Below are 113937 nucleotides of genomic sequence, written 5' to 3'. Positions count from 1 at the left end.
AATCAGAACCAAATACAGAAAAATCATCCATGAAGATTTCTATATATTTCTCTACCATACCTGAATAACCGTCCAAGAAACAATAGAAGGCATGTCCTGCCAACCTCTCCAACATCTGATCCAAGAACGGAAGGGGAAAATGGTCCTTCTTTGTTGCCTTGTTCAATCTCCGATAGTCAATGCACATCCTCCAGCCAGTGATTGTCCTTGTGGGAATCAATTCATTCTGTTCATTCTTCACCACAGTCATTCCCCCTTTCTTGGGTACTGTTTGAACAGGACTCACCCAAGCACTATCTGATATAGGATAAATCATCCCAGCATCAAGTAACTTCACAACCTCCTTCCTCACTACCTCTTTCATAGTGGGGTTGAGTCTCCTCTGTGGTTGCCTTACTGGTTTGACTTCCTCTTCCATCAAGATTTTATGGGTGCAGAAAGAAGGATTGATACCCTTAAGATCTGAAAATTTCCATCCCATAGCTGTTTTATTCTTCTTGAGTACCTGAATCAACTTCATTTCTTCACTCGCTGTTTTATTCTTCTTGAGTACCTGAATCAACTTCATTTCTTCACTCTCAGATAACATTGCATTGATGATTGTTGGATATGTTTGATCATCCCCAAGGAACACATACTTCAAATTTGAAGGTAGTTCTTTAAGCTCTACCTTAGGTGCTCCCACAGGAATGTCATCTATCTTTTTATCAAGCTCTTCCACTACTGGTTCCTCTTGATAATTTTCTGTAGTTGTCTCCTCAAGAAATCTATCTTCCTCCAATGAAAAGTCTTCTTCTCTATTCACTTCTTCCACCATCTCCTGTATGACATCAATACTGAAACAATCCTCCACATCAACAGGATGTTTGATGGCTTCAAAGACATCAATTGTAACTGTTTCTTCATCCACCCTTAGCATCAACTTCCCTTGTTCAACATCTATCAGGGATCTTGCAGTTGCTAAGAATGGTCTTCCTAGGAGTAAAGGACTTTCAGTATCCTCTTCCTCCATATCAAGTATCACAAAATCCACAGGAAAAATAAACTTGTCCACCTTAACTAACACATCTTATACTAATCCTTCTGGTCTTTTGATAGATCCATCTGCAAGATGCAGAATAACATTGGTATCCTTCAACTTATCTATCCCCAATGCCCTACAGACAGACAATGGCATCAAATTTATACTTGCCCCCAAATCACATAGTGCTTTACCAACTTCCACATCCCCAATTGCAATAGAAATGCTAAAGCTCCCTGGATCCTTCAACTTTGGAGGTAATTTCTTCTGAATCAGAGCACTACACTCCTTCGTCAAAGCCACTGTCTCACCATCCTTTAACTTCCTCTTCTTAGATAGAAGATCCTTCATAAATTTTGCATAGTGAGGCATGTTCTCCAGGGCTTCAGCAAATGGTGTGTTTATCTGCAATTTCTTGAAGATATCCAGAAATCTTGCATAGTGCTGTTTCTGAATCTCTTGCTTCAATCTCTGAGGGTAAAGAACTTTGGCATATGGAGACAAAGTAACTGGCTGGTCCTGCTTGTCAGCCATCTTATTCTTCTCCCACTTCATTGTCTTTTTGGGCACACCATCATTTTCAACTACCACATATTTTCCTTCCTTATCTTCCTTCACTGTTTCTTTTTCTTTATTTTCCTTCACCTTCTCTATTCCATCATCAGAGATTACATCTTCAACCACAACCTCTTCTTTATTCTTTTTATCTTCCACATTCTTTTTCACCTGTTGAAGCACCAACCCACTTCTTGTCATGATTGCTTTGCAGTGCTCCTTAGGATTCACCATTGTATCACCAGGAAACTTCCCCTGTGGTCTCTCAGATATCTGTCTTGATAGCTGACCAATCTGCGTCTCCAGATTCCTGATAAATGCTTCCTGATTTCTGAATAAAGTCTTGGTCTCTTGCATGAATGCAGATCCTCTCTGAATGAATTAGACCCCTGAATGTAATCTTGAGTAGTCTTGGATAACTGAGCAAAGGCTTTTTCCCATGCAGCAGTATCACTTGGCTGTGATGAGTGTGTTGGAGGAGGATGCAGTGGAGGATTCAACTGATGGTTGGAACTATAACTAAACCCTGGGTGCTGATTCTTGTTCTTCCATGGTGGCACATACAAATTTCGCCCCTGGTTGTTGTAATTCCTCTGGTTGTGATGGTCATAACACACTCCATTAACTCCTGCATGTTCTGGTGATCCCCCATAGTCACATTCCTCTGTCACATGGTCTTTGCCACAGACAGCACACACACAATTGGTATCCACATAAGCAACCTTTTGTGAGGATTATTGCGTAGTAAGAGCATCCAACTGTTGTTGTTGCTGTTTCTGTGTCTGCATCAACTGGTCATTCTTTGCCAACAAAGCATCATACCCATCCAGCTTAATGATCCCTGTCTTTCTGTCAGTCACTGGGGCATTATCAAATTCCTGAGATGCTAATGATTCAAAAATATCCAAAGCCTCTTCTGGAGTCTTGGTGGTCAAGGAACCACCAGCAGTGGCATTCACCAATGTTCTGGTGTTGGTTGTCAATCCTTGGAGGAATATTGCTGCTTGATTCCACACTTCTATTCCATGCTGTGGACATTTCCTCAATAAAGTCTTGAATCTCTCCCAAGCCTCATAAATGGATTCTGATTCTTTTTGCTTGAAGCCTGTGATCTCATCCTTCAACTTCGCCCTCTTGGATGCTGAAAAGAATCTGGCCAAGAACTTGGTTTGCAGATCATCCCAAGTTGTTATACTCCCCTGAGGCAATGACTGCAACCATCTCCTTGCATCATCCTTCAGTGAATGAGTGAATAGTCTCAGCAGAATTGCATCCCTTGTGACACCATTAATTTTCACAGTATCACTAAACAACAGAAAATTTTCTATATGCAAGTAAGGGTCCTCTGAACTGGTTCCAGCAAACTGCTCCTTCTGCACCAACTGTACCAATGCAGGTTTCAATTCGAAGTTATTTGGCTCTACTGTAGGACGCACAACACTACCAATTGGAGGAATCACGGCAGGAGTCATGTAATCTCCCAGTGTCCTCTGTGGTGGTTGCACATGATTTTATGCCATAATTTCTACTTGGTTGACAGCACTGGATTCACCCCTTTCTTGAAACTGTCTTCTTTGTCTTGCTGCCCTTCTTTTCTTCCTCAAAGTCTTTTCTAATTCTGGATCATATAACAAGAAGTTTGGATCAATAGTACCTCGTATACACCAAAATCAAAATTGACCAAAAATTTAACACAAAATAAAATGCTGAAAATAAAAGGATTCAATCTCAGATTTCTATGGTATCAATCAATGTTGAAAAACAAATCCCCGGCAACGGCGCTAAAAACTTGTTGCGAATCTAGCAAGTGTACTAGTCGTACAAGTAATAAAATGATGAGTAAAGATCGTTCCCACAGAGATTTGTATTCAAACACCAATTAACCATAGAAAACTAATTTGAATCAAACAAAAGTTTGTAAAAATCATGAATGTTTTGTCACCAGGAAATTGATTTGAAGTAACAGAATATAATGCTAAAATTTGAATTAAGATTTAATAAAAACAAGTAGTCAGAAAACAACTTCCCTCAACAATAAACTCATGTAAAAAACTGACCATATGATGAATTCTTTTTCATGTGATGTTAATCAACCTTTTACTTATCATCAAGATGTAATCCCTTACTACCCTGATAGATACATTAATCAGAAACCCCAATCCCTTGGTGATTCCTTTCTTAATTCATACATTAAACACTAAAGTCTTAAGATTACATCAGAACTCTAGCATCAATCCCTTGAGTACTAGAATCCTGATGATGAGATTGCCAAATATAGTAGTAGTGTAAACATTCCTGTTCTACACTACTTCCTTAGTAGAAAGAATTGAATAAGAAAATCTCATATCAACACATGAAAAATACTTCATCATATTAATCAAACATACATAAGATTGTCATTAAGTTCCATTGAATTCAGACCACAATGACTCTACTCAGACATAACTAAAGAATACACAAGAGAATAAAGATCAAACTCCATTGCCATGCAGTGAATCTTCAATCTCCAAGTACAATTACATAAGAAACTAACTAATACAAGAACTAAGTCCTAAAGAAATTTAGAGAGAAGTCAGATCAGAGAATGTGATGTAAGAGAGAGAGAGAGAGAGAGAGAGAATCCAAATTCTAAAAATGTGAAGGCCCTTGCCTTGTATAGTTTTACAAATTCAAACAGAAAAACTAACATGGGCGCTAAAACGTTCATGAGTGAGCGTTTTAGCGTCCATGCTTGACAGATGCCCAACTGTTTTTAACTATCTTGAACGCTAAAACGTTCATGAATGACCGTTTTAGCGTCCATGTGCGGTGAAAGTTCAACTGTCTCCAACTGACTCCAACGCTAAAACACTTGGTTTGGACGTTTTAGCGCTGGAGACCAGAGTATTTTTCCAACAGCAGGGCGCTAAAATGCTTGATCAGGAAGTTTTAGCGCCCAAGACCAGCAACATTTTGTCCTCGGATTGCAGCAGCGCACTAAAACGTTTTGTGTGGACGTTTTAGCGCTCAGCACCAGCAAGTTTTGGCTTCTTTCTGCAGCAGGGCGCTAAAACGTTCTGGATAAACGTTTTAGCGCTCAACACTTAGAATTTTTCTCTTCTTCAGAATCTTCTTCCTTCTCCCAGCTGCCTTTTAATCTTGCTTTTCCTACAAGAATAATACAAATTTTCAATAAAGCTTCCTGAACTTGTAGTTGAGGACATTCTAGGATATTAACCTCTTTTTCCATCATTTAATCACACAAATTGATACTAATTCATGCTGAAAAACCTGATGAACTAAGGGTTTATCATATACTCAGACTACATGGATCTTCTTGATGAAAGATAAGGCAGAAGTAACATAGTTGTTTATCCAGTTTTATTATATGATTGAAACCCAGTTTGGTAAACTTATCAAACGCTTGAGATCAGATAATGGTACAAAATATGTTAATCAACATCTTTCTCAGTTTATTAAAGACGAAGGAATGGTTCATGAACTCATATGCGTGGATACCCCTCAATAAAATGGGGTTGCTGAAAGAAAAAAATGACATTTGCTTGAAGTCACCAGAGCATTTTTATTTCAGACATCTGTACCCAACTCTTACTAGGGAGAAGCTATATTAACTGCAGCCTATTTGATGAACTGCTTACCTTCCAGAATCCTTGACCATGTAAGTCTTGTTGATCTCATGACCTCTTTTTTTCCTTATGTTCCAATTATGCAGAATCTCCAGTCTCGTGTCTTTGGATGCGTTGTCTTTGTCCATGTTCATAAACAACATCAGAATAAATTAGAGCCTCAAGCCCTTAAGTGTGTCTTCTTTGGTTATGCTCCCAACAAGAAAGGATACAAATGTTATTACCCTCCGAGTCTTAAATTCTTTGTGTTTATGGATGTTAGCTTCCATGAATCTGAGTCCTACTTTCTACCTCCTCAGCTTTAAGGGAAGAACAATATTGAAGCTCCTTCCATTTTCTTTGAGTTTGAGTCTCCTCTTCCATTACCTACATTATCTCCTAACTCAGTAGTTACACTACATGACATTGAGAAGGAAGACTTAGTTGATGAGGCTGAAAATTCATTTGATATCTCTTGTGACATGCCTCCAATTGATCGACATAACGTACGCAAAGTTGGGACACCTAAACTATTGTACCAAAGGAAGAAACAACCCACACTGCCCCACCAGCAACTGCAATTTCCTGTACCGTTGGTAAGTATAATATCCCTAACCTAATTAAATAGTAAATTACATGTAATTAAGTAAATTAGCATGTATTAGTGAGTTGAAATAAGTAAAAGGCCTAATTAAATTAGTTAGGATCACTTTTGAGGTAAAAATTGCAGTCAGTGAAAATTATAGGGTAAAAATGGGTGTAGGAAAAAGTACCCAAAATATAAAAGTAAAAGTGAAAATATTCCTAGAAAAATATTCCAGACCTTTGGGTAAAGTTTGGAAGAGAACGGAGTTAACTAGATAGATGAGCTGATACCCGGTTGAGATAACTTAACTTAACTTAAGTGTAAAAACACAAACCCACCACCTATTTCCTTTCTTCTTCATCGTGAGAAAACTGAGAGAGAGGGAGAGAGGGTTTGAAGCCATAGTTGAAATTGAAGAAAACCTAACATTCTCATCTCTCAACCAAATCAATCCATTCCAAAGGCTAACTTGTGTCAAATTTTATCCTCTTTCATAACCCTAACTTAGTTTTGAGTGGGAACCATTGTGGAGGGAGAAATTCCTTGTGGAAGGGGGCAAAAATCTTGAAGTTGGAGGAGCTTGAGGTGAAGCATTGCCTCCTTGTTGCTTGGTTACCCTTCCTTGAATCTTTGTGGTTGGATTATGGTAAGTTTTCCATCCATTTTGGTTAATTTGAATAAGGTGTATGTTTAGGGTTTTGGTTTAGGAAGATGCATGAATAGTGAGGTATGTTGGAGAGGGATTGAGACTAAATTCCTTTGTTAAAGTTGTTAGGAATGATAATTAAACGGTGGAAATGAACTTAGATAGTCATTGGTTAATGTTCAACATTTTGGAAAAACTCATGCTTGAAATATTGAGCTCCTTGCATTGTTGAGCCATGGCTTGTATTGGTTGATTGATTTCACACTCTTGAATAGGGTGTATTGGTGACTGGAAAGAATTGTCAAGTGGACATACCAAGAAAGGTTGGTGTGGATAAGTGAGCTAGAAGAAAGCTTGCAAAAGGATGGGAAGCATTGAGAGGTAAACCTTTGGATCTTGGAGGTTTAATCCCTCTTGTTGTTCCACCATTGCTTTTATGGAAGTGATGGTTTATGAATGGATAATTGACTGGTAATGTTAGTATTATGGTATGTTTGCATTCATATAGTATTGTCGTGTCATTGGAGAAAGGTCCAATGGACAAGCACTAGGGGCTAGGTTGTATGCTTAGTGGAAAGGACTAAGATGCAACTGAAGCGTGTGTGATGATTTGATTGTTTAATTCTGTGGCCATTGAAATGCATGAGTATGCTGCTGTTAAATTATTACTGTTATTGCCTCTGGATATATGATGTAGTTCACGCCATGTATATACTAACCCTTCATGCAGGAAGTGAACTCTGGGGTTGGAGCAATTCTCCAAGAACCCTGGGTTTATTGAGTTTTATCTCACCCCGTTTGGGGACTGCTATTTCAGGTGCTAGCAGAGATAATACTGGGCGAGGCAAAGGGCACGAGTAGCTTGCATATGATAGATGATAATTGATATATTTTGATGCATTAGTGATAGATGAATGCAAGTAGGACGTAGAAGTTGATCATTGATGTTGTATTGCCCTGGTGGGACTTTGATCATTTGTTATTTCTAAGTCTTTGGTATGTAATCATTTTGATGCACATTGATGTAATTGAGCCTCTTTTGATATCATGTGAGCCTTGAAATGGCAATAATTATGCATTGAAATTGTTATATAATGTTTATTAGGTGAAAGGACCTTTGGGATTGAGAATTAATGTAAATATAAGGATATTATGGCTTGTTGTCCATTTTTCATATCCTATATGATAGATTTGGACCCTTGTGTATTAATGGAAGTTATAGATCTTTTTCTTAGCTTTCCAACGAGACCAAGATTGTGTCAATCGGATAAGTATAGCTCAAATTATGGGTAAAATATCAAAGTATGGTGAAATCTCCAGAACCGTGGCGTTGTCGGCGCGGTAGGTGCGAAAATGGCAGCAAGGTTGACGCTCACAGCACGGGTTTGGCGCTCTCAGCGCGGGACCCATGTGGAATTCAACAGTTTTTCTTCAAGAATTCCTAACTTGAGCTACGGTGCTCTGATTTGAGCGTGGTTTGAACCCACGCATAGCTAATGAAGAATTATATAGCATATTGGAAGATGGAGACCATACAAGTAGTATAGGAATTTCTTAAATAAATAAAGAGTGGAGATGTTTAGTGTTTAATAACAATAAAAATGAGTTTATAAGCCTTGTTGGTCTAAGGGCACTACTTGGCACACTAGGGTAGCAACATATGGTTTATATAAAATTACGTTAGGTGTTCCACACATAGTTTAAGTTATGATTACAACTACTGGAATTGTTTTAATTACGGATTTGAGTTTAAATATAAACGTTCACTAACGAAAAATGGAAAAAGTTTATCTGTACTTTAATTCAATTGTTGTGATTGTAACTGCGCCGAATGCCATACGTGATGTTAACAAACTGGTTCTAGAACGGGGTGTTACAGTAAGTACTGTATACACTACTTCTTTTATTCCTGACCCTGATATTAATTCTGTTGACTTATCCAACACCCTATTTTTCATTTTGTCTCCTTAAGAATCTCTCTATGCAACATAGAAGCTTTATTATAGCACTTGACTCCATTTCAATCCCGAAATCAGTACATGAAGCATTAAAGGATGACAATTGGGTTCAAGCCATGCATGACGAAATGAATGCATTAGAGAAAAATAATTAATGGGAAGTTATTGACAGGCTAAATGGAAAAAGGGCAGTAGGATGCAGATGGGTGTATACTCTGATATATAATTCTGATGGGACTCTTGAAAGGTATAAAGCTTGATTGGTTGTCAAGGGGTACACATAGATCTATGGCATTGAGTACGAAGAAATGTTTGCTCCAATGGCCAAAATGAACACTGTAAGAGTTATATTATCCCTTGCTGCTCATTTTAATTGGGATTTGAGATAATTTGATGTGAAAAATACTTTCCTCAATGGAGAATTAGAAGAAGAGGTTTACATGGAGATTCCACCAAGATTTAACTCTACAAATGGAGAAAATAAAGTTTGCAGGTTAAAGAAGGCATTGTATGGCTTGAAGCAATCCCCGCGTGCTTGGTTTGGAAGATTTATAAAGTTATGCTTTCATTGGGGTACAAACAAAGTCAACGGGATCATACACTTTCTTTAAACATTCTCAGGAAGGTAAGCTCATTATCCTTCTAGTTTATGTTGATGACATTATTATAACATGGGATGATATAGATGAGAAGCATGCTCTACAAGAAAGACTAACTGCTAAATTTGAAGTTAAAGACCTTGAAAAATTGAGATATTTTATTAGGATATAAGTTGCTCATTCAAAGCAAGGGATCTTTATTTGTCAACGGAAGTATGTTCTTGATCTCCTGAAGGAAGCAAGAAAAATTGGGTGTAAACCTTCCAGTACTCTAATTGAGCAGAATCACAAACTAGGAAGTCAAAATGAGAGTCCTTCAGTTGACAAAGGATAGTATCAACGAATAGTGGGAAGATTGATATACCTGGCTCATACTAGACCTGATCTACCTTATGCAGTTAGTATTGTTAGTCAATTCATGCATAATCCGAGGGAAAAATACCCGCGAGCTATGGATAGGATTCTCCAATATTTAAAAGGCACATCAGGAAGAGGATTATTATTCCAGAGAGGAGAAAACTTATCCTTAGAAGTGTATACAGACACAGATTATGCTGAATTCATGACTGACCAACTGTCTACCTCGGCCTGTTGTATGTTTCTCGGTGGAAATCTCATATCATGGAGAAGTAAAAAGCAAAATATGGTTGATAGGTCGTGTGCAGAAGCAAAATTCCGAGCCATGGCTTAAGGTATCTGTGAGTTATTATGGCTGAAAATCATTCTCGATGATCTGAAGATGAGATGTGAAGGGTCTATAAAGTTACTTTGTGATAACAAGTCAACTATCTGTATAGCTAATAATCCAGTCCAACACGACCAAACCAATCATATTGAGATTGATTGCCACTTCATCTAGGAGAAACTAGATAGCAGACTGATCACTACCCCATATATTATGTCTAGTTGTCAATTGGCTGATATCTTGACTAAGGGTCTTCCTAATGATAGGTTTCAAGAGCTTACTAGCAACCTGAGAATAATAAATATCCATTTCTTAGCTTGAGGGGGGTATTGTAAATATTAGAATTAATGTTGTAATTATTTACTTATTATTTGTATTAGCTAGAATACTCTAGAAGTGTCTTTGGACTTAACCCATTAGATTTTTTAATATCTTTAAATAGAGAACCCTTGAACAGATATTATACAATTCAATAATCACTACAACAATCTCTGCACTTAAAGGCGGTTGGTTTGACGATTAGAGGCGGTTAAAACCGCCTTGATTTAGTTCGTTCGGCGGTTGAACATCCGCATCTGATATGACTGTCGAGATGGCAAACATAGGCGGTTAGGGAAAAGCGTTGGAATATCCGCCAGAAGAATACAAGGGCGGCTCTTAAGGCGGATAAAGTCGACGTAGATTATTCCAAAATAGTGAAAAACTGATTTCAAGGCGGTTAGACGAACCGCCTCCTAAATCAATATAGCGGTGTTTGATATGGCGGAATGACAGGTCGGAAATTATTTGAAAAAACTGCAAAAATTAGTCCTGGCGATTGGTTAACCGCCTTAGTGTAGAGTATTTATTTTTTATAAAAAAAATTAAAATAAAAAATTGTTTTATTTCTGTAAAAAAAAGGTGAAACGTATTTATTTTTTAAACGTATTTATTTTATTTTGAAAAAAATAAAAAATCACCACATACTACCACACACAATTGAAACCTATTTTTTAAAAAAAGTGAAATTATTTTTAATTAATTATTTTATTTGAAAAATCCAATATTATTTTATTCAAGGCTTTATAAACATTTATGCATGGAGAATATTTATGCAAAAAGTAAACGTCATTCATTCTGTAAAATGGAAAACAATGATATACATATATACCAAAGGTTAATATACAAAACGGACACAGATAACCAAGGAAAAAAATATCCATGTTCTATGCAAAACTAGGTACTTCCTAGCTTACATCCAAAAGATACCCAGGTTCTTTGCAAAACTAAGTAATTGATAACATCCAAAAAAATACCCGGGTACTGCTGTAGCATGAAAAAAATCAAAATTGAAAATACAATGTCAACATCCAAAATAACCAAGTTCCATGTACAACCCAGTAATATCCAAAATACATGTTCTATGGACAAGTTCCAAATACTGCGACATTAAGATTATGGTGGTGGGGGTGCTTGATTTGATGTTGTTGGCCCATTAGAAGGGTCATGACTAGCATGAGAGGACTTTCTGATTCCAGGAGAGCCCAAGTCAACAACCTCATATAGTGGGAAAAAAATAACATACATTAATCCATTAATTAATTAGAAGAATGTATGTTGAGAAAACGCAAAAATAGAAGAGAAAATTGAGTTGGAGAATTGCAGAGATTTGTGTTACTAACAGAGACAGAGTACATGATAAGTACTATTTATACACATAAGAATAACTCATTTCAACAGAACAGAAATAGATTAATTAATAGGTTAGAGAGTGCAATTGAGCAACCAAAGACCCAAGACATGTAAATATATCCCAGCAACTGTATAATCCATACACACTAATAGTTGAAGGAATTTTGTAATATATATACCAGAAACCATATAATCCATACAGAGTAATAATGAAAGACAATTGAATATACATCCCAGGAAACATAATCCATACACAGTAATATTCCAAGATGTTGAGTATAATAGTACAAGCAACCAGTATGGTATCCATACACACAAATAATCCAAGACAATTACAATATATATATATATATATAGCAGCAATATCAAAATAATCCATACACAGTAATATTCCAAGATGTTGAGTATAATAGTACCAGCAACCAGTATGGTATCTCTCTACAAACAAATAATCCAAGACAATTACAATACATATACCAGCAATATCAAAATAATCCATAGACAGTAATATTCCAAGATGTTGAGTATACTACCTGCAACCAGTATGGTATCTCTGTACAAACAAATAATCCAAGACAATTACACAAGGACAAACCAGCAATATCAAAATAACCCATACAGAGCAATATTCCAAGATGTTGAGTATAATAGTACCAGCGACCAGTATGGTATCGATACACACAAATAATCCAAGACAATTACAATATATATATACCAGCAATATCAAAATAATCCATGCACAGTAATAATCGAAGCCATTTTGAATATGTATACATTCAACCATTTAATCCATACACAGACAACTTAATATATATGCTCTATAATCGTAGACAGCTTAATATTAATCCCAGCACAGCATAAGAATTTCAAATTTTTTTGGGGTAAACATTTAGAAATTTTTATGCAAACTCAGTGAAACAGTATATATGACAGAAGTACCACAAATCTTATACATTGCACTAGAACCACATATTTTACAAAGGAAACAGTAAAAAATTAAATATAGTTAAACTACACATGTCTATTTGCAGAAAAGGTGTCATATACCTGATTAGATGGTAACTGACCACCAAAATTATGCATAAAATGTGCCATTTGCGCTTTGAATGTATCCAGCTCTAGCATCTTGCCCTTTATAGTACGAGACAAGGGACTTTCGTCGGGACTTTCGTATTTAGTTCCATAGGTCAAAAATTACTTATATTGTGTGAACTCCAACAGGCTGGAGTTCCAATACTACATACAAAAACACAAGCAATCAATCATCATCGAAGACACTGTGATGCAGTGCATGCATTTAGTTTACTTTGTGTAACATAAATTAAATAGAAGTAATATCAGATTGTCGATTCTAGGTGTTCCTTTCTTCTACTGCAGAAGATACCCAAGAGCTGCGGTTCTTATCTGGAACAAGGGAAATATAAATGAAATAAATAAAAGTATTAAAAATGAACCTGCGGTGAATGCAAAAAAAAGAGAGCCAAAAATAGGCCAACATTAGCTACTGGAATAAACAGAGTACCTTCCTTACTCTTCTAGCTGACAACACCAATAACACCAATATCCAAAAATGAGTCATGAAACAAACAGAGGCAAAATGGGTGGTAAAGGATAGGGATTGTGTATATTTTCATGAATTTGTTGTTCAATATTATTCAAGTACAATGCACAATGGATTTAAAAAAAAAACTGCATAACCGTAGTTGTAAATATACAATTAAAAAAGGGTTCAGGTAAATATAGCTATCTGAATAAAGATGATAATTAAACTCGAAAAGGAAATTAGGAATTTTACAATATCACAATATGAACACATGATTGAAATAAATTTGACGAAACAAAAATTCTTCATCAATACACAATTGATTTCAGTATAAAATATCGGCCTTATACACTGATTTAAGGTAACAAACATGGATCGTAAATAGAAGGCATTCATGAAAGCACCAATAACTGAGCCAGAAATAATAAATAAATAAAATGATAGAAAGATATTTAGTAATCAATTTTTTTTTATCAACCATAACTGATAGAAAAATTAAGAGGATAACTCTTTTCCAAAGTATTCACAAACATATACAGACAAAATTGGAAAAACTAAATAAGGCAACAACCAAAAAGGTTCAATCCGAGAAAGAAGACTTGGGTAAAAAATAAACAAATATCAACCTTATACATTGATTTAAAATAACAAACATGGATCGTAAATAGAAGACATTCATGAAAGCACCAATAAGTGAGCCAGATACAGAAAGATATAAAAAAAAAAGGACAGAAAGATATTTAGCCTAAATTTTTTTTATCAACCATAACTGATAGAAAAATTAAGAGGATAAATATTTACCAAAGTATTCACAAACATATAACTACACAATCAGAAAAACTAAATAAGGCAACAACAAAAAAAGGTTCAATCCGAGAAAGAAATAGTGGGTAAAAAAAAAAACAAATTTATACATAACGAGCAAAAACAAAGGCCAAAGAGCTTCAACCAATAACACATGCAGGGAAGTAGAAAAGGGCAATACTGCAAACCTGAAGAGCTAAAGAGGTTTCCATGCGCTTCAACAACTTTAGACCATTAAAACCCTACAACGATAGCAATACAACAACAAAAAAACATAAGAACACTTTCAATGAGGGTTAAGACAAATGACATTAGGAGAGAAAAAATAAAACCCTTCAATCCCTTCGCCAATCTTTGTCTGCCAATGGGGGTTAGGGCAAAGCTTAAGGAGATATAAGGAGAAAGAAGGATACAGAAAACTAAGAGATTGGGGAGCCATGAGGTCGTTGCCCTAAGGACTTATAAAATCAAAGCCGTGAAATGAAGGATAGGGTTCGACTAACACAATGTTAAGTTTCGACTGAGAAAGTGTTTAAGTTTCGATATTTGAGGTGCCCAAAAATTGAAGAGGGAATTTTTTGTACACAGGAGGGAAAATGGAGCGGCAAGCCAAAATCCCCTATAAACTGTAGGAACAATTGATTTATTAAATAAATTATTATTATTTTTTAATTTTCAAACATTTAATAAAATTCATACTTGATAATCAACTGTTATTATTAATTGTTTTTTACAAACTTAGTAAATATCAGTTATTTTAATAAATGAGATAATTTATAAGAGATTGTAAATAAAAATTTGTAAGTATATACCTTGCTCTTAATAAATATATAATATATTAGTCATACATATATAATTGTAACAGTTATTGTACATTTGTAAAAATAAATATTTATATACAATTTACATTAAATTTTCTTAAATTACTTTAGTAATGCTTTAATAAATGCAACACCCAATGTGGTTACGTAAATAATTTTTAATTTTTTTTATACAAGTGATAATTAAAAACATAAGCTAATACAACTTACCCAAATCTCTTACCAATTATATTTTAATTTTTAAATAGGGCCAATACAAACTTTAGCCTGAACCAAATTATAATTTGAATCGGGTCCAAATTATGCCGGTAGATATATAATTATATATAATAAGTACAATTGTTAAAATTTAGCCCGGGGCGAGGCTGCCCCCAGCTACTATGTGGCTCTGCCAGTGATATGATTTTTGAATATTAATGTGTGATTTGCACGGATCGATCACTTAATAGTCATGGGGACACGTCAAGGACGGACCTACATGATGGGCTAGGGTGGACCCCCCCCGTATAAACTATGAAAATATGTTCTACTATATGATACGCAATATGGTCTACAAAAGTAAAATTTTGAAAGTGCTTTTAAAAAGTGAGAGATAAGCGATGCTATTCATAAGAAAAGTTTTCCACCGGTTCATTGCACCCCGATAACTATTATTTTCCGTATTCAACATGCATGCTAGCATATATGGCAGATACTTTGTTCTTGGTCTGCTACCCTCCCCAATCAATGTGGAAAGTTGGAATTTTCGTTGTATACAAAGAAGAGTTCAGTTAGTAATGCTAAAAATAAATAACACATTAATTACTTTAATTTGTGTTATGCTAAATAACATCTAAGGGAGAAAATAAGATTCTAAAGAAATCAAAGAAATTGCAATTATAACTTAACTCAGAAGGCACGAAGGTAAACAATAAAAGATTGATCTTAGAAATTAAATATAGGGTATTAAGACTAGTTCAACATTGAAATAGAGGGTGCGTTGGATCACTGTCACTGAAAACAAAAAATTGACATTCCAATCAACAAATTTGCAAAAGAATATGTAATTTTGTTAGGTTCTTATTAATAGGTATTTTTGTATTCTTAGCGTGATCATCCTTTCGTAACTGGCATTACCTTTTCATATATAATAGTCATGTAAATTTTTGCCCCCTGTCATATAATTTTTTTGGTTCGCCAGTGAGACACGTGATGCGATCTTGGCAAGTATATCGGTCATATAAGTAACAAAGATAGTCATAATTAACAATGGCATAAATATTGAGTACAGATGTCGTCCCACGAGGAGTACAAGAGTTTACTATTGTCGCTATTCCCTTTAATTGTCTCGGCTTGGCGCTCTTAGCGCAGAAGAATTGGATTTTCATTTCTCGTGCTCTTGTGATTTTCCTATCTCATACTTGGGGTTATTGACGTTTTGTCCCTTTTATTACCAAAATATTGTGATAGTGAACAATTGCGAGTAAGGATATTCAATTAACCTTATTTGGTTAGACAAGTTATATTTGATATATATTATATTTATGGGAAAAAAGTCTGTAACACCCCATGTATACCCGGTAATGTTATCATACTATCGTATTAAGCTGTGCTTAATTAAAAATTGCGGAATATTTTTTTCTTTTCCAATTATGATGTCATTATACTTAGCCAAGTTGATTACTTAATCAATTTCATAAAAACAATGCCTGTATGTAAATTGCAAGACAACTAACTGAAATACCTCAATATAAAATATAAAGTGAGTATCTAAGTCACAACATTACATCACGTAATCCGGACAATATCCTGATACATTAATACAACTCTAAATAAAACAAGACATAACCCAGTCTAAGTGGCATGGACAATCCCCATGCTCACCAACTCAACATCGTCTCTACAAGACAATCATAAACATAAAATGAAGCTCAAAGCATAAAAGCAGTATGCATATCCAGCATCCAACAAGTCAGCATATAATATCATCAATATCTAACTCAGCTCCGGCCTCCTGCCGCCTAGGGCCTCAACCCCAACATTACCTGATCCTGAAATAAGCATTCCCCAAACGTGGGGTGAGATCTCTAAACTAGAAATCTCAGTAAGACAAGGGGTCCTCAAGGATCTTTCACCCCAAGCTCACTTACGTGTGCAATATAAGTTCTAAAAGCATTTATATCAATATCAGTTCCAAAACTATGCAGTGCAACAGATATTCATGCCATGTGTGTTTATCAATATTCTACTGGCCAGAGAAATGCAGGAATACGTCTATTACCCACACGTAGTACAAGGAACACCGCTTGCACCTCACCCACAGCCTCACCATCTTGTATGTACCACATACTTAGGCTTACCGTATAGGTGGAACACCACATGCATATCATAAAGGCACTAGCATATAACAGCTCAATAGCATTTCCAAAACATCAAAAACATGTAACACATCATGCATATACCATACCCCCATGGGACATGGTGGAACCACAACATGGCTAAACCGAGGACACGAAAGCTTACCTTGCAAGCTCATTATCCAATGCCAAGAGTCCACACGGCTCAAGTCCAACACACAGCAGATCACAATCTGATATGGACCAATAATAAATCAATAAACATACACCACAAGCATAAAATATTAAGACCACGCCTTCTCATTACGTTTTACGTCTTAAGGCTTCACACAAGCCATAAGCCCTTAATCACATGATTCTGACTTAGTTCAATTAAAACAGAAGTTCAACTTCATCAATCTAGGATCCACAAACCCCCAATAGCCTATTGTACACATAGCACAACTACTGTTCTACGAAATCCTAGAATATCTGAATATTCCTCGGGGACATATCTGGATATACAATATCTGGATATCCCACTGACAATATCCTGATATCTCACTGTCAATATCCGGATATCCTATATCCGGATATCCAGATCCCCATATCCGGATATTTCGCGACAGAATACAGTTTCTGCATTTCGCGAAGATATCCTTCAAAGGTTCCATTTTTACCGATTACAGAAGCCTAAACATGCATTTCTAGGTGTGTTTGACATTATCCCAAGTTAGGTTATCAACTTTTAACCTTTACATGCATGTTTAGGCTTCTGTAATCAAGTTGAGGTACATACTCAAAGCTTCAAAGCAGAAACAAGGGCTTCTCTTGGAGCTAACAACTAGCTCCAACAAACTGACTACACAAGACCAACGAAAATGCCACAAAGCTTGGCCCTTTCTTCACAAAGGAAGCTCCTTGAAGCTTCACAAACCAAGAAGATGACTCCACAACCCCCAACTCAACAAGACAGCACCTCAAGCTCACTAATACAGCAATACAACTCAGAACATAAGCTCCTCTCCCACTCACAAGTGACCATCACACCCAACCATGGTGCTAAGGATGAAGAAAAAAGGAGACTTAAAGCCAAAGGAGCCAACTTGCTCAAGAAATGGAGAAGAAAACCCAAAATAGCAGCCAAACTGATCAGCCTCTCAACAACTCACGCATAGAAGTCTGTTTTCTACGGTTGTGTGCCCTTAATAAGAGTATTTATAGGCCACTTAAGCATTAAACACACAGTATTAAATTTAATTGCTACGCTTAGCATTTTAATCCCAAACTTTGGATTCTTAACCTACTAAATTTTACAAGAATTATCATATTTTTATTTTATTTTTCGGAGCACCTTTCCGGTACGCGCTTTTCATAGCCAGTATCAGTTTCTGGTACCAGTTCTCATTATTTTCACTTGAAACTAGTTTTAAAAGTCCTATATATTATTCTAAGAATTATCATGCACTTACCTTAATTTTATGGGATCCTTTTTCGGTACGCATTTATACCGACTAGCAGAACCGGTATCTGCACTTTTCTTCCGAAAAGCGACTTTTAGCATTCTTACTCACTTATTCTGATTATTAGAGCCTCATAATAATTATTAGGGTCAATTATGGAATTATTTCCTAATTTTGCATAATTAATTAATTAATTTCCTTAATTAACGGTGCGAGTTCTTACAAAGACTGTTATGTAACATGACAGAAAATGAAACCGATTCTGTAATCGGTTTTTTTTGTTTTTACTCCAAGTATTACGAAGTAGATAAAGGGTTCGGGTACGCGGTTAAGGATGCGTAATGAACTATTACATTTTTTGTATTAATGGTGACATGAACCCACTATGGCGTGAATTCATCAGAGTTCAACTGATGGAACTCCAATATATTCCACTATATTGTATGTTTGTGATTTTCCTACATTACTATGTCATATAATTTTTTTTTCACATGAGTGGATATATTTCCCTCATTCTTTAGCAAAATTTAAAGGGAAGTGTTAACTTACTACATTTATTCCTTACTACTTCTTACTATCAAATCTTAACCGTTGATTTTTGTCAATCTAACGGTTATATATTATTGGATCATACTTATAAATTAATTAATAATTTTCAATAAATTATAACCGTTACATTGACGAAAATTAACAGTCAAAATTTGATAATAAGAAGTAGTAAGAAAAAAAGGTAGTAAATATAACTTACCCAAATTTAAATTGGAGTAACAAATGATATAAGCTTAATAATTATTAATTACTTAATAATTTTGATCCAATAAATTATAACCGTTGATGGACGAAAATCAACGGTTAGGATCTAAAATGATATAAGCTTATATCCTTTAAAATGACAAATGTTATTCCCTTAAAAAATAGTCGTTGGGTAAGTATACGTTAGCAATGATGAAAAAACCAAACCGGACCGGTCGGGTCGACCCGGAACCCGGTAAACCGGTCACCTGACCGGTCCGGTAACAGACCCGGTATGACCCGGTATGACTCGGCTGGGTTTTGAGAGAACCGGTGACCCGACTGGTTTTGAGTTGAACCGGTTGGGTCATGTATATTAATTTTATTTTATTTTTTGAAAAAAAAACAGAAACCACGTCGTTGGGTCAACAAACCACAAAGGCACAATTCACAAACAAAACACCAAAGAAAAGGAGAACGGCTGAGACTGTGAGAGAGTGGAAGAAAAAGAGAACCACAAGTAGATCTGATTATTCCATAGTTGCGAAGATGATACCTTGAGAACCGATTGAAGCAGTGTTTAAGTTGAAGCTTGAAGCCAAGCTTAAGTGAGGGTTTTTTGTTTTTTTTTTTCAGGGAGGTACTTACGCCTTTCTTACGTCTGCATATATACACCATATACATGGAGAATATTTTACTTGCAAAAATACAATTTTTTGTAGTGGAACTTCTGCACTACTTCACTTTTTAAAAAAAATGGTAATAATTTTGTAATATTTACGTTAATAATACTATATTTTTAATATATCAAATATAACTTATATATACAATACTAAGAAATATTTTGTTCCCGCAAATATTTTAAAAATATAAAATAATAATGGTTCATACAGTATAATTGAACCTTCTGCGTAAATGTGGCTTGTGTTGGATTTTCAGGTTTTTCACTTCAATAAGTAATATGTAGTCCCACCATCAATTATTATTTAATTCATAATCTTCTTTGGCCTTTAAGGAGTGTTTTTTTCTCCAACAAATTTATATTTATATAAAAAAGATGATATTTTTGTAATTATAAATAAAAATTATCAGTAAAAATAAATAAATCAAATCAGACGTTACGTACAGCTGCTTTTTTCATTAATTACATATTTTATAAACAAAACCGCCTTTATTTACAAAAAAAACCGCCTCCAAACTTCATTCATGGGCGGTTTCATTCCAAGTGCCTCTGCATTATAAATAAGATCGGCGACTTCCCAAAGCCGACAAGTAAACCGCCTGGGTTTATGCATATTCGAAGGCGGTCAAGCACAAATGCGGCCAGATCCGCCTCTGAAAACAATCAAACTGAGGCGGTTATGATTAAACGCTAGCATCTCCGACGTGGTGTCCTTCCAAAAAACGTCGACCAATTTTTCCGCCCGGATAACCGCCTGATAAGTGTTGTCAAAGGCGGTTTCCTGGTAACCGCCTGTATATATCCGACGGCATTTCCCACTTTTCTTGTAGTGAATATATAATTCTTTTCTTTCAATTTAAACCTATAGATATCTCATGCTATAGACACATCTTGAGTGGGGCCTACATCTATTAAAAAAAAACATCACACGAAAATCGAAGGTCACCGGTGGGAGAGAACAACTTTCCTACAATATGGAATATGTTTTTGGTAGTTTTTTCTTTGAACTTAATTTCTTTATTTTTTTAGTGATATATAAAAACTTTAGATATATTTTTAGGGGGCTGTTATACTTACTTCATTTGAGACTTATCACTCTTACAACCTGTTTAGCTTTTGCTAGATTAATTTGAAATTAATGACAATTTTTTTTTTAACCACTGATTTCAAATTGATCAAGCAATAATCAAACAAATAACAAGAATGGTAAGCGTCAAATGATGATAAGTATAAATTTTGCCTATTTTTATGACAGAAAAGTGAATCATATTATAATAATTATCCAAAAGTAAATACAAAATCATTTGAAGTTGGTATTGATTATAATAACTACAAATATAAAATCTCTAATATAATTAATCAAATTAAGAAAACTAAACTACTTAGTTCAATGCTGGTCCCGTTTAATTTGCAATATGATCATGTCTACCAAAAAAAAAAAAAAATTACAATATGATCATAACATGTCATTTTTGCTGCACATTCATCATATAAGCTATCATCATTGAAGTTTGTTTCCTCTGTGCTAGAAGTTTGATTTATAACCTTTGTGGTACATATTTTCCCATATTCTAAATATATTATCACGTAAATTTCGCTTGTACATATAATAATGACGACAGAACATGCTTTTACTATGAATCCATATGGAGACATTAACTTCAAACTAGAAAATTTATTCTTCAAGACTCTAAATGAACGCTAATCGTCGTTCTTAAAGATGAGTATCTATAATTAATTTCTCGCGACTCCTTGGTTGTCTATCTCAACCAGTATATTTTTGTGTATCTCTTTCACCTCCATGAGGCAAAACAAATGCATTAACACAATTTTAAAAAACAATTACCGGAATAAATCAATTTTCAAATATATAACCAAATTAATATAGTCAATCTCGTATGTTGACCAGATGAAACTAAACTCATATGTTAGTCATGCGAGACTTACAATTGTTGTACGCTGGCAAGTCTTGTATGGTACTAGTCTCATACCTTTATAATGCATGATTTGTTGCCAGCATGACAATCCTGAATTAAATATGTAATATACATTTCGTGTAGGACTAGTTATATTAGTTTGAAGATATCTTTCAAAAGTACATTATTTTGGAAAAAAATTTGAGGCATATTAGTACGGTTGGTTGTTTTCCCACATATATGAGGGGAAAGAAACTTGGAGTACATGGATTGTCAGAATCTGATAGAACAGATGTATGTCAATGAAGTATACATTAACATTGAATATAAATTATGGAAAAAGTGTTTGTCATTTTAAAAGATGTAAAATTATATCATTTTGAGAGAGTGAAAGAGATAGATAAAGGAGGAGAGATAGTTGACAAAAAAAACAAAGATGTGGGTCCCATCTTTTTGTGAGAGTGAAAGAATATAAGTTATGTCATTTAAAAGGATAAATATTTTTCCCATAAATTATTTAACATAAGACAATTTTAACGAAATTTTCATTATCGGTTTATATTTCTAATATAAATTCCTTTAATGAAAAGGGCAAGAGGCACTGTAAGAAGACTCTTTTGACCATCATAGACAGGTATGCACGATGCACCTACCAAGAATGTCTCTTAGTACACTAGGATTAATTGACTTATCACATCTCTAGAGACTTTTTTCGAAGTAACTTCATACACTTGATGATATTAGTCAAATTTTAATGGATTCCAAGATAAATTAACCGACCCACATAGATTTGAAAATTCAGAAACATCTTGCCAACTACATCTTACTCAGAGAACTGATAAAAAATTTGGTTATATATTTAAATGTATTAAATTTCATTCTATGTTGTTGTAGAAGGATATGCAGGATATGCTCTGTGGCTAAAGACTTTTCCCTATGTGGCTAAAGCACACTCCTCAAACAGTGTACTTCTCCTTCGAAGTTATTAATTGATTTTAATAACTGATCTTTATCCCAAACACTGCAGCGGATCCTTTCTAATATTATTTTTAGAAGAGATTTAAAGTCTTAATCTTGGATTTGTTCCGAATAAAATTCTCTTCCGTAAAGAATATATGTGGTTTATATAAAAAATAAATTGATTTTAATAATATTTTAACTTCGATTAGTTCAAATCAAATTGGGGTATGATCATTTGACACCAAATCTTACTTATTGATTTTCGTCAATCGACGATTATAATTTATTGAAAATTACTAACTAATTAATAAATTTGATCCAATAAATTATAACCGTCGATTGACTGAAATCAACGGTTAGAATTTAGTATCAAACTTTTTATTTTGACACCGATATCAAATGATCCTACCTCAATCAAATATGCATACATTCCCTTGTTCAAGTTTTTTTCTTCCTAATTTAGGATAAAAATATATTGATTTTCTAAGAATAAAAAGCATTGCAAAATATAATTTGATAACATTTTATAAAAAAATCATAAAATAATATAAATATGTCAAAATTTAAAATGAAATATGGAAGAAAAAAAAATATAAAAAGTTTTGGAAAGTTGGCATGGAACCAACTACGCAATTCAATGCATAAGATTTCATTTTGGGTACAACAAGAATAAAATAGATAATAAATTATATTTATTTCTAATTTAGAGAGAGATTTTTTTTTTAGATTAATGAAGTTTTTTTAGAGATAAAAGAATATTTTTTAGAGAGTATATTTTTTGAGAGATAGCTTTTAGAGAAAGTTTTTTAGTTATATAAATAAAGGATAAAATGTTTACTAAAAAAATAAAAAATAAATAAAGGATGAAATTATAAATCATTTTAATTTGACTAATCATTCAATTTCTGCGGCCACATTCCAATCGCACTCATTCAATTGCTCCAAGACAAAATAATAACCCAAGCCGTACACAACATTAAATGCACAATACCATTTAAATAGGTTAGGTCAGATTAAATTTTGATTTTGTTCCGGGTTCGTAGCTTGGGCTCCCCCAAGCCCAAAAGAGCTTGGAATCCAGTAAGGCATACTGATCACGTGTCTTACTTAAGCCAAGTCATTTAGCTGGGTATAAGGCCCACACGTTAGTAACCTCCATAGGCCCTACCACGATCTCATACTGGATTATCCATAACTACTCACGTTCATCTTAACCGTTTGACATAGTATATATATATATATATATATATATATATATATATATATATATATATATATGGAAAACTCTAAATAGAGGACACACTAGATATATAGAATACCCATTAATGTTCGTCCAGAACATTTGGCGCTGTCTGTGGGGAAGGAAAAACTATTCCGACAGCCTTTTTTTTCTTTTGTTATGGCAAGTAACAACCGTGATGAGCGAACGGTGGAGAATGGAAATATTGGTGGAGGAGAGGAAGATTCTTTCCGATCCAGTGGGAGGAGTCGTTCTCTAAATACAATTGGACAAGCTTTGATCCAGTTGGCAGAAGACATAAGGAGTAGACATTACCAAGAAGGAGGAAGAATGAGGCATCGTTCAGAAGAGAGACAAGACGAAGAGAATGTGAAGCATTGCAGAAATAGGAAAAAGGGGTTCTCTATCTCTTCTTCCTAGTTATATTTCGTTATCTCATCCAACAGAGGGAGCAAATAGAAGAGCAGAGATTCGAAGAGGGAAACCTTCAAGGGAGTTGTGAAGCCCTCTAGAAAGGATGAATCATCAAAGCAGAGGACGGGGGATAAGTCGGAGAACTGAATAGCGAGCACACGTAGAGCATGCTCGAGAGATGGGAAAGAGTTGGCAATACCATGAAAGAGAAGGCGGGCAAGCAGGTTGGGAACAGCGGGAGGTTCGAGAAGAGGATCAACACGAAGTAAGTCGCTGGTATTATACTCGTCAATATGAAAGGTGGCAAAATCAAAGGCGACATGAAGAAAATCATAGAAGAAGGAGGCCAAAAAGGGGTGAGTTTTATGGCAATCATAAAGGAGAGTACCCGCCAAAGGAAATCGAGTATTATTATGTATGAGAGAGAGAAGATCAAGGGGGAGATGAGGTCAACATCAGACGGGTAATCCAAGAAGTAATTCGGGTTATCATTATTATGGGCAAGACCCCCAAGATGCTTATAGGGCCCAGCATTATGAAGGACAAATGATGAATGTAGGACCAGAAGGGCCAGGCTTGAATGGGAAAACTTGGGGGGCATCACATCAGACATAATTTCAACAGGGAATTGTTGTAAGGCCTATTAACCAAGGGCCGTCAAGAACCCCATTATCTTAGAGGTTAAGAGCAGAACCTATTCCAACTTGGTTTAGGCAGCCAAATGACATGAAGGCGTATGATGGAAGCTCAGATCCCAGGGAGTTTGTAACGGTATTCCGAGCAGCAATATTGTGTGGAGAATCAGACTCTCTGTTATGTAGAATATTCCCCGTTTTTATGAGAAAATAAGCCTTAAAATGGTTTACAGCCTTGCCGGACAATTCAATTAATAGTTGGGCAAAACTGTCGCTGCGATTTACACAATAATTTGCTCATTGTGGACCCCAGTCTAAAACTACACACAACTTATGTGGAGTAAGGAAAAAGCCCAACGAGAAGTTGAGAGAATATTATTAGCGTTTTCAAGCAGAAGCTAGACAGGTCAGAGGGTTGAAGAATCAAACGTATCTGCTACTATTCACTACCGGGTTGCAACCAGGTTGACGAACTCGTTAGCAAAAAAGAGTCTGGCTACAAAGGAGGAGTTGTTAGAAAGAATTCGAAAGTACATTGATTTGGAGGAGTTTAAAACCTCTCAAAAAGAAATTGAACAAGGTTTTCGAGAAGCTACGCAAAATAGGAGGCCATATAGACCTGCAGGTAGAGGACAGTTTGAAGAAAGACGGCCTTGCTTAGTCGGAGAAAGGTTCCGGGAAGCATATAGAAAGGAGTTTACGCCATTGAATACTTCTAGAACCCAAATACTGAAGGAGGGGATGACTACAAAAATGACAAATGTTCCCAGGCCGCCACCTATTAGGTCGAGTTAAGCAAAAGCAGACAAAACAAAATGGTGTGTTTCATATGGGGTATGGGTATTTCACAATGATTGTTTTAATCTACATAATGTTATTGAACGGTTGATTAAGGAGGGAAAGTTGCAAAAGTATGTGAGAAGGGGTGAAGGAGAAGGATGTAGAGAAAGAGACAATAAATACAAGCGACCAGATCGAAGTCGCATCCCGCTAGGAGAAAGGGGTAGAGAAGCGAATAGAGGCCAAAAGGAAGAAGCACAAACATCACCCAGTCAAGTATAGGTTGGACATATATGCACTATAGCCGGACGACGAGCTGGAGGTGGAGAGTCAAGAAATGTTCGGAAAAAGCATTTAAAAATGTGTATGGCCATTTCTGAGAAGCCTCGCTTTAAAAAAGAAAGAAGGAAGAAGGGTAAGCAGATAACGTTTGAAGATTTAGATGATGAGATTTTAGATCCCGAGCATGACGATCCTTTAGTTATCTCAGGATTATTAGCAAACTATCGAGTTGATAGGATGTTAGTAGATCCTGGAAGCTCGGTGGAAATCATATTCTGGGACCCATTCAAGAGAATGGATTTGAATTGTGATCAGTTAGAGCCATGTGGAGCTGATTTATTGGCCTTCACAGGAGATAAGATTAAGTTGTTGGGCTACATCCCATTGAGGTTAACATTAGGCAAGACGCCTACACATATGACAGTGACTCTGTCGTTTGCGGTCGTAGATTTGGGGTCCGCGTACAACATTATTTTAGGAAGACCAAGTTCAGGATTTTCTTGTCAATAGATCAATTGGCTATGAAGTTCATGGCCAAAGATGGAAATATAGCTACAGTAAGGGCAGATCAGGTGGTTGCTTGAAGTTGTTATAACATGGGTTTAAGGGTTCCATAAGAAAACACGAAAGAAAAAGTAAAAAGGGAAGAAATACGGCCAGAAGGAAGTCAAATGGTGGAACAAAAAGAACAGGAGGGTAAGAAAAAAGAGAAAGAAGAGGCGCGAGTCATGATAGTCGAGATGGATCCTCGAAATGAATGTAAGGGAGAAAGACCAGAACCTGCTGGGATGATGGTGGAAGTTCAGCTAGTTGCATCAAAGGAACAAATTACAAAAGTAGATTCCGAGTTGGAACATGAGGGGGCGAAAGACTTGAAAGAATTGTTGAAAAAGAATGCAGATTTGTTTGCATGGAAATCATCTTATAAGCCCGGGATGGATCCGGCTTTATCCTGCCACCGGATGGAAATAGTACCAGGCTCGAAGCCAGTTGCCCAGAAGAAAATGAGGTTTATCTCGGAAAAGAGGAAAGCGATTAAGGAAAAAATAAAAGAGTTGTTGGAAGCCGGGTTTCTTAGAGAGATAGAGTATGTAACATGGCTAGCCAACCCAGTTTTAATTAGGAAATTGGTAGATGGAGGATGTGTACGGATTATACAGATTTGAATAAAGTTTGTCCCAAGGACCCTTTTCCACTTTCGAGTATTGATCATCTAGTGGATAATGCCTCTGGGTATAAGGTTTTGTCGTTTATGGATGCATATTTCGGGTACAACCAGATATCGTTGTGGAAGGAAGACCAAGAGAAAACGACCTTCTTAACCGAGGACGCAGTGTATTGTTACAATGTGATGTTGTTTGGGTTAAAGAATGCAGGAGCTACTAATATGAGGATGATGAATAAAGTTTTAAGGAGCAGATGGGTAAGATGTTGGAGGTTTACATGGCAGATATGATTGTGAAGTCGGGAGATGGTAAAACACATTTAGTGGACTTTCAAGAAGCTTTTGAGCAGGTCAGAAAGCATAATATGCGTTTGAATTCAACTAAGTGTGCTTTCAGAGTGTCGGCGGGAAAGTTTTTAGGATTTCTACTGACTGAAAGGGGGATTGAGGCTAACCCAGATAAGTGCAAAGCCGTGTTAGAAATGAAGAGCCCAAAAAACATTAGGGAGGTCCAGAAGCTGAATGGGCGAGTAACGACGTTATCTAGATTCCTGGCAAAGTCAGCACACGTTTCTTTGCCATTGTTTCAATTGTTAAAGAAGGGAAGCAATGTTGTCTAGACAGAAGAGTGTGAAGCTGCTTTTCAACATTTTAAGAGAATTTTAGCTTCACCTCCAATTTTAAGCAAGTCGGAACCAGGTGAAGTATAATTTTTGTATTTGTCTGTTTCGCAGGAAGCAGTAAGCTCGGTTCTCCTCCGAGAAGAAGAAGGCGACAAGCAAAAACCAGTGTACTTTATAAGCAAGATGCTACAAGGTGCTGAGATGCGTTATCAGCACGTAGAAAAGGTGGTGTTTGCATTTTAATCACAGCAAGAAGGCTTCGTCCTTATTTCCAGTGTCACCAGATAATAGTCAAAACCAATCAGCCAATCATGCAGATGTTGCATAAGCTGGATCTTGCAGGTCAGATGGTAGCATGGACAGTAGAGTTATCTGAATTTGGCATCAGTTTTGAAGCACGCAAGGCAATAAAAGCACAAGCTCTGGCAGATTTTGTGGTGGAAATGACGCATTTGGGAGTACAAAGGTAGATAGTTGGTGTAAGTTATTTGTGGACGGATCATCCAATAAAAAAGGAAGTGGAGTGGGGATTATAATAGAGAACCCAGAGGAGGTAACAATAGAACATTCATTGACGTTGGAGTTTCCCACAAGTAATAATCAAGCAGAGTATGAAGCAATGATCGTTGGGTTGGTTCAGGCAAGAGAGATCGGAGCAGAATGCCTAGAAGTGTATAATGATTCACAGCTTGCGACATCGCATATAAGTGGAGTTTACTAGGCTAGAGGAGAAATCAAGATCAAATATTTGGCAAAAGTACAGGAATTGATGAAAGAGTTTAAAGAAGTCCGAGTAGAGCACATCCGGAGAAATGATAATGTCCTAGCAGGTGTTTTGTCAAAATTGGCGAGTACTAATGCCACAGGGAATTTGAGGAAAATTGTACAGCAGAGCATCTGGGCTCCGAGTGTGATGTGGATGGTGGAAGAAGGAGATTGGAGGAATCCAATTCAAGCTTTTTTAGAAAAAAGAGAAGAGCCCAGAGATAAGATGGAAGCGAGTAAGTTGAGAAGAAAGGCTGCATGGTTTGTGGTGATAGAAGAGCAGTTGTATAGGAGAGGGCTGAACTCACCTTTACTAAAATGTGTAGCCCCGCCGAATACTGAGTATGTGTTGGAAGAAATCCATGAAGGTATCAATGGACATCATCTTGAAGGGAAGTCCTTGGCGCGGAAAGCCATACGCGTAGGTTTTTTTTGGCCAACGATAGGGGAGGACGCCAAAAAGCATGTACAAAGGTGTGAACAATGTCAGAAATTTTCTAATGTATATAAAGCTCCTCCATAAGAGTTGTTTACAATCTCGTCCCCATGGCCATTTTTTAAATGGGGAATTGACCTTTTAGGCTCATTTCCCAAAGTAGTTGGAGGAATTAAGTACTTGATTGTTGCAGCAGACTATTTCACAAAGTGGATAGAGGCAGAACCCGTGACAAGTATTACTGCTCGGAAAGTCCAGAAGCTCTTTATTGGGAAGATAGTTTGCAGGTTTGGCATACCGGCTATAATTATTACTGACAATGGACTCAGTTCATAGATAAAAAGTTCAGGCAAGCGGTGGCCGACTTAGGAGTATAACATCATTTTGCAGCAGTGGAACATCCACAAACGAATGGGCAGGTAGAGTCAGCTAATAAAATTTTGACGAATGGGTTGAAAAGAAGAGTAGAAGGGTGTAAAGAAAAATGGGCGGAAGAGTTAGGCAATGTGTTATAGGGATACAGAACTTCAATACAGTCTAGTATTCAAGAAACCCCATTCAAGATGACTTACGGGTTTGATGCAATGTTACCAGTGGAGGTCAGAGAACCATCATGGAGAAGGAAAATGATGCAAGAGGAAAAAGAAGAAGAGAACAATGAAATGATGAAGATTGATTTACCGTTACTAGAAAAAGAAAGAGAGAAGACAGCAATGGTGGAAATGGCATCCAAGTAGCAAAACCAGCAAGAAAGTCACAAGAAAATGCAGAAGAAATAAAGTGGGGGAATATGGAAAGCGTGGAAGAAAGGAGAAAGGAGATGAAAAGATACTTAGAAGATGGTAATGAAAGTGAAAATGAAGAGGGATAAATGAGTAATAAAAGAAAGAGTAAAATGGTAATTGACGTTTTGAATTTTAAAATAAATGATTGATAGGTGTCAAATCGCGTCGTTTGGGAAATCGAGACCAACAAGGGAAGGACAGTTGGCAAGCGTAGGATGAGTAGGTAAGAAGCATTTAATAAAGGTATTGATAAAGTAAGAACCGATAGAAAGACTTGTAGATAAGATAGCTTGTATCATTAATCCGGAGTAGAATAGAACTCATACTCCGAGCTGGGGGGGCTTAATGTTCCGGGTCCGTAGCTTAGGCTCCCCCCAAGCCCAAAGGAGCTTGGAATCTGAGTAAGACATACCGATCACGTGTCTTACTTAAGCCAAGTCGTTTAGCTGGGTATAAGGCCCACATGTTAATAACCTCCATGAGCCCTACCACGATCTCATACTGGGTTATCCATAACTACTCATGTTCATCTTAACCGTATGACATATGATATATATATATATATATATATATATATATATATATATATATATATATATATATATATAGAAAACTCCAAATAGAGGACACACCAGATATACATAATACACATTAATGTTTGACCAGAACATATTTAAATAAGTTAATTTGTGTAAAAAAAACTTTGGCATGACCTGGTCTATTGGCCTATGTAAGTTTAAATTACAAGTCTGATCTGACCTATATTTAAAAAATAAAATTTTTGGCCTAGGTTTATTAGCATGTTTACTCATATTAAACTTTAAATAATTAAAAAAATAACTAAAATAATATTACTTTATTATTTAAAATTATTAAAATAAATTTTATTTATTTTATTTAAAATAAATAATATGATATAGGTCGACATGTAAACTTATAAGCCAGGCATGCAAAAAAAAGCATATGACGTGCTTTCTAAATAGATTTTTTAAAAAAAACCTAGGCTTATTCTATTGGACTATTTGTAATAGGTCAAGTCTGACATAATATAAGTTAGGCTGTAAGCCCACGTAGACCAGCCTAACCCATTTACACTCGTACCCAAAAGATGATTCTAGCATCAAACGCAGCACAACACATCCAATCACGGTGTAACCCTCGTTATCGGAGCTAATCATACTCACCACACCAGCACCAATTATATAAGAGTGCACATGCAAATATTTTAACTCTTTGTAAATTGTAACCAAAACACACACAACCTACAACGCACTCACAACCAGTGTTTTAAAACTCGGCTCGGACCGGCCTGGTCGACCCAGAACTCGGTGACCCTGTGGGTTCCCCGGTCCGAGCGGGTAGTTGGACCGCTTTTGTAGTCAACCCGGATTGGACCGGTTGACCCAGCCGAAACTCGACGACCAGGGTTAGACCGGATATTCCTTTTTTTTTTTTGGTATTTTTTTTTGTTGATAAGAACTCTTGAATTAAACCATATTCATATTTTATGATGAATATGATTAAAAGTAAGGTGAAAATAATAAGGTATTTTAGATTAGTGCAGTTCGTTTATGTAATTTAGTTGCATCTTATAATGATCTCATGAAGTTAAGTGGTGATAAAGATAAACACTGATGGTCTCTTGATCTCATCTCAACGGTGGACACTTTTTTTTAGTGTATATTTCATGCATACTATTTGTAATCATGATAACGGTGACACTTTTTTCTTAGTGTATATTTCTTGCATACTATTTGTTATCATGATTTAATTTATTCGTATCATGTCAAGCACAAAAGGTGCATTTAACTTATATTGCAATTTTAATCCAATATTAGGATATGGTTTAGAGCTAGAAGCTTAGAAGTATATAATATTTCCTATCAATGAAAATCAATTTATTTTTTAAAGCTCATTGATAGTTTTCTTATGTTAATTTTTATTAATATAAGTAATATTTTTATATTTTTAATATGTGAACAATACATCCGATTCAACCCGATTGAACCAGTGACCCAGTACCTCGATCGGTTCGATGACCGGTCCGAGTTTTAAAACATTGCTCACAACACCCTCCCTTTATATTAATTCTGATATTTATCTTCCACAAAGGTATCATACTACAATCCTTAAGTAAATATGTAGAGCAACTGTCAACTTCCTCATTGGTTGTACATCTGGTTTCGTTATCTTACGCCTAAGATCATCTTCACCTTTACCATTTAAATAAGGATAATCCATCCATTTTTCTCACACTATATAGTAAATCGTTCCAATTTAACTTCCCTTTAATTTTCTTCTATTTTGACATTTTTAACGGAATAAGGCTAAGCTTTTATATTCTAGTCCCTTTGCTTTGCATAATTTCCCCTAGTCCATTCCCTTCTATTTTCTTCCAAATTCCCTACACACCCTAACCTTCACAATTGTATCCCAAATCTTTCTTTTGTTACCGTCTAATTAGTCTTAATTATTATATAGTAAAGTTATTAAAAAAATTTGTAATAGTGGACCTCGAAACTTTGGCAGTACAATGAAAAAACTGCCTCAAGAAAGGGTTTCACAGGCCAAAAGTATATCAATTTATGAATAAAGAGTCACATTCATTTGATATTTATTGGATACAAGCATTAATCGGTGCCAACATGCACTAATTTTGTCCAAAATATCAATACGGGAGCTGCATGAGATTTCATAATAGCCAGAATTAATAAACTAGCAGTAGTATCTGTCTATCAGTTACTAACGTGATTTCACTATAAATATACACTAGGGTGTATAGGATACGATTGATCCAAGAGTGGTTAAAAAAAATCAAAATAAATCAAATTTAATTAATTTAATTATACTCAAAGTATGTAAAAACGTTTTGCTGGTCAACCAGAATCAAATCAACCCAACCTGAATTAAGTTTTGATTCAGGTCATTTAAAATAAAATAACCCAAATCGACAGAACCCATGCCCCTGGATCTCCCCCATCAGAGCACACCACAATCCCAAATTATGCAATAATTTCTCTCAAATGGCATCTACAAAAACTGAAAAGGGCAATAAATTCAAATCTCTCGGGTTTGATAAGTGAGGGCACTGAGAGATCTCATGGATTACTTAAGCAAGGTAATCTTGTCCAAGTATCCCTCATTTATGAAATTAGCATATGCTACTAGTGCACTAACACAAGTTTCGTACTGAATAATAGCCGTCATCATTCATTGGTAGAACTTCCAGAAACCAATTACACCTAAACCGTTTAGGCATTTGCAGCTAGCCCGCAACTTTTATCAGAAACCAGTCAGTGTTACTTAGCACATAACGTTGTTAGTTCATTGCTTTCAAAATTCCTCGCATGCTGATAGAAGTGCCAGAGCAAATAAGTTATATAAGTTCATGGGTCAAGATGAATTAACCTCCAAAACCTTAGCAAATCTCATGGAAATGCTTAACCCAGAGGAACCACTGTCCAATAGTCCCCATAAAAAACATAGAGGGCAACATATCTACATCGATTTTACTTTGAAAACAGAAAAGCTCATACACAAGAACGGTTGATGATGTAATACTACCTTAGTCAAGTTCCCCTTTCCTATTCATCAAGTCATGATAGTATAGTAGAACGCACATAGGTTGACCAAGAATACAAAATATGAACCAAAAAATCATATTTCCAACCTGGCATGAAGAAAATAACAATTAAAAACCAATAAATAAACTTGAAGACAATGATTATATAACATACATTATTAATAGACCAAAATTCTTAAATAGGACATTTTAGAGACATACCATTGAGTTTCTGTATTTATTTTGCAGGTAATTAGTGATCAAGACCAAAGGAACCTAGAAAGAGTGAAAAGATATTCATCATTATCATGTCAAGTGAACCTAAAATACAGAAGATATCATAATTATCAACTGTAGCTGAGAAAACACAAATTTATCTACAGAATAATTTATTTCGCTTGGCTATAGAAGAACAGGAATTAAACTCTCACTTCAGCTTATAATTTCCTGTATGGGGGAAAGTTCGATGTCTTGGTTGTTGGGGGATTGGGTTTTTGCAAAAAATGTGTAAATTATATACCAAAATTAATATTTGAAGCATAATAATAGCCAACTTCAATAGACAAGAGAAGTAGAATATGGCAGTAAGCCTTTACCTGAAACATAATTCCAATAAAAGCCCACAACTTGAACATGTGGCAAGGAACGGCTATGCATAACTGCACTCAGATGAAAGAGAAATTATGAGCTGAATTGCTGAAGGAGGAACAAACGAAAGGCTTCATTGAAAACATAATTACAATATGAGTAAATTAAATAACTCAACTAAAGAAAACAGTGCCACTATTAATATTATGACTACATCAGTAGAAACTAGAATATATATCAGTCTGCTGAATGGCATATAAGAATCCATCTTTAAGATATCAGCACTTGTATCAGTATTATCTACTTAAGCTAAGCTACAGGTTGCCAGATACTACAGGTGTTGGTAGCTCTTGATTAAATCAATGAGACCATCATGGTTTTGGACAGCTCAAAAGACTACTATTGTCTTAGTTCTATCAAACCAATCACAAATTTGTATCTAATTCTCAATCCTCTCCCCCACAGTTACACTCACTGCCAAAGAGAAAGCCAGAAAGAATATTTCAGGATTAATGCTAATAATAGAAAGAGATAAACCGAAAGGTGAGGAATAAAGTTCGTGACTTGCTCAGTCACCGTGCTTTGAATTTTATAAAGTAAAAAAGAGCTTGCTTTACAAGCTTTTCCGGTTGTAGAAAACAATATAAATAATAACACATAAAGCTAAGGATACATAACTAAAACATTAAGACAAACAAAATATACCTATATATCTAAGACTCCCGTTCAAACTGAGCATATATATCTAACAAATTTGGTGTCCTCTATTGGATTTTGTGAGGATGTCAGCAAGCCGGCCATTCAAGTTGACAAAGGTTGTGATGATGTCACCCAAATGAATGTTTTCCGATTTAAGACAATCAACTTCAATATGTTAAGTTCTTTCGTGAAGGACAGGATTTAAGGCAATATGTAGGGTAGCTTGATTATCACACAATGGTCATTCCAAACTGACGTTCTTTCAGCAACTGTTTTACCAGAAATTTCACATGTTGCAGCAGTCATAGCTCTACGTTCTCCTTCAGTACTAGCTCAGGGAACGACCTCTGTTTTTTACTTTTCCATGAAATCAAGTTACCTCCAATAAACATACATTAAGCAAAAGTAGAGTACCTATCAAAGGGAGAACTTTCCCAAAGCTCACTACTTGAGTATGTCCCTTATCTTCATAGAAAATTCCCTTTTGTTGTGCTCCCTTGATATCCCTTAGAATTTAAACCACAATCACAAGAAAGGAGATTCCCAATCAGTCTCTGACTTGGAAGAAGTCTAATATTGAGATTCATCAGAGTATCACAGGGCTAGCATTTAACATGCCAGTCTCCTCAAGTATGTCAAACCATACTTCTAATGGGCAGGTTATGGTAGAAAAAAGATGCTTGTTACTAGATATATGGTATGAGGCAACAGAATCAAGTACCCAAGGTCTAAAGAGATGAGGACCGAAAGATGAAAGCAATGGAGTTACCGGTGTGCCTTTAAGTATCAGAGCCAAGATCAAGAAGAAATAACAGAAGCTTAATTGATTAAGCTGAATCTAACTGGATTCAACTTGGGAAGAACCATTTCAATCCAAAAGATTAAGCCATTAAGTAAAGGTCACATCAATAGTTTTATATATATTTCTCTAACACACCTCCTCACACAATAGCCCCTTGGGCTTTAAGGGTGAACAATGCATAAATCCACTTACATGTGCTAAAAGACTCCATAATATTTAATTATTTATTAATAGAATGGAAACGGTAAAGATCGAACTCGTGACCACTTGGTCATGAAGGCTCTAATACCATATAAAAAATCATTTCAACCTTATAAGCTAGGGCAAGAAGTGACCATTCCATCACCTTGAAACCTTTGAGAAGTATTTGGAGCCAACAAGAGTATATTAGGGTTTCTCATATGGAAAGCACTAGCTACCGGTGTGACTTTATAAAAAGCAATCAAAGATAAGATCAAAGAGAATGAAACACACCTATTAAGGAAGCCTACTCTTTGAAAGGAAAAAAAAAGACAGATTTTGACTTTTATTTATCATCCATTGCTAGTAGGGTATATCCGTAATGTCAATAATATTGAATTTTTCCTAGGAATCAGTAACTGCAATAATAAGAGCAGATTGGCGAAAAAAGCACAATCATATTTTTCATTTTGGTATATTAAATTTGTTTTTGTAATCATATTAAGATAGTTGTAGGTAATTAGATTGGGTTGTAATGGGCCTTTCTATTATTCTTTTATTAATAGTCATAGGTGTCACTTGTGCGGTTGCTTGGTTGATTACTAATTGCTTGCTAGAACTTGTGAACCAGGGATTGTGTGAAAAATTGATTACTTTATTCACCCCCAAGAGTTATACTTGTTCTTAACAAGCTTTTGAGGCCACTTGCCCAACTGAGCATACAAATGTTGGTACTCACACCAGGGGAAATTGTCAGGAATTCAAGTATAAATGATAAAGTCCTGCGTCGGGTAGAAATGATCTAAGCTAAGCAAGGAACACATAAATTAAAGGACCTATAAACTCCCAATACCTTAAGATTTTAAGTTGAGATGTGGTGTCAGATCTTCTTATTGTGGTGGTTTATCGTTCAGCCCATTAATAGAGACCTCCCTGTCATGGGCTGCCTTTGGCTACCTATCAGCATGGAGAGAATGACAACTACGTGCCAAGATGACTGGAGCAAGGAGGTGTGCGGCATTGGCTAGTGACGTGGCTCCTGGATTTTTCCAATCAGAAGCCTCTAAGTTGAACGGGAAAGGTCGTGAGCAAAGAACCTTGAGGAATGAAGACATATCCAATACCGGTAAGAATTCAAGATGGAAAACAAGGTTTGGTTGTTGCTGGCAGTGGGCCAAGTAGGAAAGGTTAACACAAGCTAGGGTCTATCTCTAGAAACTCTGATGTCATATTAACAGAAAGACATAAACCCAAACGGTGAAGAACAGAGATCATGACTTGAACAGTCACTTACCGTTAAGACGTCTTTTATAATTGTACAAAATAATCAAAGATAACGCACCCTTACTACTACTAATAAAGATAGACCCAGGTTAATTAATAATATGCTGAATAGAGTGAAAGAGTATTTCGTCACCTTTTTTTTAAGATGATGTTCAGATTCCCTATTTATTAGCTGTTTTCTATTTTTTAATCTATTTTCAAATTTCAATACCCTGTTTTTTAATGAAAGTTTTTTCAAATTTAAAATGAGATTGTAAGTATAACCTGCCTCTACAATTTAATCTCTAATTACAACCTCTCTTTTTAATTTTAAATTAAAATATAGGGTAAAGGATTTCTCTAGTCAATGGAGACAAGTTATCTCCGGTGAACCCAAAACGATGCCGTTTTGGGACGAAAATCAAAGTGTTTTTATAATTTTAATATATTACAAGGTTATATTAGTCTTTATAATTATAATTTTTTAATCTTATAATCCCAAAAAGATAACTCCAGTGACTAGAAAAATATTTTTCCCTAAAATATATACAAGTAGTTTATAATTGTACAAAATAATCAAAATAACCCACCCGTTCGGATCGATCCGGGTTTCAATAACCCGATACCCCCACCGGTTCGAGGTGGGCATCGGATCGGTTATACACCCAAACCGGTTCAACCGGTTTTATGTTAAATTGTGCAAAATATATACATTTTACAAGCAACGAGATTCGACCTTGAGTCCCCTTGTTTGAGATCGGAAGGCTTACCACTAGACTATTATTTGTTGGACATAATGTTCATAATTTAATATTTATTATATATTATTCTGAAATCCAGTTGAACCCGGTTAAACCACTGACCTAATACCTCGACCGAGTCGATGACCGGTCTGAGTTTTAAAACAATGCTTACTACTACTAAAGATAAACAATGCTTATTATTCTTTTTAAGTTCAAAATTCTTTTAAATTAGTTGTACTTATTTTCTTTATAATAACATTTTTTCTTTTAATATATGTTTTAAAGATTTTATCTTAATTAATTATTAATTATGTCTAATTTTTTAAAATAAAATAAAATGATTTATATTTTTAAATTTATTACAAAAATAAAAATACCTACGCAGTGAGATCAACGGAAATATCCCTACAGATTCAACAAATGCCTAGGAATGGGATACCACCTCACCCTAAACATTTTTTATTTTGTGATATATGGGTTCGTTTTTTCTGCAGTCAGTTATCTACATTGAGTCCAAAACGACGTCGTTTTGGGACGGAAATCAAGGTATTTTTGTAATTATAATTTATTTCAGGGTTATAATAGTCTTTCTCAATATAATTTTTCAACCCAAAATGATGTAGTTTTGAGATTAAATATAGATAACTTATCTACATTCACTATAGAAATATTAAAGTATATATATATATATATATATATATATATATATATATATATATATATTGCTTTCGCAATTTTGACCGGATGTGATAAAGACCAAAGCTATGGATTGAACTTTCGAACTTGGAGTTCAAACAACCACTGCAACCTACACCCATTGGGTAAACATTTTCATAATAATAATAAGGGAAATAATTGTCTCATTTTACATGAGATAACTATCTCATGTTTCTCTCACATAAAAAATTATGACATCATTTTTTCTTTTTTCTTTTTTTAATGGATGGTGGGCTCCACCATATTATGTATCTATAGTAGGAGATACTTATCTCCTACAACATGAGAAAAATAGAACCCTAATAATAAAAGGAATGCAAGCTTCTCCACAACTTTGATCAGCCATTTTACTAAACTACCAAAAGAGAGACGACAGAGGGGGAGATTGAAAGAGAGATGAACCACGCACCTCATGGAACACAGCAGAAACCAGGAAGGCAATTAATGCAGCAGCACCCTGTGTACGATAAAAATCACAATCACAAACAAGTCTAGAACTAAGAAAAGCATAATATCAATCTTTAACAAAAGAAAATCCAATCCAAATATCAGTCAGTGAGAAACAAGAATGTCAATAGCAAATCGCTGAAAGCAAAGATCCAAAAAACAAAGGACAACAAGGTTATAGAACATGAGAAAAATAAAGCGAGATCCTCTCCTGTTCTTGTTTAATTATGTCAATCTACATAAATGCATCTTAGCACATATGCCAGAGTTAATATCTAAAGTGAATATTGTCTGTAAGTTGTATGCATGTTAGTACACGTACCACGTTTGAATATTGTCTATCAGATGAGAACTTTCCACAGAGAACATAGTATTCAATATGGGATGAACATTTGAGCAAAGGTAAAAAATTGAGGGAACAAGAAAAAAGATGAAATGAGGGTCTAAAGCGAACATAAGTTTCCAGGATATTGTACATTCTGTTGATTATTTTAAGCAATTGAAAACATTTACTTGCTTGATGTAAAAAACAAGATTATCCAAACAAGTTCCTTCTTACTCCAAACATATCAAAACATACAAGCAGTGCATAAATTTTATTTATTTAATTTTACATTAACTATATAGCATATTTATAAATTATGTTTTACATATTTTATTTGGCTTCATCAACCGCAGACTCCAATTGGCTAGGTATAAAGGTGTTGTTAATATTGATACTGATAGACTAACTATATCCCAAAGATAGAAGACAAACTTTTCATTTACGCCTAAAATGTTCTTAGAAACTATTGTTTACGGTTCACTCAGCAAGATAGGAGGGTGCATTACCTTTATATAGTATTCCTTAAAAAATAAAAAATATAAATCCACATTAAACACAAAAAACAAGGTAGGGGTGAGGACAATCCTTGTAAGCAGTCTTATCCTTGCATATGTGCAAAAAAAACTCTTCTCCATATTCAAACCATTGACTTTTCAATTACAAGGTAGTAGTTTTACCACTACTCCATATAGAAGACAAACTTTTCATTTTCGCCCAAAACTTGCTTAGAAAGTATAGTTAGGATCCACTCAGCAAGATAGGAGGACGCATGATTACCTTAGGTATACCTTTCCTTAAGCATGGAAAATATATGTGGCGAACCATCCATTTGTGCACAGGCTGCAATATAAAAGAATCCACTCAGTTGAATAGTAATGGATTAGAACTACATATGAAAGTTACTAAACAATTTCTGATATGCTCTGACATGGTTTCAGAACCATATATTCGGTAAATAATGGAAAGGTAAGCCAGAAAGTAATAAATGGAAAAAAAAATTACATTTCTTCCTAATTCCTTCTTTCGTTAAATTAGCCTCATATATCAACCATAGTTATACCTCAGTAGTATATATATATATATATGGGACAGATTATTCTTATATTAGTGTAAAATAAATTTACACTCATTCTTGGTTATTAATTCACTTGTATCGTTCACACAACTAAAAAATTAGAGTTGTTAGATATAAGTTGGATCAACGGCTAAAATTGAGATTGTAACTTGAACTGATATAAAATGATCCTCATCCTCTCTCTCTCTCTCTCTCTCTCTCTCTCTATATATATATATATATATATATATTTTATTTTTTCCCTATATATATATATATATATATATATATTCGTCCAAAAAATAGACCACCGCATCATTTTGCTGAGGAAAGTTTGAAAAGAAAACTTACCATGTTCCACATCCTCCAATACTGATGACAGCAGCAGCAGAAATGCATTCAACAAAGACAAGTCACAAGTTTCTCTTCATGGAAGTATTTTAACCAAAGAAACTAAGAACACGCCTGGACAAAGAGCCTACCTCTTCAACAGTTTTGGCATTCCACCAATCTTTGTAAAATTCACGATCACCAAATCGTAGAAGCTCTGCAAGTATATTTAACCTACATTGCAACAGAAGATCTAAGGATAAATTGTCACATATATTACTCAAATTAAAAAAAAAAAGAGGCTTTACTTTTAATATCTATAAATAAGACAGAGATCAGAACTTGATCGGTAAGCACTTGTGCATGCAAACACAGAGCTAAACTATTTTCATAAAAGAAGAAATTTATCCACGAGAAAAAAGGGTAAGAGTAAAGAGAAGAATAAGATATCCTCACAGCTCACAGCATATGTCCGTAATCCCATCAAACAAAGTAAAGCTCTCCATTTCCCTCGTGTTAGAATATCTAAATAATATCTTAGAATATCTCCAATTAGAATATTTAGAATATCTTTATATTATTAGACTATGTTGTGGAATCAATTAGTTATTTAATTGAGGAAGCAATCTTAGGCATTGATTCCTAATTTTATTATGTTTTCTTATTTACTACCTTAATTCATTAGGGCTAGTACTTGGTAGAGTTATAATATTAGTGGTTTTCGGCTTGTACTAGTAGTACTAAACGTCTAAACCTAATCATTCATATAAAAAGAACCATTGGATCTATATTTCGTAAAACACCATATCAGTATAATCTTCATATGTTTAGCCCAAAAACCAACCAAAAGAAGGTCAACACACTTTCATGTGCTGATGATGGCGGCTGAGAAAGAAACATGGTAGAACATCAGTGTTTAGAAGGTAAAAAATATTTTGGATTGATGTAATTCAATTGGTAAACGTTAGCCTTTATTTGATGGGTTCTTCACATTTGGGTTGCCCATTTTCTCGTTGTTTGGCACTCTTTAGCTTTGGACAAGCCATTTGACTTTGTTTGGCATTTATTGTCAAATTGACTAAAATATTTATCTTTTCTCTCTTCCCCTATATGGTAATACTCTTGATTTTCCCATGCCAGCTTTGCATTGAAAGAGAGTGCTAGAACCTAAAGATGCAATTTTTAACCACAGATGAATCATTCTTACGGTGACAAATCTTCCCGCTCACTATCCTTCCTGCCAAGACATCTTTTCCTACTGACAATCAATCTGGCAGTGACTTTTCTACCCTCTGACAATCTTACTAGTAGTAACCTATCAGTGGTGATTTCTTGATTAGTTTGAAGAAGTGTCATTGCTCTACCTGATTGTTTGTTAGGACCTTTCTTCTGCTCATCTATGCAGTGCTGTCTTTTCTATCGTGTATCTTTCCAATGCCAAGCAACTTTCTAACTAGCTATTTTGCATGCACGTCATATCAGTTCTCATCTTGTGTATTGCCTCTCTCAGCATCTCCAACATTCTTGAGTTGTTTATTTAGCTATAGCTTATGGAGCCCAAATTATTTTACAATTATTTTCTTTTAGTGTGTTTATTTGTAAAAAGATTAAAATTTAGTAAGCTTTAGCTTGAGCTTGAGGGGAAGTGTTAATATCTTAGAATATCCTCCATGCAACTTGGAATATTTTAGAATATCTTTAGAATAATGCAAAATATCTTTAGAATATATTGTGGAATCAGTTAGTTATCTAATTCAGGAAGCAATCTTAGGCTTTGTTTCACAATTTTATTATGTTTCGTAATTTATTACTCATTTAATTAGAGTTTGTAGTCTAATTATATTAGTGGGCATGGGCTTGTACTAATAGTACTACACTATTACTTAACCTAATTATTAGTCTAAATAGGAACATTGGGTCAATATTTTGCAGCACATCACTTCACACCATATCAAAACAACCCTCTTACATTGAGTACCCCTTTTCTCTTTATGTAAATAGTGTTTAAATTCATTATATGTAGGCTAACAAAATCATGTAATTACGATGATTATGATAGTTGTGATATTTTCATTTATTACTTTTTGGCTACATAATTCAATATATTTGAAACACACGGATTCCATTGTACGTCTCTTGCTTTTTTTCCCCTTAACATAGCATCTCGAGGTTGACAAAAGGCAACCCTAATCCTTGCGTGCCTAATGAACCCACTGCCCATTAGTAAATTTTTTCCTCCAAAAACCGTGTTTAAACTCCAGTTTTCAGCCTTCATTACCATGTCATCCTTCCGACAACCTAATGCCTCTTTCTAGCCATCGTTTGACATGTTTTCAAGCCAACAACACCACCAGATGCAACCCCTCCCCCAAATCGTCCAGACCCTAAGAGGCCTGGCCAAGATCATTTGTCACAAGCCGTCTTTCACCAAAAAAAACTCTTGGATCTCCCCCACTGCTACCATATCTAGCCACTAGTGGCAACTCTTTAGAGCTCTGTTTTGACTACCACTTCCACCGTTGTGCTTGCCTCTCTACCCTCTACCTAGATCTATACTCCCTTTTTCCATTTGTCCTATAGTTGGACCTGTCCCCCTTCAATACTGTCATTTCCTTGTTGAGTCTTATTCTTCACTTTTCTGCCTAGCCCAAGGCTACATCCGGCTCTTCTAATGGCCCTAAAGATACTTTGAATGCTGAATCTCCTGTATTCATCAACAAAATTAGCTCCCTTTTCTCCATTGACAAGTTGGATGGGATCAACTATAACACATGGGCTTCGGATATCAAACTTTGGCTTATTAGGAAAAACTACGCCAACCACTTCATCATTAAGAATGACTATGTTGCTGCCAACAAGCCCTCAAGGTGGACTAAGATCGACACCCAATTATGCAGCGTAATCAAATCCACCATCATCCATCCTTGAAGTAGTTTTTTTGCGCCCACGTCACCTGTTGTAAGTTAGTCAGGGAGTAGGCCAAGGTTCTTTATACCAATAACACTCAATACCTTTACGGGGTTTGTGTTACGACTGGGATTAAGAGTGGTGATCAACCATCCACATGGGAAGTCTATTTAAGAAGAACCAAAGAGAAAGTACTGTTAACAAATGGTTAGGCAATTAAGAGTTTAGCTAGTTAGAAAAGGTATTGGGAGAAGTTGTATAAAATGAGGAGTTAGTGTCATTGAGGGCGACTCTGATTTTCAATGTGTAAAAGATACTCGCAAATGAGTGGATGCAGCTTGTGTTTGTAAGTATGGAAGGAAGCACCATTTATTGATTTTGTTTCCTTCAAAAGAAAATGCCAAACTTGAAGTAGGTAGGGCTCGCAACAGCGATGGTGCAGCCGTATAGTGGAAGAACATCAGGGAGCATTTACAAGAGGTTGACGATGTTGAGGCAAGAAGGGGCAATCGATGAGCATGTACAGAAATTTGAGGCCCTCGTGGCCCAAGCAGCTCAAACCACATAGGAAGAATTACTTGGCTAATTTTTGGGAGAACTGAAACAAGAAATTCAAAGCTGAGGTGCATCATCTACCTTACAATGAGTATCTCAAACAAAAAGAGGAAGGACGCTGCTTTCATTGCAGGCTTCCGTTCAGTCCAGGCCACAAACGCCTAGAAAAATTTTTACGAGTCACCATCATGGGTGAGGATGAAGAAAACGATGGTAGTAGTGAGCAGCAACAAATGACCATTATGGAGCACGATGAAGATAGGGACAGGGAAATACCAGAGATAGCTTGTCGATGACTATCTCTCTCGCATGTCTCTGCGGGGGGGAATGCTACCACCCAGAACCATGAAGTTGAGAATAGGGCCAACCATAATTTTATAGCTCGATGTTTGGTGGAAAGTCTGGCCATTCCAGTAGATGAGAAACCACATTTTGGGGTAAGATTAGGGAAGGGCAAAGGATATTTTCACAAGGGTATTGTCCGAATGTGGAGGTGGTTCTGGGATATCATGGAGCAAAGGTAGAATTTTATAATTCTTATTTGAGAGCAAACATTATTTTGGGAGTATCTTGGTTAGAAGCATTGGAAGAAGTTCGTACCAACCGGCGAACTTTGGAGATAACATTCTATAAGCAGGGTCAACAAGTTCTCATTCGAGGAGATCCCAAATTGTCAAGGACCATCCTATCCTCAAAGGCTATATCCAAGACAAAGGAAATTGAAATTGCGGCTGTCACGTTATTATGCACCACTAAGAAGACGTAATAAATATGAGAATGTCTCCCGATTAATAGTGATCTGTTAGTACAGCAGGAGGTACAAGGTGTACTCCAAAAGTATGAGTCATTATTTGGAGAACCAAAAAGAAGAGATGTGGATCACAAAATTCCCTTGCAAGATGGAGAAGGACCTGTCAACGTGCAACACTAAAGGTATGCTCATTTAAAACAAAATGAGATAGAGAGATAAGTATCACATACGTTGTCAACTGGATTATTCGCCCTAGTAATAGTCCATTTTCCAGCCCTATTTTCCTAGTAAAAATAATTGGGAGTTGAAGGTTTTGTGTAGAATATAGGACCCTAAACAAGGTTACGGTTCTTGAAAAAATTCCCTATACTAGGAATAGAAAAGTTGTTAGATAAGCTATTTGGGGCCACTTATTTTTCTAAGATAGACCTAAAAAATTTGGTTACCACCAAGTTATCACCAAATTCACATGCATGACTTAGACATCCCAAAAACAACATTTAGGACTCACCAAAGGCATTTTGAGTATGTAGGAATGCCCTTTGATTTGACTAATGCCCCTGCCACATTTTAATGTGCTATAAATTCAACTCTGAAGGCATTCTTAGGAAAGTTTGTGTATAGCAAGATGTGAGAGGATCATTTATTTCATTTAGAAGCAGTTTTATCCACTCTCAGCCAACACAAATTCTTTGCCAATAAAAAGAAATGTACTTTTGGTAGAACTAAGGTGAAATATATAGGACATATTGTCTCCCTCCGGACGTTTCCATGGATCCCACAAAAGTAGAAGCAGTAATTCAGTGGCTAGCCCCAAAGACTGTTAAATAATTATGAGGATTTCTGGGTTTAACAAGACATTATTGTCGTTTTGTGCAAGATTATGGAAAGATCAAAGATCTCTTACCAATTTACTGAGGAAGGGCAATTTTGGGTGGTCTAAAGCAGCAATGCAAGATTTTGAAAGTCTTAAACAGCAGTAACAAGTAACAGAAGTCCCTGCCTTTCATCCAAATTTCTCCAAGCCATTAACTATTGAGTATGATGCTTCTAAGGCTGAAGTGAAGGCAATGTTGTCCCAGGATAAACATCCCATAGCTTTTTCAACAAAGGCTCGGCTCTTGCATCTTTGAATAAATCAGTATATGAGAAAGAGCTCATGGCCCTGTTCTTTTCCTTTCAGCATATGAGGCCTTACCTCTTGACGTGCAAATACATTGTCTATACTAACCAAAGGAGCTTAAAATACTTGTAAGAATAGAGAGTGACTACCCAGAGCCAACAGAATTGGTTAGCAAAATTGTTAAGCTACGAATTTGATATCCTATATAAAGTGGGGTCTTCCAACAAGGTAGCTAATACATTATCAAGGAGGGATGCCAAAGTTGAGCTTAATATCATATCAAAACCGATTTGGTAAGATGCTTCCTTAATTAACCAAGAAGTGAAGTAAGATCCTTTGTTATATGGTATTATAAGAGACTTGGTGGATGATCCCAACTCCCACCCTTCCTACACTTTAGAAGGTGACTGATTGCATTATAAGGGCAGAATGGTGCTATCAACGAAATTTACAAGGATTCCTCGTTTACTGCAAGAGTTTCACACTTTTCCCACAGGAGGGCATTCAGGGATATTTCGCGCTTATAGAAGATTGGCACAATCTGTATTCAGGGTTTGAATGAAAGATACATTAACAGAATTTATGGCTGCTTGCCACATATGCCAGAGTAACAAATATTAGTCCTTGTCACTACCAAGCCTTTTGCAACCATTGCCAATACCCAATGTTGTTTGGGAAGAATTAAGGATAGATTTCATTCTCACCTAAGTCTAAAGGGTATGATGCCATCATGGTTGTTGCTGACCATTTGAACAAATATGCTCATTTTTCATTCTTTGATTATTCCATTGTTTTGATTTCATTCTACTGAAACAAAGGCTTCACAAAGTCATTTGCTCACTCTATAAGCATCAGACTTAACTATATCATTGTTGTGACTAAGTTATGACTTAAGATTTATGATTTTATTTTGAGACTTACGGTTAAGTTGTTTTATCAATTTTAAAGTTAAGTCAATTCCTATTTTGAAGCTATTACATTGAGCACTATATATCATTTATATGATATATTTCAACCATCTTTTTACTAAGATTTAAAATTAATTTGGCAATTCAAGATTTGATAACCTTAGTGCATATAATCTATATGCTACAGCTTGAGGGAACTCTTGGAAAGAAAGTATGTCAAGAGTGTCTAGATTCATGGTATAGACTAACCAAATTATTTAATTACAATAATTGGGATAGTTGTGATATTTCTATTTATTACTTCCTCGCTACATACTTCGGCCTCTGTTGTCAATTGAGACAGAGATTCCATCACATGTCTCTCGCTTACTTTTCCCTAACAATTTTCGACACTTTGCATATCTATAAGAGAGACCCACTTAAAATCACCATGAGCAGTGCAGTAAAGAGAGGCCATAAAACTAATCTTACATCTTAAGAAGCATATTCTTCAGACAACTACAATCTCGCCATGCACACACCTTTAAATCAGCTAGTTCTACCCATCAACGCTGCAATTACTCTTTGGGTGTATAAGAAGCTGGATATTGATATCATCTTGAGGACAGTTTCAAAAATTAAGCGATAACATTCATACTCATAGAAGCATCATCATTACAACATTGCCGAGAAATAAGTCAAGTTTTGGCTTATGCTAGCACTGATGCGCTACTACTTTCAAGGCAATAAACACAAAAGACTAGAGCTACAATTCTTCAATTTAAGGTGAGTAAAGGCAATTTCATGCTAACAGTTTTTTAAAGAATATATATGTATTTGAACCAAAACAAAGAGAAAATACACACCAAAGGTGGAAAAAGCAGTAGAACATGCACAGCCACACGTATATATTTGGAACAGAAAGCTTCAGAATTCTCTCGATGGCATATAGCAGGTTTCCCTTCAAAGGATGTTGTGAATTTTGGACAATAGGATTCATATACTGCAAAATTATTAATAAAACGATGATAAAATCAGAATATCTGCAGAATTAATGAATTGAAAATTAAAGGGAAAAAAGGGTAGAAATGACCATTAAATTTATTAACAGCTACTGCTTACTTGTTCTATTATAAATCCCATAACTCCTGTAAATATTATCAGCTTGATGAGTTGACGAAACACCCAACCCTTCCGAATGGAAGGTGTGCGGGGATAGCTTGGCTATAACAGCAATTCATTACATAGGAAATAAAAGTATAAAATACATGTGAGTAAAAACAATGTCAGAAATTTCTCTCAGAATAAGTTTAATTCACAAATACACTTATCTTGGCAAATGCAAAAACAAGTGAACAGTAGAAATTACTCTTCTAAAAGAAAGTTTGGCAAAATTCTGCAACTTAGTCCTACCATGATGAACATAATTTGATAATACAGATTTCTTCTTGCCCATCCCCTATTGGTTAAGTGATGAATATAATAAAGAGTGCAATTCTTACATAGAAACACTAAAAATAACAGAAGCTGAGGTCCCTTGGGAGACCCTTAGCACCTATGCATATAAAATGAGAAACAACCAGCAGGATAAAATGTGATCAGATCAAAATGTCCTGTTTTACTCCATCAAAATTAATGGATTGAGGGAGATGTAACTAACAGAATCTGGGCTAGAAACTAGCTCATTACAATGGGGACGTATGTTGGAAATTTAGTATGAATGGAGGATAAAAGTGAAGCAGGATAGTGAATTTTGGGAGCTCTGCTACAGATTTCATTACACAGTGCTTAATGTTACAAAATGTTGGCCGTCTAAGGGCATGCCCACAAGAGAGAGAGAGAGAGAGAGAGAGAGAGAGGGATTATTGCATCTGAAAAGAATGAAGTCAAATTGGAAACATCTAGGGATAAAAAAGAAAGATAAGAACAGGAATGAAGAGATTTTCCAAATGATAGAATAAGACAACAAAGTCATTTGGACAAATCCCACTAATCAAGCGGTCACAGAGCAATATTGTTGTTGGATGAGAATTTAATTCCTAACTGTGTAATTATGTGTGTGTGACAGATCCTGACTGGACCTCTAACTGGAAGCCTCAAACACATTCCAAACCAAAGATATAGCTGCAAATAAGCCCATAAAACAGTGCCTTTTATGTTTATGTGCTTCAATCAGGAAAAAAAAGTGTGCAAATGCTATGTCAATGAAAGATATGAATTCAAACAAAGCAACAATAAAAAATCAAAATACTTTAGCAAACAAAAAGTACAAAAATAAATAATTCACTTAAAGTTCTCCTACCTGGTAGCATAATGTAGGAGCAACCATGAAGTATGCCAAACTCTTGAAGCTCACATTGTATGGGTACTCCATATTCAAAGCATTGGGCAATGTTTCTCCCTATAACACAGGGAACTTAATTGAATAAGGAGCAAAAACAGAACTTTTATCTGTCACTAATCTGAACAGATTATAGCCGAATGTCAGGATGCAGCAAGAAGGAAGGATGGATGTTATTCTAATAATCATAAACTAAACTGTAATTTGGGAAGTGATTTAGTATTAGAACACAAGAACCACAGACTACAGTTGGTCATGCAGTATGTTCCTGTTTGAAAACTAACCATCACATAAAATGTATAGCATATCCTCTCATTTAAATATATTATTTTTCAAAAAAAAAAAATGTGAAAACAACGCACTATAGCAGTAATCTATTAACTTACAAAGGGAAGTTAACCACTACCTTTTCATTTGAAGCGGTAAGTGTTCTCATATCATAGTTCGTATGTGCATATGACACCAATTTTAACCATACAATGCAAGTAAATAGCATCAATGTGACACCGGATACAAAAGCAGAATCACACCTGTACAGAAAAGCAACAGATCCATAAGATATCTTTGATATATAGATATCTATGAAATGACCAAGTACTTTAGACTATAGTTATTTTATCCATCAAGCAGACTTCTTTACTGTATCCATCATATGGAAAATCACTGTCTAAAAAGAATGCCTGAAATGTGATAACCTTTTCTGTTCATGGGAACACAGGGATTTACCAAGATCTTATAGTTAGTTAAGGGCTTGTAATTGTTACATGGATGTCAATCAATCACATCTGACGGAAGACGACTCCTTATTTAGTTTCAACAGGCTAGGCTGCTGCCTTCATCACATTAGTAAATATAAGGAAGCAGCAAGGTTGTTTTCAATTTTTCCTTGACATAACCTTGTCGTTCTGATGATAATAATTTGCAAGACAATTTAACTTCAACATTGTATGAATCAAACATTAAAATGAGGTTAACCAAAGGGCTTTAAATCTCTTATCAAATATTGTAAAAATGATGCTTTAAACTTTCTTCCTAGATAATGACATAATTTATCAACTTAAGCTTATACTATGTTAGCAAATCCTTCCAAAATTGATATTTTATATGGTATAATCACAAATGTGAAAAGAGGGTCTAAATTGAACCCCTGTAATAAATTTTGAAGTCTATACTGACCTGAGGATAACTAAAACGGGATAAAAGAATGCAACAGTTGTAATGATTACATGAAGTAGAACAACAACCTGCAATATTCGTCAACATTCCCACGTATGTAAATATTGAAAATTGCGATTAAGAATATCAGACCACAATTAATTATATTCTGAAAATATTGTTACTTATACAACAATAATTGATGTGGTTGCAGAATATTTGTTCGCCATGAAATATAATAAAAGCCTCCTTGGCTAGATCACTTACTGGTTCAGAAATACACTTTTGTTGTGCCAACTTTTCTACTATAAAGGCAGCAAGTGGAAATATTGCAAGACTAAGGCTGCAAAAGAAGCATAAATATTGTTACAGAATGCCAAATGACAATTTCAGAACTAATCCTCAAAAAGATACACAAAACACAGTCTACTTTTAAGGGGATTCATCAAACTCATTACCAACACATAAAGAGGGGCCAATCTCTCAACGATTTTGAACTAAACCAAAATCCAGACTTAATCAACCAACCATACTGCAAAACATAAAATATAAAAACAAAAAGTTTAGAAAGAAAGAAAGAAAAGAAAAGGAAAAAACTGTCAAAATGAAGGTCATAAAGTTAAAGCTTCGCATCCAGATAAATGCATATTTACATGTTGGAAATTCAAATCTTGCAGGATAGACATCAAGAGTAAATGGAAGAGGCAAACCTTCATTATATTCTCAATGATAAGCCTGCTGTTCACCGCAACAAGCACTACTATACAGAGATTGAACAGTCCTGCGTGACTCTGTAATTCATTCATTAATAACTAATAGCAAAAGAAAACAGTTATAGATGAGGCCAAAAGAAATATAAACAGCTAGGCATACCCCTTTAACTAACAGTAGGTTGGAAAAACTTGAATCTCCCATTTTATTTAATTAAACATACAAAATTGGTCAAGTTAACAAACCAGCACACATACAGAAACAAATAGCATGCGACCAAAAGTGACAAACCTAGGAAATTTAGTCCAGGGTGGTAAAATCTATATTAAAATTTTTAAATTTTTAAATTTTTATATGGCATACTACCATTGAAAGTTGGGATAGATTATTCTAGTTAACTTTTTTATTTTCATGTCTATCTTATCTAATACTCTCTGGATGAGAAAGAAATAATAAGAATTAATTGAGATTTTGATCTAACAATTTTGAAAGGTGATACGAAAAAAAATAAAAAAGGCAGAATAACCTATCACATTATTATTACGATTTAGGACCACAAAATCTTGGAAACTATTTATGTCGTCAATGTAATACGACGAATTACATTTACAGAAAAATTTCTGTCAATTCAGTGGATTACGAACCACGAAACTTTCCATGAGCGCGAGAAATTAACCTGTTTGAAAATGTTGTCGGAGCTTAGGGGGCTCTCCATGATTTTCCGGTGAGCGGGAACCGAGGGACGGTAAGTGAATTTGAAATCGATGACTGGTTCTCGATCAGTTATGTTATTGACGACTGCGTCATCATTGGCTGCATGATCCAGCTTGCGATCCTTATCCTCCTCGCTGTTCTTGCCTTTCAAGGACTCGTCGGAGCCTGAATCTCTGACCGCATCTTCAGCTGCACTTTCGCCGTCGAACAAGCCGCCAGTCGAGGTGGCGCTGGGCCTACGCCGCAGAGAAGGCCGTCTGAGATCTGAGTCACTTTGGATGGCAGCGGCGACGACGGTGGAGGTCGCGGTGTCAGGCACATCGGAAATCGCCATCGGCCACGAGAAACGGTTGTTTATTCTGTCTCCACACAGCACACACGTGACGGTGCAAACAATACCTTCTATGCAAAAGACTGCGAGTCTGTTATATATATATATATATATATATATATATATATAGAGAGAGAGAGAGATGGAGAAGAGAGAAAGGGAAAAAAAAAGAAGAGAAGAGAAGAATCAGAATCAATTATTAAAATAAGATTCGAAACGAGGTCGTGCGATAGAAAAGCGAAATTTATCGAAGGGATAATAAGCACTTTTTTTTATACATAAATAAGATAAAAAAAAAAAATAGAGGAATGCGTGGTGTAAGTAACGAAGAAGAAGGGGCATATATGAGAAGAATAATGGTCAAATCACTAGTTGGAGACTTTGGGAATATTGTTTTGTTTTGCCCATTCTTCTATCTAATTATTTTCGTTTTTCGTTGAACTTGTTTTGGGGTGTGTGATTGATTGTTTGTTTGTTTGTGATGGGGAGCTTTATAAGAAGTAGACAATGAGAAAGGGGGAAGATGGTGAAGGAATGCATTGAAGCAGAGCACACAGGATGAGGTTGCACTTGGAAGGTTCCCCCCATTCCGAGATTCCTAGTAAAGAAAATACGCGGGAGCCACCGCTTTCACTTGACACGTAACGTAACCGCGGGCTTTTATTGTGTAATGAATGTTTCCTGAAATTGCCACGACATTGAAGCTTGCTCAAAACTTTTGGATGCATTTTGTCCCTTTCTCAAGGCTTACCTAATTTGTCTCAAAACAAAAAAAAATGCTTACCTATTTCTTATTTTATTTAGGTGATACTTTCAAATCTCAACTCAACACGTCACGGCTCTCTAATTTTTATGTTTATTTCTTTTTTTTACCTACATTAAATAAATAGAATCCAAATATTATTATTGAAGAAAGAGATAAATACAATTTTACAAGATCTCCTCATATAAAATTTTGACCAATCAATTCTCATACATCATAGTAATATTCGAATCGTGAGTATTCAGAAGTTCTTTTTTTCTCTTTTAGTTGTGGTTATAAAATAGATATTTGTTGGGAGGAGTCAATTCATCTTAAGGAAGTAATTAGGATTGAGTTAACTCAATATATATATATATATATATATATATAAATAATAATTTCTGCAGCCGTTTTACGTACAGCAACGACAACAGGTATATGGTAATGATTTCTCATATTTAATGTTTTCATCCTTTGTATGGTTATGATTTCATGCATTTAATGCTTTCAAGTATATATATAGCAAGTATTTGATTGCTACACATACAACAGTTGCATAAATATAAATTCTATATATATATATATATATATACAGGGAAATATTACTCATCTTTCACATGAGATGTCATCTCTTATTTTCTCTCACTTCGATTTTCGTACCTCGTATTTTTTTTCTTGTAATAGTGGGACCTACCTATTTTCTCTCTACAACATAAGATAATTATCTTATGTTAAATGGGACTAATAAAATCTATATATATATATATATATATATATGAGATCATTTGACTCAATAATAGACACTTGCTATTATTTTTCCATGTTACTCCTGGTTCTTTTATTGATCACTGGTTGTAACTTCAAATTTATTTGCCGAACACTAGTACAATGGTTCAAATTACTACAAACCCTTTCAGGTGTAGTTGACACAGCCCAAGTAAGTGCTCAGGTAAAGGCTCAGTGACCAAGAAAGATTTTAGGCTGTGTACTCATCGTACTTTAACAATGTAAGCGGAAGCAGAGCCTTAAAATCGTCATACTCGAACCAATATTAATGTATGAGTGCATTAACGTTTACTCTTCCTAGCCTTAAAATTTTAAAAAGGGGATTCGATTTTGTTATGTGTTGTTAATATGATTATGCTACGTGAAAAAATCATAATTATACATATATGAATCAATAGTGATAAGAGAAGAGATAGAAAAAATATTGAGATAGACAGTTACAAAATCATTATCATTAATTTACCTTTTTATAGTTAGTATTTCAACGGTGATAACCGAATAGATAGAAAAAATAGGATTTTGCTACATGCCATAATCATGTTAAATAAAACATAAAAGGATCCGTTTTCAATCACCAAGACATCGTTGTTAATTACTAATCAAATATTGTGAATTATTTGTAAAGCTGCTAAAAATGAAGAGCCAACATCATGATTTTAAAATCCTTCTATTTCAATATTAATACACCAAAAAACAAATAGACCAAAAATGTCGTCAGGGAGATTAAGCATTTTTTATGAGTTAGGTTATAAATTAAAGGAAAAAGAACGGGTGAAGGTGTTGTTGAGGATTGTGCGTGATGTGATGAAGATAAGAATAATGTTCAAATCAATAATTGGGGAATTTGAAATATTATTTTGCCTTCTTTATTCTTTCTTCTTCTTCTTTTTTCGTTTTCCGTTGCTTGTTTTGGGTTGCGTGATTGTTTGGTTGTGATTTTAGATTATTTTTTAAGATAGAAGTAGATGTTGCGAAGGCAAAGGCTGTGAATGATTGAAGCAGAGCACAGTATGAGGCTGCAGTTGGAATGATTCCCATCCGAGCAAAGAAAATACGCAAGAGCCACCGCTTTCCCATGACAGTAACGTAACCGCGGGGCTTTTATTTCTAAATTAATATGGGCTGCACAGGCAAGACTTAAAACGACTCTGGTTCCCTCAAATTGTTTGATGCCTTTTGTTCCTTTCTTTAGGCCTTTTTGCGGACACTAGCTATCGGTTTTCTTGTCACTAGTATTGATCATTGGCTTTAACTTCAAATTTATCTGGCGAACGCAATGGTACCAATGGCTCAATGACGCCAGCCGACTTCGAGCTCCGTCCTTTACTAAGCAAATACGTTAATCACAAGTAACTACAAACCCTATCAGACGCAGTTGGCATAGCCCAAGTACAGCCGTGTACTCAGGTCAAGTCTCCCATGACCAATAAACATTTTAACTCAGTTACTCATCGTGCATACCAATTTCAATGTACGCGGAGGCGAATACCAATTTCAATCCCCTTCGCAATACTTATTTGGGGATTGGAACTAATGTACAAGTGCATTAACAATTCCTTTTTTCATCCTTGAAATTTCAAAAATAAAGTTAGTAAGTAGGAAGGCAATCTCTTCTAACTAAACAGAAGAGACATCACATAAAAAAAAATGGCAACAGATATAACCATTACCAGCACAGTATTTTTAAGGGTTTTCCAATTATCATGTTGGAGGATCATTTTATTTTATTTTTTGTCTAGCTGACTCGTGGAAAGTAACGCAGCACTTTCTTTCTTTTTTGTCAAAAAAAGAATGATAGGCCCCACACTTTTGTCTCTCCAGCATGACCCATCAAATTTCCGGCAATATTATGTTTATATTTCCCTTTTTTTAACTAACCAAATATTTCAAATTACTTGTAAAGCTGCTCAAAGGAGAGCCAACGTCATGATTTTAAAATCTGCCAAATTTCAATATTTGGCACCCAAGAGTAAACTACGTGCTCCATCAATGCATGCCAACCAGCGAAAATAATCTACGACTAATTATTGTGCTAGATCTACGACTATTGTACTATGTACAAATCATTGCAGTCCATACAGTGAAAATAAAATCTCCATCAAATGAAAAGCAGAAAACCACCACCTAATATCTTGCCTTACAATGGCTGCTTCACAATACGTAGAATATTGTATGTAACGTTGATAATAACCAATAGAAACATGCTACCAATTGACCAGTTTCGTTTTATTAATACCATTTTCAAATTGTAAAAGTGACGCAATCAAAAGAACGAAATGTCCTAAATAAAAGTATAATACGTGCCCCTCGAGCCTCAAATTGAGTCCATGGCAAACCAACACCACCAGTAAATCAACGTTTTATGAGCCATGCCAGCAAATCAGCTTTAAATACATATAAATAAAAAAAAAATTATCTAAATGTTAAATGTAAGAATAACTAAAACGTATATTAAAAAACTTGTCGAACAACGACCAATATACTAATTCGGGCAATAATGAGAATCCACGTTGCAAGTACTTATCACTTTGGACATTCAGACGACTCACAATTTAAATTAAATTACTACACCTATTAAAAAGGTTAAACAAGGTTTAACAGCAGAAATACAACAAAAGGGGCAAAAGGAAAACAAACATTACATAACACTTACCTCAGAAACCAACTTTACTCTAATATTATGGAAGCAAAAAATCTCATTAGAGGAGTTCAGCAACATTTGATGGCAGCTCCTCAATTACCACATTATAGAACTTCTGGATGTCAAACAACATCCTGTCGTCATCCTTTGTGACAAAGTTAATGGCAACACCTTTCCTACCAAACCTCCCACTACGACCAATACGATGGAGATAGTTCTCAGGCTGTGTTGGGAGATCATAATTTATAACTAAAGACACTTGCTGGACATCAATACCACGAGCCAAAAGATCTGTAGTTATTAAAACTCGGGAAGACCCAGAACGGAATTCACGCATGATAATATCCCTGGTATTCTGGTCCATGTCTCCATGGGTTGCCGAGACTGTGTGGTCTCGGCTTCGCATCTTGTCAGTGAGCCAATCAACCTTCCTTCTGGTGTTCACAAAAATGACACTCTGAGTGATTGCCAATGTTTCATAAAGATCACAGAGTGTGTCCAGCTTCCATTCCTCTTTCTCAACATTGACATAAAACTGCTTTATGCCCTCCAAGGTGAGCTCATCACGCTTCACAAGGATCCTGACAGGTTTGTTCATAAACTTCCTTGTGATCTCAAGTGCCTCAGGAGGCATTGTAGCAGAGAAAACTCCCACTTGAATCTTAGATGGCAGCAGCTGGAATATATCATAGATCTGATAACAATAAAGCAAAGGTTAAAGCACTTACATATAAAGCGTGTGTTACATTCAGCTTATTTTGGAAAAATAAAAGCATTTTTTTGCAGATTTCTGATAGTTTATTTAAAAAAATAAAAAAAAAAGCGCAATTATTCACCAAATTCAAGTTGAACTAAACATGTAGAAAATCTTTTAAGACACTAAACCAATAGGCCAAGAAAAATTAAACTACCAAGATAAAAGAACTTACTTTCATGTTTTGGATTTATAACTGATGGTATAAGAAATTTTACATGGATTAAAAACAAACATCTTAAGTCTGAAAAGAGTTGAAAATTTTAAAAAAAATTTAAACTGTCAGAAATATAAATCAGGAAATAAAATAGATTTACAAAGTATGATGATTTTATCAAAGGTGGATTACATTTACAACCTCTTTTCTCTTACAATCTTCTCTTAGAACCATTTTTGTTATTGTTAGATTAAAATCAAATCAATGGCTCCAAAATGGCATCAAGTGAGAGCCGTTGATTTGATTTTAATCCAATGATAACAATGATGGTTATTGTAAGGAAAAAGAGGCAGTAAATGTAACCTCATCTATTATCATATAAAAAATACAAAACATATGTAGGTATTACATATCAAACACAGTATATAAAATGAGTAATTAATAAAAGTGAAAAAAGAGTTGTGAAAAAGCACCTGATCTTTGAAACCACGGGAAAGCATTTCATCAGCCTCATCCAATACAAACATCTTGATGTAATCTGGCCGAAGTGACTGCCGGCGCAGCATATCAAATACACGACCAGGAGTACCAACAACAACATGAACACCGCTTGACAGAATGCGTTGGTCTTCACGAACACTGGTACCTCCAACGCAAGCATGCACCTTCACACCAAGATAATCTCCAAGAGCCCGCATAACCTTCTCAATCTGCTGAGCAAGCTCACGTGTAGGTGCTAATACCAAGGCTTGGCAATCTGTCAAACTATAATCAAGTTGCTGCAGAATCCCAGAGCAGAAAGTTGCTGTCTTCCCAGTTCCAGACTGAGCCTGTTGTATAACATCAAGTCCCTTGCAGAATGGAACTATTCCCCTTTGCTGAATAGCTGATGGCTTCTCAAAACCTAAAACCAAATTGAACTAGTATAAGGTTTGAAGTCTGAATGAACGATCATAGATCATTAACAATGGCAAGACCACCGTGGTTGACACATTAATACAGCAAAATAAAGCCATACACCATGACCTAAGTGTTATGCTGCCACTATACATTTGAAAAAAAAAAAAAACAAGAAGAACTTCAAGGTCTCAATAAAATTTTAATTTTTATCGCATGGAAGTATGAAAAACTCTTGTTTTGTTTAAAACTAAAGGTATGAAAAAACAAAGTAAAAGAGGCCACGGAGAAATTTAAACTTACCATATGCGTAAATGCCTCTCAGGAGATTCTCTTGCAAGCCCATAGCATCAAAACTATCATAAACCTCATCATAAGATGTGAAGAAGTCCTGTCCTTCAGCTGTAAGCCTGTAGCCATCAAGTAATCAAAATCAAACAAATTAACATTAGAATCTCATTGTAAGTACGTATAAAAAAATTAGACAAAAACATGAACAATCACAGTATATAAATGCTAATAAACCAAAACTGTATACAGCAACTTTGAAGAAGAAGGAAAAAAGAACATAAGGAAGTTCTTACAACTCATTCATCTTGGAATCAAATTGACGAGCATCAAACTGTGATCCCTCGGGCGTAACTCCTGCCATGACTGCAAGATGAAGCAAAATAGAATTACCATGCCATTTATTAAATCATGTTTGGTTAGGCTTTCAGCCAATCCAAAGCCCGTTCGCAGATCAAAAGTGCCTCCTGCGCAGTGCTAACATGTTTGGCAAAGGCAAAGTCACGTTTGCACTCAAACATCATTCTCTCACTGCAGCCGTAGAGGCAACATTTAGTTGCTTTGGCCGTGAGAAAAATCCCGTTTGTGTATGTATAGACCAAAATACCATAATAATTTGACATAACTCAATATTGTTATCAAAATATTAATCATACCCCAGATATCTATCTTATCATACCCAAACAAACAACCTTTTATATCAAATTATTTTACAATCAACTTGTTAATATCAATTTATTTTCAATCTTAACTCAAGATATAACTCGTGTCCGTTTTGCTAGCTACACATCGGAAAGTAATTTTTATCAACAGTATACAAAACAAACAAAATCACTTTTAAAATAAATGTTCACAAACATAAATTGCTTCACTCTATCTCACTTCTAATAAAATCAAGTTTGCAAAATCCAAGCTGAGTCGGAGCACACACTAGGCGGATCAAAAACTAAAGGGACAAAACGAAACCATTAGTGCAAAAGGACAAGGTTGGAATAAAAGCATGATTAAAAACCAATAATAATAATACTTTTTAAAAAAAAAAAAAAAAAAAAAAATTGATGTCACGCTTACAAAAAAAAGAACAAATCAACCTAGAAAAAAAATATTTAACATCTAAAACTAAATCATAGGAAAGGATTCAAAACCTAACAAAACTCAAAATCCAATAGCCAGAGCAGCATGAACAGATCCAATCAGTAAAAGCTCGATAAAAACTACATCGATTGACACAGGAAAAAACTTTATCGAAACCAATTGAGAAGAATTGCACTGTTACAAAAAAAAAAACAAAAAAAACAAAGATAGCGTCGAATCAGAGAAGACGCAAGAAGAAGAAGAAAGAGCAACCTTAGGATGGTGAAAGGTGGTTGATCGGAGAAAAAGCGAAGGCGAAGAGAGTGGTAAGGTCGTTGGTGAGAGCAGTTAGGGTTTCCCAAACTCCTCAGATCTACGCTGCGGAGTCGAGGAAAGAGAGTACAAAGAGCGTTTTTGCGAAAGTAAGTGAGAACAGTGAGAACATCGAAAATTATAACCACGCTCTCTCCTTTTGGCTTTGGGAGAGTGAGCTCCTTTTCTGTGCTTCCCAATTTGCCCCTTTCAGTCAACGGGCACAGGTCAAACCTCCAATGATATTTGAGGATGGACCAGTTGGGCTCCAGCCCATAAACAAAAAATAAGGAAACCATTTTTGTTTTGAATCATGAGGCTTTTGATTTGAATTCTTTTTGCTTCTTCCCTTGGGTTTACACTTTACAGGTTTTTTATTTTTTATTTTATTTTGAATGAAGTGTTACATTTATCAAATGTCAACTACTTCTAATTGTAAAATAAGGAAACTTGGAACCGTGAATATATATTGTACATTCTGTAAACATACAAAAGGCAGTTTAGACCAAAAGGCCATGAATCCAATGTACTTAGATGACTGAATGTAGATGTAAAGTAGAGTTTTATTTATTAATATTTTTCCTTATACTATAAAAAGGGGATGAGAGGGAAAAATTTTTCATACTTTATATATTTATTGGCTATTGTTTTTTTATATTCCATTTTGACTGTTCTGTCTTGAGTATAATCGATTACATTTGCTTGATTGCTTTAATCATAGATTTCCATTGCAGATGTTTAAACCATTTAATCTTATGAATCTTTTCCGTAATTATTTAAGTGTTTCCAGTTTCAAGACTATTGCCATATGGATGTATGTTGGACTTGTTTTGGTTTTAGAGATGAACTTCCATAGCTGTTCATGTCAGGTGCGGCCAGTGGTGGAAACTGGATATGAAAACCTTTAACTTGTGAGATTGTAGCTAGAGTCCAGAACACCTTCCATCAGGAAGTCTTCTGTGGGTGAAATGTCTATGGATCTGAGTTTATCATTAATTATTAGCAATTGCAAGTTGTGTCACTGAATTTTCATATGTTCCAAAATGGAACACGATTTAAACATGGTTATAAGCTCAAGAAGATTCTTAAAGAACGTAATCTGAATGTATAACTCATCCATATTCCATTTCATGTGTGTTCATAAAATATTTAAGAAAAGCATAATGTAATAAAGGTAGGCCATTAGATTTTGAATTGGCACCAATCGCTGTTCTTTTGAACTGGACGCTTATTCCCAAATCAAAAAATTGAAAAGCCTGTATTAGAATAAATAGTTTTAATTCTGTTTTATGGTCTGAATAGTTGTTGGTATTATTTTTATTCTTATTCAATTAGTTTTTAGCTGCTCCTAGAATACCTGAGGTTTGTTAGAGTTTGTTATTCTGGCCCCCTTTTCACGGGTATGAGGTGTGTTTTCTGCTTACGGTTATTTCATTCCATCTTCTGTATATATATAGATTTCTTTTGTAAACAGTGACAATTAATGAAAAAGATGATTATTCCTTTATCTTGTAATATGGTATCAAGAGCAAAGTTGCTTTCGTTTATCCTCTGATTTCTCTCTGTCATGGCCAAAGGCCAACAACCCAAGCCACCTAGTGGCTCATCGTCTTCTGCCATTGAGGATGTGTCCAGTCCTTACTACCTGCATAGCGCAGATCATCCGGGACTTGTGCTTGTGACGCATCTTCTCAATGGAACCAATTATCACACTTGGAGCAGAGCCATGTTAATTGCCCTCACTGCCAAAAACAAAGTTCAGTTCATCGATGGATCCATTCCTCAACCCGATCCGGATGATTTACTTAGCTCCTTCTGGACTCGTTGCAACAGTATGGTGACTTCTTGGCTGCTGAACTCAATGGTCCGTGAGATTGCAAACAGCCTTCTCTACACACCCACGGCAGCCAGCATCTGGATCGATCTCAAAGAACGGTTTCAACAGGGTAATGGCCCTCGTATTTTCCAGTTGAAATCTCAGATTACAACATTGGTCCAAGGTTCTCTTGACGTCAACTCCTACTACACTCGTCTGAAAATTCTCTGGGACGAATTAAAGGAGTTCGAACCCGTTCCCAGCTGCCATTGTGGAGGCATGAAACCATGGACTCTCTACCGTGAGCAAGAACGTTCCCTACAATTTTTGATGGGTTTGAATAAATCTTTTTCCTCTACCAGAGCCCAAATATTGTTGATGGAACCGTTACCTTCTCTTGGGAAAGTTTTCTCTCTGGTGATTCAGGAGGAACGACAACGAAACATTCATTCTGGTTTTCTTTCCAGTGATTCTACCATGAATGCCGTCCATGTAGCTCCTGTGACTGAGACGACAGCGGCGCAGGTTTTGGGGAAGCAGAGGCGTCCTTATTGCACCAATTGCAACATGAATGGGCACACTATTGAAAAGTGTTTTCGGATCCATGGGTACCCACCCGGTTACAAGGGAAAACGGACCTCAACAGGATCTGGGCCAGCCCACAACTCCAATCCCCACCCATCCAAAGCTGGCTGTGTTAATTCGATTGGGCCGATCAGCCAAAATCAAACCCTCAGCCCAGGGCAAGTCTCTCAGTTGCTTGCCCTTCTCCATTCGTCTCAGTCTCCTTCACCGTCTGCCACCGCCATCGAATCTGGGTTAGATTCGTCTGCGTCAGTTTCCTCTGTTGCCCATGTGTCTGGTGAGTCCCCTACAATTTCTTCTTCTTCTTGGATCTTGGACACAGGGGCCACACACCATGTCTGTTATGACCTCAATTCATTCCTATCTTCACATCCTATTATTGATTTTTCTGTCAACTTGCCAAATGGTACATCCATTCCTGTCCTTCGCATTGGTTCCGTTCGTTTATCTCCACATATTACCCTCTCCTCTGTTTTATTTGTCCCAGCTTTTCATTACAACCTCTTATCCGTCAGTGCCTTGACCTCTCATTTTAACCTCACTCTTTCTTTTTCCTCTTCATCTTGTGTTTTACAAGATCCTACTACGGGGCACAAGATTGGGACTGCTGATCGACACGGCAATCTTTATATTTTGGCTGGACCACCTCTTAGTCATGAGGCTCATGTCTTGTCAAATAATCTCTGCTCTCTCTGGCACCAACGCCTTGGTCACCCTTCCCTTTCCCGTTTACAAGCTTTAAAAGATGTATTACGCTTATCATTAGTTTCTGATGCATCTCACACATGTCATGTTTGTCCTTTGTCCAAACAAAGGCGATTGCCTTTTGTTTCTCATAATAATACTTCAAATTTACCTTTTGACTTAATTCACTTGGATGTTTGGGGGCCCTTTTCCACCATTTCTGTTGATGGTTTCCGTTTTTTTCTAACAATTGTGGATGATTGCAGCAGGTTCACTTGGATTTATTTTCTCAAGACTAAATCAGATGTCTTGCGAGTGTTTCCTGAATTCTATACCATGATTGCTACTCATTTTAATGCTCATATTAAATCTGTCCGATCAGATAATGCCCATGAATTCAATTTTACTGACTTCTTCAAGGGAAATGGTATTGTTCACCAACATGCTTGTGTGGATCGTCCCCAACAAAATGCTGTGGTTGAGAGGAAGCATCAGCATTTGCTTAATGTGGCTCGATCACTGTTTTTTCAATCAAATGTTCCTCTTCCTTACTGGACTGATTGTGTACTCACAGCCTCTTATTTGATCAACAGGTTACCAACTTCTTTGCTGGAAAATAAATCTCCTTTTGAGGTCTTAATGGGAAAACCTCCTCTGTATGATCACCTGCGCACTTTTGGATGCTTGTGTTATGCTTCCACCTTGCCTCGTGATCGCCATAAGTTCTCTTCCAGAGCCATCCCAGTGGTTTTTCTTGGATATCCTCTTGGATACAAGGCCTACAAGGTACTTGATCTGTCAACCAACAGAGTTTTTATATCTCGTGATGTCATTTTCCATGAGACAGAATTCCCTTTTACCCACCTACCACCATCTCCTTCCACTGATATTTTTTCTGATACAGTATTGCCTACTCATAATTCTCCTCCTCTTCCTTTGAAGACCTCTACTCGTATTGTACATCCTCCTACTTACCTCAAAGACTACCTCTGTTCCTCAGTAGCATCTTCCATCAATTATCCTCTCCATTATGTTATATCAGCATCTCAGTTGTCTCCCTCTTATGCTGGTTTTATTAATTCAGTCACTTTGCACCCTAAACCTTCTTCCTTTCATGAGGCAAATAAAATTCCTTCCTGGCGCACTGCTACGCAGTTAGAGATATCTGCTTTGGAAGCAAATAAGACTTGGTCTCTGGTTCCTCTCCCTCATGGCAAACGCCCAATTGGTAGTAAATGGATCTACAAAGTCAAGCTTAATGCAGATGGTTCTTTAGAGAGATACAAAGCCAGATTGGTTGCTCAAGGTTTTACCCAACAAGAAGGGATCGACTATTTTGATACCTTCTCCCCCGTGGCCAAGATTACTTCTGTCCGTTTCCTTCTGGCTTTATCTGCTATTAAGGGCTGGTCTCTTACTCAGTTGGATGTCAATAATGCTTTTTTGCATGGTGACCTCACCGAGGAAGTTTATATGCTTCCTCCACCTGGATATCACCATGAAGGGGAGTCTATACATTCAAATATTGTTTGCAAGCTACACAAATCTTTATATGGCCTCAAACAAGCATCAAGACAATGGTTCTTGAAATTTTCCAGTGTTCTAACCGAGAATGGTTTTCAGTAATCAAAGGTTGATTCATCCTTATTTATCAAGACACAAGGTGAGTTTTTCCTTGCTCTTCTAGTTTATGTTGATGACATTGAGATAGCTAGCAATGATAATATGCAAGTTCAAGTCTTGAAAACTCTTCTGAATAGTCATTTCAAGCTCAAAGATCTTGGTGACTTGAAATACTTCCTTGGAATCGAAGTTGCTAGATCAACTAAAGGGATCAGTATTTGCCAACGCAACTATGCCTTGCAAATTCTTTCTGATGCAGGACAGACTGGTTGTAAACCCAAATCAACACCCATGGAAACCAATTTGAAACTTTCACAAGAGAAAGGAGACCTTGTTGAAGATCCAATAGTTTACAGAAGACTAATTGGTAGATTATTATATCTAACCATCACCAGGCCTGACCTTTCCTATGCTGTAAATAAACTAAGTCAGTTTCTAGCTCAACCTCGGATTCCTCACCTGCATGCAGCATACAGATTGCTCCACTATATTAAAGGAACCATTGGTCAAGGACTCTTCTATTCTAGTTCTGGTGATCTGAAACTTAAAGCCTTTTCAGATTCGGATTGGGCATCTTGCATAGACACCAGACGATCTGTGATTGGTTTCTGTGTTTTCTTGGGAAATTCGCTCATTAGTTGGAAATCAAAGAAACAACCAACAATTTCCAGATCCTCAGCAGAAGCTGAGTATAGAGCAATGGCCAATGTCACCTGTGAATTAGTTTGGCTACGTGCTATTCTGTCAGATTTTGGGTTTATACATCAAGGACCAGCATTGATCTTCTGTGATAATGAGGCAGCTCTTCATATTGCTGAAAATTCTCTTTTCCATGAGAGAACAAAACATATTGAGATTGACTGTCATTTGGTTAGAGAAAAAATCTTGAAAGGAGATGTGAAGGCCTTACATGTATCTTCACAATCTCAATTGGTTGACTTACTTACCAAAGCCTTGCATCCAAATCAGTTTATGACCTTACTAAGCAAGATGGGAATCCTCAATATTCATGCTCCATCTTGAAAGGGAGTATTATAATAAATAGTTTTAATTCTGTTTTATGGTCTGAATAGTTGTTGGTATTATTTTTATTCTTATTCAATTAGTTTTTAGCTGCTTCTAGAATACCTGAGGTTTGTTAGAGTTTGTTATTCTGGCCCCCTTTTCACGGGTATGAGGTGTGTTTTCTGCTTACGGTTATTCCATTCCATCTTCTGTATATATATAGATTTCTTTTGTAAACAGTGACAATTAATGAAAAAGATGATTATTCCTTTATCTTGTAATCTGCGTTAAAACCAACACCTCATAATAACGTATAGCATAAGAATTGATGTACATTCTCTCGTAGCGAGGATCGAACTTCTGACCTTATAGTCACTCAAGTTCTGATACCATGTCAAACAATGGAGTCTATATATCTCAACAGGTTTGTTGCATTTGAATCTAACCATACCCATCCAATTAAAATAAATACAAGTAGAGCATATGCATATCATGTAACAAAAATTACAATCACATTATATTTATATGGAATTTGCCCAACTAACATTATTAAGCAAAAACTAAGGGCGGGGTTGCAGGTTTACCAGACTTTTGGATACGAGACGTAGAAGTGACTAGCGCCTACTATGACCTACCACTTTCTTAATTCTTGATTAACGAGGACCGATGAAAGAAAAGGAGGACGTGAAAACAATATAATATATCAGGAACCCGTGCAATTTTTCTCGATCAACCTTTTGAGTCTTTTGAGGGAAATTGATAGCGGGTTCTCATAATTTTAAGAGAAAGAACAAAAAAACAAAAATGAATTAAACTAGAAATTTACAATGAAGTTGAAGTTGAGTTTAAGATGAGGAAAAAGAAAAAGAAAATACTTAGCTTAGGGGTGTATTAGATTAGGATTTTAAAAGACTTTTTTGAGCTAAAAAATCTTATAGGTTTTAAAAGACTATTTAGAATTGGAAAGACTTTAAAGACTTTTTTAGAAGACTTTTTTTACAATCAAGATTTCATAAGATTGAATTTTAATAGAATTTATAAGATTTGAAAGGACAATATGAATTTATAAGATTTTAAAAAACCATATGAATTTTTACCAAACATTCAAAATTACAAGAGTCAATACAATATAACCTATTTTTGTTTATAACATTTTACAACCATATCTTAACCGTTAATTTTCGTCAATCAGCGGTTATCCTTCATTGCAAATTAAATATTAATTAATGAGTTTGATTTGCGAAAATAATAACCATTGATTGACGAAAATAAACGGTTAAGATATGATTGTAAATAAAAATAGGTTGTAAGTATAATCTTCCCCATAAAAAAAATAACAAAGAAATGCAATAAAATTAATAAAAAAAGTAAAACCTAAATAATTTTCTCAATCGGTAAAACATAATATAATTTATAACAAACGTTCAAAATTACTAAACAACAACTTTTCACATATCTAATGGGTTGAAAATTATCTTCTTTATTTGGTATCAAAGTTATGCATATATGATTATAAGACCCAAATTTTTTTAATTATAAAAATAATTCTAAATTTGCATATAGAACCTAAAGTTCATGATAAAATTTCGTTTGGAATTTTTTGCAATTGATCTTGAAAACCTTGGGGCTTTTGGAATTTTCTAACCATATATCATATGCATATTTTCATTGAATATTTTAAGAAAATTTTGATTCTGAAAATTTGGGTTTAATTACATGAAAGTTTAAAAAATTTCTCAATTTTTTTTCAATCGATACATTGAAACCTTAAATTGCTTTGAGGCTTTTGAGAAATAAGCTTTTAGTTATCTATTGACACAAAAATTGTTTGAAATCGTTTCCTATAGTGAAGGTGTAAAGAACCAATTCAACCCAAAAACTTAAGCTGTTGGGTGAGGCTACATTAATGATTTTATGTATCTCAACACGCCCCCTCACACAAGAGCCCACTGGGCTAGAAGGGTGGACAATGCACAGGCCCACCTACCTGGGACACAAGGCTCTGATACCATGTAAATAACCTTGGGATACACCATCCCAAAAGCTAGCTCAAAGGGTGGGAGTGCCCAAAGCCTTATAAACTCCACATTAGTTGCACATACAACCAATGTGGGACTATATATCTCAACACGCCCCCTCACACGAGAGCCCATTTGGCTTGAAGAGTGGACAATGCAACAGGCCCAGCCTACCTGTGCTAAGAAACGCCACAAGAGAAAGTGGGGGGCGGCGAGACTCTGATACCATGTAAAGAACCTTGGGATACACCACCCCAAAGGCTAGCTCAAAGGGTGGGAGTGCCCAAGACTTTATTAACTCCACATTAGTCGCACATACAACCAATGTGAGACTATATATTTCAACACGCCCCCTCACACGAGAGCCCATTGGGCTTGAAGAGTGGACAATGCAACAGGCCAGCCTACCTGTGCTAAGAAATGCCACAAGAGAAAGTGGGGGGCGGCAAGGCTCTGATACCATGTAAAGAACCTCTGGTACCATGTAAAGAACCTTGGGATACACCACCCCAAAAGCTAGCTCAAAGGGTGGGAGTGCCCAAAACTTTATAAACTCCAAATTAGTCGCACATACAACCAATGTGAGACTATATATCTCAACACGCCCCCTCACACGAGAGCCATTGGGCTTGAAGAGTGGATGATGCAACAGGCCCAGCCTACCTGTGCTAAGAAATTCCACAAGAGAAAGTGGGGAGCGGCGAGGCTCTGATACCATGTAAAGAACCTTGGGATACACCACCCCAAAAGCTAGCTCAAAGGGTGGGAATGCCCAAGGCCTTATAAACTTCACATTAGTTGCACATACAACTAATATGGGACTATATATCTCAACTAATTACATGAAAGTTTAAAAAATTTCTCAAATTTTTTTCAATCGATACATTGAAACCTTAAATTGCTTTGAGGCTTTTGAGAAATAAGTTTTTAGTTATCTATTGACACAAAAATTGTTTGAAATCGTTTCCTATAGTGAAGGAATTTCTTTCATGAATGTATTGTTACAAAATATAGGGTTCATATTATGAAAGTTTCAATCTTTCTTTAAATTGATATTGTTTCATTGATGTAAAACGAAAATTGGTTTGAGGGTTTTAGTTTTTCCGTTATTTTTTCACTGTTTTATGTTGTTTTTAATACAAAAATAACACGTTTTTTGTGCCAAGAAAAATCATGACCCATAGCTTGAAAAATCAATTTTTAAACTTCCAAAATTTCTCAAAAATATGTTATTTTTGAAATAGATTATATTAAAATCTCGTTGGTTTGTTGTTTCTGGGTTATTTTGTGTTGAAAATATGCTTTTTTTTAGTTTTGACGAAGCTCTCATGGCGGAACCCAATTTCGAGCAGTCAATCTGCCAAAGAAAGAAGAAAACACTGCAATGGAAGAATCTCAAGAAATCCTAGGGGTTGGGGTGAGATTGTGAGAGAGGCATCCTATTTATATTTTTCACTAAAAAGTCTCACGAAATCCACACCAATAGAAAATGGGTTCGCTTTTTCTACGGTCAATGTAGATAACTTATCGACATTGAGCCCAAAACGACGTCGTTTTGAGGCAAAAATCAAGGTATTTTTGTAATTATAATTTATTTCAGGGTTATAATCATCTTTTTCATTATAATTTTTTAATTTTTCAACCCAAAACGAAGTCGTTTTGGGAGCGAATGTAGATAACTTATCTACATTCACTTTAGAAACATTAAAGCCATAGAAAATTCATTAAAATTGTTGAATTTTTGAATACCACGAGATTGTGATTCCATTGTTTCAAATCCTGATTGAATACCAATGAATTTGGACGGATTTTAAAATAATCCTTTAAAATCTTAATCGAATACCACATGACTTTTTTCAATCTATTAAAATCCTAATCGAATACCAACGGATTTTCTTATCCAAAAACAATCCATTAAATCCTTTGAAATCTCAATCCAATACACCCCCTTAGTGTTTTATGCACATAGAGACCCAAAACTTGCAAGGCAGTACGAAGATCAGAGCTTATGTATTTGGCATGTCATCAGCCATTGACCCGGTTGTGTGGTGGGGATAAGAAGTGAGAACCACCTAAGTAGTCCATAACAGTATGAAACCTTATTTATATGATTATTGAATGGAAAAAATGTGTATCATTTTAATTTAAACGGCACAAATTGTGTCATTTCATAAATATATAGATGTGAGACTCACAATTTTATTTTTATTTATTTATTTGTTAATAAAACTCGCATCTATTTGTGTCTATAAAATGACACAACTTGTGTCATTTAATGTTGGGTTTGTTTTTTCTAAAGTTACTTTAGATAACTTTATCTAATGTTCATCGAAATGACGTCGTTTTGGGACGGAAATCATGGTGTTTTTGTAATTTTAATTTATTTCAGGGTTATAATAGTTTTTATCATTATAATTTTTTAATTTTTCAACCCAAAACGACGTCGTTTCGATGAACATTAGACAAAGTTGTCTAAAGTAACATCGATAACTTTTTTCCCTTTAATGTTTCGGACACTTTTCCCTTATTGACGTTCTTGTCATGAGATATCTCTTTGCTATCAGTATAGATTCATCATAAACGACATTCTTTCAACACATGCAGCCACGCAACGCATAAACAACGAAGAACCTAATTGTCGAAGACGAAGAGGGGGCGTGAAAATTTGGGGAACGAGAACACTTTTTGATCCTTGGAAAAATAAAGAAGGCTTATGTTAACGATAAATTTAATACTTTTGAATTTGTAGAGAATTTGAAATGTCATCGTATAAATAAGATTCATATTTCAAAATTCTTACGAATTTAAAAATAATCATAAGATACGAGAGAATTGAAATTTTTGGATAAAAAGCAGAAAAATCAATAATCAAATTATTCTTTTAAATAATAAGTTTAACGTTTTTTAATTTTTAAAACCTTAAAATCTTACATCAAATAAATAGTTATTTACAATTTGAAATATTATTTAACCTAATAAATATAATAATACAATGTTAATTTAATATCAATTTTGTTAATTTAAAGAATTTAATACACTTTTGACATTTACTCTAGGTTATCGGATAAAAAAAAAGTTCTCTTTTTCTGAAGTTACTGTAGATAAGTTAATTGCAGTAAGCCTAATACGACATCGTTTTGGGGCAAAAATCATAGTGTTTTTGTAATTTTAATTTATTTCAGGGTTATTATAGTCTTTATAATTATTTAATTTTTCAATCCCAAAACGACATCGTTTTGGGAGTAAATGCGGATAACTTATGTGCATTAACTGCAGAAATATTATTCTGTAAAAAAAATTAGTAAATAATTTGAAAAAAAATTAATAAATTTGTTTTTGAAAAAAAGTTAATGTCATCATTCAGCCAATAATTTACACAATCTCATCTCATCTAACCTAATTAGTTTTGTAGATTTGATATCAAAAAAAAAAAAAATAGTTTTGTAGACTTTTAGCTAGTTTTGTGGGCCTTTCCAATCTGGCCAAGGTCCACTTATTAATAAAATAACATTGTATCATTGATAATAAAGAAAGAAAGAAAATTAATAATCCTATTAATATTATTATTATTATTAAAAAAATTAATATTTTTGAATTTTTAAGGATTTGAAAATATTATCTATAATCATTTTATTATTACTATTGATTTTTTTCCTCATTCAATAAACAAATTGTGTTGATTGAACTTTTTGGACAGAAAAGTAAAAACATCATTAGTCAGACTCAAATCATCATTGCTAATAAAAAATTTGACATTTTTAAATTTGAAGGCTTTTGAAATATGAACATATGAATAGAATCATATTTCAAAATCCAAGCAATTATTATTGATTTTTTTCCTCATTCACTAAACAAATTGTGTGGATTGGATTTTTTGGACAGAAAAGGAAAACATCATTAGTCAAATAAAAAAAATTGATATTTTTAAATTTGAAGGCTTTTGAAATATCAATATATATATATATATATATATATATATGAATAGAATGATATTTCAAAAGCCAAGCAATTTCAAAAATAATAATAATAATATAATTATTGATTTTTTTCGTAGATTGAATATTTTTAGGAAAAGGGAAAAAAATCAACAATCAAATTATCATTATGTTACAACCACAAAATCCTCCTATAATGATGGCTACTAGAAGAAACGTTGCTACTGTTATGATTTTATTATTTTACCGTTATGTTATTTTATCTTGTTATTTGAGTTGCTAAAGATTAGGCCATTAGTTGTTAGTGGAGCCTAACTTTAAGGTACTGATTATTTTTTCTATTTTAGCTTCCTCAGTAAAGTTATCTCATTTAATTTTATCATCCTGTTAGTTGCTATTATTCCAGATTTGCAACGTTCTTATCAAAATAAGTAAAAAGAGTCAAGGCAGACCCTGTACGTACCACGTTATTAATAATAAGTTTGAATTTGAAGGCTATCCCATTTAAATTTGAAGGCTTTTGAAATATGAACATATATATGAATAGAATCATATTTCAAAATCCAAGCAATTTCAAAAATAATAATAATGATAATAATAATAATATAATTATTGATTTTTTTCGTAGATTGAACTTTTTTATGAAAAGGGAAAAAAATCAACAATCAAATTATCATTATTAATAATAAGTTTGAATTTTTTATTATTTTTTGAATTTACAGAAATTTTTAAATATCATCCAATAATTTACGTTTTACACTCTCTCATGTTTAAGTTTAACCCAAGTAGTTCGCTTCCAAACCCTAACGGCGTCACAATGTCTGATTATGTTCACGAAGATATACTGGAGAAAATCCTTCATCGCCTTCCGCCCAAAAGCATTGGAAAGTGTATGGCAGTGTGCAAATCATGGAACCTTTTGATAAAAAGCCACCGCTTCGTATCCTCTTACCAACAATGCTCCCTCTCCTCCACTTCTCTCTTCCTTGTCCATCACTCACTTGAACACTATTCTATATGCTCCCCAAATATCGAATGCTGGTTTTCGCTTCCTCGTATCCTGAGTACATACCGTTTTGTGGGGGCTCTCAACGGCCTCGTTTGCTTCGCTACATCCTATGATCGTGACGGGGTCATCATCGTGAATCCTCTGACACGAAGAATGTTGCAACTCCCAACCACCCAAATGCTGGATAACCCTTCCCGACGATTTCGGTTTAGGTTTGGATTTGGATTTGATTCCAAGAATAATGATTTCAAGGTGATATATATTTGTTACCCTGGTCCCAATGACGATCCTCTCGTGGTGGAGTTGTATTCCCTCAACAAAGGTGTTTGGAGTGTCATTGATGCTTCATTCGTGGAACCTTTTTATAATAATTGGATGGACGAGGAGAAACAATTGTTTTTTAAGGAGAGTGTGCATTGGCTTGGCTACGATTCAGAAGACATTTACTACATACTCATCTTCCATATGGTGGAGGAGAAGTTCAGCAAGATGGAGCTTCCACAAGTGTTGTCGGCTATGTCCCAGAGACATTTGGATTTGGATATTACTGTGATCGACGGTTGCCTCTCGCTTATAGAGTACCTTAGAGATGGTAGTTGTAATATATGGATGAAGAGAGAGTCATGGATTAATATTCAGAGTGTTCATTTATCAGAGGGAAATATTATTAAACAAGTATTAGGACAGGACACAAGCTCTGAAGTTTTAGTGCTTCCACGTTTTTCATATGGAGAAAAAGATTCATTGCATTTGCATGCCTATGATCTCATGAAGAGCCAACAGATGAGGAATCTTGGGGTCGAAAGTACATTCAATCGTTTATGTGCTTCTGACTTCACATGCAGCTTGATTTTTCTTGACAAAGAAAGCTATCCCTATAATCCGTGTACTTTACCAATGCTTTCTTTATTGTAGTTCTGTATTCATTTGGTTGATTAATTAAGATTGTGATTATTCTTTGTTGTTTGTACTGATATGCAGTTGGGGACATGACGATGGATGATCATCCCGAAGGCCGAGGTTGGATCTTCAAATGGCAGATATTGATAGATGGTGGTCATCATTTATAGGAGCTGAACAAGTTTCATGTGACCATTGTTGTCAAAAAAACTAGTGTAAAAACGTAAAAACTTACGTTTTTTACGTTTTTACTAGAGTGGTGCGTGTTAAAACTTAAGTAAAAATTGTCCTTGGTAAAAACTGGTAGAAACGCCGTGTAAAAACGTACAAACGGTAAAAAATTACGTTTTTACCGTTTTTACTTAAAACTAAAAATTTAATTAAAAAAAAAGATTTACAAAAAAATAAAAATAAAAACCTAATTTTTCGTTTTTCCCAAATCATATTCACAGTATCTTAATATCTTTTTGTTTGGATATATGTTTTTTATAATTATGTCTAATAAAGCTGAATTCTATTATAAGTTATGCAATGAGAATCACTTTATGTTTTTGGATCATTGTGTGCTTTGAAAGAAGTGGAATTATATCCTGATGAGCGATGATCCAAAATCCACAGAGTGTATAAAGCAATTAGAACAGATTGGTTATCCATTACTTGTTAATTTTCACTCTTTATAATTTTGATACTTGGTTATGAAAAATAATTTTCCTTTTTAGATAGATAAGTAGCTCAACATACATATTCATTATGTGATTTTTTTTACATGCATATATATAATTTTGTATCTTGACCTTAAGAGGTAGAAAGTAGAAACTTTACGTTTCGTGTCGTTTCTACGTTTTATGTTTCTATCAACCCTTTCCGTTTCTACGTAGAAACTCGAGTTTGACAACATTGCATGTGACCAAAACCCCATACCAAATCTAAGATTATGTTTTATTCTTTTAGTCATAGTTTAAATATCTAACATCTTATCTTTTTCTCTTTTTTCTTTTCTTTTTGTCATTTGATGTTTTTCTGTTTTACAACAACACAATTAAATATGTACTTTTTTATATTTAGTTATATTGAAGTTTGCTAAATGATGAGGAAGAAGCATGATAACAATTGCTATAGTTACTCTAAATTTAATATATATATATATATATATATATATATATATATATATATATATATATATATATATATATTATATTCAGGATATTAACATTCTCAATTTAAGGGTAGATATGATCTAAATCGATTTTTTTCTAAATTGAATCAAGTTGGTTTAAATCGATTCAATTCAAATAACACATTTAGAACCAATTTGGATATACAAATTAGTTTAAAAGGGTTATTTTGATTAGGTTCAATTTTTTAACTCGTCTATAAAATTATGTTGATTCTCAAGATTGGTTTTTTTTTTTTTTTTTAATACGGTTCAGTTCGCTTATTCAGCCGACCGTAATTCTTATTAATTGTATATTACCAAGACTAATTTGAGTTGTAAGATGTTATCTTGTTGTATCAAATTAATTGAGCAAAATCATAGAGCTGAGTATTTATTCTCCCTAAAGTTGGCCGATTGCCATTTACTTTTCCATGTACACTACAAAAATTCATGCATTTTGTGGAGGTCATATTTTCATATTGCAATCTACAAGAAAACTAAACTATAATAAACAGAATGTATCCAAGGCACGAGCTAGGTTATTATAATACATTCTCAAATATATAAACTCAAGTTTATGGATCCATACGTAATCAAGCTACTACGTCCTCATTCTGCTACTTTCTGCTGCCCTTACCTAAGTAAGAGACTTTGAGAGACTCCCACTGGGACATAATTCATTGACAAGAAAACATTCATCTCCCTCAACACAGTAACCCAACAAAGCAACAAGATTTGGGTGTCTAACATGAGATAAACTTGTAACTTCTCTCACAAAAGTATCCATATTTCCGTCATCATTGATTATGTGCTTTACTGCAACATGCTGATTACTTGTCATTGTGCCTTTATAGACCTTACCTAAAAGAGAAGTCCAGATATAAGATCACTTTATGTGTACAGAATTGTCAAGCTTTGACAATTTAAACAAAAGTGGATGTCTTCAATTGTTTTGGTAAGGAGAAGAGCCAAGTTTTTACCTCTAGAACACTTATCTAATGCCTGTAGCTTAAGTTATTGAAAACCATAGAAACTATTTGAATATTTATGTATAGATTATACAATTGATGATAAAATTTTAATTAATATATTAAACCAAAATTTCTCATCACCAGCTTTCAACAAAGAGAGAAAAAGAATCTCACCTGCACTTCCTTCCCCAATGATATTCATTTCATTCAGATGGTTAGTGGCAGCATACACTTCCTTGATAGAAACTCTTGGACAAGCAGTTTTCTTTAAAATGTCTCCAAATGTTACTGTGAAAAAAGGATTGCATAAGCATAATACCCTTTAAGTATGATGCTATCTAATATGAGTTTGAAAGTCTTACCTTCGTTTTTTGGTGGGGCAGATCTGAAGTATTTATGAAAAAATATGTATACAGTGATAACTATTATCACTATAACCCCTATGGTTGCTCCAATCAGAATCCACATACCTAATTCAACATAAAGGCGTTGATGGTCAAAGAAGAGAAGAGCACTCAACAATCTGCATATTTGGAAACATAATTAATATTGTAACATTTAAGCACCTTTATTAGTCTTCATTTGTTGATTGACTTCTGCGGTTTCATTTTCTGCTAGAGAAAAGAAGATTGATCACAAACAAATTAGACTAAGTAGCCTTACATATAAGATAACAACCAATCCAAAGTATATGTATATACTTACCTGTATAAATATGTTGTTCTCCAAGGCATCTCAGAACTGTGTGAACATACATCTCATTTTCAATTTTGCTGCTTATCAATGTCACAAGTACAACAATTCTACAGAGATCAGATTCAATTTTTTCAACTTTGATATTGGTCTTTTTGGAATCTGTCCCTCCTATACTTTTCCATGCCCTCATGCAGGAAGGACAGGAAGTTTGCATAGACTCATGGATTTAAAGGGTGGCTGAAATCAGGCTCCTATACTTTTTCAACATTCAATCCTTATAATCTTCAAAATCATGATGATGCTAAATGCCCACAATATAAATAAATCTGGCAAACATGCCAGATCGAATTAGAAGTTGTAAAAAATAAATAAAAAATAAAAAAACACAAGTGAAATCTTCGAACACGGCAACCATTAAAGAATCTCTTCCAGTTCCGCATTCAAATCGAATTAGAAAAAGGATAAAAAAGAGAAAGAAGGGAAACTCAAGCTGAGGAGCAAGTGAGACCAATGGCTCTACTTACTGCACTTCAAGTCTTCAACAATCCCAATCTATATATATATAAAGGTAACCCAAATATTGGAAACTCAGCTGATGTGTCACTCCCGGCTTAATTTTGAGGATTTTGTTCACACTACATGGCAGCTCAAAACTTTCCTTCTTTGGTAAATTGGAAAAAGTATTTCTTTTAAAAATCAAAAAATCCTTTTTAAATTAAAAAAAAAAACAATTGTAGTGGCAGACAAGTCATTGAATGTCCCACATTGGAATTACTCAGCCCTTTTAATTGCTTTTTGGAATTGCTCAGCTGATTTAAAATTCGAATTTTGAAATGATTTCAAATTTTGAATTTAAACTATAGATGGTGGGAAGAGATTTGGAAAGTTTTGGGTGGCAGACAGCTCATTTATTCTGTGACTGCTTTTCTTTTCTCGCTGCTTGCGTCTATAAGAAGGAACGTTGGAATGGAATGTTGTTCTGCCTATTTCTCTTTTCTCTCTCCTATTGCGGCTAGGGTTTTTCCTTTCACTCTTATTCACTCCCTTACTTACCCTTCATTGTTTTCATTCTCTTCGTTCGTGCGAATCCCTCTCTTGTGTGTTTTTATTTTTATTTTTTTTGACACGATGAGGTATGTTTAGATTTCATTTTGTAAGGACGTGAAGGAGTCTTTATCTCATGTTTTCTAGGTCCCTTCTTCTGTCTTACTAGTGAATTACCCGTGCGATGCCCGGGGGAAAAAGAACAAATATTTGTCGTCCGCCGTGGTTGGTTAATCGCACTGCAAACCTTATACTTACAAAAACTCATGTTGCTATCTTGTTTTATATTTCAGGTGGAAAAAAATACAAATCTATTATCCAGAGTGATCAATATTATGCAAATCAAATATAATTATCTACTCGATGAGTTATGAAAAAAATAAATACGCCATAGTTGACTATGTTAAAATGAGGATGGCTAAAAAGAGAAAAATGCATACAACTTATTGCTAACTATAACAACCACTAATAAAATCAAGGTAACAAACAGACTAAGCAAATATGGAATTAAAAGACCAGCTTGTACCTATAATAAGAAAACGCTATTAATTCAGTATCATTCTGTAGCAATCATTGGAGGGATGAGTTCAACACATACCAAGCATGTGATTTTCTATGTTTATGGATTACAGGAACATCCTCTTCTACCATCATATTTATGCCTACGATACAAAATGCAAATGCTCATTAAATAAATTACGCTAATATGTTAACACCCAGAAGTAATAGTCTCAGCAAAACAAAATGGGTTATTTTTTTGTAGAACCCAAAAAATATTGTCTGAAAGGGATTTGAAAGCAAATTAATCAAATGGTCATGTATGAGTCATATTTTTTGCTTACACTGGAACAAATGTGTCTAAACAACATCAAATCAATACACATGCTAAAAACTTGTAAAATATAAAGAACCCACGATGATAAATTTTTAAAAAACAACAACATAAATTCAGGTCCACCAAAGACTTAAAGAATAAGGTGACAATAGCTTCGCTACTTGAAACACTTGAAACATGATATCTTGGCTCATTATATGACTCCAAATTGTTTTTTTTTACGTTGACCTTAAATAACATGGATTTTTCATTAAGAACGTTAAGTTTTCTTGAATAATATTCCAAATCAACACCCTACATAAAAAACTCCTTCAAAGTTAAGTATAACTCGTGCGATGCACGGGAAAAAAAGAATAGTGAAATTTTAATTATAAAAAAAGAATAGTGAAATTTGAATTTAATTATAAAAATATTTTGGTGGGCCGGCCCTCCGGGCCGAGCCCAATTTGCCACCTCTAACTATTAGCATGTAATAGATTTTTATATTCATCCTAAAAAAAAAGCTCTTATAGTTGCGTCTAGGTTTTTATATTTTATCTTAGAGATGAACTTTCATTTATTACAATTAGATTTATAAAATAATAATAAATAATTTTTTTTTGCAAGAATTTGTGTCGTTAGTATTTGAAATTTTATAAATTAGTATTTACAAAAATTGAAATCTGAATTAGGAATTTAATTTTAAAAAAAGAATAGTGAAATTTTAATTTAATTATTAAAACGTGTTGGCAGGCGGGGCGGGCAGGCCCTCTGGGCCAAGCCCAGTTTGCAACATTTAACTATCAGCATTTTATGTAAATAATTATTTTTTTGAAAGAATTTATGTCAATAGCATTTTGAATTTTACAAATTTGTATTTACAAAAATTAAAATCAGATTTAAGAATTAACTGTAAAAGAAGAATGATGAAATTTTAATTTAGTTATAAAAAAATATTGGTGGGCCGGCCCTGTGGGCCGAACCCAGTTTGCCACTTCTAACTATCAGCACGCAATAGATTTTTATATTTATCCACAAAAAAGGTTCTTATTGTCACATTTAGGTCTTTATATTTTATCTCAGAGATGAACTTTCATTTATTACAATCATATTTAAAAAATAATAATAAATAATTATTTTTTGCAAGGAATTGTGTCATTTGTATTTGAAATTTTACAAATTTGTATTTACAAAAATCAAAAAAAAATTAGGAATTTAATTATAAAAGAAGAAGGATGAAATTTCAATTTAATTATAAAAATGTGTTGGTGGGCCGGCACTGCGGGCCGAGCCCAGTTTGCCACCTCTAACTATTAGGATGTAATAGGTTTTTATATTTATCCACAAAAAAGGCTCTTATAGTTGCGTCTAGGTTTTTATATTTTATCTCAGAAATGAACTTTCATTTATTACAATTAGATTTACAAAATAATAATAAATAATTATTTTTTGCAAGGATTTGTGTGGTTATTATTTGAAATTTTTAAAATTTGTATTTACAAAAATTGAAATCTGAATTAGGAATTTAATTATAAAAAAATAAAAATAGAATTTTAATTTAATTATAAAAACGTGTTGGCGGGTGGGGCAGGCAGACCCTCCGTGACAAGCTCAGTATGCAACCTTTAACTATCAGCATCCTTATATTTTTTGTTTAATCTATAATTTTATATTAAAATTCAAAATTCATATATATATATATATATATATATATATATATATATATATATATATATACATATACCTTTTTTCCATTACAGAAACATTAAATGCTGAACTCTTTTTTCACTTATCAAATTCAAAATTTAAATTTAAAAAATTAAAATTTTAAATGTTAAATAATTTTCCACCCAAAAACTTAATAATTAATATTATTAATAGATTTAATAATTTTCCATACAGAAAGTAGTGAAAAAAATGCATCGAGGGATGTGCACATTCTCCAAGTAATAATTTCTAGTTTTCATTTACAATATAAGAAATTGTGTTTTTTTTTACTCTTACATCAAAAGAATGAAATCTTAATTTCTTTCTTATATATTAAATTAAAAATCGTATTGTTATAGTGATTAAATTATTTTATTTTTTTACAGAATGATAAATGTCATTTTTTTGTTTAAATTCTTTTATTTTCATTGTGCATATTTTTTTTTATATTTGTAACACAAATATGATGAACAAACATGAGTTGATACAAAAAGTATTCTACTAAATCGAATGTTTGGGGAATTGAATTGAATTGCATTTAATATAATCCAATAATTTTGTATTAATTAGACATATTTTTGAAAATTTTTAATGTTTTCTCTTTTAATTTATAATTTTTATACTTTTTAATATTGGTTATACATATATATTTAAAACGTTTATGTTAAAAAAATACTTGTGAGGAAATATTTTTCTCTTTTTGTATTTCGATTTAGTAAAATTTTACTTTATTTAAGGTATAAATATGTCATTTCTAATTTTTTTCATTTAAATTATTTTTTATCAACTATACATATATTTTTATAAATTTTAAATAATTTTTGTTTAATCTATAATTTAACATATTAAATTTAATTTTACTATATATATATATATTCACTATAGAAACATTAATGCGGAATTCTTTTTCCACCTATCAAGTTAAAAATTCAAATTTAAAAAGTTTGAATTTGAAATATTAAATATTTTCTCACCCAATAGAAATAATAATAAAGATTATTAATAGATTTAATAATTTTTCATACTAAAAGTAATGGGAAACATGCATAGAAGTAGTGGGCAATATTAAATGCTGAATCTTTTCCCACCTCCCAAGTTCAAAATTTAAATTTAGAAAGTTTAAATTTTAAATATTAAACATTTTCCCTCCCAATAGACATAATAATAAATTAATAGGCTTAACAATTTTTTATGCAAAAAATAAAGGGAAACATGCATAGAGGTCTGTACACATTCTCCAAGTAATAGCTTGTAGGTAATCATTCACGACATAGGAAATTGTGTTAATTACACTCTTTGATCAAAAGAATTAAAGTTTGATTTCTTTCTAATATATTTAATTTTAAAATTTAAAATTCAACATGATAATAGAATTAATTATACATATTTTAAAAAATAATTTTTTTCTCTTTTAATTTATATTATATACATACACACACACACACATATATATATATACATTTAAAATATTTTTCTTAAGTATTTCCTAAAAAATTTATTGTACGAATTTTTTTTCCTTTTTGCGTCATTATTTTAAGTCAAGATTTTAATTTACTTTATTTTAAAGTATATTTTTTAATTTTAAATATTTTTTTCGTTTAATTAATAATTCTTTATTAAAATTAAATTTATTTCATACATATCTTTTTTCCAGTTTTATAAATATTTCTAATAGGTATAATAATTAAGCCCAATAAACATAATAATAACTATCATTAATATGCTTAATAATTTCTCACGCTGAAAGTAGTGGGCAATATAAAATGCTGAATCTTTTCTCACCTCCCAAGTTCAAAATTCAAATTTAGAAAGTTTAAATTTTAAGTATTAAATATTTTCCCTCCCAATAGACATAATAATAAATTAATAGGCTTAACAATTTTTTATGCAAAAAATAAAGGGAAACATGCATAGAGGTCTGTACACATTCTCCAAGTAATAGCTTCTAGGTAATCATTCACGACATAGGAAATTGTGTTAATTACACTCTTACATCAAAAGAATGAAAGTTTGATTTCTTTCTAATATATTTAATATTTAAATTTAAAATTCAACATGATAATAGAATTAATTATACATACTTGTAAAAAATAATTTTTTTCTCTTTAATTTATATTATATGTATATATATATATACATTTAAAATATTTATCTTAAGTATTTTCTAAAAAGTTTCTTGTACGAATTTTTTTTTCCTTTTTGTATCATTATTTTAAGTTAAGATTTTAATTTACTTTATTTTAAAGTATATTTTTATAATTTTAAATATTTTTTTCGTTTAATTAATAATTTTTTATTAAAATTAAATTTATTTTATACATATCTTTTTTCCATTTTTATAAATAATTCTAATACGTATAATAATTAAGCCCAACAAACATAATAATAACTATCATTAATATGCTTAATAATTTCCTACGCAAAAAGTAGTGAGCAATATTAAGTGCTGAATCTTTTTCCACCTCCCAAGTTCAAAATTCAAATTTAGAAAGCTTAAATTTTAAGTATTAAATATTTTCCCTCCCAATAGACATAATAATAAATTAATAGGCTTAACAATTTTCTATGCAAAAAATAAAGGAAAACATGCATAGAGGTCTGTACACATTCTCTAAGTAACAACTTCTAGGTAATCATTCACGACATAGAAAATTCTGTTAATTACACTCTGTGTTAATCATTCTCAAAAGAATGAAAATTTGATTTCTTTCTAATATATTTGTAACGCCTGACAACTTGCAAGAATCAATGACTGTCCCCACACACTAACACGAGACTTTTCAGTGTGCTTTGTCCTCACTCGCACACTTCCCGGGAAAACTTCCCAGGAGGTCACCCATCCCAGAATTGCTCCAAGTCAAGCACGCTTAATTGTGGAGTTCTTCCGATCCGGGCTACCGAAAAGTAGATGCATCTTGTTCCCATACCAGCACAGTCGCTGGAATCCCTCTCTTTCGAGTGTTGATTCGATTCATTCATGAACCCCCAAGTTGCAAGATTTGGCATGAGCCGCTCATTGTCCGTGCCCTTTCGCACCGGCGATCACTCCCTGCCTTTGCCAGCTCTTGGGATGTTACATGCCCACCAGCTTCCGCCTGGTTCGTCCTCGAACCACACCGTACTGGAAGAGAGGCCCTGCTCTGATACCACTTGTAACGCCTGACAACTTGCAAGAATCAATGACTGTCCCCACACACTAACACGAGGCTTTTCAGTGTGCTTTGTCTTCACTCGCACACTTCCCGGGAAAACATCCCAGGAGGTCACTCATCCCCGAATTGCTCCAAGTCTAGCACGCTTAATTGTGGAGTTCTTCCGATCCGGGCTACCGAAAAGTAGATGCATCTTGTTCCCATACCAGCACAGTCGCTGGAATCCCTCTCTTTCGAGTGTTGATTCGATTCATTCATGAACCCCCAAGCTGCAAGATTTGGCATGAGCCGCTCATTGTCCATGCCCTTTCGCACCGGCGATCACTCCCTGCCCTTGCCAGCTCTTGGGATGTTACAATATTTAATTTTAAAATTTAAAATTCAACATGATAATAGAATTAATTATACGTACTTTTAAAAAATAATTTTTTTCTCTTTTAATTTATATTATATACATATATATATATATATATATATATATATATATATATATATATATATATATATATTATATATATTTATTTTAAAATTTAAAATTCAACATGATAATAGAATTAAAAAATAATGTACTATATATATATATATATATATATACATTTAAAATATTTATCTTAAGTACTTTTTAAAAAGTTTCTTGTACGAATTTTTTTTCCTTTTTGTATCATTATTTTTATTTCAGATTTTAATTTACTTTATTTTAAAGTATATTTTTATAATTTTAAATATTTTTTCGTTTAATTAATAAAAAAGAAGTGAGATATTAATGCACATGTCTGCCACTAATTAATGCTGAACTCTTTTCTTTAGGTCTTTTGGTTTTTCAATAAATATGAAAAAAATTATTCAATGTTTTTTAAAATGAGGGTTAACAATCCCTTGTAGAAAATAGTGGCAATTTAATACAGTTGTCTCATACTAAAAGATGTTAAATTATTTTTCCATCTATACCAACTTCAAATTCTTTTCACTTCACACCTATCAAACAATAAGTCACCGCTCATCTTGCCAATGAAAATCACGTCCCCACCGCCAATTTTTTTGTGAAGAATTAATGTTTAATTATAGAGCTTGGTTTTCGAGATTCTCTAAAGAGTGAGAAGAATAACACACCAATTTGAAAATTTATAGAATATTGGAGGGTTTAATTATATTTGCATCGAAGATGGTGCGCTTGTCATAGAAAAGCTAAATGCCACGTCACTTAGATAACAACTAATCACTTCTCAGAAACTATCCATATACTGATTATTTTAGAAAATGAATATTAAAAAATCTTTTTTCAAAAAATAATTTAATAAATGCAGAACGTATAGTGATATCGTTGCTGCAATTACCAATGCAGAACGTGTAATGGTATAATTGCTGCATTTTTTGTTCTTTTTTAGACCCAAAAAATTAATTAATCCCAATAAACATAATAATAAAATGCCCCCTCTTGTTTTTCAAATTAAACATGTTACATCATTAATTTACGTAATGAGTGCTAATAAATTGCCATTGTTGTTCTCTCCATTAACAGATTCATTGTTCGATTCTGCCATCTTCAAGAATTCAGCAACAAATGTATGTAATTAGGGGTGTTAACAGGCCGAGCCGAGCCGAGCTTTGATCTTAACGAGCCAAGCCTGTATTTAAACGTGTCAGACTGGCCTTAGCCTGTTACCTGTTACGAATATAATATTAGCCTGTGGCCTGGTTCGTTTACAAAAAAAAAAAAAAAACCTGTCTTAAACCTGTGGCTTGTTTATTTATTAAAAATAAAATCCTTACCTTCCAATTTGCAGCAGTATTTAGCCCATTAATCATGCACTGATATGTATTTTTTGTAAGAAAATAATAGTTGTTTCTTTTATAATAAAAAAACATATTAATATTAAAAAATTAAAATAACAACAGAACCTTTTAAATAAAAATAGATGATGAACATGGCTTCATTTACCTGTTGGTGGGACGATGACTTAGATCGGGGAGAAAAGATAGAGCAGAGATAGAAAACTGAGAAAAGGATGTTGAAATGATTAATATAAAAATATAAAAAATAAATAAATTTAATGTATACGGGCCAGCCTCCAAGGCTTCAAGGCCGGGCTAGGCTATGGAAGCCTGAGGCCTTTTAAATAAAAAGGCTTTTGCATGAGTATAATTTTGGGCCAAATAATAAAAAAAGACGGGTCGGGCCAGGCCAAAACGAGCCGGGCCTAAGGCCCCTGATGGGCCCTTGGCCTTATTATCACCCCTATATGTAATACTGTTGGTTACTGTAATTAGAATTGAATTATGCAAGAATGTATCATGAACTTGAAATTTGAGTTAGCAGATAACAAGAAAAATATGTGAAAAAGAAAAAAAAATTCAAGTATTCTAAAACAGAATCACAAAAAGAAAAAAAAATAAAAGCAAACACCGTTCCCCGGCAATGGCGCCATTTTGTTGGTAGTAATTTTTCGAAGATAGAGTTATCGTTCTCAGGGAACAGGTTGAAGTATTTTTCTTTGTATTTTTCTGAATTAAGGATTCTTGAATTGAAACTCAATTGGTTTTTTATAGCATTTATCAATTATTAAAACTGATCTAAAAAATAAAGAATTGATTTATCAAGATTAAGGGCTTCTGGGTATATCTCAAATCATGGGTAACAAAAATTATTTGCATTACTGCAAAATCGTACATTGTTATAGCATCTTTATCTCAGTTTCTGAGTTACTAGGGTAAGTTTAGCTGAAGCTTTCCAGGTTCAACAATAAGGTTCAAGAAGGACTTTTCCCAAAGCTTCTTGAATCTTTATAGAAATTTATATCAGAAAACACCTTCGATTATTTCTAACCAAAAGGGTTCATTTAACACTTAACAAAAGTCCATTTCCCAATTTCCTTTTGTTAAAATACTCAAGTCCCATTCCCATGGAGTTCTTGAGTTAAAAAATAAAAGTATCAAACGAATGAGGATGAAAGAAACAATAACAATGCACATCAAGAAATTTCACCCAATCATTTTGAATACCCAGAAAAAGAAAAAAGAACACTCAGAGATATATCAGAGATATATCAGAAAAAGAAACATGCATTCAGAATTAAAGATCAAAGTAAATTGTACAAACCAAAGTATCGATTCCTAAACTAGGGCTAGGATCTTTGAACTTCACTTTGCATGCACCCTTGATTATTCCTTCCGCAGCGTTGTCGATGCTTTGAAATTATGGAATCTTGAAGAGCAACGCATTTAGTTTTTCTCACAAAATCTAACAACACTCAGAGTCTTCTAAAAACCAAGAATTACGAAGATTGAAAAATTCTAAATCTATATTCTGGTCTAAAAATCTGTATCTATTTTTTACAACCCACAAAAATTAACTAAAACAGAAAAATCATCTCTTTTAGTAGCCGTCCATCTTCTGACTTATCCAATGGTGAAAATATGTTCTCACTTCCATGAAATTGATCCACGTGGCTGCTTCCAAAAAGTACCTAATTTTTTTTGAATAATTACAATTATCAGCAAAAATAAATTAACTTGGGCTTGGTTACTTCCTTATTTTGAATTGGGCCATATTTCACATTCTTTGAGCCCATTTTCCTGTAATTGTCAACCCAAAGAGATTTAAAATAATATAAAATAATACAATAATTATATAAATAATTTAGTGCTAACAAAATACCCCAAACTTAAGCAATTGCTTGCCCTCAAGCAATCAGACAAACATTCACTCAGAAAATAGTCTGTTAGCTCAAAATACATAGCCACATAACAACACATTTTTAATTTTAATAATTTAGTTAAATTTATCAACCATCTATAAATAGGGGGTTTGAATATGATTGTAAATTTAAACTGAAATGAAAAAAAAAATCAAATTAAAAGCAATCAACCCAAGAATTAGGATTCCAAAGATATCCATTATTGGAAAATAATTACCAAATCGTGATTGATCTCAATTGAATCGGAATCCTTATTTCCAATTGAGATCAATCATAGTTAACTGCTTGTTTCGCTTCAATACTAACTAACCAACCGTCGAAGAGTCTTCAATGATTACTATATAACGAACTCAGCTTCTTATTGAACAGTTGAAAATACCAATCCTACTGTCACGTACTCTCACAGCCAGGTGCAATCTTGATTCTTCTTTCTTTCCTTTTATTTTTTCATTTTCTTTTACCCACTTTCTTGGTTGTGGAATTTTCACATGTAGGTGGCTTAGAGTGGAGAAAGATACTTTCAGATGTCTTTGGATGTTTTTATCGTAATTCACATTAAAATCAAATTGAAATCAAAATCAAATTGAAATGAAAATGAAAATAATGAAAATGAAAATAATTAAAATCAAAATAAAAATAATTAAAATCAAAATAAAAATAAAAATAATTAAAATCAAAATCAAATAAAAATTAAAATAATTAAACCAAATAAAAATGGAAACTAAATAAAAAGAGAAAATAAGGAGAAACGGAAATTAAAGAAAAACGGAAACTAAAATAGGGGGTTTGAATATGATTGTAAATTTAAACAGAAATGAAAAAAAAAAGAATAATCAAATTAAAAGCAATCAACCCAAGAATTAGGATTCCAAAGATATCCATCATTGGACAAATAATTACCAAATCGTGATTGATCTCAATTAATCGTGATTGATCTCAATTGAATCAGAATCCTTATTTCCAATTGAGATCAATCATAGTTAACTGCTTGTTTCGCTTCAATACTAACTAACCAACCGTCGAAGAGTCTTCAATGATTACTATATAACGAACTCAGCTTCTTATTGAACAGTTGAAAATACCAATCCTACTGTCACGTACTCTCACAGCCAGGTGCAATCTTGATTCTTCTTTCTTTCCTTTTATTTTTTCATTTTCTTTTACCCACTTTCTTGGTTGTGGAATTTTCACATGTAGGTGGCTTAGAGTGGAGAAAGATACTTTCAGATGTCTTTGGATGTTTTTATCGTAATTCACATTAAAATCAAATTGAAATCAAAATCAAATTGAAATGAAAATGAAAATAATGAAAATAAAAATAATTAAAATCAAAATAAAAATAATTAAAATCAAAATCAAATCAAAATTAAAATAATTAAACCAAATAAAAATGGAAACTAAATAAAAAGAGAAAATAAGGAGAAACGTAAATTAAAGAAAAACAGAAACTAAAATAGGGGGTTTGAATATGATTGTAAATTTAAACGAAAATGAAAAAAAAAGAATAATCAAATTAAAAGCAATCAACCCAAGAATTAGGATTCCAAAGATATCCATCATTGGACAAATAATTACCAAATCGTGATTGATCTCAATTAATCGTGATTTATCTCAATTGAATCAGAATCCTTATTTCCAATTGAGATCAATCATAGTTAACTGCTTGTTTCGCTTCAATACTAACTAACCAACCGTCGAAGAGTCTTCAATGATTACTATATAACGAACTCAGCTTCTTATTGAACAGTTGAAAATACCAATCCTACTGTCACGTACTCTCACAGCCAGGTGCAATCTTGATTCTTCTTTCTTTCCTTTTATTTTTTCATTTTCTTTTACCCACTTTCTTGGTTGTGGAATTTTCACATGTAGGTGGCTTAGAGTGGAGAAAGATACTTTCAGATGTCTTTGGATGTTTTTATCGTAATTCACATTAAAATCAAATTGAAATCAAAATCAAATTGAAATGAAAATGAAAATAATGAAAATGAAAATAATTAAAATCAAAATAAAAATAATTAAAATCAAAATTAATTCAAAATTAAAATAATTAAACCAAATAAAAATGGAAACAAAATAAAAAGAGAAAATAAAGAGAAACGGAAATTAAAGAAAAACGGAAACTAAAATAGGGGGTTTGAATATGATTGTAAATTTAAACTGAAATGAAAAAAAAAAAGAATAATCAAATTAAAAGCAATCAACCCAAGAATTAGGATTCCAAAGATATCCATCATTGGACAAATAATTACCAAATCGTGATTGATCTCAATTAATCGTGATTGATCTCAATTGAATCAGAATCCTTATTTCCAATTGAGATCAATCATAGTTAACTGCTTGTTTCGCTTCAATACTAACTAACCAACCGTCGAAGAGTCTTCAATGATTACTATATAACGAACTCAGCTTCTTATTGAACAGTTGAAAATACCAATCCTACTGTCACGTACTCTCACAGCCAGGTGCAATCTTGATTCTTCTTTCTTTCCTTTTATTTTTTCATTTTCTTTTACTCGGATTTACCTAAAGAAATTAATAATAATGTGTGTTCAATTCTTGAATACCCATTATACTGTGAGAAGGGTTATTCACATTGTCATTATACCCATTGCATTTGTTCATCATAATCCTAATCCCTTTTTCAATATTATGAATGTTTCTGTAAACTTTTTTCTGTTTTCTTTATTCACACCTTAAAATTTTTATTTAAAATGTTTTACTTTTAAAGAATCATAACTCCAATCCCAAATACCAAAGATGTCTCCCAGCATATGTAAGGAAATGCATGATTCCAATGGTTGTGACTTTTGACTTCTCAACAGATTTGATGAATTCTGAATGTGAAGAGGATTATTTTGAGTTTCACGACTTAGACAAAAAGCTTTATAAGAGGCTTGTGAATGCTCCCTCAGTAGGGTTTAAAAAAAAAAGTTCCACCAATAGAACCAGAGGAGAGATTGAAAGTTGTAGCCTTCTGGATCTGGCTGGACGAGAGGATTGCATATTCTCGTGTGGTATTCAGTATGTTGAATGTATCAAGATATTTGATCAATGAGGTTGCTGGTGAAGCACTTTTACGCTTCAATTACTTTATTAGTAGTAAGCCAAAAGATTCTTGGTTCGAAAAGGTCCTCGACCTCCCTCTTCTGCGTAGCACTGTGAAAAGTGAAATTCCAAAGAATTTCAAGATAAGAAAAATGCATGCCGGGTGTCTCAGAGAATTGACTGACATTATGCTAAAAGTTCAAAACAGGAATTTAACAGGTAAAGTGAATTTGTTTTTTCTTTTCTCTTTTATTGAGTATTGATAGGTAACAGTGATTCCAATTTCCAATAAGTTGTTTTGTTGAGTATTGACAAAATAAGTAAAAAGAGTCAAGGCAGACCCTGTACGTACCACGTTATTAATAATAAGTTTGAATTTGAAGGCTATCCCATTTAAATTTGAAGGCTTTTGAAATATGAACATATATATGAATAGAATCATATTTCAAAATCCAAGCAATTTCAAAAATAATAATAATGATAATAATAATAATATAATTATTGATTTTTTTCGTAGATTGAACTTTTTTATGAAAAGGAAAAAAAATCAACAATCAAATTATCATTATTAATAATAAGTTTGAATTTTTTATTATTTTTTGAATTTACAGAAATTTTTAAATATCATCCAATAATTTACGTTTTACACTCTCTCATGTTTAAGTTTAACCCAAGTAGTTCGCTTCCAAACCCTAACGGCGTCACAATGTCTGATTATGTTCACGAAGATATACCGGAGAAAATCCTTCATCGCCTTCCGCCCAAAAGCATTGGAAAGTGTATGGCAGTGTGCAAATCATGGAACCTTTTGATAAAAAGCCACCGCTTCGTATCCTCTTACCAACAATGCTCCCTCTCCTCCACTTCTCTCTTCCTTGTCCATCACTCACTTGAACACTATTCTATATGCTCCCCAAATATCGAATGCTGGTTTTCGCTTCCTCGTATGCTGAGTACATACCGTTTTGTGGGGGCTCTCAACGGCCTCGTTTGCTTCGCTACATCCTATGATCGTGACGGGGTCATCATCGTGAATCCTCGTTTGCTTCTCAACGGACATTTACTACATACTCATCTTCCATATGGTGGAGGAGAAGTTCAGCAAGATGGAGCTTCCACAAGTGTTGTCGGCTATGTCCCAGAGACATTTGGATTTGGATATTACTGTGATCGACGGTTGCCTCTCGCTTATAGAGTACCTTAGAGATGGTAGTTGTAATAAATGGATGAAGAGAGAGTCATGGATTAATATTCAGAGTGTTCATTTATCAGAGGGAAATATTATTAAACAAGTATTAGGACAGGACACAAGCTCTGAAGTTTTAGTGCTTCCACGTTTTTCATATGGAGAAAAAGATTCATTGCATTTGCATGCCTATGATCTCATGAAGAGCCAACAGATGAGGAATCTTGGGGTCGAAAGTACATTCAATCGTTTATGTGCTTCTGACTTCACATGCAGCTTGATTTTTCTTGACAAAGAAAGCTATCCCTATAATCCGTGTACTTTACCAATGCTTTCTTTATTGTAGTTCTGTATTCATTTGGTTGATTAATTAAGATTGTGATTATTCTTTGTTGTTTGTACTGATATGCAGTTGGGGACATGACGATGGATGATCATCCCGAAGGCCGAGGTTGGATCTTCAAATGGCAGATATTGATAGATGGTGGTCATCATTTATAGGAGCTGAACAAGTTTCATGTGACCATTGTTGTCAAAAAAACTAGTGTAAAAACGTAAAAACTTACGTTTTTACTAGAGTGGTGCGTGTTAAAACTTAAGTAAAAATTGTCCTTGGTAAAAACTGGTAGAAACGCCGTGTAAAAACGGTAAAAACTTACGTTTTTACCGTTTTTACTTAAAACTAAAAATTTAATTAAAAAAAAAGATTTACAAAAAAATAAAAATAAAAACCTAATTTTTCGTTTTTCCCAAATCATATTCACAGTATCTTAATATCTTTTTGTTTGGATATATGTTTTTTATAATTATGTCTAATAAAGCTGAATTCTATTATAAGTTATGCAATGAGAATCGCTTTATGTTTTTGGATCATTGTGTGCTTTGAAAGAAGTGGAATTATATCCTGATGAGCGATGATCCAAAATCCACAGAGTGTATAAAGCAATTAGAACAGATTGGTTATCCATTACTTGTTAATTTTCACTCTTTATAATTTTGATACTTGGTTATGAAAAATAATTTTCCTTTTTAGATAGATAAGTAGCTCAACATACATATTCATTATGTGATTTTTTTTTACATGCATATATATAATTTTGTATCTTGACCTTAAGAGGTAGAAAGTAGAAACTTTACGTTTCGTGTCGTTTCTACGTTTTATGTTTCTATCAACCCTTTCCGTTTCTACGTAGAAACTCGAGTTTGACAACATTGCATGTGACCAAAACCCCATACCAAATCTAAGATTATGTTTTATTCTTTTAGTCATAGTTTAAATATCTAACATCTTATCTTTTTCTCTTTTTTCTTTTCTTTTTGTCATTTGATGTTTTTCTGTTTTACAACAACACAATTAAATATGTACTTTTTTATATTTAGTTATATTGAAGATTTGCTAAATGATGAGGAAGAAGCATGATAACAATTGCTATAGTTACTCTAAATTTAATATATATATATATATATATATATATATATATATATATATATATATATATATATTTCAGGATATTAGCATTCTCAATTTAAGGGTAGATATGATCTAAATCGATTTTTTTCTAAATTGAATCAAGTTGGTTTAAATCGATTCAATTCAAATAACACATTCAGAACCAATTTGGATATACAAATTAGTTTAAAAGGGTTATTTTGATTAGGTTCAATTTTTTAACTCGTCTATAAAATTATGTTGATTCTCAAGATTGGTTTTTTTTTTTTTTTTAATACGGTTCAGTTCGCTTATTCAGCCGACCGTAATTCTTATTAATTGTATATTACCAAGACTAATTTGAGTTGTAAGATGTTATCTTGTTGTATCAAATTAATTGAGCAAAATCATAGAGCTGAGTATTTATTCTCCCTAAAGTTGGCCGATTGCCATTTACTTTTCCATGTACACTACAAAAATTCATGCATTTTGTGGAGGTCATATTTTCATATTGCAATCTACAAGAAAACTAAACTATAATAAACAGAATGTATCCAAGGCACGAGCTAGGTTATTATAATACATTCTCAAATATATAAACTCAAGTTTATGGATCCATACGTAATCAAGTTTTTAAAAAACAACAACATAAATTCAGGTCCACCAAAGACTTAAAGAATAAGGTGACAATAGCTTCGCTACTTGAAACACTTGAAACATGATATCTTGGCTCATTATATGACTCCAAATTGTTTTTTTTTACGTTGACCTTAAATAACATGGATTTTTCATTAAGAACGTTAAGTCTTCTTGAATAATATTCCAAATCAACACCCTACATAAAAAACTCCTTCAAAGTTAAGTATAACTCGTGCGATGCACGGGAAAAAAAGAATAGTGAAATTTTAATTATAAAAAAAGAATAGTGAAATTTGAATTTAATTATAAAAATATTTTGGTGGGCCGGCCCTCCGGGCCGAGCCCAATTTGTCACCTCTAACTATTAGCATGTAATAGATTTTTATATTCATCCTAAAAAAAAAGCTCTTATAGTTGCGTCTAGGTTTTTATATTTTATCTTAGAGATGAACTTTCATTTATTACAATTAGATTTATAAAATAATAATAAATAATTTTTTTTTGCAAGAATTTGTGTCGTTAGTATTTGAAATTTTATAAATTAGTATTTACAAAAATTGAAATCTGAATTAGGAATTTAATTTTAAAAAAAGAATAGTGAAATTTTAATTTAATTATTAAAACGTGTTGGCAGGCGGGGCGGGCAGGCCCTCTGGGCCAAGCCCAGTTTGCAACATTTAACTATCAGCATTTTATGTAAATAATTATTTTTTTGAAAGAATTTATGTCAATAGCATTTTGAATTTTACAAATTTGTATTTACAAAAATTAAAATCAGATTTAAGAATTTAAGTGTAAAAGAAGAACGATGAAATTTTAATTTAGTTATAAAAAAATATTGGTGGGCCGGCCCTGTGGGCCGAATCCAGTTTGCCACTTCTAACTAGAATTGAATTGAATTGCATTTAATATAATCCAATAATTTTGTATTAATTAGACATATTTTTGAAAATTTTTAATGTTTTCTCTTTTAATTTATAATTTTTATACTTTTTAATATTGGTTATACATATATATTTAAAACGTTTATGTTAAAAAAATACTTGTGAGGAAATATTTTTCTCTTTTTGTATTTCGATTTAGTAAAATTTTACTTTATTTAAGGTATAAATATGTCATTTCTAATTTTTTTCATTTAAATTATTTTTTATCAATTATACATATATTTTTATAAATTTTAAATAATTTTTTTTTCTATAATTTAACATATTGAATTTAATTTTACTATATATATTTTTTCACTATAGAAACATTAATGCGGAATTCTTTTTCCACCTATCAAGTTAAAAATTCAAATTTAAAAAGTTTGAATTTGTAATATTAAATATTTTCTCACCCGATAGAAATAATAATAAAGATTATTAATAGATTTAATAATTTTTCATACTAAAAGAAATGGGAAACATGCATAGAAGTAGTGGGCAATATTAAATGCTGAATCTTTTCCCACCTCCCAAGTTCAAAATTTAAATTTAGAAAGTTTAAATTTTAAATATTAAACATTTTCCCTCCCAATAGACATAATAATAAATTAATAGGCTTAACAATTTTTTATGCAAAAAATAAAGGGAAACATGCATAGACGTCTGTACACATTCTCCAAGTAATAGCTTGTAGGTAATCATTCACGACATAGGAAATTGTGTTAATTACACTCTTTGATCAAAAGAATTAAAGTTTGATTTCTTTCTAATATATTTAATTTTAAAATTTAAAATTCAACATGATAATAGAATTAATTATACATATTTTAAAAAATAATTTTTTTCTCTTTTAATTTATATTATATACATACATATATATATATACATTTAAAATATTTTTCTTAAATATTTCCTAAAAATTTTATTGTACGAATTTTTTTTTTCCTTTTTGCGTCATTATTTTAAGTCAAGATTTTAATTTACTTTATTTTAAAGTATATTTTTTAATTTTAAATATTTTTTTCGTTTAATTAATAATTCTTTATTAAAATTAAATTTATTTCATACATATCTTTTTTCCAGTTTTATAAATATTTCTAATAGGTATAATAATTAAGCCCAATAAACATAATAATAACTATCATTAATATGCTTAATAATTTCCTACGCAAAAAGTAGTGGGCAATATTAAGTGCTGAATTTTTTTCCACCTCCCAAGTTCAAAATTCAAATTTAGAAAGCTTAAATTTTAAGTATTAAATATTTTCCCTCCCAATAGACATAATAATAAATTAATAGGCTTAACAAATGCAAAAAATAAAGGAAAACATGCATAGAGGTCTGTACACATTCTCCAAGTAACAACTTCTAGGTAATCATTCACGACATAGAAAATTTGTTAATTACACTCTGTGTTAATCATTCTCAAAAGAATGAAAGTTTGATTTCTTTCTAATATATTTGTAACGCCTGACAACTTTAAAATTCAACATGATAATACACACTAATTATACATACTTGTAAAAAATGCTTTTTCCTCACTTTACACTTCCCCACATTTAATTGTGGAGTTCTTCCGATCCGGGCTACCGAAAAGTAGATGCATCTTGTTCCCATACCAGCACAGTCGCTGGAATCCCTCTCTTTCGAGTGTTGATTCGATTCATTCATGAACCCCCAAGCTGCAAGATTTGGCATGAGCCGCTCATTGTCCGTGCCCTTTCGCACCGGCGATGACTCCCTGCCTTTGCCAGCTCTTGGGATGTTACATGCCCACCAGCTTCCGCCTGGTTCATCCTCGAACCACACCGTACTGGAAGAGAGGCCCTGCTCTGATACCACTTGTAACGCCTGACAACTTGCAAGAATCAATGACTGTCCCCACACACTAACACGAGAGTTTTCAGTGTGCTTTGTCCTCACTCGCACACTTCCCGGGAAAACTTCCCAGGAGGTCACCCATCCCAGAATTGCTCCAAGTCAAGCACGCTTAATTGTGGAGTTCTTCCGATCCGGGCTACCGAAAAGTAGATGCATCTTGTTCCCATACCAGCACAGTCGCTGGAATCCCTCTCTTTCGAGTGTTGATTCGATTCATTCATGAACCCCCAAGCTGCAAGATTTGGCATGAGCCGCTCATTGTCCGTGCCCTTTCGCACCGGCGATGACTCCCTGCCTTTGCCAGCTCTTGGGATGTTACATGCCCACCAGCTTCCGCCTGGTTCGTCCTCGAACCACACCGTACTGGAAGAGAGGCCCTGCTCTGATACCACTTGTAACGCCTGACAACTTGCAATAATCAATGACTGTCCCCACACACTAACACGAGACTTTTCAGTGTGCTTTGGCCTCACTCGCACACTTCCCGGGAAAACTTCCCAGGAGGTCACCCATCCCAGAATTGCTCCAAGTCAAGCACGCTTAATTGTGGAGTTCTTCCGAACCGGGCTATCGAAAAGTAGATGCATCTTGTTCCCATACCAGCACAGTCGCTGGAATCCCTCTCTTTCGAGTGTTTATTCGATTCATTCAAATTCTTTTCACCACACCTATCAAACTGCATTTTTTCAAAAAATAATTTAATAAATGCAGAACGTATAGTGATATCGTTGCTGCATTTTTTGTTCTTTTTTAGACCCAAAAAATTAATTAATCCCAATAAACATAATAATAAAATGTCCCCTCTTGTTTTTCAAATTAAACATGTTACATCATTAATTTACGTAATGAGTGCTAATAAATTGCCATTGTTGTTCTCTCCATTAACAGATTCATTGTTCGATTCTGCCATCTTCAAGAATTCAGCAACAAATGTATGTAATTAGGGGTGTTAACAGGCCGAGCCGAGCCGAGCTTTGATCTTAACGAGCCAAGCCTGTATTTAAACGTGTCAGACTGGCCTTAGCTTGTTACCTGTTACGAATATAATATTAGCCTGTGGCCTGGTTCGTTTACAAAAAAAAAAAAAAAACCTATCTTAAAACTGTGGCTTGTTTATTTATTAAAAATAAAATCCTTACCTTCCAATTTGCAGTAGTATTTAGCCCATTAATCATGCATTGATATGTATTTTTTGTAAGAAAATAATAGTTGTTTCTTTTATAATAAAAAACATATTAATATTAAAAAATTAAAATAACAACAGAACCTTTTAAATAAAAATAGATGATGAACATGGCTTCATTTACCTGTTGGTGGGACGATGACTTAGATCGGGGAGAAAAGATAGGGCAGAGATAGAAAACTGAGAAAAGGATGTTGAAATGATTAATATAAAAATATAAAAGATAAATAAATTTAATGTATACGGGCCAGCCTCCAAGGCTTCAAGGCCGGGCTAGGCTATGGAAGCCTGAGGCCTTTTAAATAAAAAGGCTTTTGCATGAGTATAATTTTGGGCCAAATAATAAAAAAAGACGGGTCGGGCCAGGCCAAAACGAGCCGGGCCTAAGGCCCCTGATGGGCCCTTGGCCTTATTATCACCCCTATATGTAATACTGTTGGTTACTGTAATTAGAATTGAATTATGCAATGTATCATGAACTTGAAATTTGAGTTAGCAGATAACAAGAAAAATATGTGAAAAAGAAAAAAAAATTCAAGTATTCTAAAACAGAATCACAAAAAGAAAAAAAAATAAAAGCAAACACCGTTCCCCGGCAATGGCGCCATTTTGTTGGTAGTAATTTTTCGAAGATAGAGTTATCGTTCTCAGGGAACAGGTTGAAGTATTTTTCTTTGTATTTTTCTGAATTAAGGATTCTTGAATTGAAACTCAATTGGTTTTTTATAGCATTTATCAATTATTAAAACTGATCTAAAAAATAAAGAATTGATTTATCAAGATGAAGGGCTTCTGGGTATATCTCAAATCATGGGTAACAAAAATTATTTGCATTACTGCAAAATCGTACATTGTTATAGCATCTTTATCTCAGTTTCTGAGTTACTAGGGTAAGTTTAGCTGAAGCTTTCCAGGTTCAACAATAAGGTTCAAGAAGGACTTTTCCCAAAGCTTCTTGAATCTTTATAGAAATTTATATCAGAAAACACCTTCGATTATTTCTAACCAAAAGGGTTCATTTAACACTTAACAAAAGTCCATTTCCCAATTTCCTTTTGTTAAAATACTCAAGTCCCATTCCCATGGAGTTCTTGAGTTAAAAAATAAAAGTATCAAACGAATGAGGATGAAAGAAACAATAACAATGCACATCAAGAAATTTCACCCAATCATTTTGAATACCCAGAAAAAGAAAAAAATTAGAAACCCATTTTCAGAAACAGCAAATCAGAGATATATCAGAAAAAGAAACATGCATTCAGAATTAAAGATCAAAGTAAATTGTACAAACCAAAGTATCGATTCCTAAACTAGGGCTAGGATCTTTGAACTTCACTTTGCATGCACCCTTGATTATTCCTTCCGCAGCGTTGTCGATGCTTTGAAATTATGGAATCTTGAAGAGCAACGCATTTAGTTTTTCTCACAAAATCTAACAACACTCAGAGTCTTCTAAAAACCAAGAATTACGAAGATTGAAAAATTCTAAATCTATATTCTGGTCTAAAAATCTGTATCTATTTTTTACAACCCACAAAAATTAACTAAAACAGAAAAATCATCTCTTTTAGTAGCCGTCCATCTTCTGACTTATCCAATGGTGAAAATATGTTCTCACTTCCATGAAATTGATCCACGTGGCTGCTTCCAAAAAGTACCTAATTTTTTTTGAATAATTACAATTATCAGCAAAAATAAATTAACTTGGGCTTGGTTACTTCCTTATTTTGAATTGGGCCATATTTCACATTCTTTGAGCCCATTTTCCTGTAATTGTCAACCCAAAGAGATTTAAAATAATATAAAATAATACAATAATTATATAAATAATTTAGTGCTAACAAAATACCCCAAACTTAAGCAATTGCTTGCCCTCAAGCAATCAGACAAACATTCACTCAGAAAAATAGTCTGTTAGCTCAAAATACATAGCCACATGACAACACATTTTTAATTTTAATAATTTAGTTAAATTTATCAACCATCTATGCAAAACATCACACTTCTTAAAGTATTGACCAGGCTTAATGTTAACAAATTCCTACACCAAATTAATTATCCAACTCCAGTCAATCAGCAATCATAGAAGCATTCAATCAAAAATTCATGCACATTCAAACAGTTGCAACCCTTAACTTAAACTGATTGCATTGACATTCCACTGAATTCCTTTCCAGACATATTCAATTAATCACACTCTTTTTTTTTTAATAAGGAAGTTCACTCATTATCATCATGCATGAATGCTTCCAACCTACACTACCATTTAGAAACTTGAAGTCCAATATACTACCTCCATCAAAGGGTCTTTAAGGCTTGTAATGAGGCAGGGCTAGGATCTTTCTTTTTCTGGTCACTTGGCTAATTAAGCTGACCCTTAGTGTCTAACTAATCCTTATTACTTTTTTCTGATTTTTGCCTAAACAAGACAAAGGGAACTACCGACTTTCTCCTCCCTTTTGTATAACTTCCCTTTTTTTTTTACTTTTGCCTCTTACCCTTTTCTTTTTTTTGATTATGTATATATATATATATATATATATATATATATATATATATTAAACAGAGAACTCTTCTTTATAACATCACTTGTTCTCCTTTTTTATTTTTTTAATACCTCCTGATTCTCTTTTCCTTTCCTTTTCTTTCCTTTTTTTTTTTTTTTACAATCGACTTCCCTTTGCCTTATTTAGCTTATTGTATTTCTGGGCTAATGAGAATTAGCTAAACACTAAGCTAGCCATATAGGATGGACTTGGCTTATAATTCCAGGGTACATAATCAGAAAAGAAAGGTTTCAGGCTCAAATATAGGGACCAAAGGATATAATTAAAGAACGAGGCTTTTGGCTCTAGGCTACATATTCAGAAACAATGCCCCAATCATACAGAAATAGCATATTAGTCATCCAAACATAGTGCAGTATTCAAAACACCAATATACAATGACCACTCACAAATGAATAGGCTTAAGTTCAAATACCTCACATGGGTTGTTAGTCCAGTGGTTTATCAGTGAATCAGCAAATCAGGGGTCAAAAAAATTATTTTAAATCATCCAAAGAGATTTAAAACAATATAAAATAATACAATAATTATATAAATAATTTAGTGCTAACAGTAGTAAGCCCCAAGTTAAGGGTGCTATAGAGCACTTGAGGGCTAAAACACATTATGTGGACTATCATCTCTACATACATATAATTATAGATCATATTATATCATATAAATCATGTAAATCAATAATATGTATTTAAGTTAGATTCCCACCAAACACATATTTCGGGAGGTGTAATTGTGAGTAAACGCTTACTCGGGATGTTTTTCAAGTAATTCATATCATAACATACTATTCAACCCTCTGATTTACGTGATATCATGATGTTAATTCACTGAATTATCATCAATTCATCATATTCTATTTATAAGTTCGAATTGTTAAACCACAAACCCACTGATTTATAAGTTTAAAGCCCACATAGCTAACAAATACTTGGAATTGGGCCGAACAACAAAAGCCCACTTGATTTTGTTATACTAATATGCCCAGTTAACTGCTTGTTTCGCGCCAATACTAACTAACCAACCGTCGAAGAGTCTTCAATGATTACTATATAACGAACTCAGCTTCTTAATGAACAGTTGAAAATACCAATCTAACTGTCACATACTCTCACAGCCAGGTGCACTCTTGATTCTTCTTTCTTTTCTTTTCTTTTTTTCATTTTCTTTTACCCAAAAATCTTCTCTTCTGTTTCCATTCAAGAACCAGTTGTATGTTTGTTTGTTTGGGAACTGAGAAAGCAAAGGAAAACGCAAAGAAAAAATAATTGATGACATTACTGTGTGTTTTTTTCCAGGAAAGGGAAAGCTTCTTGAGGGGTGTGTTGATTTCTCAGGACAACTAATGTATGGGCAACTAATGTGGGGTTTATAAGGCCTTGGGCACTCCCACCCTTTGAGGCCTCCCACTTTCTTGGTTGTGGAATTTTCACATGTAGGTGGCTTAGAGTGGAGAAAGATACTTTCAGATGTCTTTGGATGTTTTTATCTAAATAAAAAGAGAAAATAAGGAGAAACGAAAATTAAAGAAAAACGGAAACTAAAATAGGGGGTTTGAATATGATTGTAAATTTAAACGGAAATGAAAAAAAAAGAATAATCAAATTAAAAACAATCAACCCAAGAATTAGGATTCCAAAGATATCCATCATTGGACAATAAATAAAAAGAGAAAATAAGGAGAAACGGAAATTAAAGAAAAACGGAAACTAAAATAGGGGGTTTGAATATGATTGTAAATTTAAACGGAAATGACAAAAAAAAAAGAATAATCAAATTAAAAGCAATCAACCCAAGAATTAGGATTCCAAAGATATCCATCATTGGACAAATAATTACCAATTAATCGTGATTGATCTCAATTGAATCAGAATCCTTATTTTCAATTGAGATCAATCATAGTTAACTGCTTGTTTCGCTTCAATACTAACTAACCAACCGTCGAAGAGTCTTCAATGATTACTATATAACGAACTCAGCTTCTTATTGAACAGTTGAAAATACCAATCCTACTGTCACGTACTCTCACAGCCAGGTGCAATCTTGATTCTTCTTTCTTTCCTTTTATTTTTTAATTTTCTTTTACCCACTTTCTTGGTTGTGGAATTTTCACATGTAGGTGGCTTAGAGTGGAGAAAGATACTTTCAGATGTCTTTGGATGTTTTTATCGTAATTCACATTAAAATCAAATTGAAATCAAAATCAAATTGAAATGAAAATCAAATTGAAATGAAAATGAAAATGAAAATGAAAATGAAAATGAAAATGAAAATAATTAAAATCAAAATAAAAATAATTAAAATCAAAATCAAATCAAAATTAAAATAATTAAACCAAATAAAAATGGAAACTAAATAAAAAGAGAAAATAAGGAGAAACGGAAATTAAAGAAAAACGGAAACTAAAATAGGGGGTTTGAATATGATTGTAAATTTAAACGAAAATGAAAAAAAAAGAATAATCAAATTAAAAGCAATCAACCCAAGAATTAGGATTCCAAAGATATCCATCATTGGACAAATAATTACCAAATCGTGATTGATCTCAATTGAATCAGAATCCTTATTTCCAATTGAGATCAATCATAGTTAACTGCTTGTTTCGCTTCAATACTAACTAACCAACCGTCGAAGAGTCTTCAATGATTACTATATAACGAACTCAGCTTCTTATTGAACAGTTGAAAATACCAATCCTACTGTCACGTACTCTCACAGCCAGGTGCAACTCTCTTGATTCTTCTTTCTTTCCTTTTATTTTTTCATTTTCTTTTACCCACTTTCTTGGTTGTGGAATTTTCACATGTAGGTGGCTTAGAGTGGAGAAAGATACTTTCAGATGTCTTTGGATGTTTTTATCGTAATTCACATTAAAATCAAATTGAAATCAAATTGAAATCAAAATCAAATTGAAATGAAAATGAAAATAATGAAAATGAAAATAATTAAAATCAAAATAAAAATAATTAAAATCAAAATCAAATCAAAATTAAAATAATTAAACCAAATAAAAATGGAAACTAAATAAAAAGAGAAAATAAGGAGAAACGTAAATTAAAGAAAAACAGAAACTAAAATAGGGGGTTTGAATATGATTGTAAATTTAAACGGAAATGAAAAAAAAAAGAATAATCAAATTAAAAGCAATCAACCCAAGAATTAGGATTCCAAAGATATCCATCATTGGACAAATAATTACCAAATCGTGATTGATCTCAATTAATCGTGATTGATCTTAATGAATCGTGATTGATCTAAATTGAATCAGAATCCTTATTTCCAATTGAGATCAATCATAGTTAACTGCTTGTTTCGCTTCAATACTAACTAACCAACCGTCGAAGAGTCTTCAATGATTACTATATAACGAACTCAGCTTCTTATTGAACAGTTGAAAATACCAATCCTACTGTCACGTACTCTCACAGCCAGGTGCAATCTTGATTCTTCTTTCTTTCCTTTTATTTTTTCATTTTCTTTTACCCAAAAATCTTCTCTTCTGTTTCCATTCCAGGACCAGTTGTATGTTTGTTTGGGAACTGAGAAAGCAAAGGAAAACACAAAGAACAATAATTGATGACATTACTGTGTGTTTTTACAGGAAAGGGAAAGCTTCTTGAGGGGTGTGTTGATTTCTCAGGGCATTGTTGTTGTTTACTCATCTACCTGAAGGTAACTCATATAACTCTTTTATCTACTCTCCATAATTTGAGTTTGCAACTTTGTGGGATTTACCTAAAGAAATTAATTAATAATAATGTGTGTTCAATTCTTGAATACCCATTATACTGTGAGAAGGGTTATTCACATTGTCATTATACCCATTGCATTTGTTCATCATAATCCTAATCCCTTTTTCAATATTATGAATGTTTCAATGGGTCAAACTTAAACTAGTCTTCTGTTTTTAAGATGATCACACCTTAGAAGTTGTATTTTTATTTAAAATGTTTTACTTTTAAAGAATCATAACTCCAATCCCAAATACCAAAGATGTCTCCCAGCATATGTAAGGAAATGCATGATTCCAATGGTTGTGACTTTTGACTTCTCAACAGATTTGATGGATTCTGAAGATGAAGAGGATTATTTTGAGTTTCACGACTTAGACAAAAAGCTTTATAAGAGGCTTGTGAATGCTCCCTCAGTAGGGTTTAAAAAAAAAAAAGTTCCCCCAATAGAACCAGACGAGAGATTGAAAGTTGTAGCCTTCTGGATCTGGCTGGACGAGAGGATTGCATATTCTCGTGTGGTATTCAGTATGTTGAATGTATCAAGATATTTGATCATTCAATGAGGTTGCTGGTGAAGCACTTTTACGCTTCAATTACTTTATTAGTAGTAAGCCAAAAGATTCTTGGTTCGAAAAGGTCCTCGACCTCCCTGTTCTGCGTAGCACTGTGAAAAGTGAAATTCCAAAGAATTTCAAGATAAGAAGAGGGAGGTCGAGGACCTTTTCGAACCAAGAATCTTTTGGCTTACTTCTAATAAAGTAATTGAAGCGTAAAAGTGCTTCACCAGCAACCCCATTGATCAAATATCTTGATACATTCAACATACTGAATACCACACGAGAATATGCAATCCTCTCGTCCAGCCAGATCCAGAAGGCTACAACTTTCAATCTCTCGTCTGGTTCTATTGGGGGAACTTTTTTTTTTAAACCCTACTGAGGGAGCATTCACAAGCCTCTTATAAAGCTTTTTGTCTAAGTCGTGAAACTCAAAATAATCCTCTTCACGTTCAGAATCCATCAAATCTGTTGAGAAGTCAAAAGTCACAACCATTGGAATCATGCATTTCCTTACATATGCTGGGAGACATCTTTGGTATTTGGGATTGGAGTTATGATTCTTTAAAAGTAAAACATTTTAAATAAAAATACAGCTTCTAAGGTGTTCATCTTAAAGAAAACAGAAGACTAGTTTAAGTTTGACCCATTGAAACATTCATAATATTGAAAAAGGGATTAGGATTATGATGAACAAATGCAATGGGTATAATGACAATGTGAATAACCCTTCTCACAGTATAATGGGTATTCAAGAATTGAACACACATTATTATTAATTTCTTTAGGTAAATCCCACAAAGTTGCAAACTCAAATTATGGAGAGTAGATAAAAGAGTTATACGAGTTACCTTCAGGTATATGAGTAAACAACAACAATGCCCTGAGAAATCAACACACCCCTCAAGAAGCTTTCCCTTTCCTGTAAAAACACACAGTAATGTCATCAATTATTGTTCTTTGCGTTTTCCTTTGCTTTCTCAGTTTCCAAACAAACATACAACTGGTGCTGGAATGGAAACAGAAGAGAAGATTTTTGGGTAAAAGAAAATAAAAAAATAAAAGGAAAGAAAGAAGAATCAAGATTGCACCTGACTGTGAGAGTACGTGACAGTAGGATTGGTATTTTCAACTGTTCAATAAGAAGTTGAGTTCGTTATATAGTAATCATTGAAGACTCTTCGACGGTTGGTTAGTTAGTATTGAAGCGAAACAAGCAGTTAACTATGATTACTATGATTGATCTCAATTGGAAATAAGGATTCTGATTCAATTGAGATCAATCACGATTTGGTAATTATTTTCCAATGATGGATATCTTTGGAATCCTAATTCTTGGGTTGATTGCTTTTAATTTGATTATTTTTTTTTTCATTTCAGTTTAAATTTACAATCATATTCAAACCCCCTATTTTAGTTTCCGTTTTTCTTTAATTTCTGTTTCTCTTTATTTTCTCTTTTTATTTAGTTTCCATTTTTATTTGGTTTAATTATTTTAATTTTGATTTGATTTTGATTTTAATTATTTTTATTTTGATTTTAATTATTTTCATTTTCATTATTTTCATTATTTTCATTTTCATTTCAATTTGATTTTCATTTAAATTTGATTTTGATTTCAATTTGATTTTAATGTGAATTACGATAAAAACATCCAAAAACATCTGAAAGTATCTTTCTCCACTCTAAGTCACCTACATGTGAAAATTCCACAACCAAGAAAGTGGGTAAAAGAAAATGAAAAAATAAAAGGAAAGAAAAAAGGATCAAGATTGCACCTGGCTGTGAGAGTACGTGACAGTAGGATTGGTATTTTCAACTGTTCAATAAGAAGCTGAGTTCGTTATATAGTAATCATTGAAGACTCTTCGACGGTTGGTTAGTTAGTATTGAAGCGAAACAAGCAGTTAACTATGATTGATCTCAATTGAAAATAAGGATTCTGATTCAATTGAGATCAATCACGATTTGGTAATTATTTGTCCAATGATGGATATCTTTGGAATCCTAATTCTTGGGTTGATTGCTTTTAATTTGATTATTCTTTTTTTTTTGTCATTTCCGTTTAAATTTACAATCATATTCAAACCCCCTATTTTAGTTTTCGTTTTTCTCTAATTTCCGTTTCTCCTTATTTTCTCTTTTTATTTATTGTCCAATGATGGATATCTTTGGAATCCTAATTCTTGGGTTGATTGCTTTTAATTTGATTATTCTTTTTTTTTTCATTTCCGTTTAAATTTACAATCATATTCAAACCCCCTATTTTAGTTTCCGTTTTTCTTTAATTTCTCTTTTTATTTAGATAAAAACATCCAAAGACATCTGAAAGTATCTTTCTCCACTCTAAGCCACCTACATGTGAAAATTCCACAACCAAGAAAGTGGGAGGCCTCAAAGGGTGGGAGTGCCCAAGGCCTTATAAACCCTTAATCGAATACCACTTGACTTTTTTTCAATCCATTAAAATCCTAATCGAATACCAACGGATTTTTTTGTCCAAAAACAATCCATTAAATCCTTTGAAATCTCAATCCAATACACCCCCTTAGTGTTTTATGCACATAGAGACCCAAAACTTGCAAGGCAGTACGAAGATCAGAGCTTCTGTATTTGGTATCTCATCAGCCATTGACCCGGTTGTGTGGTGGGGATAAGAAGTGAGAACCACCTAAGTAGTCCATAACAGTATGAAACCTTATTTATATGATTATTAAATAAAAAAAATGTGTATCATTTTAATTTAAACGGCACAAGTTGTGTCATTTCATAAATATATAGATGTGAGACTCACACTTTTATTTTTATTTATTTATTTGTTAATAAAACTCACATCTATTTGTGTCTATAAAATGACACAACTTGTGTCATTTAATGTTTCATACACTTTTCCCTTATTGACGTTCTTGTCATGAGATATCTCTTTGCCATCAGCATAGATTCATCATAAACGACATTCTTCCAACACATGCAGCCACGCAACGCATAAACAACGAAGAACCTAAGGGCTCGTTTGGTGGACAGGATAGGATAAGGGTAGGATATGATATGGGAATGATAAGGGTAGGATATGATATGGGGCTGATAAGCTGATATCATGTCCTGTGTTTGATGAGCACCTGATTAGCAATCTGATAAGATTATGTAGAAGGAGAAAGGAGAAAGAAAAAATAAAATATAATGCAATAAATACAAATATATTGGGTAGCGTGGGGATATATTGGGTAGCGTGAGGATATATTGGATATCCAATATTGGTATCCTATCATATTGAATCCTAACCCAGCTCCCCCCATAAGATAAGAAATCATGTATTGTATAGGATAAAATGAGACAATAGGATAAGCTAATCATGTCCTATTGACCCACCAAACAAGAGATAAGTATAGAATATGATAAGTTATCCTATCCTATCTTCCTTATCAGGTGCTCCAAACAGGCCATAATTGTCGAAGACGAAGAGGGGGCGTGAAAATTTGGGGAACGAGAACACTTTTTGATCCTTGGAAAAATAAAGATGAGGGAAAAGTTTAGGAAAAGAGGGAACGCTCAATTTTTTTTATAAAAGATGGGAAAATTACGCTTATGTTAACGATAAATTTAATACTTTTGAATTTGTAGAGAATTTGAAACGTCATCGTATAAATAAGAATCATATTTCAAAATTCTTACGAATTTAAAAATAATCATAAGATACGAGAGAATTGAAATTTTTGGATAAAAAGCAGAAAAATCAATAATCAAATTATTCTTTTGAATAATAAGTTTAACGTTTTTTAATTTTTAAAACCTTAAAATCTTACATCAAATAAATAGTTATTTACAATTTGAAATATTATTTAACCTAATAAATATAATAATACAATGTTAATTTAATATCAATTTTGTTAATTTAAAGAATTTAATACACTTTTGACATTTACTCTAGGTTATCGGATAAAAAAAAGTTCTCTTTTTCTGAAGTTACTGTAGATAAGTTAATTGCAGTAAGCCTAATACGACATCGTTTTGGGGCGAAAATCATAGTGTTTTTGTAATTTTAATTTATTTCAGGGTTATTATAGTCTTTATAATTATTTAATTTTTCAATCCCAAAACGACATCGTTTTGGGAGTAAATGCGGATAACTTATGTGCATTAACTGCAGAAATATTATTCTGTAAAAAAAATTAGTAAATAATTTGAAAAAAAATTAATAAATTTGTTTTTGAAAAAAAGTTAATGTCATCATTCAGCCAATAATTTACACAATCTCATCTCATCTAACCTAATTAGTTTTGTAGATTTGATATCAAAAAAAAAAAAATAGTTTTGTAGACTTTTAGCTAGTTTTGTGGGCCTTTCCAATCTGGCCAAGGTCCACTTATTAATAAAATAACATTGTATCATTGATAATAAAGAAAGAAAGAAAATTAATAATCCTATTAATATTATTATTATTAAAAAAATTAATATTTTTGAATTTTTAAGGATTTGAAAATATTATCTATAATCATTTTATTATTACTATTATTTTTTTCCTCATTCAATAAACAAATTGTGTTGATTGAATTTTTTGGACAGAAAAGTAAAACATCATTAGTCAAATCATCATTGCTAATAAAAAATTTGACATTTTTAAATTTGAAGGCTTTTGAAATATGAACATATGAATAGAATCATATTTCAAAATCCAAGCAATTATTATTGATTTTTTTCCTCATTCACTAAACAAATTGTGTGGATTGGATTTTTTGGACAGAAAAGGAAAACATCATTAGTCAAATAAAAAAAATTGATATTTTTAAATTTGAAGGCTTTTGAAATATCAACATATATATATATATATAGAATGATATTTCAAAAGCCAAGCAATTTCAAAAATAATAATAATAATATAATTATTGATTTTTTTCGTAGATTGAATATTTTTAGGAAAAGGGAAAAAAATCAACAATCAAATTATCATTATGTTACAACCACAAAATCCTCCTATAATGATGGCTACTAGAAGAAACGTTGCTACTGTTATGATTTTATTATTTTACCGTTATGTTATTTTATCTTGTTATTTGAGTTGCTAAAGATTAGGCCATTAGTTGTTAGTGGAGCCTAACTTTAAGGTACTGATTATTTTTTCTATTTTAGCTTCCTCAGTAAAGTTATCTCATTTAATTTTATCATCCTGTTAGTTGCTATTATTCCAGATTTGCAACGTTCTTATCAAAATAAGTAAAAAGAGTCAAGGCAGACCCTGTACGTACCACGTTATTAATAATAAGTTTGAATTTGAAGGCTATCCCATTTAAATTTGAAGGCTTTTGAAATATGAACATATATATGAATAGAATCATATTTCAAAATCCAAGCAATTTCAAAAATAATAATAATGATAATAATAATAATATAATTATTGATTTTTTTCGTAGATTGAACTTTTTTATGAAAAGGGAAAAAAATCAACAATCAAATTATCATTATTAATAATAAGTTTGAATTTTTTATTATTTTTTGAATTTACAGAAATTTTTAAATATCATCCAATAATTTACGTTTTACACTCTCTCATGTTTAAGTTTAACCCAAGTAGTTCGCTTCCAAACCCTAACGGCGTCACAATGTCTGATTATGTTCACGAAGATATACTGGAGAAAATCCTTCATCGCCTTCCGCCCAAAAGCATTGGAAAGTGTATGGCAGTGTGCAAATCATGGAACCTTTTGATAAAAAGCCACCGCTTCGTATCCTCTTACCAACAATGCTCCCTCTCCTCCACTTCTCTCTTCCTTGTCCATCACTCACTTGAACACTATTCTATATGCTCCCCAAATATCGAATGCTGGTTTTCGCTTCCTCGTATCCTGAGTACATACCGTTTTGTGGGGGCTCTCAACGGCCTCGTTTGCTTCGCTACATCCTATGATCGTGACGGGGTCATCATCGTGAATCCTCTGACACGAAGAATGTTGCAACTCCCAACCACCCAAATGCTGGATAACCCTTCCCGACGATTTCGGTTTAGGTTTGGATTTGGATTTGATTCCAAGAATAATGATTTCAAGGTGATATATATTTGTTACCCTGGTCCCAATGACGATCCTCTCGTGGTGGAGTTGTATTCCCTCAACAAAGGTGTTTGGAGTGTCATTGATGCTTCATTCGTGGAACCTTTTTATAATAATTGGATGGACGAGGAGAAACAATTGTTTTTTAAGGAGAGTGTGCATTGGCTTGGCTACGATTCAGAAGACATTTACTACATACTCATCTTCCATATGGTGGAGGAGAAGTTCAGCAAGATGGAGCTTCCACAAGTGTTGTCGGCTATGTCCCAGAGACATTTGGATTTGGATATTACTGTGATCGACGGTTGCCTCTCGCTTATAGAGTACCTTAGAGATGGTAGTTGTAATATATGGATGAAGAGAGAGTCATGGATTAATATTCAGAGTGTTCATTTATCAGAGGGAAATATTATTAAACAAGTATTAGGACAGGACACAAGCTCTGAAGTTTTAGTGCTTCCACGTTTTTCATATGGAGAAAAAGATTCATTGCATTTGCATGCCTATGATCTCATGAAGAGCCAACAGATGAGGAATCTTGGGGTCGAAAGTACATTCAATCGTTTATGTGCTTCTGACTTCACATGCAGCTTGATTTTTCTTGACAAAGAAAGCTATCCCTATAATCCGTGTACTTTACCAATGCTTTCTTTATTGTAGTTCTGTATTCATTTGGTTGATTAATTAAGATTGTGATTATTCTTTGTTGTTTGTACTGATATGCAGTTGGGGACATGACGATGGATGATCATCCCGAAGGCCGAGGTTGGATCTTCAAATGGCAGATATTGATAGATGGTGGTCATCATTAAATAAAAAAAAAAGATTTACAAAAAAATAAAAATAAAAACCTAATTTTTCGTTTTTCCCAAATCATATTCACAGTATCTTAATATCTTTTTGTTTGGATATATGTTTTTTATAATTATGTCTAATAAAGCTGAATTCTATTATAAGTTATGCAATGAGAATCACTTTATGTTTTTGGATCATTGTGTGCTTTGAAAGAAGTGGAATTATATCCTGATGAGCGATGATCCAAAATCCACAGAGTGTATAAAGCAATTAGAACAGATTGGTTATCCATTACTTGTTAATTTTCACTCTTTATAATTTTGATACTTGGTTATGAAAAATAATTTTCCTTTTTAGATAGATAAGTAGCTCAACATACATATTCATTATGTGATTTTTTTTTACATGCATATATATAATTTTGTATCTTGACCTTAAGAGGTAGAAAGTAGAAACTTTACGTTTCGTGTCGTTTCTACGTTTTATGTTTCTATCAACCCTTTCCGTTTCTACGTAGAAACTCGAGTTTGACAACATTGCATGTGACCAAAACCCCATACCAAATCTAAGATTATGTTTTATTCTTTTAGTCATAGTTTAAATATCTAACATCTTATCTTTTTCTCTTTTTTCTTTTCTTTTTGTCATTTGATGTTTTTCTGTTTTACAACAACACAATTAAATATGTACTTTTTTATATTTAGTTATATTGAAGATTTGCTAAATGATGAGGAAGAAGCATGATAACAATTGCTATAGTTACTCTAAATTTAATATATATATATATATATATATATATATATATATATATATATTCAGGATATTAACATTCTCAATTTAAGGGTAGATATGATCTAAATCGATTTTTTTCTAAATTGAATCAAGTTGGTTTAAATCGATTCAATTCAAATAACACATTCAGAACCAATTTGGATATACAAATTAGTTTAAAAGGGTTATTTTGATTAGGTTCAATTTTTTAACTGGTCTATAAAATTATGTTGATTCTCAAGATTGGTTTTTTTTTTTTTTTTTAATACGGTTCAGTTCGCTTATTCAGCCGACCGTAATTCTTATTAATTGTATATTACCAAGACTAATTTGAGTTGTAAGATGTTATCTTGTTGTATCAAATTAATTGAGCAAAATCATAGAGCTGAGTATTTATTCTCCCTAAAGTTGGCCGATTGCCATTTACTTTTCCATGTACACTACAAAAATTCATGCATTTTGTGGAGGTCATATTTTCATATTGCAATCTACAAGAAAACTAAACTATAATAAACAGAATGTATCCAAGGCACGAGCTAGGTTATTATAATACATTCTCAAATATATAAACTCAAGTTTATGGATCCATACGTAATCAAGCTACTACGTCCTCATTCTGCTACTTTCTGCTGCCCTTACCTAAGTAAGAGACTTTGAGAGACTCCCACTGGGACATAATTCATTGACAAGAAAACATTCATCTCCCTCAACACAGTAACCCAACAAAGCAACAAGATTTGGGTGTCTAACATGAGATAAACTTGTAACTTCTCTCACAAAAGTATCCATATTTCCGTCATCATTGATTATGTGCTTTACTGCAACATGCTGATTACTTGTCATTGTGCCTTTATAGACCTTACCTAAAAGAGAAGTCCAGATATAAGATCACTTTATGTGTACAGAATTGTCAAGCTTTGACAATTTAAACAAAAGTGGATGTCTTCAATTGTTTTGGTAAGGAGAAGAGCCAAGTTTTTACCTCTAGAACACTTATCTAATGCCTGTAGCTTAAGTTATTGAAAACCATAGAAACTATTTGAATATTTATGTATAGATTATACAATTGATGATAAAATTTTAATTAATATATTAAACCAAAATTTCTCATCACCAGCTTTCAACAAAGAGAGAAAAAGAATCTCACCTGCACTTCCTTCCCCAATGATATTCATTTCATTCAGATGGTTAGTGGCAAGTTTTCTTTAACATGTCTCCAAATGTTACTGTGAAAAAAGGATTGCATAAGCATAATACCCTTTAAGTATGATGCTATCTAATATGAGTTTGAAAGTCTTACCTTCGTTTTTTGGTGGGGCAGATCTGAATTATTTATGAAAAAATATGTATACAGTGATAACTATTATCACTATAACCCCTATGGTTGCTCCAATCAGAATCCACATACCTAATTCAACATAAAGGCGTTGATGGTCAAAGAAGAGAAGAGCACTCAACAATCTGCATATTTGGAAACATAATTAATATTGTAACATTTAAGCACCTTTATTAGTCTTCATTTGTTGATTGACTTCTGCGGTTTCATTTTCTGCTAGAGAAAAGAAGATTGATCACAAACAAATTAGACTAAGTAGCCTTACATATAAGATAACAACCAATCCAAAGTATATGTGTATACTTACCTGTATAAATATGTTGTTCTCCAAGGCATCTCAGAACTGTGTGAACATACAGCTCATTTTCAATTTTGCTGCTTATCAATGTCACAACAACAATTCTACAGAGATCAGATTCAAGATTTTGGAATCTGTCCCTCCTATACTTTTCCATGCCCTCATGCAGGAAGGACAGGAAGTTTGCATAGACTCATGCAATCTTGATTCTTCTTTCTTTCCTTTTATTTTTTCATTTTCTTTTACCCACTTTCTTGGTTGTGGAATTTTCACATGTAGGTGGCTTAGAGTGGAGAAAGATACTTTCAGATGTCTATGGATGTTTTTATCGTAATTCACATTAAAATCAAAATCAAATTGAAATGAAAATGAAAATGAAAATAATTAAAATCAAAATAAAAATAATTAAAATCAAAATCAAAATAATTAAACCAAATAAAAATGGAAACTAAATAAAAAGAGAAAATAAAGAGAAATAGAAATTAAAGAAAAACGGAAACTAAAATAGGGGGTTTGAATATGATTGTAAATTTAAACGAAAATGAAAAAAAAAAGAATAATCAAATTAAAAGCAATCAATCCAAGAATTAGGATTCCAAAGATATCTATCATTGGAAAATAATTATCAAATCGTGATTGATCTCAATTGAATCAGAATCCTTATTTCCAATTGAGATCAATTGTTTCGCTTCAATACTAACTAACCAACCGTCGAAGAGTCTTCAATGATTACTATATAATGAACTCAGCTTCTTATTGAAGAGTTGAAAATACCAATCCTACTGTCACGTACTCTCACAGCCACAGCCAGGTGCAATCTTGATTCTTCTTTCTTTCTTTTTATTTTTTCATTTTCTTTTACCCAAAAATCTTCTCTTCTGTTTCCATTCCAGGACCAGTTGTATGTTTGTTTGGGAACTGAGAAAGCAAAGGAAAACGCAAAGAACAATAATTGATGACATTACTGTGTGTTTTTACAGGAAAGGGAAAGCTTCTTGAGGGGTGTGTTGATTTCTCAGGGCATTGTTGTTGTTTACTCATCTACCTGAAGGTAACTCATATAACTCTTTTATCTACTCTCCATAATTTGAGTTTGCAACTTTGTGGGATTTACCTAAAGAAATTAATAATAATGTGTGTTCAATTCTTGAATACCCATTATACTGTGAGAAGGGTTATTCACATTGTCATTATACCCATTGCATTTGTTCATCATAAT

General features: G+C 33.5%; 7 protein-coding genes and 1 non-coding gene across 8 annotated transcripts; 5 read left to right on the top strand and 3 right to left on the bottom strand.

Annotated features, from left to right (window-relative positions):
- Positions 1 to 2310: 2310 nt before the first annotated feature.
- On the bottom strand, positions 2311 to 3048 carry LOC133317020 (uncharacterized). Its single transcript, XM_061518812.1, has 2 exons — positions 2772 to 3048; positions 2311 to 2594 (listed from the first exon to the last, which is right to left on the bottom strand). The coding sequence occupies exons 1-2, from the start codon at positions 3046 to 3048 to the stop codon at positions 2311 to 2313; spliced, it is 561 nt and encodes a 186-aa protein (XP_061374796.1).
- On the top strand, positions 2597 to 2703 carry LOC133317022 (small nucleolar RNA R71). The gene has a single exon (XR_009752283.1). It is a non-coding gene; the product is annotated as a small nucleolar RNA R71 (small nucleolar RNA).
- Positions 3049 to 32683: 29635 nt separating the features above from the next.
- LOC133317015 (diacylglycerol O-acyltransferase 1C-like) lies at positions 32684 to 52434 on the bottom strand. The gene is made up of 16 exons (XM_061518807.1): positions 51504 to 52434; positions 50827 to 50907; positions 50575 to 50648; positions 50384 to 50459; positions 50138 to 50205; positions 49368 to 49491; positions 48923 to 49021; positions 47743 to 47844; positions 47487 to 47623; positions 40550 to 40631; positions 40419 to 40439; positions 39791 to 39853; positions 38651 to 38698; positions 33846 to 33908; positions 33472 to 33525; positions 32684 to 33357 (listed from the first exon to the last, which is right to left on the bottom strand). Exons 1-16 carry the CDS (start codon positions 51873 to 51875, stop codon positions 33253 to 33255), a joined length of 1569 nt encoding a protein of 522 aa, XP_061374791.1. The 5' UTR covers positions 51876 to 52434; the 3' UTR covers positions 32684 to 33252.
- A 3470-nt stretch (positions 52435 to 55904) lies between these two features.
- On the bottom strand, positions 55905 to 59643 carry LOC133317021 (eukaryotic initiation factor 4A-15). The gene is made up of 5 exons (XM_061518813.1): positions 59485 to 59643; positions 58434 to 58503; positions 58153 to 58259; positions 57426 to 57856; positions 55905 to 56735 (listed from the first exon to the last, which is right to left on the bottom strand). The coding sequence occupies exons 2-5, from the start codon at positions 58499 to 58501 to the stop codon at positions 56100 to 56102; spliced, it is 1242 nt and encodes a 413-aa protein (XP_061374797.1). The 5' UTR covers positions 58502 to 58503; positions 59485 to 59643; the 3' UTR covers positions 55905 to 56099.
- A 4690-nt stretch (positions 59644 to 64333) lies between these two features.
- LOC133317019 (uncharacterized mitochondrial protein AtMg00810-like) lies at positions 64334 to 65254 on the top strand. Its single transcript, XM_061518811.1, has one exon. It carries the CDS (start codon positions 64334 to 64336, stop codon positions 65252 to 65254), a length of 921 nt encoding a protein of 306 aa, XP_061374795.1.
- Positions 65255 to 72006: 6752 nt separating this feature from the next.
- LOC133317018 (F-box/kelch-repeat protein At3g23880-like) lies at positions 72007 to 73268 on the top strand. The gene is made up of 2 exons (XM_061518810.1): positions 72007 to 73084; positions 73180 to 73268. Exons 1-2 carry the CDS (start codon positions 72007 to 72009, stop codon positions 73266 to 73268), a joined length of 1167 nt encoding a protein of 388 aa, XP_061374794.1.
- A 16819-nt stretch (positions 73269 to 90087) lies between these two features.
- LOC133317017 (F-box/kelch-repeat protein At5g15710-like) lies at positions 90088 to 90585 on the top strand. Its single transcript, XM_061518809.1, has one exon. The coding sequence runs from the start codon at positions 90088 to 90090 to the stop codon at positions 90583 to 90585; it is 498 nt and encodes a 165-aa protein (XP_061374793.1).
- An 18486-nt stretch (positions 90586 to 109071) lies between these two features.
- LOC133317016 (F-box/kelch-repeat protein At3g23880-like) lies at positions 109072 to 110330 on the top strand. Its single transcript, XM_061518808.1, has 2 exons — positions 109072 to 110149; positions 110245 to 110330. Exons 1-2 carry the CDS (start codon positions 109072 to 109074, stop codon positions 110328 to 110330), a joined length of 1164 nt encoding a protein of 387 aa, XP_061374792.1.
- Positions 110331 to 113937: the final 3607 nt, after the last annotated feature.

This window comes from Gastrolobium bilobum, unplaced genomic scaffold, assembly GCF_033153095.1.
Source record: "Gastrolobium bilobum isolate Gb01-03AN ecotype WA unplaced genomic scaffold, APGP_CSIRO_Gbil_v1 utg195292, whole genome shotgun sequence".
NCBI classification, from domain to species: domain Eukaryota; kingdom Viridiplantae; phylum Streptophyta; class Magnoliopsida; order Fabales; family Fabaceae; genus Gastrolobium; species Gastrolobium bilobum.
The sequence above is the reverse complement of the archived record's forward strand: the minus strand, read 5'-3'. Positions and strand labels throughout refer to the sequence as shown.

Bases quoted from the DNA above. Each gene is read 5' to 3' on its own strand.
- LOC133317020 (XM_061518812.1), bottom strand. From the start codon at position 3,048: ATGACTCCTGCCGTGATTCCTCCAATTGGTAGTGTTGTGCGTCCTACA. The intron at 2,595-2,771 runs GTATAACAACTT...AGCATGGAATAG, and splicing joins GCAGTCATTGCCTCAGGGGA to AAGTGTGGAATCAAGCAGCA.
- LOC133317015 (XM_061518807.1), bottom strand. From the start codon at position 51,875: ATGGCGATTTCCGATGTGCCTGACACCGCGACCTCCACCGTCGTCGCC. The intron at 39,854-40,418 runs GTAAGTTTTCTT...TTTATATTGCAG, and splicing joins ATTGGAGGATGTGGAACATG to CCTGTGCACAAATGGATGGT. The intron at 33,909-38,650 runs GTGCGTGGTTCA...ATCTGAGTGCAG, and splicing joins TTTCTGCTGTGTTCCATGAG to TTATGCATAGCCGTTCCTTG.
- LOC133317021 (XM_061518813.1), bottom strand. From the start codon at position 58,501: ATGGCAGGAGTTACGCCCGAGGGATCACAGTTTGATGCTCGTCAATTT. The intron at 58,260-58,433 runs GTAAGAACTTCC...TGATGGCTACAG, and splicing joins GATTCCAAGATGAATGAGTT to GCTTACAGCTGAAGGACAGG. The intron at 57,857-58,152 runs GTAAGTTTAAAT...ATTTGGTTTTAG, and splicing joins GAGAGGCATTTACGCATATG to GTTTTGAGAAGCCATCAGCT.
- LOC133317019 (XM_061518811.1), top strand. From the start codon at position 64,334: ATGCAAGTTCAAGTCTTGAAAACTCTTCTGAATAGTCATTTCAAGCTC.
- LOC133317018 (XM_061518810.1), top strand. From the start codon at position 72,007: ATGTCTGATTATGTTCACGAAGATATACTGGAGAAAATCCTTCATCGC. The intron at 73,085-73,179 runs GTACTTTACCAA...ACTGATATGCAG, and splicing joins AAGCTATCCCTATAATCCGT to TTGGGGACATGACGATGGAT.
- LOC133317017 (XM_061518809.1), top strand. From the start codon at position 90,088: ATGTCTGATTATGTTCACGAAGATATACCGGAGAAAATCCTTCATCGC.
- LOC133317016 (XM_061518808.1), top strand. From the start codon at position 109,072: ATGTCTGATTATGTTCACGAAGATATACTGGAGAAAATCCTTCATCGC. The intron at 110,150-110,244 runs GTACTTTACCAA...ACTGATATGCAG, and splicing joins AAGCTATCCCTATAATCCGT to TTGGGGACATGACGATGGAT.